This window comes from Cygnus atratus, chromosome 7 (assembly GCF_013377495.2).
Source record: "Cygnus atratus isolate AKBS03 ecotype Queensland, Australia chromosome 7, CAtr_DNAZoo_HiC_assembly, whole genome shotgun sequence".
Lineage (NCBI taxonomy): Eukaryota > Metazoa > Chordata > Aves > Anseriformes > Anatidae > Cygnus > Cygnus atratus.
Window position 1 is genome coordinate 5711898 of NC_066368.1, and position 144179 is coordinate 5856076.

Consider the following 144179-nt stretch of genomic DNA (forward strand, 5'->3'; position numbering starts at 1 on the left):
TTAGAGATCATTAACAAATCCATTCTAGCTCAGTCAGCCCTCTTGCAAAACTGTTTTCTACTCCAGTATTGGGGACTTGAGCTAGAATCCTCACCAAAGCCATGTTTTTTACAGCCTACTGGAGCAGGAAATCCAAGACATGCTTTGCTCTACTATGAAGATGAGAAGTTACAGGTTCCTGCAGGCTTTTCTTGCTTGTCAAAATGTTGTAGGCTGGGTGAAGTATCTCTCTCAGCCTTACCAACCTGGAGAGGGCACCAGCATCACTGAGCATGCAGTGACACAACTGTACCATGCCAAGGGACTGAGCAAGGAGGAAAACGGTTAGAATGAAGGAATGCAGAAGCTCTGGTCACAGTCCTTACTGTGGTGGGTGCAGCACAGCAGATCTGAAAGTTAATTCTGTTTAATGAATTCAGCCTGTGTATCTGATTTATATATTAACTGTTCAGAAGATGCATTAACTGTTCAGAGTTATTTCTTAATTTCAAAGACTGAAAATCTTTCAAAGACTTAAAATCCAGGTACCAAGTCTAACATAATGCTCTTATGTAAGCAAAGCTCTAAAACACCCTAAGGAGTGACTCCCACACACGTTTCGTCCATTGTGGAAAATGTTTCTTTAAGCAGCTAGGCATTTATTTTAGCAGTGAGCCTGGTTAGTTCATCAAATCAAGGAATAACTTATTTACTACCCAGCTTAGTTAAATAGTAACGTTGCATGAGGAGCCAAGGGTAATGATAAAAGAATTTTTGCTGTTAGTTTGTTCATAAACCCCAAGCCTAGTAGTTCCACATCTTGCTAAAAAACAGCCTCTAGATATCACTAATAAAGAGTAAACCTGAGACTTTAAGACTTGCACAAACAGCTTATTAAATAAGAAGAAAACCAAGGCTCAGCTCTTATAAATGCATTATTTTCAGCACATTCCTGGAGACTAAGTTATATGGAATAACAGGAAACATAAGGAAATCAGCAGTTAACAAGTGGTTAAAAAAAAAAAGTTATTTCTTTTTAAATAAAAAAATATTTCCCATCAAGATTTTTGCCAGACCAGAGCTCTGAAGTGGCACCTGTCAGTCACTCCATCCTGCCTGACACATTCATGTCAAACTAAACACCAAGACGAGCACCTCTGTGGAAAAAAATGCAACCTTATAGAAGTTGCTGAAAATTTTAAAATGAACTTAATACTCACCATAAAAAGATATGTTAATTAGTATTTTTTTTTTTAAATAGAGGTAATATTTTTATGCATTTCTTTGTAAGCTGGACTTCTTCAGCTCCTGATGCAAAATATTTTTATTTTTTTAATTGCCTTTTTTTTTTTTTGCAGAGTATCATAGATGGTGCTAGCATTTTACCTATTATTGATCAAAGATTGTTTAATAAGAACATAGTTCACACATATACTGAAGTTGTATGATATAGGAAAAAACAACAACAACTGCTCCAACTGCTGCAACAACTTCATTGCTCTGTCAGTTTCCTCATAGTGCCTCAGACAGTCCTTTTGCCTCAGGTGTGTCTTGAGTGACTGATCTGAACAGGAAAAGCCAACCCTAGGCAGCTCGGGTGGGTTTCTGCAAGGAACCCCCCGGCTCAGGCCTCGGGCAGGCTGGCACTAAGGTGTCATGGCTAATGAGGGTGAAGTCAAAAGTCAAAGGAGAGGGAGAAGGAGGAGGAGTTGGAGAGCTCTCTGAACCAGGAGGAGAGAGGATTGTTAGTACTGGCTATGCTGGATCATGCACGAGGTCCTTGGGATTATAAAGTTGTTGTCCAGGATCCTACTCTCAAAGTTGCTGAAAGACTCTGGATAAATTACGTCTCCATGGAACACCCTACAGGAGAAAAGAAATGCTGGGCCCTGAAGTGGCTGGCTTTTGATCTGGCCAGTGTCTTACAATAGCAGAACAGAAAGAGAAATGCATCAAGAACTCGCAAAACAACTCACAGGTGGCTCACAGTGAAATACCCGCGCTGTGGCATGATAATGCACTGCTAAACAAACAGGCTGAGCAATTAAGAAAAATGAAGGAATTACTCAGGGCAGAGAACACTGATAATGACCAATTTAAAAAGAAAGTACAGTGCCTGGGTACACTTATTTCTAGGGAGAGATTTAGATCAAAGGAAAGTAGCATCTCAGAGACAAATCGGGACCTGGAGATGTGGTGATGGGGATACCTGGAAGTGGGAGAACTAGGAAAACCCTGCAGTGCAAGGGGTGGGGGCTGGGGGTGTGTTGTGAAATACTGAACAGATTTGGGCTTCTGCTGGTAATGAATTCAGATAAAGGAAGCAACTTGACAGATAACCCTTGTGAGCTGTTAGATGGCTGTGGCCCTGAAACAGACCTCCTCTGTGGTGATGTCAGTAAGCGGGCTAAAACAGTTGTGTGCCTCAAATACCAGCTTGGTCCTGGAGCAGTCAGCTCAGCACAGAGCACAAGCTCAAGAAGCTCTCCAGATTTACACAAAGTAACATGAAAATCAACCCCACTGGGAAATGGAGTCCTATGCACATCCTAGTTACCAAGGGAAAACTCAGGGCTACCTAGAGAAAATTCAGGGATAGTTGTGGCTCATTTGCGGGGAAACACAGTACAAAGTGGGAACAAAGAAGGAAAAGTTTCATAGGTAGATGGGACTTGCTAACAGGAAATCAAAGAGAATGTTTTTAACTCTAACAAGTGAGATTGATTTTTCAGGATCAAATGTGGCTGTGGGATTGATCAGAAGTGTGGACCACAGAAAGCCTCAGCAAGAACATTCTTCTTTGAAGTGCTCAACATTGTTTTAAAAAGCATCACAAATATTGTTAAAACATTGCAGGCCAATTTGTCCTGTGCTTCTAGGTGTAAGAGTGATAGTTTGGAAATGGAACATCATCACTGCTGTTAATAATTTCCTTCATGAAAGATGTCAAAGGAGTTTTAATATGTGACCCTGAGACAATGGGAACACTTGATTTTCCAGTAAAAAGCATTTGTTAGCAGTCCTTCCAGAAATAATTGATTTTCTCTGTAAGAGAACATAGACTGAACAGCAAAATGGAACTAACAAATTAGATATTCAGATTGGATCCCAGTATGGGTCAACTACCGAAGTTGCACGGGATCCAAAAAGTACCTTTGCAACCCGTGTAGTAATAGTGGGTGCAGTTACGCCACCTGATGTGCTCTTAACTGTTCAGATGGTGCAGATTTAGTTCTGGTCACTGAGCATATCCAAAACTAACATCACACCGTCCAAAAGTATCCACAGATTTTAATTTGAGAAGATAAAGCAGAATGGGCCAAAATTAATTTTAACCCTGTACCATGGGTAAAGAAATAGGAAATTGACCCATGAGGCATGGACTATTCCAGAATACATCCAGAGTGTAGCCCGTACACATGTAGAGCCTCCGTACTTAGAGATACTTGAAAACAGTCCAGACATGGTCCTGGACAAGCCCAAGCTCTCCAAGTTAAGTTAAATACTGCATATGATTCTCCTGAAAACAAAAAATAAAAATAAAAATTAAAGAAATAATAATAAAAAAAAATGACCTGAAATGACACACGTCTGCACTGATTTGGAGCTGTGGTACTTTTTTTTTTTCTAGGTGAAACCTTTGCTTGTTTTAATATTGCACTTGCTGAGAAAGTCTTGTCTCCATTCCCTGCCTTCCCTTCTGTCTTGTAAATTATCACTGCTGTTAAACACTTCTGCTTAATAGGTTCAAGAAAGAAATACACACTGCATCTCCTACCAAGTCCACTGATGAAGTAAACACTGAAACATCAAGAAAGAGTTCAGTGAGAGAGGCAAGGAATGGAGTGAGGAAACTGTGATTAATCAGCAACGATTTACCGGCGCAGCCTGTATACACCAGGGACATTTCCTGAAAACACACATAAAGACTTGCTTGCTATGTGAACTAAAGTCATTGCAAGAACACTTATAAGCTGCTCTCCTGGGCAACATGCCAGTTCACAGACCACACTTTAAAGGTAGATTGTTATATTTAAAGAATATAGATTCTGATATATATATTTTTACAGTAGCACATTAGCATATTTAAAAGGTTATGTTCTCTAAAGAAAGATGAAAGTTGGGTTGCATTTTAATATATTCTGTTAACATCCCACTGCCAATGAGAACATTATTGTTCCCCTCAGGTTTGTAATGGGATCAGATATGGTTTGGACTTTTCAGGCCCAGATTTGTTGCATAGCTGTCGAGTAAAGCAATGTTGTAATTTGCAATGTATGATATGCATGGAGATGGGCAGAGGTGACCTAAAGGACCTCTCTCAGCCTTCAATTCCCTGATATGCCAAAGGTGAGGTATAAAATGCAACACCTGGGATGCCAAGGGGCAGAAATATAAAGGGCAAGCTAAATGAAGACAGAATCTGTATTGTTGAGTGTTGCTCAGAGGAGATGAATCAAAAATTGGTTTGGTAATTTAGACAGAAGAAGATAGGAAGATAAATTAGATGACCCTGTAGGATCACCTTCTGTCTACTTTTAAATGATGTGTCAGAGAGAATGGCAGCCACATTTCAAGATCACAACAGGAGTCTGCTTCCATCTGTGCACTTCTTTCTGCACTACAATCACACACACAGATACCAAACTCCTGCATACATTGGGTAGAGAATTACCCTTTGATGATGATGGCTTTTTCTCTACACAAGTCATGGCACATGGATATGCTCATTAGGTGTGGCAGTTAATATATGCCAAGAAAGCAAGATAAATGTTGCCAAAAAACATTCCTGAGAAAGGAATAACTGAGGTTATAAGAATAATTGCTTGCTGATCCATTATGTGATAAAAAGAAAAATAAATGGGAAGGATCCAAATAATACAAAATCACTCATCAGAACACCATGTCTAGTTTCCTATAGTGTTCCATATAGCACCTATCACATTCCTACTCAATTACCTTATAAACCATCAGCCCCTGCCACTGATGCTGTTCAAGGATATTTCACAAAAAGTATTTGCAGACAATTTCGAATTAACTATAAACTGAAAAAAAAAAAAAAAAAAACACCCCACCTTATTATTTGAATAGCAGTGCACGACTTTTGTCCATGATATCAGAATAACCTAGTATTAAAAAAAGTACGTAGGTTCTTCTTGGAGTAGGATTAATAGCTGCTAGAATTATCAGCTTTCTTTCTAGCTCATATGTATTCTGTTGTCCCAAATTTTTATACTGTTCCTCATCCAAGAGGAACATCTGTACAGTATTATTAGTCTGATAAAGCAAACTTAGAAGAAGCTAGTTGGCCCCTCATTTCATCAAATCTTAGGGCAGCTTTTTACTCTTACTAATAGAAGAATAAATCTGTCATAAAATGTAGTGCTGAAAATGATTCAAGCAATGTTATCTAATGGCAAAAATATTTTCTTAAATTTCTAACGAAAGCAAACCGGAAGAACAAAAAGTCAAGTGCTCAAGGCCTATATCTGGTCATAATTTTTCAGTGTCAATGTAATGAAGATCTGATTAGTACATTGCCTTCATTTCTTCAAAAACTATTTTAGTCACTGACATATCGTTGATTCTTTATTACTATGATAATTGTTTAAAAGACACTGACAAGGAACAAGAAAAATCAAGGAGCATTAATCACATAGCCTAATTATTTTTTAACATGGTAAATACTTACAGAGGCACAGACTGGTTCTTATTTAGTGCTATGGAGCTATATGCGGAATTGCCAGATTTTAAGTAAAACTGGGCTGAGAAAAGAGAGGCTGCAGAAGAAGGATGGAAGCAGCAGAGCAAATCTGTGCATGGGGAAGGAAGGACATGGACTTCTCTTTCTGTCCCCACCAAGCAACCTACACCCACACCTGGACTGTGGAGGTGACAAAAAGCTTTGCCTCCTTGCCTTCCTGCATCGCCATCATGACTGGACTCACCACCAAGGCACCCCAGCATCTCTCCTCGATGGGTGACACCTTTCTGTTCATCCTCAGGACCACCATGCTCTCCCAAGCTACAGCAGCACTCTCTGTGGTGCTGTCAGCCCAGGGTTCTTGTGTTTTAGTATCCTTTCCGTTTTTTTTTTTTCCCCCATACTTCTCAGCCAGCCTCGTAGCGCTTTTTTGCTGATCTTTCTCTCTGAACCTGACAGCTGAAGTAATTGGTATTCATACACAGTGTCATAGATCACTGCTAGATACAGCTTTAGTGACCTAAACTCTTTGACATCTGTTTGAAGACCTATGCAAAATGAATCAGTGCTCTCAGTGTCTAGTAAAAAAGTCTGTATATTTTCTCATTGCCAGAATAGTCATTCCAGGTTAACAGTTAGGACACACTAATGAAGAAAGTATTTATGTTCCCCCAACTCACCTGGGGTTGTTCAGTGTCCTTCCTCCTTTCTTTGCCATTATTCTTCTTCATTAAATACCTATGGTATTATATATCTGGTAGGGTGAGATGGCACAAACAGAAACAAAGATGCCAGCGATGTGGACTGAGGTATCATGGCACTGTACTCGTGCCAAGGAAACACTCCAAAAATATCACAGGAAGCTTTTATGATTTCTAAAATATATTTTAGACCATTGAATATCAGATTTAGGATGTGCTTAAGATTTCTGAAGAAAGTAATGCAAGAGTTCCACATGACAATTCGGACCTGGCAAGATCATCTATAAAAGTCAGAGAAACTCATGTTCCCAGTTCTGGTTAATTGTCCTCCAAAGTCTCTGTGATTGTATCGTATGTCATTGCTTACTGACTGTCAGACTGGAATTACTTTTTTCTTTCTTTCTTGAAGTTCAGAGAAAAGAGGATAAACATGAGAGATTTTCGAATATATAAAACATTACTGAAAGAAGAGATGATTCTCCGCAAGCACCGTATAACACAAGTAGTAGTTCCATAATGTGTGATGATGAAATTCAAGGTAGGGTAAAAGGAAGGCTATAATAGCAGTGGAGCATGGGAACAGATTACCAGAGATGGCTGTGGCATCTTTGTCACTGATGGCTTCCAGGAACACGACAGTTAAATTTCTGCCAGGAAAGGCTTGCATAGTAGTCAATTCTGCCTCATGAAGAAAGATCTGGGCCAGCAGCCTTCAGATTAACATTGTTTTAAAATTTAAAAAAAAAAAGTGAAGTCAACATGGCTCCCATTTTAGGGGCCAAAGTCAAAATATTTCAGAGGAGATTCAGTGCTGCCAAATGGACTGGCACTGGAATCCCTGGTAACTCCAGTCACTGCTGCAGCAGCACCATGTTTGAAGACCTATGGAAAATGACCCAGACACCTCTTGGCTTCCCCCCAAGTTTGATGGGTTTCTAACACCTGCTAGGACATGATGTTTGCAAAATGATGCCACTTGTGTGAATAGGAAGAGCAATTGCTGAAGGAAAGTACAGTCTGTGCTACAACAGCAGCAGTAGCCTGGGGAATATCACCATTTGTTTCATATTGCAATCACCATCAGATGAATAATATTTCTAATCCTAAACACAAGTGCGATTATAAAGATCGCAGTCTTAAGAAATTATAAAAATTATTCTCCTGTGGGTGTTCCATACATATTGAGAAGCTAAATGGTAACTAATTTTACATCACTTTTGTGTATTTGTGTGCAATTGTGTCATTTCTTATATCTACAGCTAAAACTGTTAGTTATTGAATTTGTTTGTCATTAAAAACAAAAGATATATCTGAGGGATTTTAAATCAAGAGATTTACTGTCTCCTTTTTTTGGAAATAAAATTGGTAGTAGTACATCCTGACATCTTACAATAGTGGGTAAATTGATTAAACTAGAACCAGAATTTTCAAAGGTGATTACAGACTCTGAGCGTCTCTCATTAGGGAAATCACACCTATTTTTTTTAAGAATATCATGCTGCTTCATATCTAAGGCGGATATTTAAAAATGAGACACATACGAATACCAGTTACTTAGGAATTATATCATGACATACACACCTCAGGGGAGCAAGCACAGCTCACCTGCAAATCCACATCTCATTTTCAAGGAATGATCCCATATAAATCCAGTTAAATCTAGGAAGCTAAACTTTGCTCTAGCTGTTTTAAAATACGTCTGAAGATAGAGCAGATGAAAAGGGAAGCAGCACCAAGGGGATTAACTTTTTCACACACAGGAAAAAAAAAATCAAAACCAGATGAACTAAACAGAGACTAAAATAAACTTGAAAAGTAAAACATTCTGAAATTTCCATTCTTTTCCAAAACTAATTCATCAGGACTGTTGGAATGGTGATCCTGTCACCTGCTGGGTTAGGAGAAAGAGCTACCTTTGCAAGAAGCCTATGTATTTGATCTGGGTCATTAGTGACAGGGCATGGACATCTGAAATTACTTATGCCATTTGCTATCCTCACATTTCTTGCTATAAGAGATCAATACAGGAAAATCATAAGGAATACCAGATTATGCAGCAAATACCATGACAGACTTTTAAATTCAGTTGTTGCCAGTTCATCCCTTTGAGTCCTTGCTAAATAAAATATCATACAGTGACATTAGATTTGAGGATGTAAGTTGCTAGGGATGCTCTTGTTTTGAAAGAGATTAAAAACAATAGAAAATGGCAGACCTCTTGGAACCATGGAACTTCCTTTGCAAAAATATGCATTTTATGCTTTTGATTTCTGCTCAGTTACTGACATCTCTTCCTCCTACCTTCTCCTGAAGTTCCCCAGATGAACTGACAGTCTCCTTTACTTTTCTATCCTAAAACGATGCAAGGTGTACGCTTTGTTAAACAGATAACTCCTCAATGCCAGAGATGGTTATATTTTATAAAAACCTGTAGCAATTGTTACGCAGTATGCACAGACAAAATCCTTACACTTAGATATTTTCTTAAGTACTTTGGAAACATCTGGGAGTGGATTTGATGTATAAATGTAGACTTAAAACATTTTACTTACCAATTTATAGACTACATGTTCAGCTTGTTTTCAGACTAGCCTCTAAAAATGATTTTTAATTATCAGCAGACTACATTCATAAATGAAAAAGATAATCCAAAAATGTTTTTGTGCAGTCTTTGGCTTAAAGCATACCAAAGCAACAGCTTGCATAAATAAATAAGAAAATAATTAATAACAACAATAATAATAAAGGTAGTGTGACAATTGCACCTCGGGTAAAGCAACATTCAGAGCATTGAATCCAAACAATGAAAAATCCTTCTTTATCTTAGGAAGAGTAGTTTAGTTAAAATTTCAAATTTTCAAAATGTGGCTGTTTCTTTATGATATTTAATCTCAGCTACCCACATTCAAAGAGCAATTACTTTTCTAGATAACATTTGCTTTGATAAATATTCTCTGGCCTTTTTAGTTAAAATCTTTCAAGTATTTATAATTAAACAAACAACATCAACCACAACAACAAAAAACACCCTAGGTAATGCTTGGCAAACTAAGGTCCTAGTGGTTTAATTTAGTTTTTTTTCTGAGACCAGTTGTTCATGGTAAATACAAATAGTACAGATTATTAGAACACAGGAGAGGAGTCATGAGGGAAAACAACCAACTAAGAGAGATGTGCAGTCCCTGAACTTTAACAACAAATATTTTGTTGATAAACACTCATGATTAATTACATTTTAGTACTCTACCAGTCCACAAAGAATAACTATGCTCTAGAAAATAAATAAATAAATAAATAAACACTACTTAAAACTGCCTGTGCCTCTGCAAAGTCTAATAAGAACCTTTGACTGATATATGCCTCTATACAGGTGTCTGTAGTCACTAAGCCAAGGATGTAGAAAGAGGAGTCAATTTCTCTGTTCTGCCTGGGCTGAGTCCTAGGCTTGTTCCAGGTATCACCAGTGCAGCTGGAGAAGAAAAATGGCAAATGATGTCCACATATTTCCTAGGAAGAGGAGAGAGTCAATAAGGGCTATCTGATTGTCATTAATTAGACAGAGAATGGAAGACCTGTCTGACAAAGAGGGGCAAGATCATCTTTGCCAACATGGTTGCTAAACAAAACAGGAGTGCCCTAAAAACTAGGTTCATTAGGGATGGAGATCAAAGCTTCAAGGTAAATGGAGCAGCATGGGCTGAGAGGAAATTTGTGTAGGACAAATATTAGGGAGAAAGGCTGAAGATATGGACTGACAGAAACCTACTGAACCTCAGCAAAGGCAAATGCAAGTTCTGCACCTGGGACAGAATAACCCCATATGACAAGGTAGGCTAGAGGCTGGCTAACTGGAAAGCAGCTTTGCACAAGAGGACCTGGCATTCTTGAAGGACAAGCTGAAAGTCAGTCAGCAACATGCCTGCGCAGGGGTTAAGGCATACCAGGCTGTGGTTTTTTTGTTTGTTTTTACCCACTGTTCAACACTTGTGAGAATAGAACTGGAGAAGTGTGCTGTCTTGGGATCCTCAGTAGGAGGAGGACATTGACATATTAGAGTCCAGCAGAGGCCACCACAATGATCACGGGCTGGACAACATGGTGGGTGAGAAAGAGTATGTAATTGCTTCCTTCTAATCATCTGATTAGAAGCCATAGACAACAAAGATGGACCACACTCAGAGTTTACACTAAAATGACTGCAGTCAATGACACATGTTGAAGCAAGTGAAATTGCTTCAGGTATTGAGAAAAAAAATAAAAATACTTCAGCGTGAGTGGTTTAGCTTTGGAATGGAGCCCAGAGAGGCTAGGAAATCTCCAACCTTTGAAAAACAAAGCTTGGCTGGATAGGGGTCTAAGCTACCAGATAAAACATTGAAATTGGACTTTCACAGCTAGCTCTGTCCTGAGCAGACAAGACTGAGCCAGATGTGCTCTGGACATCCATTTCAACCTAAATTTTTCTATGATTGCATATTACAGATCTGTAATTTTTGCACTGAAACTAAAGGATGTGCCTATAGTGGGATAAATGAAGATAATGAGGCATCGGGAAAAAATTCCCATAAACATTCACACTGATATTTTTTAAAAAACTGAAGTGCTGCATGCATTAAACAACACATTTTATGCTTCTATAGATTTGCACATTATTTAATGTCACAAGTTATTTTAAGAGAAAACTTCGATCACAATCCTTTCTGCCCATGACAGAGATATCTGTTCTGTCCAAGAACTGATGAAAGCATCTGAGAAGGAAGGACTGCTGTGAGAAAGACTAAGCAGAGCTGCAAACAATACATGAATGATCTGGACCTTGCACTGGATTCAGAGAACATGATTTGGGTTGCATAACTGGAACTCATATCTACCAGATGAGACAAAGGATTTTTCTGTAAATAGAAGTGGAAGGAAATTTTGAAATCACGATTGCTGACTTACCTCTACTGCTGCCCATGACAGTGGAAGGGACATAAACAGGGTAGTGGAGCTCAAATCGATATCAGTTTTGAAAATCCCATCTTAAGGTGAGGAGTAGAAATGTGAAGAAGTAGGGGAGGTCATAAAACATGTCATAAAAAGGTAGTACATCAAATAAATATTGCTAAGGACACCTGATTTTTTTTCTTACTTTATATCATAGTAAGGCTTACATCATATTAAGGCTTCTGAATCTTACAGAGAAAGGGGTCATTTCACCTCGTTCTTTTGGAAAACTGTAACATTAACATTTCATCCAGTGTGTTTTTATAAGTAAAATTTACGCAGTAGAGTATTTGCAGAAATACAATAATAAAAAGATATGAAAAGTCATTAATACTAATGAATAAAAATATTCAGACATTTTAGACATCATTTTACATTACAGCAGTGTACTTTTTGTGGACTTTTACCTGCTTCAATTTTATGAATAATTACTTCACTAGGCGTGCCAGATTTGCAGAGTGCCTTTGAAATAAGCAATATTACCTTCTCTCTGAAAAGTTTCCTACCAGAAAATCTAGCCTTCTCCCTTAAAACCTGCTTTAAGCAGGCTGGCCAGTTGCAAGTAATAACATGACTCCATGAATCACACAATGATGGAGAAGGCAAGCAGATTTCCTCTGTGAAAAATAACAGACAAGTCGGACAAAAAATGAAAAAAAAAAATAAGGGTTCATGTTCCTTCTTCCTCTCTGTCACTAGCTCTGGGTTATTCACTAAAGGTTAATTTTGGCAAATAAATAAATCCCCTGTACTATTCTTGCGCATGACTAATACACCACGCTATTCTAATGCAGAATAATTTGTTTGATCATTCATGTAGTTTCATAGAACGGTTTGGGTTGGAAGGGACCTTAAAGCCCACCCAGTTCCAACCCCCTCCCATGGCAGGGACACCTCCCACTAGACCAGGCTGCCCAAAGCCCCATCCAGCCTGGCCTTGGGCACTGCCAGGGATGGGGGCATCTACAGGTTCTCTGGGCAGCCTGTGCCAGGGCCTCACCACCCTCAGTGTAAAGAATTTCTTAATGCTTAATCTAAATCTACCCTCTCTTAGTTTAAAGCCATTACCTAGCGCTACACTCTCTAACAAAGGGAGTCCCTTGTCAACTTTCCTGTAGCCCTCTTTTAATTACTGGAAGTCTGCAATGAGATCTCCCTGGAGCTTTCCCTTCTCCAGGCTGAACCACCCCAACTCTCAGCCTGGCTTCAGAGGAGAGGTGCTCCAGCCCTCTGATCATCTTCGTGAACATGGACAAGTCCACATGAACACTACCAAGAAAGAACTATGAGTTTTTGGTGTAAATGAGACTCCGCTCTCATACTCATTTCCTGATTTATATAACCATAAGGCAGGGAATATGCAGAAACACCACCTTCCTGATCAAAGGCTTTAAAAGAAGTGCTGTTTCCAGAAGCCAATACTCAGATATACCCCAGTGACTCTGATTTTTCACTGATGATTTGAGATGCTGGCAGAGTCAGTAAAATTCTTAAACATATTGACCTCTCCGTACTTTGAAGTTCTTTCTGGTAGTCCAGCTGCTAGTTTAAGCTTTAGTATTGCTACATTTCAACAACTTCAGATTTTTAGGCTTCTAATATTTTAAGAAGGAGTGATTTGAAATTATTTAGCACCAGGCTTTGAGCTTCTTTGAGAGTTTCATATATGCAAAATATTTTTTCCCTACCACCAAGTGAATTCCAGATTAGTATAAAATTACTACCAAAAAGTAGGTAGGGAATTCAGAAGAGAGATCTGGAACAGTCAGGCACAGATGTTACACCTCCAAATGGAAACACAGGCTACAGACATTTCTGCTTGTACTCCCATAATCCTGCCTGTGCCTGAACAGCTGCCTCTCTTTGCTTTCTGATTAGATAGGGCCTAAATGAACTTCTCCCAAAAGTTTGTTGCTTATAAGTCATTCATTATTATTAAAATGATGGTCTTATAAATCCATGCTTGAGGCTCTGGTGCAGTAAAACCTTCTACTGCTGAAGCTGAAACATTTATCACCCACCCAATTTTCTGCCTAATGCTTTATTTACTTTCAAATACATCCACCAAAACAAGGACAAAAAAACATTAACTCTAGAAAAGTTGAGAAGAACGACATTAATTTTTTATCTATTTGCAAAACAATTGTTAGCACTTCTTAACATGGTTCTAGCTAACATTGTCATTCTTCATCATGATACTGATGATTTGCTTATACCTACATTTCCACTCAATGTCATTTTTATGTTCTGTATTACTATTGCAGCTCAATAATATACCTAGCTTCTAAAAGCATCCTAAGAAGAAATATATAAATTAGATTAGTTCTGTGTATCTGTATTCCCAAAATTTACTTTGTGCATATCCAGCAAAGTGCTTAGACCTAGATTTTCCATGTATGCCCTTTCTAAAGAGCTCAAAAATTACAAAATAGTCAAGAAAAACAATTCTAGAATTTTGGCTTTTCAGTTAATTTATTTAAACAGTGGGATGTGTGGAAAATTTTTACATTTTTATATTGTACCCTGATGGATTTATCACCATGGTGAGGAGGATGAAGAAGCCAGAAAGATAACAAATCATGATTTGTTCTATAAGGCTTCAAGTTCTTATAAGACTGTAAATTCTATAAGGCTTCAAAGGGATGGTTTCTCAAAACAGGCTTTTAGTAAAAGTCTAACCTTTCAAAATTTTACATTAAAGAAAAAAGGGAAAAATTACCAAAATCTAATTAGGAAATATATAACCTGATTTCTGTGAAGAACAAAATGGAACAATGTCACAAGGGAAAGAACCTCCAGAGATGTATTTTAAACAGCTTCTCTCAGAAATATTAAAAAGGAAAGAAGTTAAAATTACAGCTGAATAAAATGTTCCTAGTGAGACTAAAAGACAAAGCAAGGTTGAAAAAAGTTAGAAAGGTCTATACATCTGACAGGTACTAATTTTCAGGACCAGATTTTATTTACCGGTACATCCTCTCCCCCCCACTGCAAAAAAACGATTTTCTGTTCAAAAGTATAACTATGGGCAGCTCTACTGTTGCCAATATCTTCCTCAGATTTTCTCACCATTATCAGTAAGAGTAGAAAAAGTAAAATGGAAGAATTTTCCCTGCAAATCAATTTCTTATCAATGATTTATCCATTTTAGACATCTGTATTTGTCAATATTAAGTTTAATAAAATTTACAGAGTGACAGAGATGCAGTCCCCTTATTTTTTTCCCAATATTTACATTAAAAAAATATAAAGGCTTGGAATGGTTTTCAACTTTTTTTTTCCCCAAAAATGTTTTTCTTTCTCAAAAATCCCACTTAGACACACTTACAAAATAAGCATTTAGGGAGGAAGGTAAAAAAAAAAAAAAAAAAAAAAGGATTTCCATAAGATGGATATTCTGGTGTTCTCAACTGACACGAAACTTTTATTGTGTCTCTTATGTGACTGTTTTCAGATTTGCCTCTGCTGTTCATGGTGTTCCTGCTGAGGCTTGAACTGGGGCAAAACTGCTCTTCCAGCTTTTCACCAGGGATGGGGACCTCGCTACAATCTAAAAGCAAGTTGACTGTCAGCCATGACACACACTTCCAAAGGGGTTGTATCTTCTGTAGACTTTGCTCCCCACATCTGTTTCCAGCTCTCAGTGAAGGTACCAGGAAATTAAAAGACAGAATGAATTTACAGAATGGCATGTAATTTACCCCCTCTTCATCACACACTCCAATGCAGAGAATATTGATAAACCAAATCTGCTTCCCTCCATCATCAGTAGTGGGGGCATAACCCAGAGCATTTAATCCATGCCAAACCTGTAGAATGGGAAAGCTTGAGTGGAGATGTACAAATCACCATAAAAGATATGTTCTGAAATGAAAATCCTTGTGAGTACATTAAATTTAAATTAACTTGGAGGGTTAGGATCTGATTATTTTTCCTCTGTAAATGCTTGAAGCAAAGCTAATTGGCCTGTCTAAATAATTTGACAATACCACTTTGTAATGTTCAGAAATATAAAGGCAAACATTTACTAGAGAGATTGTATTTACCCAATAGATGCTTAATATTTACTGGTGCACTCAGAAATCCTCAGGAAGGCCAGACAGCTGCTAATCTTTGACATTCTAACAAGAATCATTCCTGGGAAAACTAAAACAAACATTTTATTTCTAAAGGACAGACCAAATATGGCATAAACTGAGGGGAGAATGTTAGAACAAGAAAATAACAGTAGAATCATTAAGTCCTGCTTAAGCAGATATGGGAAATGTCAGGCACCCTGCAGAGTCACACCCTCATTGGGCATCAGACTTCACCCAAGTATTTTGGGTCAAGTTTTTATTTTATTACAATCAATCCTGCATTTTCAGGTCAACCAAAATAGTTTGCAAAAGTCATGCACTAGGTCCCAAGCCCCCTGACAGCCTAGAGGAACATTATTGTTTACAAAATACTGAAAATGACCATTTTGATTTCTCTTTATATTGCTTTTCTTTAGAAAGAAAATTTAGCAAATGCACACAAGATAATTTTTTGGCCTACTGACCAGATACAATCAGCCCATTTATAATTAAAAGATCTACTAAACTCATTTTATTTATTTTTTTTTTACTTGTCTTGAAATACTTATTCAATAAACTAATGCAAAAAAAAAAAAAAAAGATTTAATATTTTGCTCAGAGCCTTTGTGTTTTAAAATAGATCATACTCAAATATATCAAAACAAGGTGATAAGCCACAGCATTTTTCCATCCCTGTTTTCATTGGTTTCTAATATCTTGGATGCTAGTTCCGTATTCTTTTCATGAATATGTCTGTGTTTGTGGATCTGAAACAGAGATATTTCACTGTGAGAATTGCAGCGATTTATCTTTCCTTCTTCTGTGACAAGAGGAGGAAAGGAAAAGAGCCTTACAATTCTTCTTGAGAAAACAATTTTGCTTATGCCTCCAACAATCAGTTAAAGTTGTCTTTTATGCTTCTAATTTACATTTCACCTTAACAATGGAGGGTTTGTTTTGCATAAGCATACAGAGAGCTTAAAGAGACTTCTCTAACGCTGAGTAAAGAAAGCCTGGATAGGGAATGGCCTTTATCTTATTAATGCTGCATGTTGCATTTTGCATGCATGCCAGTACAATGTGGTTGCCGCCTTCTCACTAATAGCCACTTAAGCACAAAAGAAACCAACCAAAAATGTACAAAGTGATACTTTTCCTTACAGCCTTCAGAAGTTTTTTCATGAGCTGCACAGTAACTCATTGATCTATGTTTTATAGCACTGGGTAGCCCAACATATGTATTTTTAATGATTTAGAAAGTGCTCATAAACTAATATCCCCATCCTGTAATAGGTGGTGAATGCATGCGAAAGGAAACAGAATCCGTTATTTCAAAGGATCATAAGAAAGAAGTTCAATGAGAAGTATCCATCTTGACACTGTCAGCAGTGCCAAGAAGTCAGAATCATTCTGTTCTAATTCAAGCTGGTTTTGTTATTGTGTAAGATTTAGTTAAACAGAAGCCTAACAATTAAACGCCCACAGGAATTTAATTCAAATTTGTTTGGAGGTCTTGGGCATACATAACCAAGTTGCTGAGATTTAACAAGTCCCATATGCTGGGTGAGCTGTGACAATTGTCCAAAAGCAGAAGCAGGATGAGCCCAGACACTTGTCACAGGCTACAAAACCTCCCACCTACACAGTTAATGCATTTCAAATGATGAAAGCTGCAGTAACTTGACAAATTAACTGAGTCAGTCTAAGCATATACTTTTTGCATCAGAGCTTGTCCTGCAGTTCTGGCTACAGTATAATCACCGCTGATGAGGGTTATTACTAACACAATGCAGTAGCAGCAGTAAGAGTCATTTTCCCAAGTACGCTCAAGGCTTCGCATGTGGCTTTCACACTTGTCTCTGGCTGAGCTCAGTGGTTGAGCCTGGAAGTTCCATCAATGATTAAAGCTGTGTAAAGCTCCTTTGTACGATTTTTTTCTAGCTGGTAAATCCACAGCACCTCTTCTTTAAGTTGCTACCAACTATCAGGCATTTTGAGGCCTTGCAGAGGAAATAGGTATTGTTTCTTAAATACATATTTTTTCTTATTTTTATTGAAGAATAAATAATGAGTTACCTGTGCATTTTAGGGATTAAACTTAGCTTCTTTTACAACAGTATTGTTCTGAAGCACTTAGTAAATTAAAAAAGCTAACCAAAAAAAAATCATAAGAAAAAAAAAACAACAACACTTTTTTCTGTGAAGAAAACAGTGTATATCTGTCCTCATTAACATGGTATGCAAGCCTCTCCCAATATTTCATTACTTATTTCTTCACAGTGCTCCTACAGCCAGGCTCATGATACTAAACAACTTGTAAGTGGAGAACTGAGATACAGGATACATCTATGTGGTTTATTTTCAGGCAGATATGAACTTTCTCATCTGTGCTCACAACCTACGGAAACCAGTGTGAGTTAACAAGGCAGTAAGCTCAGGCTAGCAGGTGATGTTAGCTCAGGCTTAGTATTGCTAAGACAGAAATGCAGCTTCATACCACAGCTTACTCGTGTCTGCTGGTAGCTCAGGTAGAGCAAAGCTCATGTTTGCCTGCACTGTAAGATGCAGAAACTTCAAAGCTTAACCTCACAGGAGGATTGCAGGCTTTACATCACCAAGTACCGCAAACCCTAATTTTTAGTACCTGCTGCAGAGAGAAATCTGTAGTCCTAAATTAGATGCTTTGACTTCAATTCACAGTGCCCCATCAAAACATAGGTACCAGGGATCGCAGAGCTAACGCTGCGAGCAGGGATTCACCTAAGTCGCAGCCTCTTGTGCACCTGAGATAGGAAACTCAGGATGTGAGGGGTGCTCCTCTCTCCAGAGATAGTGGCAACCAACATTATGACACTGTACTTTTTCCCCCAACACCCTATGAATAAAAGGTTAAAGTTTTCAGATAGGAAGCTGTAGGAGTTTCCTTTAGTCTGGTCTGGCAAACATTCTCTTGTAACTGTATACCTTGGATCAGTTGGATTATAAATCTATGATACATTTCCACTCTTAAAAGAATGGCTTTTCAAAGCCTTAGGTTAAACCCCTCCAAGAACCTTTCTCAGCTATGTCACTATTAGATTTTCCTCCTCCAGGCTGTCCCAAGAATGACACTTCAAGCAGAGCATTACAGATGCACGGTCTGCCCTTTCTCTCCTGTGCCCGTCAGATTTTATCGTCATTTTTTTCCAACCTGTTACTTATTTCTGCCTCCTGAATTGTACATGGGAAGATTCAGGAACCTATCGAATGACTCAGGTTAGTGGAATACAAGTCACAGGGGAGAGTAAAGGGTGGAAAAATGACCACTCTGTCCTCATTTGTCCACCTCCAGCTTACTTTGGGTCCTGAGGCAAAGGAGCAGATGCTCTTTGCTGACTCATTTCTTCCCTTTGCCAAACAGCTGGGATAAAGGAGAGGCAAATTACCTCTCTCCTCAGGTAACAGGTAGAGGAAGAGGAAAATTCTTCCATGACTTCCCTTGACTCCTGGACTCAGACCTGGATCTTATCTCCCAAACTACCATTAGAAAATGATTTAGTGGTAACAATTTTGTCTACTCTGTTGATTATATTAGCTTCTTAGTTTTCCACAAGAAAACAGGGCATCCAGACATTTGGCTGAACTCATATTATGGTTTCACAGAAAAGAAGCTTGCAGACATTTACAGATAAATAGAAAGAATAAAATCTATTTTCTAGACATTTTTGAAGGTGCTTGAAGGAGCCATTAATGCATTCCTGGCTGATATAATGGGTCACAGTATGAAAGAGCAAATTAGTACTACATCTAGAGGAAAAAAGAAAAAGAAAAAAACCACCTTCTACTTAGATTAATCCCTTTTTACATAAAGTTTGCCTAAAAAAAATCAAGTCCCTTGGAAAAAAATGTACTTTGTTTAGACATACCAAGTTATTAGCTACTTTATTAGTCAATACAGAAGAGGGGGGCTGTAGGAAGTATCTTTTGTTACTGAGGAGATAATACAACGGAAAAACAAATCAAATTTGTTAAGATTGTTTTCGAATAACTCATGCGTTTTCCCCACTTAGTTTGCATTAATTTACATTTTTCCTTCCATTCCTCAGGCATTATGATATAAATAACAATCTAGTGTCCTTTGTAAGCCCAGCAAAATTTTACACATCTTTTTTCTCAAAATCAATTAAGAGAATACAGATGTGTGTGTGTGTGTGTCATTCAAGGTAGCCAATAAGAGATTATTTATTACTGGATTAAAATGCAGGAAAGCTCAGCCTGGTTCTTAGCTAAAAGCAAGCAATGCTTTGAAGATCTTACAGTCCCAGCAAACAAATGGTTGAACACATTTACAGACAAAGAAGAGGAATGCAGAAGCACTTCAAGGTTAAAGAGAGGTCTAAAATAATCTCCATGCAGCTCACTGCAGGGCTCCTGTGCTTTCTGCCTTGCCCAGGACCTTCCTCAGAGTCCATTTCCCAGAATGGGCCGCAGTGCACTAGAGCCAGGCATGCAATTGCGGAGAGTGTTCACTGGGTACATCTGACATACAGATAGCAAGAGTAAACTACAAGAATATCCAGAATATAACCTTAAAAAAAAAAAAAGAGAGATTAAATCAACGATCAATTCTTCTAAGGCCCTGTAGCAACAACTTAAAGCACTTCTCTCTCCAGTTTTGGACAGGTTTACACTATTTGTGCCACAAAAAGTCTAGATTTCCATGATAGATTTTTTTCCTCAAAATATTGATCCAAATACCATTGTAATAAAAGAGGAAATTCACTGCAAAAAAAAAAAATAATAATCCAGAGTGTTTTTTGACCAGCTACCTAGTTTTCCTGTTTTTAAATCAGCTATCTAAATGAAATATGCATTGAGCATAACTCCCCTCCAGCCTACCTAGAGTTTTATTCCCTACTAACAAACAGCTTAATATTTTGCAACTCCAGTTTCCTCCTTTATGTCAGTTGTCCCTCAAGAATCTACCCAGCTCTTTAGGATTATATTTTCACAGGTCATTTTTCACAGCATTTTTTATGGCCTGCCTCTCCCTGCTACACAAATGAAAGAACATCTCCAATGCATCTGTTGACACAGACAGAGCTTAGTGTTCTTTATTCTGATGCCTTATCTGTCTCAAAATGAAGACCTGTTTGTTTTCAAATGTTTCTGCGCATTTCTTCCATACTGTTTAGTTTTCAGTGAAGCGTTATCCATGCTTCCTAAGCTGAAGACCCAACTTTAATTCCGCATACATAGCCCTAAATTTCAGCACCATCTTCCCAAAGAATACAGTTCTTATTTAAAAAAAAAAAAAAAAAGATATCCATAAAATGTGGGCCTAATTCAGGTCTACAAAGAAACTTCACGAAGGATAAGTATTTCAGAAAGAGAATATTCTGTTCCTTTTATAAATCCACCTCCATGGAGTTTTCACTTGGTAAGAATGGTTTGGCTCACTTGATTTTAATCGTTCAATACCACATTTTTCCATCTTTAAGCAGGATATGGGAAGTGCAATAACTGGTGGTTCACAAATAAAGCAATAGGGTTACCTCTAAGCTGTATCGTTACTGTGTAATATATTGTGTCTGAGCCCAGAATATTGCTTTCACGAATAATGATTATACCTAGCTCTAATGCAATGTTTTGCATCAGTGGAGTTCAAAGTGATTTATAAAACAAGTAAGTAACAATTGAGGGTAACTTGGTTAGTTTACTTAAAGGAAAAAAAGTTTACCTTAAAATGTGATAGTAAGCTAGAAACTAAAATTAGAATTACACTGCTAAATTTTAAGATTTTCACAGGCTTCTCAGAGTTATATATCATTGTGACTAGGATCTCACTAAAGCTCCAGAAACCAACATTCTGCTTCTAGAAAGGGCAAAGGTAGTAGAGAAAACCATTTACAAATGCACTTCTGACAAGCAGCTTCTGGAATTTGCCCCTCCATTCCAGCAGCAGCACTCGTTTACCACCGCATCCCACAACCAGCAGCCCCTGATTCTTTTTTCCTTAGTTAGGCTAGACTCAAGGGAATTCCTGTAGAATCTCTTCCACTCATTTTCCCTTTCTTTTCAGACCATGTATGTAAATTGTTATCTCTTCCTTCTATATGCTTCACAAAAATTACAGAAAGAAAAACATTTATTACTCTTTAACTGCATTGTTCAGTCCTATAAGGTACTCTGAGATGAGGTACACAAGAGGTTTAATATAAAACATATCTGCACACCATGGCACAAACCTTCCTCAAGGAAATAATTGTCCTGTGTAAATCAATGGACACAGTCATTCAAGATGCAGAGAAACTCAACTAGATTTCTAATTATCTTCTTTTAAAATAGAAGTAGGATCAAATAGGCTTTCCCGTGGTCTTTGGCTCATTATCCTGTTATCCAAGCAAAAGTATAACAGCTCACTTGCCAAACGCAGAGTCCGAAATCACTCAAGGCTACCATGCCCTTGCATGAACTAAAATTCATGCTGTCATGGAATTGGATGCTATAAAGCAAGAATGATTAAAATTAACAAGTACAAAAGCCTAACACATTTTCCAGAAGCAGTGATACAAATCAAACCAATCAAAGTGAGCAATGCAGCACATCCCATTCCCTGTTTCAGAGGCTGGCTGAGCAGCCAGGCGGCCACCCTGAAACAATGTTTTCAGCATCCTCCATGCTGAGAACATGGCAGTTCTGCTCTAACCTAACAAATCTAGCTTTCAGTATGTTAACGGAGCGTAGAAGTGATACCACAACTCTGCCATCATTATAGCTTGCTGCTGCAGGTTATGGCCTTCCAGTTGAGAACATAGGCATTGATCTCTGCACAAGGTGCGTAACAAAAGAGTATATCCTATTTTATTTGGTGCTCCCACTGTCACAAGCAAGTGTCCTGTCCTCCTGTGTTGGTTTTACCCAACTGGGCAGCTGAGTTCCACCCCAACCACTCTCACTCCCCCTCCTCAAAGGAAAGGGGGAAAAGGGCTCAAGAGCTGGCATAAGGACAAGGAGATTATTATTGTCACAGGCAAAACAGATTCAGCATAAGGGAGATTAATGTATTTTATAACTTATTACTAACAAGCTAGAGCAGTGAGAAACTAAAAATGAAATAAAAACACTTTCTGCTCATCCACCCTTTATGTCCTCCCCAAGCAGTGCAGGGAACAGTCAATTGGGGCTGCAGTCAGTCCTTGATACTTCATCGCCGCCGCTCCTTCAGGGCCACTCTCTGCCTCTGTTCCAGAGTGGTGTCCCTCCCACAGAATGCCATCCTTCCCAAATGGATCCTGCGTGGGCTTCCCACAGACAGCAGCTCTTCAAGAACTGCTCCAGCACGGGTCTCCTACGGGCGGCAGCTCCCGCCAGGCCCCCTGCTCCTGTGTGGGCTCCTCTCCACAGGCTGCAGCTCCAGCATGGGGCCTGCTCCTGCGGGGGCTCTCCATGGGCCGCAGCCTCCTCCAGGGCACATCCACCTGCTCCACCAGGGGCTCCTCCACAGGCTGCAGCGTGGAGATCTGCTCCATGTGGGACCCATGGGCTGCAGGGGGACAGCCTGCTCCACCAGGGGCCTCTCCATAGGCCGCAGGGGAACTTGTGCTGCGTGCCCTGCGTGCGTGGAGCACCTCCTGCCGCACTGCCCTTGGGGTCTGCAGGGCTGGTTCTCACTCCTCTCTCCCAGCTGCTGTTGTACAGCTGCTTTCCCCCCCCACCCCCCTTTCTTAAATCTGCTCTCATAGAGGCGCAAACAATGTTGCTTATTGGCTGGGCTCTGAGCAGTGGGAGGTCTCTTTTGGAGCCAGCTGAAAGTGGCCCTTATTTAACATGGGGCAGCTGCTGTATTCTTCTCACAGAGGCCACCCCTGCAGCCCCTCACTACCAAAACCTTGTCACTTAAACCCAATACACTTTCTTCCTGTGTTCTGGGCATGATTTAACCCGTAATACCAAGGTAAAATTCAGTGCTTATACACCAAAATCAATTAATTTTGTTTTGATGATAATCCATTTCAATGACATTTTTTAATAAAAAAAAAAAAATTTCACCATCTCCTCCAATAGCAACAGACAAATTCACCCTCAATGGGATGCTTTAAAATTTCAGGGTGCAAACATACCTTCTGTGATGCACTGCAATGAAAATCAGGTTTACCTTTGAAGCACTGTACTTTCTTAGTGCTTTCAATCAAAACAGTAATTAATTACATGAACTTATCTGATAGAAGCTGACTCCTGAAAAAGGCTTCATGAACATATTTGAGATGGCTAAATGCACCTGGTGACTGCGCTTTTTATTCAGTCACCAAAGAGTAATAAGTGAGCTTCAGGGAGTAAAATGCTGCTTTTGCATGATCTTTTCTTGAACTCATGTAGTGCCAGTGATCTTTCTTGTGCATCCAGTTTACTTTTTGACTTCAGAAACCACAAAACCACTTAATCAAAGCAAGGTTAACCCAGACACCAGGTTATAATTCATGGATAAGGGATACTGAATTTCACTGTATTTAAAAGAAAAGGCAGATTTAATACAGTTATCTGTGGCTCTGGGGAGATTAATGGAGTATTGCTTCAAATTAATTAACTATCATGCAGAAACATTTCTTACACCATAAATGTGCCAACTATGTGTGTCAATTATGCATCTTCTTCAAAGGGGCAGGATATATTAGACTAATGGGAAACTTGTCACTCAATGTTCAATCTTAAACCCTGTAACCTTGACTTTTACAGAGATAGGTTTCTTGTGCACCCTGAGGACTGTCACTCAACAATGACCTGTTTGGATAGCCCTCTTCATGGTACCTTTTTGTCATGACAGATAAGTTTATATGCCCTTCAGTTCAGACAGGATGAAAGTTTTATATGGAAATCCAGCCAAGACATGGTTCAACTTCTGAAAGTGTCCATGGATACCCAAAAGTACTTTCACATATGTAGGTTCTAAAGTCATCCATGGATTCTCTATACCCCACTAACTTCCACAACATATTGTATGAGCAATAGAGTAGATCTGCCTAGAGGAAATTTAATGGGCAAGAGCGTAGATACTTTTCTTCTGTGGTAACCAGAAAACCTGACTGTGAAAAACATGAAACTGCCGTGTATACTTGGCAAGAAATAGACTGTAATTAGCACAGATAGGCCCAGAATCAACTTCTTAAAAAAAATAAATAAAAAGACAGTATAAAGAGACTAACTACTGCTTTTGTAGTAAATATGTATGTAGTAATATGAAGTAAATATGTAGTAAATATGTATGTAGTAATATGAAGTACATGTCTCCAGCTGCTCTGAGGTTTACTCTTTGGGATAGAAAATATCTAAATAAAACGTTTAAAGAAAAACAGGGAACATCATAAGCTAAATCAGGCCCTTCATAAATAATGATTCAATAAAAACTATGTATTTTAGCCATAACTTCTGAGAATGGTTCTACTCCTTTTTCTGTACTGTGCAGGATGAACATTACTACTGCTGATTACTAACAATAAAAGTTTACCGAGTAACCTCAGTGTCTTCCAGAGTTTGCCAAACTTTTTATTCAATCCATACACATGCTGCAATATTATGAGATCATGATTACCCAATTTTTCTTCCATTTACTTTTAATTTTATCCTAAGTGAATATTTTTAGTCTAAGCAGCATGAGTTAAAGCAGTAATTTTCCCTCTCATCAGTCCATGTAAGCCTTCACTTTCAACATTTACTGTGCATATCAGAAAAATCACTTATATTAAATATAAGTTCTGGTATGTTTTACCCATAAGGAAAAAAATGTGCCTAGAAACATTTTTCTTTTAAATGCATACAGCGTCAATAGCACAGAACAGAATATTATATAGAAAAACTGTTAAAGCTTTAGGGAAAGGATTTCATTTTTTTCTTAAAGGGAAAACAGTAATTTTTAGGTTTAGCAAGAAACCAAAATATCTTTTCTGCTTATTTCTGTCCCTGAGAAATCACTGTAAACTAATATAGAGCAAAAAGGGCTTAAAGTTTTGACCATTAAGATTTTTGCTTAACATATTGCTGCCCTCTGTACTACCCAAACAACTCATTCAGTAGACAGAAAAGTCCTCTATGGCCATTTATCAAAATGTTCATTTATTAGTCATCACAGACAGTAGTACCAGTTGATGGGAGGAAGAGAGAGACACAGTGCAAGTCTCCATCATCATATAATGTTCAGAACAGGTGGTAAGTCAGGACATATTAAAACTGCTATATTATGTAATGTGATTAGTCATGTAAGTTATAAGTAGTCCCAAGATTTCACTGAAGGGAGTCTTGATAAGGCAAATTAGACTGGGCTTTTAGGCCATGTAATATTTCAGTGCTGTGACACTTAAGTGGAAGAGATTATTTTTGATTACTAAGAATTATATTACTCTCATGAGCAGAATAACCAAATCCAAAAATATGTTGTTTAGAATTCTAGCTTTTGCCCTGAATATTTTAATAAACTGTTTTTTGTTGTTTTTTAAAGAAACAAATCTTTTTGTTCAAAAGACATTTTGATCGAAACTTCTTTGGCAAATTTTGTTGGCTGGCACACATTGCAGAGCAACTTGAGATAACCCGTGTAGAGTTGGAAGCTCTCAAAAACCCAGTAGTATTTTGCTAATATCAAAATGAAATTGACCAATTTAATTAATTGCCAAAGTCAACAGAACTTGTGAAAAGACATTTGTGTTTGTTCTTCACGGAGGTGGATTGTCAGGTAAGAGGGAATCAGATGAGCATGCTGGCAGGCAAACAGCTGATGTAGCCTCTGTGCAGCATGGCTGGTGACCAGACAGAGCTGGTAATTCATTAACAAAATTCCAACTTTGTGCTCTCAAAGACTACATTGTACGCCACCTAGAAAGAACATATAAAGGAAGGCAGCCAACCTCTCCCTACTTGTAACGAGAATGAAATTGAATTCCTACTTACATAAAGATGCCTACTTACTTTTGTCAGGTCACTAAACTAGATTGTAGTTACAAAACTGCTAGCAGTAGTTTTTAGATAATACCCAAAATTTGGAGATTAAGGAACACAGATTAAGGGAACAGTGATAAGTTTATTATATACACAAGAGAATCTTTAGGTGCTTTAGAGCTGATTTAGAGCTGAGTAATCTAACATTACGGAGCATTAAACACAGCCAAACAGCTATCAAAAAAAAAAGAAAAATTAAATCTGTTCTGAATCTGATTTGTAAGGCTGAACATATCTATATTTCAGAAAGCACTGGGAAAATATCACAGAAGAACTGGATTTATGAAAAGCCACTGAAGCCATCTAAGTTAGGAATCAAATGCAGCTACATGTATGACAGGCTGATTTAGGTCTTCATCTCCACGCTTTGGCCTCTAAAGGTTTATGCCAAAAAACAGAGATTGAATATCATTTGTTTCTATTCTCTTCCAGCTGTTCAGACTCAAAATGTTCCATATAAACAATTAAATCCTATGATATTGATCCAAACTGAAATGATGCTCTCAAAGTTTCGGTATTCACTTGTCCCTTCTCTGCAGGTTGTAATTTTTCATCATTGGCTTCTTACAGAACAATTAGCTTGGTGGCAGCGCTGACTGGAGAGATCATGAGATGAATGATAGCATTAGTTCTGTGCTATCATTATATATATTAGTTCTGGTTTTGTGCTGAGCTAGTGGAATTAGTATGACAAATTGCAAGTGATGGCTGCAAATGATCTGAGGAATCCCAGCCTGGAGCATGTAACTGCCTGTGAATTTGCTGAGTGTTTCTGCCTGTGGAAACTCTTTCTAGCAATTTCAGAAAGATAAGAAGGACCAGAATGGAATGCTGCCTGAAAGAGGAATTTTTTTTTCCTAGTTACATTTCCCATTCCTTCAGGTGTTCTTCACTTTCTGAACTTTGTGAGCAAATGGAGCTTTAGAGAGACTGTAGCTTAGACCCAGCTTCCCCAAAACTTCCAGCACCTTCACTAGCTGACAACATGTAGGGCAATGAAGTCCTACTCTCATATGTAGGATTCATAAAGCATCAAAAGAGTGTTCGTATAATATCTTATTCATTCACTGGCTAACTTCCTACTCTGTAAACTTACTTTAATAGTTTTTTCCTTAGTCTAAAGGCCAAGATAACGATAACATGTTAAGGAAGCATTTTCAGAATAAAAATGATACTATTATCTGAATGCTTTCCATTTTCCCTTTCATTAAGTTTCTGTGATACAAAACTGCCAATAAGTCATTCTGTGTGATTTACTGGTGAGACAGAAACATACCCTTTTCCAATCATATGGAAAGATTATATCCATATTTTTGGAAAGAAGTACTAGCATTCAGATATGCCTGAGACTTTCAGTTTTATGAGATATAATTAATGTTTGGGAAGCACGGGAATGACTTTTGTTGCTGACGTTGTAACCCTGGCAGAAGGACCCAGCCCAGGATGTTCCATCAGCACTGCTAGGATGCCAGAAATAAACCTGTTAGCAGTATAGTAGCCAGCCACAACAGCCCTCAGCCTTCTCCGCGACCCAGAGCTCCATTTTTTTCTGGTTTCAAAAAAGTAGTGTTACCAAGCAAGCTCATGCTGGATCTGGTGAAGTTCTCCCTTTGCCTACTACCTACATTCACAGATCTCCCCTGACCAGATACCAAGACTATTGGTATCCCCTGACAGGGGATCTACAACAGCTCCTATGGGCTGGATGGAAACACAATGAGCATAAACATCTTTGAAAAGAGTTCCCTTCCTAACAATATTTTTGTTCAAAATCCAGCCTTTAGGTGTAACTATACAAGAACTACCTCTTCCTTAGATAATGATGAGAAGCAACAAAACGCTTTTATATCTATTTCCAAGAAAGCAAAAGAGTGACAACTGAGGTATAAACTGAACACGTTACCACTAGACACTAATATCTGGAGACATGAAAAAGCTAATTTCTTGAACTCTGTAAAATCTATTACTTTAAGAACATCGAAGTCTCATCTGCTTGCTTTGTCCATGTTTGCAAGTCCAAAAGAACTAACAGAATGATTTAACAGAGTACAAACAATTCACTAGGGGCAAAGTCACCCAGTGAGTACATGCAAGCAAGGTACAAGGACCTGCTTTTGCCCTCACAAGATCCTCAGGAGCATTTTTAAGCCTCCATTATGAAGCTAGCTTTTGGTATTTTATCATTTCCCTTTCTCAATGTTAAATACGTTCTTGTAGAATACTAAAGATATCTATTTGGAGCTAAGTGTACTAGCTTGAGATACTCTTTAACTTGCTGGGCAAGTCATGATATCCTACTTGGTACCACTTGTATGAACTGTGCTACATTGGTCCAGGACTCTTCCCAAGACCAGTTTCCCCATGTAATTATTTCCTCATTTTATTCTAGTTGGACTTGAGGAATATTGAACTACTTCTCCTTCAAGTGTATTTATTAAAGAATAAACATCTTTATAATTACCATTATTGGCAAGGGTAAAGGATTTGCTCTAATTAAGCCAGTATGAAGCTAATTATCCAGTGCATTTATATAAAACTTTAATTCCATGTTCAGCTGTGTTTAGCTCCTTTTATAAAGTTCCCAGTAAGCTAATAACCTTTTGTGTGTTCTTGCTTCTCTGGAAGAATTAAGCATCCCTCCTTCTTGGGGCTACATTTAAATCTTAGTACTGAGAGCCCCTGTTTTCACGTGGGTCATTGCTTTATTGGTCTGTTCTGTGGCTAATGTTTATTGAGCTGTAGTGACACTGAAAACATAAGTGAATTTGGCTTTTAAGGATCCTCCTGAGCACTGAACAGTCAGATGACCAACCAATAAATCCCACACCTCCCACAGAGCTTCGTGCCCCCTCATTCTTCATCAGCCATGTATGACCCTAGAGCCAAAGCAGTCTCAGGACTTCGGCTGAATGAAATGAAATGTTGGCTGGTGTCTGCTTTTTGCAGAGAAACTCCCCCAGGCTCTATCCCTAGTGCCAAGGTCATTTTTGTACCCTTGGAGATGGCATTATGCCTCCAAAGGGAGAGCACAAACTGGAGGGAATCTGGTACACAGACAACTTCATAGTCTAAAAGCCAGCGGGCTAGGGCGAGTAAGCTTTAGGCCCACCCCATTCAGGTTTTATCACTCTGAAGCATGATGAATTCCCCATTTTCTTAGATTACTTTTGATTCCAATGAGATAAGGCACATGTGCTATGCTTGACAGGCAGTGAGGGCTTCACAATGCTAATATTAGCTTAATGTAATCCAAACATTGTTCATACAGACTGCTGAAACAAAGATTACTTTTCTTTGGGGGTGGATGCTCTCTTTCCTCAGTTTATCTTCCACCATCTGCTTCAGAAAGATACAGCTACTGAATTTATTGTGAACTGTGCACACAGAGCAGCGACGGGCTGCAGGCCCCCTTGGCTCGACTTTGGTTAGTCATAAGCACAGCAATTTGTTGCAGGGCTGCATTGCGCGAGTGGAGATTTGTCAGCTCAGTGCTGTGCAATTCCTTATATTTGAGCTGATGCTTTGACAATCACACTCAATAAGACATTTTTGGAGAGCTTGTAGATAACTATTCTGTTGACTCTCCTCAAACACATGATCTCCAGTAAACTTTTCTGCCCATTTGTTTATTGACCAGGATGGTAATGTTATCTATTAAACTCCATTCAACCATCAGGTAATACAAACACATCCTTGCAGCTGGATGCAGTCAGAAAGGCCAGGCACACTATTACTGCAGTTTATGTATTTTCTGAGACCATTAGCAACCTCAAATTGGTATTAGACAGGAAGAAAGAGGATTCTAACGAGAGGACCAAATTATCTCTTGCTGGAATAGAGTTCCGAGGAATGATAGACACATCAGGACTGTTTAACAGGGATTCATCTAAGCCTTTATCTTTCTATTAGCAATAAAGAGAAAAGTCAGTCAGTCCTCAGGGGAAAAAAAAAAAAAAGTTGCTGTAAGGAATTTCTTGACAAACAAGAGTTAGAAACTTGAAATATCTTATGCAAAGCTCCTCATTCACATCATCACAGCACTGGAATCACTTTTAGCATGGAAACCTGTCTGTCCTTTGGTGATTCCCTAATAACGCAGTCAGCAGAAGCAAAACAAATTAACAAAAACATCTTGAGCATGAGATAGCAGAAGTAGCAGCATAACAGCTAAAGCCTCAGAAGAATGAAGGGAAAGAGGACATAAGTAGCTGAAGATGCAAATAGGCCTCTGCCCTGCACCTGTGAGCTACAGCTAGTAGCAAATCTAGGCAGGAGACAACTTGTTCCTGACGATATCTGCTATTAGAGCATTTGCTGTTTTAATGGTCTTGAGTTAGTTCAGGAAGATGGGTTTAAATAATGAAATTCTGTTCCAGGGGTTTGAGGAATCACACACCTGTACGAAGCACATAAAGTATTTTAAAGGAAACCCAAAAAGCACAAATATTTTATTCAGTTTCACAATCACACTGGCTCTGGGGAGACCTCATTACGGCCTTCCGGTACTTGAAGGGAGCGTATAAACAAGAGGGGGAATGCCTGTTAACATGTGTTGGTAGTGGTAGGAAAAGGGGGAATGGTCTTAAACTAAGACAGGGGAAATTTAGGTTAGAAATTAGGAGAAAGTTTTTCACTCAGAGGGTGGTAAGACACTGGAACAGGTTGCCCAGAGAGGTTGTGGATGCTCCCTCCCTGGAGGTGTACAAGGCCAGGCTGGATGGGGCTCTGGGCAGCCTGCTCTAGTGGTTGGCAACCCTGCCCAAAGCAGTGGGGTTGAAACTAGACGATCTTTAAGGTCCTTTTCAACCCAGGCCATTCTATGATTCTATGAAAAAAAAAAAAAAAAAGCTTAAAATTGCCAAAATAAATTTATGTTATGTATTTAGCATCCCTGTTTGTCTAGTAAAGACCTGACGTCCTAAAGTCCTAAAAGTAAAGTAAGTCCTAAAGACCAACCATTGAAGAGCAAATTCCAACCTGGGGAATTTCTCAGAAACTTCTTTGGATCTTTCTAGCTGTGACAGCCACAGCCCACATTTCAAAGCCAGAGATTGCTTCACGGTTGCAAATTTAATCAACTTATATAGATTAATGGATTTTAAAGTAGGGGAAAAAAAGTGATTTTTCTTTAGTTTGACTTCCCAATAGCCTCAGATTTAATTAGAGCACATCTACTAGAAAGACATGGAGCCATGATATATGGTTGTAAAGTATTACTTCTACCTATAATTAACAACTGGAAAGGATTAGGAATATCTTTCTTTGCTAAGATATAACTTTTCTAATTTCCAGTTTGATTGTATGTCTGAGACTTTCTACCACCTGCTCTTGTTCTGAGATTTGATTTTTACTTTAGATTCCCTGCCTTCAGTATGAGCAGAAGGTTTTAGGACATTCAGCCAGGGGCTACGTATTGTCCATGACCTCATTTTGTTCAGCCTGCAGCCTCATGAGACTATCCCTCCATACAAAGGTAGGCGTCAATGCGTGGTGTGCTGGATGTGTGCCGTCCCTGGCGGGAGGGATTTTCCTGCCAGCTCCCTGCTTCAGTACTGAATTGCAGCTAAGTTGCTGCTTAACTTGATCTGGAACATAAGAGCTGAACTATTACAGTGATTAGTATGCCATGTGTGATTAAAATTCATTAGTAAAGATAAATGTAGGTTATTTAGCCAACTTTCCATGTAATTGATCCACATTCTTTCTTGGGTACTTCCAGACTTATCCCTTGGTGGATTTAAAATGAAGTATATCATTTAAAATGGATAATTCATGACAAATTATGTGGAGGAAATAAAAGCCATTCATACATAAACTGTTGGTGAAAACTCAAGAGGAATGGAAGTACCATTTAAGAAGCCAAATCTTAGAGCTCCTGCCAGAACTCATCTGATGCTATTTGCTTATTGAGAGGCAGAAACCTTGCAAGCCAAGGAAGTCAGCATCTGCTCCGCTATGCTGCATGTTCTTTGGAGCTCTTCAATTTTGCAAAGCTTTCCTTCTCCACTGACATCTGAATGACATTATAACAACATCAATAAGGCTTTCATTGATTATTAGAACTTCCATAAGCAAGCTACAAGATTTGCTGCCACATTTATTGTCAAAGAATGATGTTAATTCTGGTTGTGAAATGAAAGTCTTGTTAAAATATGCACATGTCCATCAGAACAGCAAAGTATTATTATTACAGCTAACTTGAGAGGTTTGAAATCCTACTCTTAAACCATTTGGGGTGTGGCTATACCAGAGCTGAATTTTGATTGTTGTAATGAAAGGTTAAGCTGAACATCATTATTCTCCTTGCTGAACTTCAAGAAATACTAGAAAAAGCATGCAATTTCCTTGACACCCAAGAATGTGACAGAGTCCCCAAACTGAAAAGCAATACTATAGCCCCCCTTTTCCCTGGTTTTGCACTCTCTCCATGCCAGACTTTGCCAAACTTTCAATTGGCCCAGGCTCTGACCTCTTGCTGCAGTCACATTTTATAACACAAGTGTACTTTACGCACTGCTCTGATTTTAGCGTCGCCCAGCAGCTAGAGACACAAAGAGAAGCCAGCTTAACCGTGTCCTAAATGGTATGCAGCTAGGTGCCAGAGAGTCATTAGCTCTGTAGTCATCTATCTAACCAAGGATAGACATTCATTTGCAAATGAGTGACCCAAATTCAGACTCTGTGGTTTGAGGGTTTGAAAAAGTCTGCAGGATAATTTATTAGTGTCAATGTCTGCAGCTTTCCAGATGTTCTTGCTCTGGATCACATACAAAAGAGAAGATTTCAAATGTAATCAATAATGGTTTGGGGACACTTTTGTACTAGGAGGCATGAAGCCTGAAAAACTAAAGATGTTCTCCAGAAGAGGATAAAATTAATGAATGACTTTGGATTGAGGCCAGAGGCAGAGAAAAATATCACTGCAATCTTTCCTGCTTGTGTCAGGGTAAAGCAAGTCTCTGATCACTACTGCACAAAGCAAGCCACTGAAGCTTGGCCATGGGAAGAAGGATGCCTTCCTGAATGCCCAGACACTATCCCAGGGACAAAACTCTTTCTCAGCTCACATCATGCTGATGATAGTGTCTCAGGCTTCCATTCAAAGGAAAGGAATGTTTAAGAAGAGTGGTAGCTTATTGTGCCCTGCTGTCCTTCACCTGTTTAATGAAGGTATACTCCATGGACACCAGCCCAGGGGGTGCCACCCCAGCCAAGACAGCAGTGGTAGTCTCTTATCGTTCACTTTTTCTGGCTGTATTTTATCTTTTTGCACAAAGTCACATTCCTCTAGGTTTTGCAGGTAATTTGCAATGCTAGATGGGACAATTTAATGTACTCTTACATTTAAAAAACAGCCTATGGAAATGATAAATGCAAATTTATTGACTTGCTAAGTTGTAGAGAACAATTGCTGAATTTAATTTGGACCTTATAGAAATACTGTACATCATCAGTGACTGCTTAGTGTCAGAGAACTGAAAGTGTCTCCAGATACTTCTTGTGTAGCATGTAGGCAACCTGTGCATCTCCGCTCCTTTTTCTCCTGAAAAAAGGTCATCTATTCTGTAGAGCCAGCTCTAGATTTATAGTGCCCAGTATCTATCACTTTCATTCTTCTGTCCTCCCTATTTTATGGGGGGAAGCCATGGTTATAGCAGAAATAAGCAGATGGCTGTAAAGTGTCCACGTGACAAGTGAGGTGTGTCACCGGGATTTAGAAGATAAACAGTCTGCCTTCCACATGACAGTCACAGGAGTTAAAAAAAAAAAAAAAAAAAAAGGAACAAACTGCAGAGGTGAGGCAAAACACTTCTACTATATTTCTATCTGTATTCAAAATGATTTCTTTATGCCCTGTGATGTCAATGCCATTAACCTACATCTGCTCCAGGAGGAGGCTGTTGAGTGGGCCCTTGCACCAGGGACAAGAGACCTTTGTCATGGAAGCCTCTGGGGTTCAGTCTAGCTGCTCTGCAGCAGGATAACAACCCACAGACTGCCTGTGAACATGTGTTTCTCAAGGGGAATTCTACCCCTAAGCATATAGAGAAATATCTGGAGCACCATGCAGACATCTGTTTACCAGGAAACAGAGCCTCATCCACATTTTACAGACAGATGCAGGAAGATCCTGAGTAGGTGAATCAGCAGTGGATGACCGCTCACCTGTGGTCCAGGGGAAAGGCTGCTTTGGTGCCATGCACCCTGAGTAGTTGTTATGCCCTGCATAGCAGAGGCAGGCGAGATTTAAGCATTTTCATCCCACAGTCAAGTTTTCAAGGAGATCAAACTTCTGTCTTGGAAGACTGCCTGAGTCTCCCTTTTCTGCTTGGCAATGAAAATAGGGTAGTCAAAGAAAGGAAGCCTCTGCTTTCTGTCTGCAGATAGGCAAAACCCAGCTCAGAGCATCTGTCAGCTGCAGACTGCTGCTCTAGCTCAGCCCTCTGCCATGGTCCTATTTCAATTAATTAGGAAGTGATCCTGAAGTCAAGCAAATTTAGGTAATGAGAGCATCATGGCATGCAGCCATCTGTCAGTGAGAAGCTCCCAGATGTCCAATGAAGTGGTGGGGGCACAACACCCAGCCCAGCAATAAAACAATCCACAAAACATTGCAACACAAAACCCCACACTTCTTGTCCAAGTTCCAAACAGGCTTTTTGGTTAGCACACCACCATAATAACTGAGGAAGAAAAAAAGTCATATGCATAATTAGCAATTAGCCTACTTGATATTAAGTACCTAGAAGAAAAACTCCTATTTAATACCCAACACTTAATAAGGATTATATGGATGATTCTAAATAGAATTAGACATTAATACTTGATGACTTGAGATATTCCAGACTATTATAGCCTACATGAATACACTTCCAAACACCTTCTCCCACACCAGAGGGAAGTTTGACAAGGGACAGCAGCCACAGACGTGGAGTAATTTTTATTATTATTTTGATTTAATAGCTGTCCATACCAGCAGGATCTAATACATGATGAAGCTCCAGGAAAAAGGTATCAGAACTGTGTGTTCACAGAATAGGTGATCATATAGCAAGAATTACATTCAACAGTTGGAAAGGGATATGCGTATGGGACAACACACAATGGGGTCAGTGGGGTTCTAGCAAGAAACACTGGACATCAGAGCAGTACCTCTGGAAGAGAGGAGAGTCAAACTGGTGGTCTTTCAGGATTTTACTGTAGAATAACCGTGTGCTATTCTAATCAGTGTAAAAAGAAATCAGCAGCAATTCACGTTGATGGTGTTGATGCAACTAAGTATTCTTGTCCAAAATATTGCCATGCATCCAATATGACATGTACATTTTCCCTAGGAATACACCATGCAAAGGAGGAAGGCACTTTCCACAGGTTCATTTATCCACAAAGAAGTAATACAAAAAAAAAAAATCTTACATTCAATTCCTCTTAGGACACTTAAAACACTGCTTCTATGTGGATGATAAACAGCCCTAAACATTAGAAACTATTTCTGTCAGACGAGCAGTGAAGAAACTTCTGCTGATAAATGTGGCCTCTAAAAACAACTGCTGTCTAAAAAAAAAATAAAAAATAAAAAATCCTTTCATGATAAAATTGGTTTTACATTTCACTGAACAAAACCTACAAGTCAATAGCTTGTAACATTGAATTTCTAATGAATTTTCTAGTATCTGTTACTGTGACTCCAGAAAGCTTCCTGGTGTGACCTGTTTGCTCTGGCAATTGCACTACTGCAGACAAAGAGTTGAGGCTCTGATACAGCAGAGCCATGGGGAACTTCGGAGCACCAGGATGGCAACTTGCTTCTGTAGCACAGGCCTTCACTGTAACAAGCACCGAACAAAGAGGAAAACAGCTCCTGCCTAGTGGAGTTTACAGGCAGAAGAGGAAAAGGGAAGATGAGAGATACTTTTATCCCCAAGCCCTTTTATGTTTTTCACTGGTGTTATCAGGAATAACAAAGTAGCCTTTACAGGTGATTAGAAGTGATTCAGCCCATACTCTCCACCCCACTATCTGCATTTGCTATGTAGCAGGAAAGAGCAAGAGATCGTATCAGAGCTCGAGTACCAGCGTGAATAATTGATATTAAGATCTGCAGAAATGAAACAGTTTGACTGACCTACTTTAAGGCTTCAGGGAGGTCTATATCATAGAAAGAGCTAATTTGAGTTTATGACCTGTTTAAGAGTGTAAGCATGCCTGCAAGCTCACTTTATCACGGACAATTTCATAGAAAATAATGCACAGTATAATACTATTATTCCTCAACTATATTTGGCTCTCATTGATTTCAGCAGTGATCAAAGGCAATGCTATTTCTTCATGACCAGAAGTGACATTTGTTTAAAAACAAACAAACAAAAAAAACAACCACACACACACTATTTTCCTTAAAGTGCACAGGCAGATGTCTGTTCATCTCAGAGACTGGTTTCATGTGTAGTTGGAGGTTTGAGATCCCCTCTAGAGCAGCCTGAGCATGAAATGGACTGCTGACAGCAGAGAAAGCCCATAGCCACCAAGCGTTCAATGAAGCCTGGCTCCGAGCACATTTCTGAGCCACTTCCAGCTCCTCTGAACAACATCTGAGCTGCTCAGCTGTGTGCCTGGTGCTGCCGAAAGCAGACACAAAACTGCCATTTAACTGAAGTAGCAGGAGCAAGTGCTTTGCAGAAATATCTTTCTTAAATAATTGTCTTCAGGAACTGCTGTTTGATAACAGCAAGCAGCCACTGCAAACAAGAACTACTGAGCACCCATGTAAAAACCCACAACTGAAAACCCAGCTTGGAGCTGGTCTTATTCTGTGCTAGCACGAGCCCACGACAGTTACTGGGAACACTAACCTAAGTGTTTGAAAATGGTCTGAAGCAAACACACAATTTAGCCTGATGATGTGATGTGTTTGATGAAAGCACATCACTGGCCCACCAACTATCAGCTGTGACTCTACACCAAGAGAAGGCCCAGGAGACTCTGTGGATCTTTACTTGCCTGAACATTGTATGATTAGCTTCCCCCTTTGAACCTAACCCTTATTCCTTTAACACATTTGGGGAGAGTAGGTTATACCTCTTGCCCTCATCTGAAACTAAGTGAAAATTCAGTGTGACGGGGAGGTGACAGGAAAGCTTTTAGTGGAGTTCAGCTGAAAACAAGATATATTTTTGTCCCTCTCTCTCCTAGCAAACCCATTGAAATTCAGGTCACAGGATTGGTTTAGATCATTTGCACCTGTTAGTTCTGGTGTTTAAACAAATTCTTCACAACCTTGATGCACATACATGAATGTCAGCAGCTCTACCAGTGAAGATTTCACAGAGGAAAAGCAAGCTTCTAGGCCTTAATGTATGATTTACTTCACAAGGCTCTGAGGGTATTATACTTTACATACAATTCTGAACATTAATGTTAATTACAGTAGTGAGTCTTGCTATTTACTGGATTACCACAACATAATGAAGCAGACTTTCTATGATTTAATTTGTAAATACCTTTGTCATGGACACATTTACTGCATTATAAGTGCTTCTTATTCTCTAGCTATTACCAGTACCATTAAACAGTAACTCCCTAAACCATCATGTCATGACAACAGTTTTTAAGAAAGATGTTGGGTAGCACAAGTTTATTATTAGTGAGGACAATATATTGGGGAAATATATACTTACTTGCTCAAAAGTTCTATATGACTCCTTAAAAGCTGTCATAAACATTAAGAACATACAGATTCAGAAAATTGACTTTTTCAGAACAATCTTTCTGGAAAAAGAAAGCTGGAACACATTAGTAGTCTTAATTTGTTATAAACCATTGCATTTCAAGTTAGAAGCCAACCTTTATTTAACAGCAGATAGGAAAAAGCTTAAGAATACAAATCCTAGTGCTTCACAGTCTATTAAGCATTAGGGAGAAGAAAAAAAAAAAAAGGAGAGAAAAATAAAGCTGAAGCTCACCAAGAGATCAACTCTTTCTACTACCAAAACGCTCCATAAACCAAGAGCTAGCAAGAAACAAGATTAACAGTGCTGCCCCCAGAATTCATAGGAAGAAGTAACTCTACAATCTCACTGCCTTCCTACTTCAGCTTAGCAAATTTCCATCTCAGAGCTAATTTCCATTTACTTTAGGAATTTCCAAACAGAACAAAGGCTAGGTTTCACTCTTCCTGAAAAACATAAATCCACTTACTAGTCATAAGCTCCTATAGCACCTCTTCTTACTTCCTCTCCCCAAACTTGCCAGCTCTCATATCACTGATGCAGTGGGCTGCTTTTGTCTGTGACTGTGCTTGTTCTCAGTTGCCCTGAGCTGAATACTCAGAGCAGCTGTGTTAATCTGGAGCTTAGCACAGGAGTTTCCCTTTAGATTAAAAGAGGGAACTCTCCCTGATGCTAAAATTAAACTGGACAAAAATTAAAATGGAACCATTTCCCATGTGAACAAGTCACAAAAACAAAACAGTTGCACTGAAATTTGGGGGGAGGTTTCTCAGCCCAGTAGAGAATTTATGGTCATATTAGGAAGGTACAAATCACCTGTTTGAGGCTAAATCCCTTACAGTGGGTATTTGCCTGGCACCAGTGAGCTGGAAGTCTAAAAAGAGCAAGGGTGGAAATCATCTCCATGTGCTGGCAGAGGGCTTTGTACACTGAAGTGTATGTAGGTAGCGCAGATTGTTTCCCTTAAAATATTGTTAAAACTCTCAGTTTTATTAATTTATGGAGTTAAAACTATTTTCTAAACCATTACATCCTTGTGAAATGGAATTGCTCTTTTCCAAACAAACCATCATGGAAATATGATGTCTAGCCCTTTGTTTCATGCAATTATCTGTTTAAAGAGGCCAGCTCCAGTCTTTTTCACGTTCACTGATTCAGAGGATGTTTTAGGCTGCTTTTTCTTTGTTGAACAATGCCGCAGATATGAATTCCAGCATATTCGCTCAACTGACAGACTTACACCTCTTAGATTGAAGAATGACACTGTGACATTGCCCGGGTGTTTTTTTTTTTTCCCTTCCTTCTTTTTTGCAGTGTTATTTTGACTTCAAGAGGAAGTAGAATCTGAATCTTTTATCCTGGCTTCAATTGGTTGGACTGGAAACAAAGATGAAATGCAGTTGTGTATACACAAATGCTCTGTAATGCTGATAAGAAATGATGTGCACAGAATTCAGGCTAATATAATAGCATTGTATATTCAGTCTGTCCGGTAACAGAGATAGTTATAACAATAAATAATTTGTACACATCACCCTAATAAAGTAGGGGTCCTTTTTTCCAAGTGACCCTTATGCAAAGGAAAAGTGACCCTTATGAATACAGAGTTCAAGGAGAATTGTGACAATAACATGACTCCAGCAAGGGAGAGCGGGCAAAGCTGTTTGGACTAATAAACCAAACGTTCCCTTGTTGAGATCTCTTCCAGGAATTAAGTAATGGGCTCATATCTTAATTAGCATCTCTTCACTCTTAACCCTCCAAATGGTGTCAGAAAGTCACTCTGAGATAGAAATGCTAACAGGAATAGTGGCAAAGCTGGCCTCAGCTATGGTTCTCAAATGGTTCCCATGGCAGCAGATAACTTCTTTATTTCACAGTTTGTTTCCATTCTGCTGCAGTGACCACAAGCTAAAAAGCTGAAGGATAGAAATAGACTTTTGACTGCAATAACATCACAGTGGTGGGAACATGGAACAAGTGGAATTGGAACAAATTATTTTACAGAGCTTTTGTACTTCACTGAACAATGCTAACAACGTAATTTCATTAGGCAGTGGTCTGAAGAAGAGCAGTCTTACTAGGCAAGCTGTGTCTCTTCTTCAAGTAGTCACATCAGGATTTTTGCTGCCTTAAGTGGATGATAAACTGGTACCTGTGCTAGACGGAGGATATTTGATGACAGACTAGAAGCTTTTAGTATCTAGATAGGTTCTTGAAGTGGAACATTAACCTGCTGTGAGTATAGCTGGGTTGGTAGACTACCTTCTGAGGGCATCGTGGGAGAAGTGAGAATTCTTCTGAATTGATGTCCCTGAATTGCACTCCTAAAAGTGCACTCATCAGTCACTCATAGCATCTAGCATATCGAATGTGCATTTGCTCAGCCGATAACATTGTAAAGGTGAAGAACAATAATCTGCTTCTGCTCCAGCTGTGGGTTTGTGCATTTGGAAAAGTGAAAGTGCACTGGGAACACTTCTCATTACTTATTGCACTTGCTGATTGCAAGACTAAGAACTGTAAAAGCCACTTCTTAAAAGTGTCTTGCACCTTAAGAGTGAGAGGTTTTGAGTATCAGGCAGTGGTAACCCAAAGTCTCCCGCTGCAGCTTGTTTTGAGTCTATCAGGCACTTCTATAATGATATCTAGGCCCTTACAAGTTGCTTCTGTGTAAATGTTATTTAGAATACATAAACACATTAATTATATTTGAAAGCTTATAAAAAGTATTGCTTCTGTTAACCCCAAATACAAAAGCTGCCTCCCTTGAACAAGTGTCTATGTAAGGGATTAAGGATGGTAGGGGGGGATGCTATTATAAATATATATTTAATTCTTACTATCCCAAACTATTTTGTTTCAGTGTGTTCCCATTATTAATTCATGTCTAGCCATTTCCTCACATGGGCTTGCTTAGGGCGGCCACAGCAGGGGCTGGGGAGGAAGAGGGACTTTGTTCTGCTCACAGAGCATCTCTGGAATGGGTTTCATGCAACCTGGGCAAATGTTTCCACTCTGCATGCCTGGTGCACTGCACTGGTTAACCCAGAGGGGCAGGGCAGGGTGCACTCTCTCACGTTGCAATGCTTGTGGTCCTGTGAGCTATTTCACTGCCTTCAATCTCCGTGTGCAGATCCCTTAGTGTCAGCCTATTTATTTAATTTAAATCAAAGAGTCAAAGTCAACCCAAACAGCTGATCCCAAGCAACAGCCCACTGCTTTCTCTGAGTGTGGAAGTAACAGAGTTGCAAATTTTAGGCCAAACCATTCCAGTCTATAAATTAAATCAGGGCCCCGAAGGGGGGTCCTGTTCTGTTTAGTAAGCTGACTAAAGCTTTAACAACAGAAAAAGGCAGTTTCCAAACAGGAACAGAACAGACAGAAACAACATCAGAAAAGACCACATTCAGATCCTCTAACATATAAAGAATAGAAGAGAGTAGCAGTGGGAGACAGACAGGATCCAAGAGAAGTTATTTGTAGATGTCAGCAAACATTTCTCTTTCCATTCCCTTCACTAACAAAGCGACTGCTCTGGAGACAAAGAGAACAAGAAGGGATCTAAAGGAGCTCACGGGGCTTAGGGTTGTTAAAAAGCAGAGTTATGCCTATGAACAGGAGGCCAAAATAAAAGCCAAACATATATAAGTGTTAGAATAAAAACAGAGATTCCTTGTGCTCAGCCCCATCTATTCCTGGAAATAAACTTGTTTCAGACGATGTGAATTGAATCTTCATTATCAAGAGTTAAATTCTAGTAGGTCTCTAGCATAATGGATGACAGCTGTAAAGCTGCCAGTGAAATTGAGGGCTTTTTTTGCTCTGCTGACAGAAACTCAGTCCACAGATTTAAGGTTTACATAGCTGGCTGAATCGCATTTGATGCTTGACGTTCTGCAATACATGTGAATGGGTCCTATGCATTGCTGTGTTGTTTTTATTGAGTCAAAGCACTGAGCGAGGATTTTCTATTTCATGCCCCAATCATACCTTGCTACACAGATCGCATGATGCATGCTACCCACCGATGCCCTTTGGTTTTCCTTTTGGAAAGTTTTTGAAGCTAGCAGCAAAATAATAATTAACAGATCTTTACTTCTGTAATTTCTGTGTACATCTATTGCAGCTCTGGTGCCTTTCATATGGTTATCTGGGTTTAATCAAGATCCAAATCTGTCCTGAATGGTCTGAAAGGCAATTTCTTGGCTATCTCTGCAAGTTTCATCAAAAGTCCTGTAGCAGTCAGCCAATAGCAGGATGTGCCAGGCATATGGAAAAGGTGTGCTAAGCAACTGTAGATTTTTGACTTCATCTGAAACTACATTACAGTGGTAGGACACCACAATTTTATTTCATGTGAGGGTCTCATCATTGGCAACAATACAGACACAATAATGTAGGCACACAAATTTTGCCTTGTTTAGACCCCCAACAGGATGCCTACTGCAATGTAGCATGTATGCCTGGAAGGGAACTACAGGCCCTCCCTTTCACATTTCAGTTGATGAGTTTCCTTGAAGCAAGATCCAGCCTACACTGAGTGAAGTCCACAATCTCAAATTCTGCATTGATAAGAGTGGTATTATCAAGTAATCCCATGCAATATAGCAGTGTTTGCCCTGGTGTCAAGAAGAACAGAATTTCCTTTAATTTCTGCTTGTGTTAATACAAGCACAGAGTAACTCTTTGATAGAGGTCCCGTACTGTACTTGTCCCCTCAGGCACAGCACTACTGTGAAGCAGTAACACTGGTGGGGTAGGCAATACAAAAATGATAATCACTGTTGCCTAATGCTTGCAGCTATTTCCACATTCTGAACATCAAAAGCGACAGAAACAAGTGTCTGACCTTTTCACTCCCATTACCCTGATGTTGCTGCATTCAAGACTTTTCCCCTTGGGTCAGGTCAGAGCAATCCAACAGTTTTCTAACTCAGAAGAGATGTATGTTATCACAAGAAAATAAAATTGCGGTCAAATTGTGTCAATATTTCACTAATTACAGTCCTAAAAATGTAGGAGTTTGAGCAGGAACTGTGTAAAGGCTTTTCTCCACTTACTGGATGTGATGTGATTGGTGATACACAACAGTTCCACTGAAATCAACGGAATTTTACTACCATATACCAGAAATAAAAATATTTTAATTTTTTTTTTTATATCCATCACAAATTATTTTTTAACCATGGAAGAAAAATGAGGTTTTCTTTCCATATTAAATACAAAGAACATACTGTATTCATGAGGATGGAAGCAAGGGTGAAATCAGGCTAAATTGCATAAAGAAAATCTGATAACAAAACAGCAGAAATGCTCCAACACTAGTCCTAACACTTTGCCTGAGATATGCATTCACTACAGGGACATTTTGCTGACTGGTTTGCAATCTCGTGTTTCTCTTGGTTTCAGGATATTTCTGTTGCGTTCTATTAGGTCTTGTTAGCCTTTTTTTAGTCTAATCACATTTCATTAAATATGGCATTCTGAGTATCTTTTGAGATACAGAACTTGACAGATAAAAGGAATCTGTTGCAGTTTAGCTGATTGAATATTTCAAAATTTCAGGCTCACAGATTTACACTGCATTTTCCTGGATGAAAGTTGGCTAGCATATTTTGGTTAAATGAGGAAGGCTGTTACCTTTTACTAGTAACAGTAATCACTTTTGGAACTGCTGTTTTTCATAAATAATTCAGTTACATTAGGGTGTGGTTTTTGCAATACCTTCTGTGGTTTATTAATTAAACTAACGATAAAAAATGATAACGCACAGATGTACAAACCCACATTCATGTGTTGTTTTATTGGTGCATTACAACATTACATTTCCTTCACATTGAGAAAGCATGAGATTAAAATACATTGATCCACAAAAATGCCTTCCCTACACTGACTTTGCACTGGTAATTACAGCATCTACAGATCCCTCCATAAGTTTTACTTAATTATGTCTTTGATATTTTTAATTACATTTTAATCAAAGCTTTTACATTGCCTGTTTTATGACTTTTAATTTAATTATTCCCATTAAAAATGTTATTCTTTACCGCTTTGCAAAGTTCTCCAATTACTCTTGTAACGTAAGTATTTATGTGGCATTACATTTCATATTCCAATCTTTTAACAGCCCCTGTTCATTTAAGGGCTGTATAACCATTCCCCATCCCAAAGTAAATCACTTATTTGTATCAAAAGCCATTAAAATACTGGGAATGTGAACAGCACAGTTAGGAGGCCCCACTCACTTTTGAGAATAAGCCAGATCTATATAAAAACATGCAAAGTACACTATGCATTGGTATTAAACTTCTAATTTTGATTTTTTTTTTTTTAAAACATTTGCATATAACCTGGAAGACTAGGGTTCCTGCTGAAAGAAAAAGCTAATGGCAAAGCCCTATACAATGTAAAGACAACACCCTTACTCTAGGGCTTTCTTTAAACCCTCCCATATGAAGTAATAGAAAATGGTATCTCTGTTGCAGAATTCCATAGGATGGTTTAAAAACTTCATAGAAAGATAAACCTCCACTAAACTGTATTCTATAATAAGACCTCAATTACACTAGAGAAGTGTTCTTTCAAATCCAATGCAAATGCTATGCCAGCACAATTTTCTTTCACATATGCTAGGATCCTGACCTAGCACATGTACACCAGCAAGAGAGTTATGTTTGGCTGTCTCTATTCTAGAGCTCAGAGTACTGTAGCTGTCAGTAAAAAATCCTGCCTGTAACTGACACAGTCAAACTGGCATCAGTTTTACAAGTAGATCAAGCCTAATTTCTACTGAACCCTACTGGGTTCATGCCTATTACAATCTGTTCCTTAACGTCATTTCCTATTTACAGCTATTTTCAAATATCATATGTCTATACATAGTATGGTTGCATTCTCTTGTACACAATTATTACAGTTTTTTAAAAGGGACTCTAATTTATGTGTTTTCTATAAAAATTCAAGTGTTGCCAATCAGGAAAAAGCTCTTCTCAAAAAAATCTACAAAGCTTACCTTCGACAAAAGTAAATGACAAGCGTCACATAAAGACATTGAGCTGTTTGAATCACAAAATGCCTACAAGGCCAATACATATTCCAACAGGAACACATAAATTATAATTATGGCAGCAGTCTTATCCAGTCTACAGCACCATAAAAATAGTTGTTGGTCAACACTATCTTGCTTTAACCAGCAGCCCCTGCTAAGAAATGTTCAACTGCCAAGACGCAGTCTAGAACATCTACCTGTATTTTCACAGGATACCTAAGAAAAGAGATTCTGGAATCTGACATTCTGCCATCCAAAGTTACATCATTTCACAGGAATGTGATGTATACTGCATAGTGCATATGTAACAGAACTGGATCCTAACAATAATAAATTAACTAAAGTTGTTTGGTCATACACTTAGTAATCTCTGTACCAACACCGTTTTGATTGAGGTGAGTTTCAATTCAGGTACCAAGCCAACCTTTTCAAACACCATGCACAAGAAAGAACATGAGGAGCTGAGAATGTGGAATGGTTTGAGTGGAACATCATTTCCAGCATTCCTCTGGATATACTACAGAGCTGGAAACCCCCACAAGCATTCATGGTTGTGCACCAAAGCCACAAATGAAAATCTTTGCATTTCTTCAGATCACCAATGCTACAGTGAATCACCACACAAGAATGAGCATGGTACACTGAGATTCACAAAAAAAAAAAGTTTCTTTATCCTCAAACTTTTAGGATTTTTAATGATTTGTTTTAAATACTTCAGCTTGTTGATTGTGTTCTTTACTTTCATTTTGTTTTGATGGTATTTACTGCAAAAGCTCTCAAAAAATGTCTAATGTTTCTGATCCATCCTACAAACATCCATGTTATCACAAGCTGATAATTTTAAGAGTGTGGAATTTCTTGAATGTCAGCATTATTCTGAAGAACTACTAATGTGACAATGCTTGGCTCTTGTAATCACTTGCACCTTTTGGCTTCTTGATCATTAGTAGCTCAGAATGACCTTGCCAAAACTTAATACAAAGTTCTTCCAGCATGTGGAGTTTATTATGTTAGAAGGCAACAAGATAAACAGAAGGACGATGCCCTAACTTATTAAATTACACAAATAAATGTCTGGCTACAACAGACGCTGAACATCTGATGAAAAGTGCTGTGTGTACTCACCACCCAAAGTCAATGAGTGCTGAAGACGACCACAACTTTCTAAGAGATACTCAGTACTTTAAAAAATCTGTTTCCAGATCTACTATATCCTCAACCACATCTTAAAATTATTCTCCTGACCAGTCTCCACATGGATTTGTTTTTAACGTTCTTTTCCCTTCCCCCAAATAATCTACCTGTTTGCAGTAGACTGAAAACAGACAATTCAGCAGTCAATACGAACTGAAAATTTAAATTTAAGTGTATAATGATACTATGGCATTAAAAAAAAAAGTTACATTTTTCTTTATAAAAAGGAAAGAAATAAAAGAAAAAGCACAGATCATGTGTATAGTAAGAAACACCGTGTTAAGAGACCAGCTTGGAGAAAATGTGAGAAGGCTAAAAGTTCATTCTGCATTTCTCAAAGTCATACTGGACCTTCGGTTATTCCCTCTAGAGGCAGGCCAGTAGCATTGTCTGCTGTAGGTCTCTCTTCTTTCTTCATAGAGTTCTGGTCTAGCAGGCTGACATAAGATTTATGACAAGCTGTATTACCCAAAGGAGGGTAGTGTTGTCTGTAGCAAATATAAGCAAAAATGAGGCCAATGATCCCTCCAACGAAAGCATCTAGACAAGGAAAGCAACAAAACCAGAAGCATGTTACCACAGAAAGGACAGCCAGTACTGAAAACTGTAAATACAAATCTAAAACATTAGATTGACCTGGAAGTGTTTAACCCAGAATCTGTGAACAATGTATTTTCATTAACAATTTGGAGCCAAACACCACAAACACTTAGAACACAGAAAAAATCTACAATTTTTTTCTTGCTATATTATACTGCTTGTATTATCCACACCTAAAGCATACAAACACTTCTTATACTAGTTGCTAAGCGGTTGCAGCAACATTTTTTTTGTTTTGTTAGCATTTCTAAATGGAAATGGGATAAAATATTTGTTGTACAGCCAGTCTTTAAGGTGTGCCGTAAGGGTTTGTTTGGTATTAATGATGCTGTGGTCTTTTTCAAATCCTAAATATAAGCAGGTACAATTCAAGGTAACAGATAAGACTTTTTAAAATCTAGACTATTCAGTTCAGGAAGTATTTGTATTTATGGACATGTAATTGTATATATAGCAATAAATCTATAAATAAATAGCTGAATAAATATCTGAAATAAATCTAAATAAATATCTGAATTAAACTTAAAGAGACTTATTTTTAAAGGTGATTTGCTGTTTTTTATTTACTTATTTGTTTATTGCCTTTTTCCAATCTGGCAATGCAAAACAAAGCACTAGATATGGGATACCTAATTTTTCTGAACTCACAAGTAAAGTACAAAATATTCACGTGGCTTAGAGCCTTATCTCTTCATAAACACTAGAAAGCTGGCAGAAAAGAAAAAAATAATTGTAAAGAACAATGTTCAATGTTCACAGACAAACTACTGTTTGCTTTAGCAGCTCTTCCTGGCTTCTTCCTTTATTCCTTCATTGCTGAGGACAGAACAGTTTTGGATACCAGATCTTAAATGAAATTCAGATGAAATGGAAAGAATGCAGAGAAGACAAGCAACTATATATAAAATTGAGAACATAACTAATAAGAAAACGTCTAAGGAATACAAAGAACTTGAGGTGAGCGCATGAGTATATGGCATTCCAGTGTGGAATACAGCAGGAGGAAGAGAATGGTGCTCGATTATTCAGTGTTCCCTTTGGGAAGTACATGCAAAAACCAGCTTTGTTGGCAGTGAAAACAATTTAGGTTTAGATATTAATAAAAAAATTTCTACTGGTGAAGGTAGTGAAATATTTATTCGGGTTTCATGGGGAGACTGTGGAATCTCTTTCACTGTTTGTTCTTTTTTTTTTTTTTTTTTTTTTTATGACCAGAGAAGAAAAAGATCTGTCAGTAATAAACCACATGTACTGGACTTTGATAAGTATTGTAGGCAAACAGACAGGTCACCTCAACCTTACCTATATTTTTATAAATATTTGTTTTCTTTCATGAATACTTTGTAAGTTGTATTGATAGAACTTGATTGATATGCAAAACCATAAAAGTCCTCCAGGATGAAAAAAGAAATGTTATATATGTGTAAATTCTCAATGCTAATCCCTCATGTTCCAGTGCCTCTAGTCTGTTCACTCTTTTCTCTAACTAGAACTGCACTGTCTTTGTGTTTGTTAGCATAAACCAAGTACTTTATCTGCTACACAACTGTGAGATTCATTGCTGATGCAAAGATTACATATCGAAAGAATTATTGTGATCATCTAACACGATTTCTTGGGAAATATAAACTGTAGAACATCCCTGAAGTGACTCCTTATTGCATTAAAGATATTAAAAAAAAAAAAACAAAACACTATTGTTCTTATCAACTTGTACAAAATTTAGTTAAGACATATTCTATAAACCTGTGTTGGTTGAAATTCTCTGATTACCCTCCTTTAACTGTGGTTAATTGAATCCTGTTTCATCTGCTTTTTTATTTTGCCTTAGAATGGAGTTAAGCCTATGACTACTGTTCTTAATTATGATGAAACATCAGCTTTCTACCAGTCCTCTGTAATTTCCCCAGTATTTCCAGACTTGCTGAAAACTTGCCTGGATAATTTCTTTCAAAACACTTTAAAGCAAATTGTGCAATTCTGGGCCTCATTCTGGCCACCACAGTAATACAAATTCACCACATGACTTATGCCAAAGAGTTCTACATTACTAACCCTTACTGGGGGTAACACTGAGTACACAGGGTGCTATTTTGACCCCTGTTTTTGAAGACAATGATTCTGTGTTTTATTTGAGTTCATGATAGCCACAGCTTTCTTTACATTTTTTTTCCTTTGCCCTTAAAGGAAAAAAGAATATTCTTTCAGCCTTGGTATTTATCTTTACTTTTTTTTTTTTCATACAAGAATTTCACTTATTTCATGAGCGCACTAATATTCTCAGAGCTATATACTTATATAGCGATCTAGGGACTTAAAAGCAGTCAATACATTCAGGATTCATAATGAAATATCCTAATGTTCACCAGTATCAACACTAAGCTCCTGATTACTACATTTTCTAGGCAAACTGAAGGGACCTCATAAAATACCCATAACGTTAATGTTCTCAGCCCACTATATGGCTTTTTAATGTAAAAATTACTCTACTCCACCTTTCACCTACAGTATGCTGTCCTGGACATTATATTGATGGTCCTTGTTCATTCCCCACAGCATAGTTAAGACTCTATTATAAAGCCACCATAAATAATTTAACACAATTGGCTGACTCTGCTGAACATAAAAGACAAGGCCTGAACTTCAGCACTGCACATTACAGAGGGAACGAGTCTCTCCCTTGAGATTGCAGTTCTCTCAGCTAACGGCATGGATCACCTGCAATATAACGTCTGCCAGCACAGTTCTAGCTTGGGAAGAGTTATCTGAGTCTTCAGCCCCAACCCTTTAAACTTCAGAAATAAAAATATGAGCAGCTGTAAATGGACACAGTCGAAACCCCTTGGGATTATGTAGTTTCCTTCCATCATATTTAAAATACACCACAATAATCTTCCTCGGAGCACATGTTTCAGTAAATAAATGATTCTTACTCTTGGCAAGATATAGAACACACTGTAAACACATCCAAAACTCAAGTAAAGCTGTGCCCTGCCACTCATGTTAATTCGCACTTCTCTTGCTCTCTCTAACAGACTCAAGCCAGCCAGGTCTCCCCCAGAGCAGCAGATCCATAACTCTGCCGCCAGGCGAGGCGAGTGCCTCCTGTTCAGCAGCTTTGTGCTGAAGGCTCTCAGTGACCCTGTGTGTGCTGAGCCCTGCAGCAAGGCAAGGCCTCTGCAGGAAGGCAGGAGACTCCTTGAAAAAGATGTCAAGGCTAGTGGATGGTGATTAAGCTGCTATGGGAGAACAACATGCTGCATGAATACACACACACACAAAAAAAAAAAAAGAGTGAGAAAAAACATGTAACAGGATGAGTCTTGCTCTGGTATGGAGCCAGCTGTATGAGATAAGAGTGGGACAGAGGTACACTGTACTAAACTGAAACTATGTAGAGGAACCAAAAGATGGAAAGCCAGGAGCATCGGTGCCAGGGAAGTCTGCTATAGCATTCCATCACATTGTAACTTGTGATTTCAGTGAAAAAAAAGAAAAAGAAAAAAAATACAAAGCTAATTAAAAAATATATATAGAAAAAGGTATCTCCATGGCTCACCTTGCCAATGGTGTTTGTAATCACACATACGTGACAGAGCAATCATCATGGCACAGTAGAGAGGCAGAATAGCTGCACAAAGCCGCCAGCTCTTCCCCCGGCCATTTTCCGTGAAGCAATGCAACTTTCCAGCTAGGTAGAAGGTGGTAAAGCCAAGGCCTGAAAATGCAACTGAAAGAAAAACACATAATTATAGTATTTTGTCATTAATGTTTTGTACCGTACTATCCCTTAAGATCTGACAGCAGAGTCCTTCTACTGCGGAGAAGTCTTGGTCTTTACAGGGTGATGTTAGGAGCCAAGCTGAGAAGTTGAGAAGGCCTATCTGCAAAAACTTTTTAAGTTTCATAACTTGCATGGTGATCCCATGTGACTGTATAAATGATGCTGGTGTAACTTACTATTTTAAAATAATATATCACATGTCCTAGGCAGAGGTATTTTTGCTTCTTTTTTTTTTTTAAAATAAAAAATCATTGTACAAACCTTTATTTAAAATAAATAAATAAATAACACCACTACTTTGAGAGCTGAATGGGAAAAGATCTCCTGCTGTGATGTGCAGATCCATGATGTGCATACGTTCTCCACAGCAGCGGCATTATCTCTGTAGCAATGCAAGCAATCAGGCAAGTAAACATTGCAAAGTAAATCCATTTCCTTCTCATATGTACTCAACTTTCACACAACCTGATTTGTCTACAATAGTACCTATAGATGTTCACCTTTCCAATAGCAATTGATTTTTTTTTTTCCTTTAGCAATTCACATTTTTCTCCCGGGAGAGAAATTGGCTGTGGAAAGAATCACTGATTTTCTTTGCGCATTAAATTAAACATTTAGACGCATTTTTAGCTTGAGTCACAAAAGCCTTTTCAAGCTTAACCTTCAGCACGTCTTTCCTGATTTGAGACCTATTCTAAAAAGCTCAGGTTCAAAGCAGAAAAGGATTCAGTCAGTTTGTATTGCAATTGTGTTACATTTAAATGATATTTTAGGTTCCATTAACCTGTTTCTACAGAACATGTTGAACTGGCAGCAATTACAGAACTCAGATACCAAGTTTCTGTACTGAACTTTTTTCCCCTTGCAGCTGTTCACCTTCCAGACAAGATGCTGGGTGGCCTTTTTTTTTTTTTCTTTCTTTAAATATGTGGCATTTTTGTTTGTTTGTTTTTAGACCCTTTAATATGTTATATTACTGAAGGCAAATTAGTACAGCTGCTGAACAGGTAGCTCTGGGACACACAGCAAACATCCACAAAGATCACACTCTCTTCTGCTGCTGACTGCAGAATCAAAATAGAACGTAGCCATTTAAAGTACAAATAGCAGAATTATAAATATATATCCAGGCACTTGAAATCCTTTTTCTGACTAACCTTTATACTTTTTACCTTTGCAATATCTAGGAACCTCTGTGAGAGGTAATAGGTCACTTTCATAGTACAAAATTCTGTGTTTCTGCTACCAGTGAACGTAACAGTAAAATTGCTCTCAGGGCTGGGTCAGACGTGCATCTTTTTTCTAATCTGCTTCTAAGGCTTTTCAAATGGCCTTGTCCTCGTGTTCACAAATGCTAAATGTAATAAAGTAATTACCCTGCATTTTGCTGATGAATCTATGAGATGTACTATCTTAGCTGGCAGCACAGAGTGGTTTCATAAGTTTATACTATACAGCTGTTTGAATGCAATTACTGAAGATTTGCATTTCATTTTCAAACACACAAATAAATCACTTCTCTGGACTGGATATGGTGGAGCAAGACAGAATGCTACTTAGTCATCAAACCAATACACCAAATATTTTGTTTCCTAGCTGCTTTTTCAACCAGGCTAGATTTAGATTAGTTATAAAGAAGTTCTTCACACTGAGGGTGGTGAAGCACTGGAACCGGTTGCCCAGAGAAGCTGTGGCTGCCCTATCCCTGGAAGTGCTCAAGGTCAGGCTGGATGGGGCTTTGGGCAACCTGGTCGGGAGGGAGGTGTCCCTGCCACGGCAGAAGAGGTGGAAGGAGATGGTCTTTAAAGTTTCTTCCAACCCAAACAGAATTGTGATTCCATTCTTTGATTCTATTTCCAGGCAAGAACATAAAAGGTTTTGTGGTTTAAAAATCAGGCAACCTACAACACTTCATAAAGTAGAGGGCTTAAAGAAGCAGCTAAATGTAGTATTGACTTTTCTAAATCTAATATTTAAGTTGTTGAGTGTTATCTTTTAATACTAAGAAACCTTCATGGTGTGGGTATATATTGCCCCATCCATAGTGTAGGTGTCCACTACACACATAAATGTATTCAGAATTACTGGAATTTAACAGGCAATTCCAATGCAGAAAAGAAAGGAAAAAGAAAAGAAAAGAAAACAAAACAAAAACAAACAGAACAAAAACAAACAAGCAAACAACAAACAGAATCTGTGTTTCAGTGTGGACAATGTCTCTTATCAGAACAAAACCTTATAAGAAAGATTTATGAGCTTCGCAGAGGATCAGAGCACAAGGAGAAAAACAGCACCTGAAATACACTTGTACATTAATGTCTCTGATATACAGAAAACCAGGCTTCATCATGACTGAATCAATATTTGCATATTATGGGGAATGGAGAGAAATCTTTTCTTTATGCACCTAGACTCACAAGTCCTTGTCCATTACATTCTTTAATCTAAACCTTACTTTCTAAACTGAGCTTTCATATTCATGATTCAAGCAAGGCAAAGCTGACCTGCAAAAGTAGTAAAATGAGTACTATAATACAGCAGCATCCAGTGAAGTAAAAATGCAGTGCCTTATCTTTCAATGACCTAATTTAGTCCCTAGTTAACAAAAGACGTAAAAGAGAACTTTTTTGTCTTTGAAGATAACTTCATTTGTTTTTGAAGTAGCATTTTAAGCTGAGATCTTTCTTGATATTTAATCGCTTATGAAAGATTCATCACTGTAGGACTGCCAGAAAATTGACTGGAGAGATCAGCACTTTAAGAATTTGTACCAATGTAGCTCTACTAAGGCAAGATTCCTCTTTGGTATGAGACAAACTATTTTTTTAAAACACAAACATAACTACAATCGCACTGACATGAATTATTCTGAAATTGAACAGGAAAAGTGCACATATCATATAAAATATCTGCCGCAGATGGAATTGCTGACAGGAAACCATTTTCTCCACAATAATCTACATTACAAGCATGCAGTTTGCTGCAATGAATATTTTCAGGAGGTGAAACAGCATACAGGAATACTCTTCGCCAAGTAGCTTTGCACATCTTAATATTTTCATGATTTCAGGACTTGCTTAAGACTGTGGATGTTATTTATTCATTTACTCACATTTAATTATAAATATCCTATGGATGTTCAACATAATGGCTCTAACACACTAAGAGCAAGACAGTAGAGAAAAGTATAGAGTAAAAGCAATTTACAAATTTACATCTCTGGACAAAGTTCAGGAAGTATTCAACTTCAAAGAATATAAACAAAAGTCAATCTTTCAATTCAGGAACTTTGCCTTCTTTCTGTTCTATCCCATCCAGTCTAAAATACAACCTCCAGAACTGCAGTTGTATTGTCCTGATGGCAGAGGCCTACAATTAAAGGATCCTTTATGTATGGTGGACAGCAGCAGGTTTAGTTAAATGAGCTTTAGAGCAAATCTCATAATATTTAAAATAAATAAATTACCCCTTTTTTTTTTTTTTTTTCCTTTCTTCTTTTTTCAGGATCCACAACATTTCCAGAAAGAGGTGCTCATGAATGAATAGAGAAGGTCAGCAGAATGTATTTGCACTAGGCCCAAAGGCAGATTTTGCCTCAGATGGTTGATATGTTCCTCTAAACTGAAGGTCAGGAAGAAAAGAGACTCACATACGGTCCTACAGGCGAACTTATGTCTGACAAAAGATAGAAATGTAACATGATGGTCTAGCTTGTAGCTATGAAACTAACAATCTGCAGAGTAGCTTTACATTGCAGTATTGTAAGATTGATTTTCCTCACCCTGCAGTGTGCACATCCAGAAGAGCTGCTTGACCCTATAGTTGCAGTGTGTGTGCAGAGCTAGCAGCAGAGAACATGGAACAAACAGCTAAATGCTCTGGGATGTGGCAGCATCCATTACAAAGGTAACTAATTATTCAGAAACAACTCAAATGCTATGCACTTTATGTATGCTGCTTATTTGGTTGATAACTATATTTCAAAGATGTGGTCAGTCAATAACATTAAGAAAAAAAATTCAGTCTTCAAGAATCCCTGGATTGTAGGTGATATTTACACTGAAGAACTGGTCAATCAGTAGAATGTATTTGATTTTTTTTTCCTTCACAGGCTAGACTCCATAGCTCACTGTATCACAGAGAAAATGCAAACACAAGTATACACACATCACATGTCCTACTATATTAGATGTGTCTTTTCAAATTGCCTAATGTTGTAATAGAAGTTATCCTTCTGCATAGAACAGATTCCAAAGAATCAGCAATGTTCCTCATCTACGCAAATACTCTTACTAAGTTGGTTTCTTCCTAAATCACAAGAAATCAATACTTCGTTTATACAAATAAAGCACGGACCTACATAAAATAACAGCCGAACACTCTTTGGGGACATCGAGACAAATGAAAATGAGAAAATCAGTCTGATTAAGTTTAAAACACTGTTAAGGCAGATGTAATAAAAATTCCAGATAGAAATATCTAATTAATTTTCAGTGTTCAAAGAGGAGGAAGGAATGATTCAAAAATGAGCCATTTTACTCAATCAGTGTAGCTAACAGAAATCAAAGTCCTGATGTTACAAGTTGTTGTACACAGGAAAACCTCTCCTCTGAGACAAGCCACATGATCTCCCAGGGCTTGATAAAACACTGTACATTTTGTGAACATACTGAGAGGCAGAATATGGAATATCTGCACTGTATCTGCTCTGAAAGGCCTCAGCTGAGATAAGATTACCATCATGCTAAGTTCTCTGCAAGCACACAGAGAGGACACGGTCCCACAAAACTTTGCAACTAAGGATACAAATGCAAAGAGGCAAGGTGGGAGTGCAGGAGGTGGAAGGGATTTGATCAGTCAAGGACAAAACTTGGCAATAACGCATGCAGACACTTCACAAAGCAAAACAAAAACCAAAACCTGGCATGCCTTCTGCCAAGGAGCTCATGTTCTAAGCCTTCATTGTGCAACTGAATCAAAGCATGCAGAACTTTGCCACTATGCAAAGCTTTGTAGTGGGTGATGGCAGTCTCCAAAGCAATTGAACAGGTTTTTAGATACAACTGGTTGGCTGTAGCCTTCTGTATGGAGACAACACAGTGTTGCTTTGACCTTTATGTCCTAATGGTTTAGGAAGTACCAACTTAAAGAGTGCCTTTCACTCATTTTGTGTAGGTGAACTGTCTGGAACTGCAACTGGAAGGCACCTTTTTAAACTGCACCGTAATGGCACTTGAAACAACTTCTCAGCATTATCTTTACCAGAATATATAAAACCTTGTTAGAATCAGCCTTTCAGACTGTTTCTTTTCTTTTAGAAAAAAATAGTTCAGAGAAGAAATAAAGAGAATTATAGCATCTAGGGACACAGCAGACCCCATTCCAACATCTTATTCTCTCCAGAGGGTGGATCTAGCTGGGTTTTAAAAGCCATCTGTATGGGCCAAACCAATTACGGAGTTAAAATGCATAAAGTGAGAAACGGTGAACAAGAATCTGATCTAAAGCCCACTAAATAAATTATTCATTAAAAATGTAATTGCCTTTGTGGGTGTTTTCTGGAAGTTAAAGTACCTCAGGAGGATCTTCACCTTCTCAGGTTTTAATGGATGCTCTGCTAAACATACAATTCATGTCTTCCTTACACTAAGCAGTTTCTGAACTGCAAAAAAATATATAAAAATCTTCAACTCATTTAAGTGGCAACAAATTATGAAACTGTAAAGGAACCATTACAAATGGCCTATGTAACAATCAGAGAAAATGATCCATCTCTGTGTGTGTAATGCCTTATACTTGCGATGATTACTGTATATTTTTCAAATGCAAACACATGCTATTCATCACTGGAATTGCACAGCAGCCTACTGCAATTTTAGCTGGGGCAACTGGTGAATGTTTTCAGTTTCACACTGTTCAAAGACTGAAATATTTATCTTTCCTGAAGGAAAATGTATGATACCAAATGGCTGCATAAATTTTAATGCTGAAATTCAATTCAAAGAGGATTTTATAGGAGTACAATTCCCAGAGAACATTTTGAGTTTATCATCACTAGCAATATATATTTATTTTTTTTCTAAGTGGGATAGTCAATCACCTTTCCTGTAGCTCAGCTTTATTAATTTGTTTTCACAAATAAAGAAACACAGTTCAGCAGAAGCAACATGAAAAGCACATCACACAATACAAATGTATGCAAGGACCTGGAAAACAAAAAGGAGATACTGGCAACAGAGACACATTAGAAGAAAGATAGATCTAGACTATCTGAGAGGCAAGTAACTAGAGTACTAGTCATTAGGTTGCTTTTGCAGGACAGTCACAGTAAGTTCTCACAAACCTTTTTTTTCCCCTGACATTTTATTTACATGTGCCTTTCAAGATACCTCAATTACACCTGAAATACCTAAAGTGGTCGTGGTGTACATCACTGCTGTGAAAAATAGGCAAAGTTCTTCTGAATCATTCAGTTAATAATGCCAAAAAGTCCTAAAGGTGGACCTGTTGCATAGTCTGTCTTGCCTAGTCTGTCGACAGAAACATTGAACAAATCTGCTTTCTCTGACAACACAGTAAAACAAAGCCTAAAATGTCTCAGATTCTGGATTTACTTTGAAAAGAAAGGGGTCAACAGTCAAGTACTAATCAAAGCAGCCTTAGCATTAATGTGAGCTGCAACAAACCACCACGTAAACTCAGCCCTGATCATACAACTGTGTCAGACTAGAAGACAGCTCTGAAAGGTGGGGGTTTTATTCTTTATTCACTGCCAAGATCTCTGCATCTCAATCACATTTGGTGAAATTATGACCAACTAATGAATTTATATCAGATTTAAACCTAGGACAGAATGACATTTGGTGTGTGACAATGCTCTAGTGTGACCCCTGGAAAATGCATTTTTCTCCTTAAAGGCATAAGGAGGACCATGTGTTGACTGAATAGTTTTGTTAGATCAGAACTGCATTCCCTTGTGAAATAAAGTCCTGAAAACTTTACCTCTAATTTTTTATTTTTATTTTTTTGCTTGAAGAAATGTTAAAACTGAGGTAAGAGTTGCCAGATTAGTTCAAACAGGTCAGTAGTATTTAAACAGCTACTACCTTGACAGTTATCAAATCTAGAAGATAATTTTCTCTGTCTGCTACGCTTGAGCAGTACCTAGACACAAGCTTTAGATCACCAACTATCCAACTCTAGCACAAATTATTGTCACTGAGGAATTGTCAAGGACACTTTATTATATACAGCTCAACACCAGAACATACCAAATCTCACATGCTGGATTGGGGTAACTTCTTGCCTCCTACTTTGCCATGCATAAACCATCAATAGTGTCCTTATAAATGGATCACATCCTGCTCAAGCACTTGCCATCCCATCTATTATGCCAGGCATTTTTATCAATCTCTCAGGGACATACAGATTAGCATATGAAATAGAGTCAAACACATTTTGAAGAGTACTTTGATGGACAGAAACTTTTTATAGAAGAGGATTGTAGTGTTTCTGCCAAACACACAAAGCAGCATGGTAGGGAGCATCAGGGAGTTTACTGGATTATAAAAGCGTTTGTTTGTTTGTTTTTATTCAAGAAAAATAGAAAGTCTTCTGGAAGTACGTTTGAGATATAACAATCTGAATCTCAGACAGACTAGCAGGACGTTGATTTATTAGTAGTGCTGGAGAACCAAGCTTTACAGAGTTCATCTCACAAGCCCCTCATGAATTCAAACAGCCTTTGTTATTGAGTCCTGAGAGGTAAATATGTCAGAAAAGAGGTAAAAAAAACTTAAAACACAAACATTCCTGAGTATACTTACAGTTTGAACCAAGGAGCCAATAAACCCTACAGGAGACTTTTTTTCTTGCATATCTAAGACATTCATTTCTTATTTCCCTGGATTCTTCTTTAAGACGATGAAATATTTCAAAGCGACACTGCTATACAGTTGTTAATTAAGAGATTTATCTTGAAAATAGGGGAATTACAGCAATTACTGCCAAAAACCTGTGGCTTGCAGCTCATCTGTTACTTTAAATGTTCGCTCTCAACTAAAGGAGATATGATTATCCTCCATGAAATTTCTAGCTAAAGATAATTAACAGTTCATATTTAGATACCCAACTATAATTACATGTACTGCAATAATATTTGATATAAATTATCACAGAATAGCAAACAATTCTATTGAAATTCAATAATTTCTTCATTCTGAAGTACATAAATCATATTAATCTCTCAGACAAACGAACAGTTTTTAAAATGTAAAAATATTTTATTTTCTACAACTGACTAATATTGGTTAAAGAAAAAGGGGAGGAGGACCTGGCTGCCTGCTCTTCACTCCAAAGACATATTTTCCAGTCTCCCTTTTTTTTCTTTTCTTTTTAGTGACACAGCAAGACACGTCACGACTATTACATATACTTAGTGCTTCATCAGGGAAGTCTGATGCAGGCATGAACCATATAATCTTCTTGACATTAAAGAAGGAAACTCCTCCTGGGTCATATAACAGTAAGCACTATACAATGACAAATATTAATACATGTGGAATAAATAATTGTAGAGATAAAGGAAACATGAAATAATAAGCAAGTCATCGAGCTTTTTTTTTTTTAAAAAAAAAAAAATTACAACAGTCTTTGCCCATCTAAGATTACAAACTCACACTAAAATGGCTCCTAGCCTGACTGTGAGAGACTTTGCAACAGTTTTAGAGAAGGGAAAAAAGCAAGAGATTTCTCTCTCCTTCTCCTAAAACCAAGGGGTTCACTGGACACAAAACTCATTTAGAGCTAATCTTGAGAACTCTTTCTGCACAAATAAGCAGAGTTTAGCCATGAGGAATGGGACATGCAAACAAATGAAGGCACTGTTAAATGCACGAGTTATCGAAACTAAACTTGATAGAGATAAATAAACATTTCCAAGGTATGGCATATAAATTCTTTGGTAATTGAATCAAGACCAAGCTCTTGAATGAATACATCCCAGTTATGCTCCTGCGCCTCATATTTAACCTTATTTAACCATATTTAACCCATTACTCACCCTATTCCAATAGGCATTTTGTGATACTTTTTTTTTTTTCCCCATTCAGGCTCTAATCTCCTTGACACACTAACCACGTTCGAAAGTTAAACACTATGCTCTTGCTTTATAACATAAATATGTTTGAGCCCTTACTTTTTGGCTTTTTTCTTATTTACAGAAACTGATAGACCCATTTTTCAAGACAGGATCTTGCTGTGTTCATTCTCAGAAACTTACTGATTTCAAGCAGGCCAGCCAAAGCAAGGAAGACAGAGAAGACAGGCTAATACAATGAAGAATAAAATTAATAACATGACAGATAACTTCTTGCATTACTGAGCACCTCTCACTAATTCAAATTATTTGTAGTCCCAGGTGTCTGTAGAAATGCTTTGCTATCAAAAACATCTGATCAGCCATTCTGATTTCTCTCTTTAATTCTCTCAGCACAACTACAAAAGGATTTTTCCGTCTCCCCATGTCCCCACACAAGAGATATTTTAAAAAGACATCCTATGCTATTATTTACTGGCAACTTCATCCATGAGGTCTTCCAACATGATCAGGAACTTCCAACATGATCGTTTTCCAAAAGTTTCTGCATGTTTAAAAAGAATGCAGAAACACCAGTAAGAGAAAATACTGAAAACTGTCTTAGTTCTGATTGAAACAAGTGAAAACTAAATCTCTCTAGAGAAAATCACAGGAGAAATACAGGAAATCAGTTGACTGCAACAAAGCAGTATAAGTTTTAAAACGTTTTGCATAAACATTTTATATGTGCGTTTTGTTAGATAAAACAGTGACTTCATTATTTGCTCAGTCCTCTGCACAAGGGAGGAAAAAAAGTATTATCTATCTACTTACTTAGCTTTAATAGCTGGTATTTTCTATGTAGAACTGACAGTAATAGCAAAATCGAAATGAGGCTTTCTGTAGATGCACTCTACTTTTCTTTATGGCATAAATAACATTCATGATTTCCTGCATTTATTTAATAGCATTTATCTCAAGAGACTTTTAATATTCCCTTGCTTTCATCAGACTTAAATTAACATTTTCAGAAATCTTTATTACCAAGATTTCTACATTCTGATAAGTCAGTCAGACACCTCTAAAGAAGGGTGCCTAGCATTTTAATTCTCATTTCAATTTTGAGGGTTTTATTGATTTATTTTTCTTTTGCTTACAATGGAATCATAGTTGATACTCTTATTTTACTGAAATAATTCTGGATTGACTCAGGTCAATTTGTGTAACTTGTATTTCTGTTTTTCAGCTCTATCACTCTTGCTGCTCATAAGGGTTTTAAAAGTCAACCAGTGTAATTTGGAGACAGATCACTGCTAGCTTTTGTAGAGTAGAAAATATGAAGTAGAAATGTCAGTACCATGCTGCAATGGCAACTTCAAGAAATCTCAGTATTTGCCAGCACTGTGGAGAGACTTCTGTTTTCCTTTTCTTTTAGAGGAAGGTTTTGCACTGTATTTTTCTTAAAGATGGTCTGAAATCTGTGTGCCAGTATCCTCTGTCTTCAGGTCTGAGTTGATAGCCATCCTTTTTCAAATTAATCTTGAGCTTTCTTACCTGTTTTGCTCCAGAGAAGAGCTGTCACTGCAATTCACAGACAAAAATTGATCTTCAGATCTTCAGTGCAACTCAAGGTCCTTTTAACTGAAAAGGCTGGTCAGAAGAACAATGGCCTTAGCTTTGCATACAGCAAAAGTCCACGATACCATAACCAAGTTTTCTTCAGGCTATGAAATTAAGCATATACCTTAACCTTATTCATTTTACTGAAGAGTTACCGTTAGGCAAAAGAAATGGGAGAATGACCAAAATAGTTAAGCTTTTCCCCTACACAGGTGAAAAAGAATTGCACAGCTAAAATAAGCAAGAAGCAGCAACAGCCACTGGGAAAACTGGTTTATCCAAGTCAAATTAAGAGATTTATACTATCAGCTTATTTCTTTATCTTTGTCTCTCCAGCACTTGAAGAAGAATCATGTCGACTAATTAATGACACATGATGCAAGATGGTTCCTAATTAATTAATTTATTTATTGCTTACTCTTCTCTGAGGTCTCAGTCTACTCCTAAATTCCCTGTATTGTATACACTCCAGATTAGGGGAAAAAAAAAAGCCTCCCAACCCTGTTTGGTATCCTATGTGAATCACAAATTACAGTGGACTAAGAATCAGAAAATCATTGTCCTGAAATCAAGAAAGCAACAGGCTTATGGTATAATTTAGCTTCAAGTTTTTGATTTTTCATGTAGGCCTTGGTATTGCTAAATAACGTTACTGTGAAGAATTACACGACATCCAGCATTTCTTGAAGAAGGTCTGGTGAATTTTGCTAGCTAGCAGAGAGATCTAACACCTCGTGCTTCAGTTCTTTCAGTCATTTTAACAAAAAAGGCTGTGTGCTGGTGAGAAGCAAATTTATACAGTTTGGAAGCAAGCCTACTGTTTTCAGAGAAATTGATGGAAAGATAAGGACATGCCCTTTCACCTTAAGATTTGGTATATCTTCAGACTGATAACTGGTTGGTCATGACAAAGAACAACACACTTGCATGGCTCTGTCCCGTCATAAAGAAAACAGGCAGGTAAATAGCTACCTTGTTTACTGCAATAATATGCATTACAGCTGCTTGATATACTACCATGAGTAATTCAACAAATACTCTTGATAGCTTGCAGAAATTAAATGTTGTTTCTTCCTAGAGAAAAGGAAGGAACTGAAACTTGCACGTCCCACATTCTGGATTAGAAAACCATCCTGCACACTGCCTCTAAAGTTGTTGTATTGTCATTCCTGAGCAAGATTGGATGCCCTGTTAGGGATGAGGGCGCGATGTCCATGGCCATTCCCTTTACTGCCACACGTCTTCAACGACAGTTGTCAAATGCAAACACCAGCAGTAACAGCAGCTTTCTGTCCCTTTCATTCTGTGAGGAATCTTACTTAAGGGCAGTGCCTGGAACACAAGAACTCTGTTTCTTGGAAACGTGTCAGAGTTGGAGGGAAAGACTTACATATTCCCACTACCTACAGAATGTAGAGGCTGACCTTGCTCACAAAGGAAGAAATGGAAATGCTGTTAAAAAAGGCAGCCAGGATTTCTCTCCCTTTAGTCGCAGATAGGGCTGGAAGATCTCCGCAGAATTTTCTTTATGTATTCCTAGGCTTGTTACAACAGACTGAGCAATTACTGCTGTCATTCATAATGGAATTTGGCTACTTAAAGTAGGAAATTACTATGCAGGACTGGTCCGAAGATGTAATCTCATTTATTACACCAGAAGAAAAGGATAACCAATTTTTTTTTCCTATTATTGTTTGTACTTCCTTTCTTAGAGACACTGTTCTTTCTTCCAACAAATAAGCACAGATGACCTCACATTCAGTACTCTTATAATGTACATGTCCTACTTCTAATATAAACAGAACGTACAACGTGCTACATGCTCCACATGAAACATTTTCTTAAAGGCAGTAGCTATATTGAATTGCACAATAGGTATCCTAATTCTTTGGTCACTGCTCCCATTAACTTTGTTTGCTGATCGTTTATTTTCTGTAGTAGTGATAACTATTAATAGAATAGAAATCTCCAGCTAATTCAGTTCTGGCATTGATTTTGATCAGCAAGACTACCCCCTACGTTGGAAACGGATGTTCACCTTAATTTGTGATGAGTTTATACCTGCAAAGGCTTACCCTGAATAAGGAAACTGAAAAATCAGTTCCCTGTAGTGTTACAACTTGGACTGTGAAACCCAGGCAAATCTGGCCATTGCGAATGATTATTTCCTCACTAGTGACATATTTACTACCTAGGTCATTTTTGTATGAAAAGTGCAAGTTGTTAAAAATGTACAGTGACAGGAACTGTTTCTTTTAAAAACATGAATTTCTTATAGAGAATAGGGTCAACTAATACACAGAAGTTGAGTGCTTGTATGTTATTTTGCCATCCTGTCTATGAAGACTGTGAGGTAAGTGCATAATTTAGTCTGAAAGAGACAGAAAATTTTCTTTTTCACTTTAAAATTCTCTCAAGCATATCAAGAGCCCTTCATTCATCAAGGAAGCCATTCAAAAATATGTGACATAACAGTTGTTGTTATTGTCCCTACAACCTTATACACTGATAATATGTTTCATCTCAGGTATCTGATGAAATTCTCTAATTTCTTCAGCTGTATTCACCAGTAGTCACTACAACTCTTTTTCAGCCAATATAATACAAGGAAAAAAAAAGTTAAAAAAAAAGAAAAAAGAGCTCATGTACAGCTGTGTTAACATTCAAGCTTGAAGCAGTCCAAATCAAATTGAGATGTTACCACAAAATAATTTCTTCAAGTTTTAATTTTTTTTTTCCTTGCAAAAAGAAACTTCTGGAATCAATAAAGATTTCTATGTAAAAAAGTAAAATAAAATAAGATCAATAGCACAATTTAGCCAAAAGTCAACTTTTCAAATTAAGTATCTAAATCCAACTAAAAAAATAAAATCATTAAATTATTTTACTCCTTTTGCTGTTGATACAGCACTTTTATACATAAAATGTTTTTAATTGAATTTATTATCATGAAATTTTAAGTTTAATTATCTCTGTGGCTCCTGTAATATTTAATTGATTTTAGCTGTCATAAAATTTATTTTTCAGTTAGTTGATTTGAAGTCCAATGGCTCAGTCACGATCTTTTTGAGAACAATGGCTGACATGAATCTCATGAAGTTCAACACAAGGAAGTATTGACACTAGACAATTTTCAGAGGTGCCTTCAATCTAATGATTCTGTGAATCAAGCTATCAGTCAGTACAAACCAGGCTGGGAAGTCATTATTCATTCACATCAATTATTCAGACACATCAATTTCAAGCTGCATATGTGGCATTCATGATAATCGCGGGTTTGATCTTCGACTAACTACTGATACGAAGGAGAAAAAAAAAAAAGTACTGGCTCCAAGGAGTTTAAAATACCTTCTTACCAAGCCATTCTCTTTTCTGTTCAGCACAAAGGAATCAAAACCAGTTTCACACAGCTTCCCCAAATCTATGAGAGCAATCTCTTAGCTGAAGAATACAGCTTAACTGCTTCTGACCAACTCAGAAACAACACATTCAAAAATAGTCTCTTACTAAAGCTGAGTCAAACTCTGAGAACTGCAATCTGCTTGCAAATGTTTTTGAGCAGAGTAAGAGCCTAAAGAGAGTTGTTTCATGATTAATTAATCTCTTCCTCTAAGAAAGGAAACAGGGTCAAGCGTTTAGCATTTCATTCACGCAAAATTTTTGGTGTTTCCAAATAAAATGTGTTGTTTTACTAATATTTACCCATACTTGCTTGTAGAAAGACTTCATTACTACAATTATGTTAGCATACTCTTAAGACATGTCTAGACACGACTGTCTAGGAATTTTTATTTTAAAATAAAGAAGCTATGTTACTGGGCAACATATGAAGCAAGTTTGTATTGCTGAGTTGTCACTTTTTTCTAAGAAAGCTTTGGGCGCTAACCCATTCTGAAATCACATACAGAGCAAGCAGATCAGAATATAACGCTATGGGTTTTGCTACTATTGAAAATCTGGATTAACACCAGACTGATCTATTATTTGTTGAGCTGAGCCATGAAATAGGTCTCTGGACACAACCAGGACATGGCTCTGGATGTTCGTGTAGCAGTTTAGCACTCCCAGAAAAATATTTTCTTATGACTACCCAATAAACAGTCAACACGTGAAAGAGAAGTCAGGTTATGACAGTAACTCCACACTGAGATCACTGTGCCATGCTCCCCTCAACCTTCTCCACCATCACAGATCACAACAGGCATAACTAGATGCACTAACATAGGACTGATGTGTGGCTGGATGCAGAACAGTGATATTTCTGATTGCCAGCTCAGTGGTGTCTACTTTAACTCTGCTTGCTCACTTACTGCTCTGGAAGGTAACATAGGAACATGAGCAACCATTTAAGGTCAGATCTAATTAGGAAGTTGACCCAGTTTTTGAAAAAAGGTCAAGACTCATCCATCTGACTATATTAACATAAACAAAAACACATGATACTTCTGCAGCCCATTTCTGCTTGTTGGTGGTGTCCTATCTTCATTTATACAGATGAATTCTGTGAATTCTGGGTCAAAGACTCAGTTAAAATGCCACGTGTCAGGTCTTTCTCTGATTCAGAGCTCTGTATCAAAAACTTAGTATCACCAATTTAGGAACATGATCTGGATTCACAATTTCAAACCAAAATCTTTGCAGCTGAAAGCCTAGGGAAATTAATTGCAGTCAGCAAATGGAACAAACAGTAGAACAAGACATGGATTTCTACGCATTTGCGCTTTTAAAACATGCTTTCTTTGATAGCTATTTTTCCTATCTTTTTCAGTAACTCTCAACTTACACTTCTCAATTTCCTAAGGTGCCTACTGTTTTCCTTCATCATATACACAAAGTATGTTTAACTCCTCCTCCACCTGTGGAAATCTACTTTCAGTCTTGGAAAATATTTTTTTTTAATCAATTATGAATCATTATACAAATAGCCTAAAAATATCCAGTAAACTAGATAAGCATGCATTCTTACACTGTATTCTGATTTGGTCCAAGAGCTCTACCAGTTCATTGAAAAACTTTAGCTTTTTCTTAAGGCTCTTCATGGGATCTTGTATGAAATTATTTTTTGACAGCACTAGTTAAACTATTTGTAAGTGACCACATGCTTTTGCTAAAATAAATGGGCAAATGTAGAACTCCATGGGATACTCCCGCCAGCCTTTCAAAGATTTCAGACCCAAGAAATGGAAATGTGCTTTAGTTCATTTGCTCTGCTTCTGAAGTTGCTAGATTTTAAACACATCCTAAAATTCAATTCATTGCTTTGCATTTATAGCGAGCCTCATGGGATTTTCAGCAGACTAGAGCATATATTGTGATAGCATCTGTTTTACACGGTATCTATTTGTCTTCAAAAAATTGTTCTTCATAGCATATTCCACAAGTTCCGTACTATCTGACGAGACCCCCACATTTAAGCTTACCTTCACATTGGCAACTCGCTGCACATACAACACGTGCTGATGATCACTCTACTTCACTGCCAAGAAACTATCAAGCAACCATGAAGAAATCTATAAACAGGCTTTAAAAATAATATCAAAGATACTCTGGCAGCCCCTAAAGCATCATGTTGATGCTTGTATTAACTGGCAACCAGCTCTCTTTGCAGCAGTTCCCACACATAATATAAGAACTAAGGGAACCCGTAGCTTAGTTCCCATTCCAGCACACTTTACATCCCTCCCTCATCATCACCCTCCTATTTAGCACTACTACATAATTCTTTCAGAAGTGATCAGATGTCTTCCAATGTTTGTGATACCTGCAGATTTTCCCAGTGCAGTAGCCCAAAGAGTATTTCCTGGACTTCTTATTAGCATACTTGGTGAGAAATACAAGTACAGAAAAGAAAGTAACCACAACAGCAAAAACAAAACTAACAAAAAAACCCACACACTATGCAGCAAATTACTGAAGTGCATGATAAACTGCAATATTCAGCTGCAGCTTAATAGCAGAAAATCATACTGACGTGATGGATTCAGAGCAATTTGAAATGAGGCACCAAGCTCAGAAAAGAAATATCCAATTAGGTGGCTCAAGATTAGATCAGAGAGGGGTATTTATCCTACAGTGAACTCGCAAATCATATAGCAATCAACCTAATTTTAAGTTATAGGAAAATCCTACCATGTAAGATGTTTAAATAACAACAGTTTTTTGTTGTTGTTTTCTGTGTCTTTTTTTTTTTTTTGTCATCAATCATCTACATATAGCAACAAACTCATGTACTATAAATAATACAAGCAGGCTTCTCCTTCTCACTGTCTCTGAATCTCTCTGAAAGACAAAGTGCGCTTCCAGACTGAATTCCATACAATTTCAGGGTACCTGGCTTCCTGGTCAAATTCTTTATATCCATGACTCCCAGAAAGAGGCTTAATTAATTAATTAAAAGGCTTAATATCCTATGCGTTGATATGGGCATGAATAATCACTTCATATATTTTAAAACGTTTCCCTATGCTTAGGAAAATAACTGGCTTTTGAATGGTGTGCGACAGAAATCTGGACTTGTCAGCATCTCTTAAAGTTGAAGCGTATGACACTAATATAGAGAGAACAGCTACATCTGGCGTTGTCAATGTGTGCGCCTCTCCCAAACTCTTTAGGAGTTCCCAGGGCATTCTTCTCCCTCCTTCGTCTGTAACAAATGTAAGTTGCCATTGCAAACCCTATGCGCTTTTGAGAAATGTGAACTCTCGTATAGAAAATGTGCTCAGGATTTCTGTCATCTTAAATAAACTCTTACTTGACATATTGTCTTCTGCTCACAAGCAGCAGGATTGGACAGTCTTTCTGACGTAGGGAAGACTCTGATGCTTTGTAGGCTGAACACGCTGAAGAAAAAGATATTTTTTCTGATAATAGCAATGGCATAAGATTAAAACCAGGATCAGAAAATTGACTCTCTCCTGCAGGATCTCATGGTAACCATAAAGATAATAAAATGGACTGATTTAGGATTTGCTTATCCCATCTAGAGTTAGTTATGAAGAAATCATACATATAAAAAAATAGTGAAAGTATTCCCCAAAGTTATTATCTTTCTGTTCCAAATTTATTTTCACCAAAATAAACTCAGGCCTCTCTGTCCACATAAATACCAATCAAATATTCAGTTTGTAGCATATCTGAAGAATGAGGCATTGTGAAATCTTTCTTGAACTGGTAAATGCAACTTAAAGTAATGAAGTACTGATATTGAAAAGAAACTTTCTGATTTTATCCCCCTTTTTTAATCAATGAATGTCTGGTCTATCTGGAATTGCTCTGCCGCATCTAAGCCTGGTATTATAAGGCTTTATTTCCCATGCATTTTTTCTGCATTCTCACACATAGAACAATAATTAAACTTCACAAGAGGCTTCTACACGGTGGTAACTTTTCACCAACAAATACTAAGAGTTAGGTATTGATTTTCAAATAAATAATACTTCAGGACTCTAGGTTCATATTTTGGGGGTGAAAGATATCATCAGCCTGAGACAAACATCAAAATGATGTCATGATATCAGTCAAGAAATAAAAAAAAAAGAAAAAATCAAAGAAAACAAAAAGATTTCTATCCATCCCATGAGAACGCTGTATGCCTACAAACTCTGTTCTTTCCAGCTACCAGTTACACATGTGGCTTTTCCAATTAACAGTCCTGTATTCCTTTACATTATTTTTCCTCTTATAAATTGATTTTCATGTATTATGTTCAATTACATTTTCTCTACCCATACATTGCATTTTTCACCAGTTGGTATGCTGGGTGATCATTATACTTATTACTAATTCAAGGCAATAAAAGGTTTATATTGATTTCAGCATAATTTGTTCTCTTTGTTTCACAAACCATACTTTCTTCACAGTCATCCATTTTGCTGTTTGTTTTTGTTTGTTTATCTGTTTCCTTATGCTACTATTTGAATTTTCAAGGAGAGAAAAATGGTGAAGGGTCTTGCATCAGTCCACCAGCAGCTGCATTATGTCCTTTCCAGCACTGTGAGAGTGACCCGAGGCAGTGATACTTTCTCACTCCTGCTGCACATCAGAAGGTTGAAGTGAGGAAACCCTATGCTAAAGCTTATACAGTGCAGGGCAGTTCCCATCACGCAACACCAAACACAATATTGTCTTCAGAAGCTCGTCACAGGGATGGCAGACTTCCTCCACTTCTTACTACAGCGAGCACATTTAGATGGTGTAACCGGCCTTCAGATGCTGAGGAACTCCCACTATTCTCTGGGCCCTGTTTCAGATAGACTTGCTTATTATTTGGACAACAGGCTGGCAAAGTACATCCAGAACAAACTCTGAAGAGTTACTTACAAGTTTATTCCACTTACATTGAGAGGTTAGGATAACACGAAGTATCTCTAAGGCAGGATACTTGAAGGCCCTGTGCAAGATAACTGCAGGGATGACACATGGGAAGGATACAGGCAGGAGGAAAAAATGCTGTGCTTATGATCTTCATCAATATTATTATTTCAATGAAGTCTGGTTTTACAGAAGCTGAACAGTATCTTCAGAGGTAACAGCTTTAAATAGCCAATGAATTATAGAGCCGTGGAAGTACTAAGTATGGAAAAATACACATATATTTTGGATGCATTTTGGTTGGAATAGCCATGTATAAACCTGAGACCTGAAGGCCTCTGAGCTACTAGCCCCAGGCAGGAACTTTTGCTGCTTAGGATTCTAAGCTAAAGTTGCAGTTGTAAGAAGTTATCAAGAGAAGGATTTGCCTAACTTCAGTAGTCTTTCCAGAAAAGGACAGAGCTAGCAGACAGCAGCTTTGAATGAGGTAAGCCAACTCAAAATACATTTTCAGCAGCTACCACAGGTAGAGTTCTTCTTGGTCAGAGAAGGCAGTAACAAGAACACTGTCTTCGTGTTGGTCAACTTTTTTTCTACTTGATACAAATGCCTTGATTTTTTCAGGCACCTATATAGTTCACATATGTCTGGAAGTCTCCCTTTCACTTTACCAGTTTGTGTTCCACACATTTTCTTATTTGTGTTACACACTGCTTGGCACAGGGAGATGGAGATGTGAATTTAAGCTCCCCCAAAAAAATTATCTATGCTCTAATAAGGAGAATGAACTCTCCTTCAGGGCAGAAATTCACTCTCAGTGGAAGACAGGTAGTTCACCACATTTTTTTTTTGAGTACACAAGATCAGGTCAGGCCATCTGGTGGTGCCAGCACCATCACTGTCGTTAAACGAGCCTGTACCAACTTCCTGTAGTACAACAGTCACAGCACAACAGATTTTCTTGTTAAACGCCTTATTTTGCATGGATGAGGTTTTAGATCCTGCTATAACAAAGCTTTTGGTTGACAGCCTGTCCAAGGAATGCTGTAAGAAAAATGAGTTTGCAGATGAAAATGGCTCTCGACTGACACCTCTAATCTCTCTTTACAAGCTGCTTGGAAGCTTTCACTCATGATTTATTTTCTTCACATGTTCAAGTGAAGTAGAAAATACAGTTACAAGTAGCCCACTGTAATTTAGTAAACTCCAGCACCTCTCTTGGAATTATGTCAACTCTCATCCACCCCACTTAAATTTCTGCAGATTTCTTAAAAAATCTTGGACTGAGTTTATGGAAGGAAAGCTTACAATTAAAAGTATGTTAAGAAGGCAGAAAGGAATGATTTTTAAAATGGAGATAACAGAATAATTTTTCACAGGGAGTTGGTAGCAAAGTAGGTATAGTTTACACATTACACAAAGCAAAAGACTGAAAATGTAGAACTATAGCAAAATTTCTAAGCATAAGTTGTTATATCCTGAACATCCTCATTGCTTCATACATCCAGAAAGGCAGTATAATGCTGTGTTTCCCATAATAATGTTTTCTACTCTTCAATCTAGTGGGGGATGAAGTAACAGGAAGAAAATAAATTATCACAAGTATAAATTATTCTTAATATTATTGAAAAACCTGGTTATCTAAATAATTCTACTACACAGAAGAAGCAGTGGGTGGCATTGTAAGAATATAAACTTACAATTGTTTAATCCTCTATAGTAAGACTAAAATATGTGTGGATTTTAAGGCTTCAAGACACATGGTCTTGTCAGGGACTTGGATATTATAACATAAGGCTTCAAACAGTTAAGTACTTCAAGCAACTGCAGAATTTCCTCACTCAAGCATACACTTACCAACAGATAAAAAACACCATATACATAATCTCTTCATTCTCATCACACTGTAATAAAAGGCTTTGTACTAGGAAATATAGTCAACTCAGCCACATGCTAATATTGTATTAGTCAGTGAAGGAGAAAGCTATTCTCATAATTTTGATCTAAACCCACTGCTCCTATTGAATTTTGTGTGAGCTGCAGTAACATAACTCAGTGCTTATAAAACCAATGGCAGTTAAAAATAACACCTCAGTACGCATTCTATGAGCTGCTTTACTGGCACAGGGACAATGCACTTTGCTGTGTGACAAGCAGTCTTGGTAAGAGAACTGGGATGTGGGCCAGAGTTAACCAGAGCATGCTACATACACAGTATTTGCAGTCTTAGCAAAAACAAAAGCACATCAGGTGTATTCCCCAACTTACACTTTGCAGCTCCAGAGAGTAAACTGTTGCATTTCTGTAAAGCAAGCAACTCTAACACTTGATGTCTGTTGTGGGCTAACCTGTAAATTCTCAGTACATCAGTGCATACTTGTACTTACTTTAAGCCTTTATTGTTATACAGAGAAGAAATACTTAGCCAAGGGGATTGCAATTAAGTGTGACAACCAGCATCTGAAGACAGTCTAAAAATAGCAATAAATGCCATTTGTTCTAAATGGCATAGGATATAACCTGTTAGTGTCCCTCTAATGTGGATCAAAGCTCATAAAAAAGAAGTTGACACAGCTCAGTTGGTTTACTGTTTAGGGCTATACAAAGGTTATAAGATAGCGACAAACATTTACTACACCTTTATCTGTTCTGGGACTTGAACAAGGAACAGAGAACAAGAGCAGCCCAGAATTTCATTCATCTCATTACCCAACTCATTTCCAATGCATAACTCTGTGCAATTAGACAACGGGAAGTTATTACTTTGAAAGATCAGGAAAACAAATTCCAGAGGTAGGACTTACTGGTACTCAATTGGCACTTCTCTGAAACAGAACAGCACAAGAGAACAAACTATATCAGCCAAAAAACAGAAACACAGTAATCAAATTATTTTACACATCACAAGAAGTTTTATTGGACCTCCTGACATAAAATGCTCTAGAAGTAAGCTCCTCAAGACAGAGAAAGGAACCTTTGTAAACATCTGAGTTAATATAACTAATTAAATCAGGCATACAAGTTTTCAGAAATCACCTAAACATCTGCCAGGATACAGCACTAGCTAGGAGCAGCTGATCAAACAAACCATCAGACCTAGGTTATGGACCATCCCACAGCCAAATGGAGTAACAAAGGACTGCAACAACAATGCCCCAAACTCTTCTTCTCTCATTTCTTGCTACTTCAGTATTGTCACGTTGACATAAAATTCAGGACTTTCTACTCACTCTCTTCTGCTTACTTGTGCTGGGAACAGAGCTGCCACCATTTACTCCTGTCTGTACCATGGCAAAGTAGCCCAGTGGCAGTAGACAGCTGAACATGGACGTATAAGTACCCCTCAGGATAAAATAAACGCCCACACAGACAAGCATCTCATCCACTGTTGTCTGTAGCGAAAGATATCTTCAAGGGAGTAAGAAAACATGGAATGAAAGAATCATTATTCTACTGGCATATTATTATAGCTTCTAGAGCTATAGGGACTTCTTGAATCCGTCTTTGTATGTAATTCATTATGACAAATAGCACCAAAATGATGCACCATGATCTCTGTCCGTTCCTTCCTTTCACATCCAATCATACAACCTCCTATGAAGAAAAGCACTTTAGTAATGGATTTTATTTTTTTTTTGAATGAATGAAATTTTGAAGATAAAAGTAGCTGAACTGTCTTTGTGACTTGAACTTTGGTTTAACAGATCTAGTACTTGAAAGGTATTAACTACACCTCTTCAAAACTGTCGGTCCAACATGCCCTGCCACATTTCATATTTCAGTGGAATATAACAAAATAAATATTTACTATATAAACAATAATTGCACAAAGAGGTTTGCAGGTAGCCCTTCAGAATCACACTGTTTTCTTTAACCTTGAATAGTACTTCACTGTACTGATGCTCTCAGTATGCTATGGCTCTCAGCAGAGTCACGTGGTTCTTGAGATAAAGAAGGGTCAACAGGCTCACAACTTTATTTCCAGAAGTAAATTTCTGGCAGAGTTGACCAAAGACAGAAGTGACCCTGCAGCAAAAATCAGGTTCACCATCTAACAAAAGAAGAGTAATTCCAAAACATAGTACATTTTTTTTTTTTTAAAGTAGTACTCCATGTGAATGAACTTACAGGAAGAGTGGATACTTGGAAAGCTTTTCCTGCCTTCAGACACCAGATCTGGATCACCTGTGCAGTGCATTTCAGAGTTCATTACTCCATCTGGAAAGCAGCGGTAAAAGAAATCGGGACGCGGTCTACAAAAAACACCATGGACATTAAAAATATAAAATGCTGTAGTAACAAATAAACCTCAAAGTGATTATTACATTTACTGCCTACTACATACAGAGTACATTTATTTCTTCCTGCTTTAACACAAAACCAGAAATGCTTCATTTTCCTGGAATAATCTAATCAAGACAATTTTTTTTTTTTTTCAGGCAGGATCTATAAGGGAGGCTTCCAGTGCATTCAAGTGGGAGTTGTAGCCTGCCTCTTCTCACAGTGTGTTTCATCCCAAAGAGGACACAGAAGCTCCGTTCTGAAAATGAATATGCAAGGCTACTTCTACCTAGAGCAATCTTGCACAGTACTTCCAGCAACAGAGCAAAATAGTGTAGCAACCCCACAAAGTTGCACAAGTCTTGCTGACACATCTGCTTGAGAACAGGATGACAGCCACCAAATTATATTGCCAACCTTGATGCTGCCTCTAAATGCACTGAACAAACCTCTGAACTTCTTTTGACCCTGCTCTGAGCTGAAGAGTAGCGTGTAGGTTTGGCTGGTTTCATACTGATCCTGTCCTAATACACCCTGAAAAGAAACAAGGCAAACAACCACATTCCGAGACAAGCTGACAGAGCAACTAGCTGGCTTGCAGTGCAGGCAAAATGAGCTCATGTCTGCCTGAAGATGATGCAGATGTTCTTAATTACATTTCAGAAGCACTCTTAAAACAAAAGTGCCAAGTATCAATATTATCAGGGCAACAGTACTGTAGCAGAGAGTCCATCACAAACAAGCACAAATACTGCTTCCTCAGTGCTACAAAACAGGTGAAGCTAAACAACAAATGTAGAATTGGACTCAATTAAATGGTGTACAAATTCAAGTTAATTACATACTTTTCAGGTGAATTTTTTATGAAGAAAATGAGCCAAAAATACCTAAAAATTGTTTTCCAGAGAGTTTTCTTTGCTAATATTTTTCCGGCCCCTTCAATCAAATTTATGCTTCTCTAAAAATTGTCCTACCTAGGAGTCCACTTATTGCTTAGCTCCAAGGTTTGCTCTGCCAGGGATCTTGATGTTACCTGGAAATACCACATTCAGTAATATGCTTCACACAAAATGTAAGCAGTAGGTTATATTAAAACTCAATTGATTTCTATTTCATCAGACTAGTGGCACTGGCATCTAAACTCCCACATACTATGACTCTTCTGTGTTGCCAATGTAATGAACTGATTTCAGCTCACACCTTTCCTTTCAACCTCTTCATTTCTCTGGATCCACCAACCAGTCCAATAAAAAATAAAACACAAGGGTACACATTCCTAACACAGCTGGATGTCACATAATGAAATTATGCAACACCTGCACCAGGGAAAGGCCAGTTTTACAGGGACCCCTGCTAATTCAATATTCTTTGAAGCAGTGGTTATCATTTTATTAAGATGTATTGTATTTGCCAACTCTGTCTTCGTTTCTTTAAAAGTCATAGCCATCATTTATAACATGAAAAGACTTACCTTCCCACTATTAATTTAATAGTATTTGTGCAGACTCCATTCAGAGCTAGAGCCAAAGAAACAGCTACAACAAAACAAAACAGAATGAACAACAACATAAATACCAAGATATATATTGTAGCATGACAGCATTTGATTTACAGACTGAAACCTTTACTGGACTGAAAACTGAACAAGCTTTGTAACTCACTGTTATCAACTAATTTTCTTAACCAGAATGAGGATAGACCCCAAAGAATCACACAATGTTCTTTGCTCTGCTTTTACTCTTCAGAAACCTTATTTCCTTAATGCAAAGCTGACTTTCCTACCGTGTCATTTGCAGAGGCATAAATCATCAAATAGCAATAATTATTAGAGAATCAAGTTCTATATTTAGCAGTTTTGTAATTTACTTAACGAAAGTCTTACACTTTTTGGGTCAAGAATTCCTGAATAGACCTATGTTTATATATATTTTACATGTGTGTGTGTGACCCTGTGTGACCCAATTAAGTAACCTACAGTAAGGCTGAAAACTGACTTTTTACTAAAATTAGAACTGGATGGTTTTTTTGTTTGTTTGTTTTAATTTTCCTTTCAACAGGATGTGGATGTTTTGACTAAAAATCTTGACATTTTCCTCCTATGTTATCTTCCAGAATTAACCAACTTTCCTAATAAAACGTGAGTAACAAAGAAGAATTGTCATGCTAGGTATGATTGTATTGATCTTCTTTATTTGTACTTACATATCAAGACTTTCCAAATAACCTCATCTAGAGTTTGTGGAAATCTCTACCTAGCTTTCAGTGTGACTTGGATCCAGTGTGCACTCTTTTTATTATAAAGCTGACCTGATGCTGCAGTCCATACTGTAGCTCCCCGTTACAACACACGAATAACTGATTTCAGGCAAATCTCTGATTTCCAGCAGAACAGTTACAGTAATAGAACTTTTGATTGTGACAGCTGCATGAGCTATTTTCTCTTTTGACTGCTGCCCCAGATGCAGCAGCACACATCCTGTCTCCATAAAATCTTTCCCTGAGGATATTATAGATCATAAAGATGTGTGTTATAGGATCTATTTCTCTAAGTTAAAAAAAAAAAAAAAAAAGGATGTCTTCAATCAAAAATAACATTTTTCTCAGACTTTAACAATAGCTGCCAGTAAAAATAAAGGAACAAGTAAATTTTAGAGACAGCAATACTGTTCAAAACAGTCTTTCACTTTCTATACCTGTGCTCACAATGACCACTCATGCCCACGCTTTTTCCTCTCAACTGTATTTTCTCAGTTACTTATGTTGATCACGTCTTAACTGAAATGAAAGTTTCCTAAAAATCAAATGCAGATCACCAGCATTGTCATGGCACTACATTCTCCTTTTCGGAAAAAAAAAATGGAAATGTAGAGATATCTGCTTTCCAAGACATGAAGTAAAGTTTACCCTTTTCATTGAGCTTTATCTTGATTGTTTATGGCATGTCTGACTGAACCATGCTTCTTCCACTGTTGTGTATTATTAACGGTGGCAATCCAAGTATCAAATGTCAGTGTGTTAGCTGAATTGCATTTGCTCTCACTTTTTTCACTTTAGAAAAAAAAAAAATCACACTGCCCACCACAAGACACATAACCCACTCAGTACAAAGAAAGAGGCAAGAGAAAGCAGTAAGGGATGTAAGTTTCCTACATCAGGAAACTAACTACTCCTTATCCTAGGTGCATGGAATCACCTTCCTTACATTAATGGCTGTATGAAGGGCAAAGCATTTTCACATCCTTTTAACCTTTGATCTCTTCTACCTATGATGTGTAAAGAAATTTAGTTTTTGAGGGATTTCTCAATTATTCATTAGGAACATTATGTGACAGATCTTAGTGCAAAACAGCAAGGCTGTATCAAACAGTGAATCTTCACACCACCAGACACATTAACATACTGAATTACATTAATGTACTTTATACTTGAACACAATTAAGCCACAAGCACTTCTACATTTATGGCACGTGTTGAACAGAGATACTGTGCAGAACAGAACATCAAGGTTGGGGTTTCCCTAAAATTTGGGCATCAGGGAGAACAGGAGGGAAGCTGACATGGACCTGAGAACAGAGTTTACTCATGGGCATTATAGAGTGAATCATAAAGAAGGCAAGAACTGCAATAAAAATAGATGTCTCTTTAGAACAAAAAGGTAAGAACAAGTGATGAAACTAATCCAAAACTTCCTTCTCAAACAATACAAAATAAAACTCAGCACTGTGACTGCATACATTTTTATTAATCAGGGTTACCTCTACTGAATGGACTTGTCAATAAAATATCACTATGAGACATGTCGGAACTTACTACAAATGACTCAGCAGACAAATCGAAACTAGGATCTCCCCATGCTTGTGCAAGAGCAACTGGAGAAAGAACATGCTACAAGAACCCAGCCTGGTCTAAAAAAATTCAAAGGCAGATACATAGTGCCATTTATATCCAGCCTAGCTAAGGCACAGCTGAGTATTAGTTTGACCTTATGATCTAGGCTCCAAAAAATTCAAGGGCAAATTAGCCAATAAAACACAGAATTCCAGAGTTAGGCATGTTTCAAATACACTGTTACAAAAGCATCTTCGGTTCCCAGGGCTGGTAGCTGCTGCCTCCAACTGCAATTAGACCTCATCCATAACACAACCATTGCAGTTCATGGTCCAGGATTAAGTGCACATCCAGCTACACTGGCATTTTAAGATAAAACATCAGCTTGTGATTGCAAAAGCTGAGCCATGAGCACAGATTTTGCAATGGGGAACAGTAAGCTCCAGGAGAAGGTCAGAGAAAACAAACGAGAGAAATAATTTTCTAAACTAAGCAGCTGAGTCTCACAGGACTCTCCTGTCAAACCCTGAATTTAGAAGAGCTGCACTGTAAATAAGAGGTAAGCAGCAGATTAACTGTGACAGAAAAAGGGTGCATCTGGACAGTCTCTCTCAGCTGGTCTTGATTTTACTGCTCAAATTCTGACCCTTTCTAGCAAGACTGAAGAACTAAGGCACAGAATTTATACATTTAGAAGCATGCATAAAATCAGAGACTTTGGTAGGATTGCTTGCAATCATCGCTGCACTGAAACATACTGTAATGGAGACAGGTTTTCTTCAAGGCTTACACTACAACTGCAATCAATCTCTGAGTAATACCACATATTTTCCATCTTGAAATACAACACACATTACCTAAGAAAGCCTCTTTAATTTCAGTCTTGTCTGTCCGCCGAATTATTTTCACCACAAAAATGACTGCTAGTGGTGTAAGGAATGAAATTGCCTGTAAGAGATAACAAATACCATGTGTTAGAGCATCAATTTCTTTTCAGTCCAACTGATTAATAATTAGTTCCAGTTAGCTCCATTTGAACTGGAAGGCTGAATGATCTTTATCAAACTCCTGACCTCAAGTAAAGTGGGATGATTTGTCTTTGTAACTACAGGGCAGTGAATACATTAAAACTGTAATATAACTGCGAGATATAATTGATTTGTAATTGCCTGGAGCTGCATTTAAAACGTCAGCTTCATAAATGAAAAAAAGCAACAGCCTATACATTCTCTAAATTTATAGACAAAATTCAATAAATTCATAGTCTGATCCATAGATATCTTGTAAAATTTTTCACACTAAACATTATTCCAGAAGGCAGCCCAACCAGCCTGTGCTCTCAGAAAGACCTTATCCAACGTACCAGACTCCAGCACAAACTTCCTGACAATACAGAGTGCTATATTACTTTTTTTTTTCTTTTGAACTGTCATTCTTGAATGCATTGAGGTGGCTTTAGAGGGATCTTTAAAAGACCATAACTTTATGATTCTTCCATTAACAGATGAGTTTAGAAGTGGAGCCACCTGCTTGATTTTATTCAAAACCAGAAAAACAACGCCTGAACAGGTCAAGTAAACTCATCAGTTAAGCACAACTATATTCTCTTACTGTTAGCACTGTACAACAGTATTCCTCCTGTAAGCAACCTGCACACCAATGCACATGTTTGATGAACAACATCTCCATTAGCATAGAGCAACTGGACTATGGTTGATGATTCACTGTAAACGTTTCAGTTATCCCAAAAGCATCCTGCTTAGAGCAGTGTTGATACACTGCAGACTGTCCTCCCATCCCAGGTATTCATCTTTCTACAGAGAAACACACCATTCTCCCAGGCATAACAACAGGCAGTTTATCAATAGTAGCCTACCACTGAAAGTATGATTTTGTTCCTAACTGGCCCTTCCATCATCCCTTTTACCTCTGCAGTTGAAGGTCTGACTCAAAAGGTAACTGGCAGGCAAGATAACCCATTTATGCTTGTTGCTAGTTCTGGGGTAAGGTAACTAATTCTTTTCTGGAATTAGTTCCGGAATTCCTTTCTACAAACCTCTTCACAATCACATCTGTTCAAAAGCAAATAGAGGTATTTCAAAAGCATTCTAGCTCCTGAAGAAAAAATGAAAATGACTGTATTTTTAATGAAGGCAAAAATGAAGTTGTATGTGGCACTGGGGGGCACCAGACTCTGAGTAAGATTACACTGTCTTTATTGAGGCTGAACACTGCCTTACTCCTTAAACAGCCCCACTGAAATGAAAACCAGAGACACTGATTCAGAACAGACATGTTATGATCAAAGATATGTGACTCCTTTCTTCCTTTTAGAAAACAGATTAATCCCAATCCTTATTTTCTGCTTTTCATGTTGATTCCAGCCGCGTATGAAACAACATGAAAACCCACTGTATTTATGATTTTGGTAGTGCATCTTGGACCAGATTCCCCTCACCTGCATCTGCAGAAGATTATCTACCTCCATGAGCCATGCAGATTAGAGCAGTCTGGAGTCTCCTTCCCTTTTTTACATTTAAAAGAAAGCCACCAAGTTTTGTGCAAAAAAGGTACCATTTCCACTTGAATTTCATACAGCCTGGAGACAGAAGGGAGTTTTAAGTTATGTTATGTTACTACTTCAGAAATGTTCATTTCTCTCCCTACTCAGCGATAGTTTAATTTCTGCTTTCAGAGACAAGGGGAAAACTAAAAATGGTTAAATCAAACCTAGAATTATTAGTTTCATTCAGAAAAGTAAGGATTGCCACCAGGAAAGAAAAGAAGAAAAACATCTGCATTCCGTTGTTGAAGAACATGTAGAAATATAGCCAGGCTGACAGGCTGCTAGATGTGGTTTAATGGAGTTAGAAACCTTTTGAACAAGCATGAACAGCAGAAAATGTCAAAGAACAGAATTCAAGTGGCAACTTGTCCCAAAACTCTTCACAATTACTCTTCAGAAATCTGGTAAAACTACAGATTTCCTCATATTTTACAAGCATGTGGATTTTTGAGAGAGATGAAGAAATATTCATGTTTGTGGTACATTGGTTGCTGTTCCTTACACACGAGCATTAGTTGGAAGGTATCTTTTTTTCTTTATTATCATTCTGCAGCAAAACACCCTTATAAAGAAAGTCTGGCTTAAAAGGACTCATTTTCCTTTATTTTGCAAAATGATTCTGTATGGCTCGTATCCATAACAGATTTGGCAGCAGTCTAATGAGCAATACTCTCCTCAGATATATCTCAGTAATGTTTTCTTTTCCAGCAGTGAAATATTCCAACATATTTCCTCACTTTGGTGAAATAAGGACAAAAGTCTATCTATCTCATTCATTATTCATCCTAGCAAGACAAAGACACGCTAAAGTTACAAAAATCCCACAGAGAAGCACTCGATCTATTTTGAGAAAACCCACTTGCACAAGTGACATGATTCTCACGTGGGACAACAGTGATTTACAGTACTGTATGGCTTCAGAACCTCACAGTATTTTTCAGTGGCGTGAAGCTAGACTGTGCTTTTGCTCAGAGCCCTCCTGCAAATGGTGCAGCAGAAGAAATCCAGCTTTCCCCTTACTACAGGGAATCTCCTACATGCCCTGCAATAAATACTGCTCCTTCGCACACCACTCTTGCCAAACTGGACTGACAGTTACATTTAGTCTTACTCCAGTCCTATGCCACATGTCATGCAGAGCTCTGTGTGAGGATTCCAGTGTCTTCCTCTCCCTGTTAGGATTACTGCAATACAATAAGGAGAAAAGAGCAGTGCACAGCAGTCTAGAGACATACAATACCAAAGCACTTGGCACTGGCATTTGTCACACTGGCCACCGCATTAGCCTCAGACCTACTTTTCCATTCAGCCTTACTGTGCATTTTCTCCTGCTGTTCTTTCCTTCTGCTTGCCAGCACTTTGCATGCTAGCTGCAAAGCTTGTCTCACCAAAGGATGGGAAGGAAGAGAAACACAAGAGGCAGGCCATCCTATTTTTTCTCATTTTGCTGGTGGCACTCCTACCTTTTCCCAGCAGAGTCCTGGAACAAATCAGAACTGATGCAAGAAGAGGGTCAGGGAGAATCTGGATGGAGGTGAATGAGGCAGAGGCTCCTAGCCTTCTATCCCAGGAGAGTGGGGAAGACAGAAAGCAGTCTCACCACCCCAACACAACCCTGCACTGCAGCTTTCACTGGGGGGTAAAATCCTTCACAGGAGTTCTCACCGTCCACCGATATCAGAATGTGAGATACCTAATTTTCTGTAGAAGTACTTCATTTTGTTCTGAAGATACTCTGGGGCAGGGATCCCCATTTACATCCGTGCATTCAAGAGTAATTAACAGTGCCTTGGACCTTCCTAGACAAGGAATATCCACTGACAGAGAGAAAAAAAAGTCTCAGGTCTTTCAGTCCTAATGGATTGCTTGCCACCAATGCAGAGGTCAACTTGTCTAACTTGTATCTGGAGTATTCACAATATTTCTCTTAAATTCAAAGCTCTCAGCATATAAAAAAAAAATCCAGCAGTTCATAAATAAAATCTGAGAGATTGCCTTCTGGTTAGCCATAGCCATACATTTGAATATTGGAATATAACACTAGTAGCAAGATGAGATCTTTACATAATGAGAACTTGTGATCAGTGTGAGGGTTGGATTTTTTTATTTATTTTTTAGTTAAGGAAATAAGAACAAACCACTTAGAAGTGATCTATGTTTCTTAATTTAAGAAGCTGTTCCTTGAGTTATTGGGATGTCATGGTATGAGCCAGAAAGCACACGAATTATACAAAAGTTACTGACTCAGAGCTGCCTGGAAGTTCCAGCTGCCATAAAATAGACAAAGAGCTGGCTCTGTGAGAAATGGATAACAGGGGAATGTTAAATGTTAACGCTTGCATCCCAGAGATGTGCTTCCCAGTGGACACCACCTAGAGTCCAGAGAAAGGACTAATGATCACTCCAACCAGTTTCAATAATAATCACTGTAGCAAACCCCTGTCCAAAGATTCACTATTGGTCCTTGAACTGTTCAGTTATAAACACAGATCAGACAAACCACGTGGCAAGGTAACGCTCAGCCTTTCTTAGCACAACGATTTAATGTTCCATTTTGGTTGTCATCGTTGTTTTAAACAGGAGTCTTCCATTTCAGGAAAAGTTAAAAAAAAAATTACCCAGGCTAGAAAAACTACACAGCAGAGCTTCCTCTTAGTGCAAAATAAACAAATAGGTTGGTGATTTTAAAACCAGGCCTTCAGCCTCTCTTTTAGAAGGCTGGAATATGTTGTTGCCTCACAAACAGGAAGCATGCTCAAGTTGTTCCATATGTAATTATCACACTTCCCTAACTGAACGTCTTAAAACAAAAGAAGATTTACAACGGTGACAAATTACATAGCTGATTTGCATTTATTCTGAGTTCAGGCTCTTTATCTGAAAAGTAAACCCCTGGCTTCACTGAAAACATAGGTAAAGATGCTTCAACACAAGGGTATGAGGATTTGACCTAGTCTGTTGTGCCCACTCCTGAAAAAAAAATGTTCACTTCATCTGATGAAGCTTTTGCAGACTGACCCATTTGTTTTAATAGCCCAAACTATACCCCCTAATTTCTTAGCATGTATTTACTGGTCTATCTTACTGCACTTTTATATGTGTAGATTATTTGATTTTAAATCATTACTACTAGTGAATTCTATAAAAACCACAAATTTTGATAACCAGACAGTCCAAATCAGACAGCCAGCCTGCATGGCAACATGTGCCATGCCGGGGAGAACCAGAAGAACAGGGACAGCAGAGCAGCTCTGGCATATATTTAATACACGCCCAATGACCTCAGGATTGTTGGCAGAACCTAAAGCAAAGGTTTTGTCTACAAGAAAGATCCAAACAGTAGCTGGAGGCAAAAATCTCCGTGCCTAATATGCCTAAAACAAATTGGATTTCAAAATTTAAGCACTTAACCCAATAAGAGCATGGCAAGGTTTAGTAAGGTCACCCAATTAGCTAATTCGAAAAGCTTCCCTAATCAAGCATCCCTCTACTTAACACTAGCTTAAATCTTAAACTGTAAAAATCAATGTTCCTAAATTCAGTTAATCTGGTATTATTGCTTTCTAGAAACTCTTCACAATTCACTACATTTTGTCAGCTTGTACATCCCTGGATTAGAAAGCAATTGTCATTAGAATTAAAAGAACATCCTGTACTTCTGAAAGGTTTCTTACTGCTTAACAAATGGAAGTGACCTTGGTTTACAGCTATCAAATAACCATCAAACCTTCAGTACTTACAAACATAAGACGAGTAGGTATGTTGTCTGATTGCACCAAAGGATTTTTATACAGCCAGATCTCTTCTGGCTGGATAACCCGCTGGAATGGATCCAAAAATTCTGTAAAACTGAAAAATAACAGTTGAAGACATTAAAAAAAAAAAAAATAAATGATGACAAACACAGACACAAAAGAAATCCTGCTGTTTTTAAAATTTCCCTCCAAACTAATTGTAGTGTAGCATGCATTGATTACCTTTTTAATACACTGCTTTCCTACATTAGTGCTTTTTAGTACTATGACCTTCATTAACATACACTTCGTAAAATGATTTTTTAAAGTTTATATTCGACAACTTTATAGATATTCCACAAACTTGTAAAAAACTGTTACTACATTTTTGTGAGGAAAGTGTGCAAAGAATATCATGGGATTAGAAAAATAACATGTAGCAGATGTTTTACACTGAAGAAATTATATAGCAGTTATCAAATACAAAATGTCTTTAAACTCCAAGATACAGATTTTGAAGTATGACAGTTGTATTTGAGGGTTACAAAGCTAGGAGAAAGAAGCAGCCCAGGCAATTCCTTCTACAGATAGAAAGAACAGGTAATTTTAGAGAACATCTCCAAAAGACGCTGCCTCCTAAAACAGCATGGACTCTTAGAAATACATAAGAAGTTCTTATTTCAGATTCACAGTATTTGATTTGGCTGTCGAATTTAAGAATATAGCTCTACCATAAATGAGAAATTTGGTCTCATTCAACCAAAACTGACCATTTTACTTTCATTCTTATGTCATCTGGTTATTTAAAAAATAATAATAATTAAAAAATAAATGTTATGGTTTCATTGTTTTGAATTGAATCATCAAAATAATAATTGAATAATAATTTATCAAAATAATAATTTTAAAAAGAAATATTCAATAATAATTGAATAATAATTGAATCATCAAAATAAAACATTGATGTTTAATCACTATTTAGAAAGTAAATAATTTGTGCAAGAATCTTTGGTCCAGCACTGAGCTTAGGAGCAGGAATTGTCATCTTTGACTCTAGTTGGAGGCTCCAGAAGCTTTTGAAGACGACAAACTGTCTCTCTTTCATAAAATCCTTCTCTGTCGTTTAAGCCTTCTTAGCTTTGCAGTCATATCAAACTTCCTGGAAAGCCTTGACTTTACTTTATAAAACTCACTTCAGGGCTATATACTAGGACTGAAAGAATAGCTGCTGAAAGAAGATATAGGGACCAGTTTTCTGCAGATTGGTCCTACCTAAACCCATGGAGTCAGAGCACACAGGAGTAGTAGGCCAAAGCTTTTCTTACTGTAAATTTCCTGAAGCCAAGGGCTTCCAACCCTCCAAAACTAGGTTTTATAGAAGTAACAATGACAACAATTAACTTTGTAAACAGAAAAAGCCCAAAGCAACTTGTAAAGCAGAGTAAAACTGAAACCATAACTCCTCCCTATGAAGACAAGTCCTCAAATCTAGCAACAAGCCTTACCCAGTCTCCTGCACCTCCAGGAAATTCTTCTTTCTATCCCCTCTGATGAGTGACCAGATGTTCTTTGTTTTCTCTCTGTAGTCTATGATCTCTCTGCAGTATTTAGTTTCCCACATCCCCAGCCCACATTGCTACTGAACCACACCACCTGAGCACTCTCAGACTCCCCTTAGAAAGGCATTCAAAACTCTCTATCTCAAAGAACCCAAATGACCTCTTCTTCCTAAAGGAAAGTAACAAAAACAGGAGCAAACAAGTCAAACACGGTGTTGTTACTTGTAGTGATAGTTAAGTTTCCATTACTGACCTACATGGACAACCAGATTCTTCTGAAAACTTAAGGAGTCTAGTATTTCCAGAAGGTTATTTACTGTTATATTCAGCTTCCTTAAACCCAGAATCTGACTCTGATCTCCTAGAAAAGTGCAAGGTGAATTTCAGAAATGTCGAAGCACATTGTTTCAGAGTCTTCAAAATGAAAACTTTTATCCTTTTTCCTTAAAATCAATGGCTTGTGAGAGACATAAAAGAGTGAAATGTATCAAAAGAGACCATTTCCAGGAAATAAAATATTATATATATGAAAAAATTATATTTTTCTCTTCAACTAGAAAAATAAAAGTTGATTTCTAGACAACGCAAGCAACTTTGTTTCTAAGTTGTAGAGACATGGATTTGACAGACGGCTATTTGGTAGATACGAAGTTGTCTGGATGCCACATCCAAAGAGTTGCGGTCAATCACTTTATGTCCAGATGTGTAGATCAGTAGCAAATGGTGTCCCTCAGGGGTCTGTACTGGGACCAGCGCTTTTTAATATCTTCCTTGGTGACACAGACAGTGGGATTGAGTGCACCCTCAGCATGCTTGCAGATGACATCAAGCTTGCAGTACAGTTGACACTTTAGAAGGACCTTGACAGGCTTGAGAGGTGTGCCCATGCAAAGCTCATGAAGTTCAACAAGGCCAAGCGCAAGTTCTGCACCTGGGCCAGGGAAATCCCAAACATCATTACATACTGGGTGACAAATGGATTGAGATCAGCCCTTCTATTGAGAAGGCCGTGTTGTGGCCTTCCAATATTCAAAGTGGGCCTACAAAATAGATAGGGAGATTCTTTACCAGGGTGTGTAGCACTAGGACAAGGGGTAATGGTTTTAGACTAAAAGGAGGTAGATTTTGAAAAGATATAAAAAAGAAATTCTTCACTATGAGGTAGCTGAGACAATGGAACAGGTTGCCCAGAGAAGTTGTGGATGCTCCATCCCAAGAAGAGGTCAAGGCCAGGTTGGATTGGGCTTTGAGCAACCTGGTCTAGCAGAAGGCATCCCTGCCCATGGCAGGAAGGTTGGAACTAGATGGTCTGTAATGTCCCTTCCAACCCAAACCATTCTATGATCCTATGACTACATCTTTCAGGCTGTCACATCTTTTCTGACATACTCCTTCAGATATCTGCTGGTCTAATGACTGTTCTGGAGCTGGTCTCAAAGCATGGGAGCTGATGGATATGCCAAGGAATGCCTTGAAGCAGAGACACATTCTTTGACATTTCTAGGCCTCAAAGGATTTTTTTCAAACTGCAAAGAACAAATGACACACAAACACTTATGCTTCAAGTTGATCACAGTATATACAAGCACCAGTGCACTTTTGGAAAATGTGACACATTAGACCAGAGACGTAATTATTTTGACATTATGACATTTGACATTATGAGCAGATGCTAAGAGAGTTAAAGGCTTGTGTTTTTTTCTTCATTGCCTTTACTTACAAAACTAGGAGAAAGGAAAAAATCTCATATTACAGTATATTTGTTGAAATCTGAGAAATGAAACAAAAAAAAATCAATTTAATCATTCTCACAGGAATCATGATATGGCACTGAAAGTATGTACTAAAGTCATAAGATGGAACTCCTTTAAAAGAAAAATAATACATGTTCTAAAGAGATGAAACTGTAAGAAACAACATAAATTGTATCTGATTCCCATGGAAGACTGATTTTCTGGTTGTTATATACTATCTTTGCAATCTTCTAAAGAAAGATTAATTTAAACAAAGATACCGATGACAGTAACAATTATTACCTTATTTAATAACAGCAATTTGTTATCCACCACCTATTAAATTTCGTTATGTATCTATTTTTTCCTCTTACTTGTGTTCTAAATGTCTTCCAAGAAAAGTTCTCAATTGTTATGCTGAAACATAATGCAAACAACAACATAAAATTGTTGACGCTAGGTAAAAAATATTTGAAAATCACTACTGAAGGAGAGAAAAGTAGGCATAGAAGGTGGCAGATCATGTCTTTGTGAGCAATACAGAAATAAAAAGTAAACAGTTAAAGGAAGGTGACTATATCAAAAGAAATCACTTTTTTTTTCATCCTCATAAAGAGCTCAGCTGCTAATTAAATTTTTACGCCAAGATTCATATGAGAACAACTCTTTATTTAAAGCATCATTGGTGGGCAACTGGATACAAGATTTCTCTAGCTTAAAGGCAATTCCCTTTGTACTCTATTAAACAATCCTGAGGATATACTGGTTTCTAAGCTTCCTGACACTTAGTGATTTATGCTCCTTCATTCTATCCAAAAGTACTTTGTATTACTATTCATAAGCTAGCACAAGCTTGTTTAAATGACTAGTCGTTATTAGAAATGGATGTTGTCTTTGGATAAAGCAAGCTGGTTTCTAGACATTTTCTGTTATGGCTAAAAACAGAAACTCGTTCATATCATACCGCTTGGTAGCAGGTGGGCAACTTAGTAAACCTAATTTGGATTTGTAGATGAAAATATGCTATTAGCTTTTGTCTTTACATTTTCTGCGTGGTTACATATTTACCCAACATTTTTAACAGTTATAGCATACATTTAGGGTATAAAAGGACTTTAACTTAAAGAGCCTTTAGCTGTCACTTTCAAAGCCCCCCAAGGGAAACCAGAGCCCTAATAATATTAAAAACCTCAGAGAGGAACGGGTGCCCAAGTGCCTGAGGTTGTTTTGGACATCCCGGTTTACTGCATAAAACAGTACACTAAATAAAAATGACCTTCTTTTCTAAGGGCACAATCACTTCCAGGTTACGTAAATTTCACTTCTATCTAACAGCATGTAGCCCTGTAAGATAATTTCTATGCAAGCACCATATCACATATAAAATTACATCAAGATAAAGTTGCACAGTGGTTTTACGAAAATATGTAGTAATGCTTTATTATAAAGCCATTCACTGGTAGTGAATTAAACATCGCATAAATACCCTCACAGAGCCTAAGACCTTTGCTTCCACCATGGTCTTATCTCCTATAACTACTGGCGGAGCATTGTTTAGCACCTCACCTTAATGCCTCAGACACTGCCTGCAGTAGCCACCATTCCCTGGCATTCAGCAGCAAGTAATCAAAACCTAATAACATTTGGAAGTTGTTGAGATCCGAGGTAGAACAATAAGCAGTACTGCACTGGCAAAGTTGGTAAGACAGAAACCTTTGAAAGTTAGAGCAGGAAATTATGTTCCAAATCTAGCAACAAGAACAGGACAGGAATAGCATAGATGGGCTCAACTTTTGGATTGTATTGTTGTGCCTTATTAGCACAAGGTACTAAGTGTACCTTTCACAAGCTAACAGCAGTGAAATCATGGGTGGCATTCACCTTAGAAGCTCCTACCAGAGTTACAAGGACTCACCAGCCCACAACTCCATTTTCAGAGATTAACAACATGAAATGGGATGGAAAATGAAAGGGTTGTGTTCCAAACAATCCTGGGGGTCTTGGTATCTGCTCTGTTGGAAGCATCCATAGCACACTGGAAGATTAGAGGATCATTTCCCAGTTCTGAGAATCATCTAAAGGATGTATGAGGTGTTTTTTTGTTGTTGTTGTTGTTTTGTTTTGTTTTTGTTTGGGGGGGTTTGGTTTTTTGGTCTCTTGCCTTGCCCTCTGAAGAATTTCTTTTCTTCACAGATGCAGGCAGTGGATGTCCCAAAGGAAAGGAAAGGGAAGTCCTTATGGCATAACAAAGCATCACAAGAGAATGAACAGGAACTTGTGATTGTGGTACTCAGCCTTTTGTATCAGATAACTAGTGATCAATTCTCCTCTTTTCTAAGTATAATCTGTTGACAAGCAGATCTGACCCTAAAATGGTTTTGTATGCAGTTTCTTATTTGAGCAAGTAACGAAGAGATAGAAGCAAAGCCATAGGTGTTCAAGAACCTCTCTTATAAATCACCACCGAGCACTTCTGGAAATAAAGTTTGGCTCTGACCATCATTCCCTGACTGCAGGACTCTGAGCAAACTCATCAGTGCCTCTCCCACCAAAACAGATTAGCTGTGGCTGTGCTATTCAAGCTACACCATGCACTTTCTTTCTAGGATATTTCTCTCCTTGAACATTCCCCAAAACAGGTCTCAAACCCAGTAGTAAAAGCTTTTATCATGTACCTGCCACGTTAAATCGTGCAGTCAGGTGTCCTGACACTAAAGCTGCACAGTTGTGAGTGGCATCAGTGAGACTGAAGTCAGGAGGGCTCTGTACAAGTCGTCCTAATTACAGGGGCATACACACAACACAAATCACTGAGACATTCTCACACACCTGATTTGCAGCCCCAAAGTTGTAAAAGAAAGGCCATGAAGTAGAACACAGCATAGGGCACAACAGCTGTGAAAGGAAGAGTTTGGTTTAGGGATTTCCAGCAAGTGATCCAGGCTAAATAGAAAGAAGCCAGCAAGTACACTGACTGGGTACAGTGCACGGAATACTGCTTGTAAATATTGTCTTCACTCACATTTGAACCTGAGACTTCAGCTGATCCACTCTTACCTGACATACACTAATACCTGGAAAAGCATTCACATTGTGTTATTTGCAAATACCGGAGAATAACTTATTCTCATGCCATACGAAAACGTTCCCTATAATATTAAGAAAAAAATAAAACTTTTCAGTGGGTCTTTTATGGACTCCTCCAAAGACAGACAAAGTATGAAAAGCTTGAAATGGTCCATGGCTGGAGTGCAAAATTAACAGAATTGAAGGTGACAATATAATGGTAAGAATAGTGAGATAAGAAACAGTACCCATAGTTTATCACCATCATATGGCTCACCACATGAATATTTCAGAAACTTAATTCCAACAATGCTACATACTTGCGTGTGATGAGATAGCTTTGTGTTAGCCCAGAGGTTAGCAGAAGGAAAGAGATTTGAGTCATTTCATTTTAAGAGTTATTTGGGAAAATCCACAGTTCCTCAACCATCAAGAAGGAAGTTACATATTAGGGTACAAATACGTGACCAAGGCCTGATTGTAAATGCTGAACTGCAATTCTGCCAAGGAAGAAGCTGACATGATTTAAAAACATGACTTCAAGAGTATAAACTCTAGTTTTGACAGAAAGAGCATCTTTCCCTATAGATAAGGCACAACACTGGATATCAACAGATCTGATGTTGTCTGCCACTGTTTTCCAATGCAAAGTGGGGAAAACCATCCCAGCCAGAACTGTCAATATCTGGCATTTAAAGTAAGACTCCTAGCGCTATATTTTGCTCATTACCTGGACTGGTATTCACATATGCCCAGCACCCATGGCTGACAAGCATGTAAACAGGAAAACAGCAGCTTCAAATTTCCATGGAAATCAGAAGTTGAGTTAAATTATATAGCATAATAGAAGTTACATTCCAGTAGCTATCGATTGCACAGGAGTATGAACACGAGAACAGAAATTAATGTTTTTATTGGTTCTTCATAATCTTTGCTGGAAACTTGTTATTTAACCCATCAAATTGTAACTGCACTAAAGCCAACTGAAAAAGTAAGATATATACGTCTCAATACACGGCCATGCAGTGTAGACACCTGTCACTTTTGATTAACAATCTGTAATCCTAATATGGAGCTTTATTGGGTTTGAATGCCCTGCAGGGTACAGGGAAGTTAATACGCACCAGCAATGTCATACAAAAACAATTCTGAGTTTTATTTCTACAGAAATGAGAGGATCTCTTGCCTCTCTGTATTTGCAGTAACCCTTTGTTTGTAGGCTAGCACTCATCGAGATTGAGAAGAGTATTGACAGAAAGTAAATGGTAAGAAAAACGTTGCAAGAAACTTCTGATTCAGTTCTGATTCAGTGCCCAATGCAGCTCTGGCAGTGCTACAAGGTGATGGCATTTTAAACTTCTGCATTTTTGACAAGATAGAAACAAAGGCTTCATACCACTCCTTCTTGATAAGATTAGATATTCAAATCTGAATATATACGGCCTTCCCCCCTCTTAATTCTGCTGGTGCATTTTTTATGTAGGGAGAAGCTGTCACTGGAATTAAATCCTGGAACAGATAAAGGCAAAGCAGTGCGGGTAGATGCAAAGAAAAGATGATTGAGAATATGAACTCAGTGATGGTGGAGAAACGTGCAGAGACTAAGCTGTTCCTGACTCACACTGAGTCCTTTCCTTGTTGCATGTCCTTATGTCTATACATGAACATTATCATTTCCAGAGCTCATTCTCCCTGAAACGTGAACCAGGACTTCCTCTGTCCTCTGAAAATACTAAAGACAGTGAGAGCTGGTATACCTAGTGTAACCTAACATAAGGAACTGCTGAAATAAGGTACAAAAGACAATACACAGATGAGCTTAAGTCATTGATTAGAATAGATGTGATTAAGGTTAGTAAACTTCTTGTGGCCCTGGTCTTGTCAACAGGTGATCATTTCCTACCCCTGAGAAATTGTCTTTATTACTTATACTTCCAGTGAAACAATAATTAGCAGTCCTAATATTCTTATGGATATCCTGAATGACGAACAATGTTAACCTAACAACATTTCTAAAAAATTAACATTTTTTCTCCAGTCAGGCATCTGAAAGATTTTTTTTCCATTTGAAACACACACAAAAATAAAAATCAGCAAGCCTTGCCCACAATTAAAGGAAATCAGCAAAAACACTAAATTATGAAACATATGAGATCAGAATTGTTGGAATAACAAGGAAAACGTATGGCCAACCTCTTTGTCTCTACATTAACTTAGTAAAATAAAGGGTAAGGAAATGTAAGAAAAAAATTTAAAAAAAAAATTTACATCTTGTTTTTATTAAATGTGACTGGCAATTAGAGTCCTGGTTCTCAAGAGTAGGTTTGGCTTCGGATGAGTCAGTATCACCTGATGGAAAAGATTTCTGCATATTTTAAATTTGCAATTGCAATGTTACATTTACTTAGCACATATGGCCACATTAGCCCTTCAGATATGAGAAATCATTTTGATTAAAAAGGGATTTAAAATAAATCCTGATGCAGTTTAAAATCTATATATTATTGTGGCTGTCATATTTCCCAGATGTGCTGTAGGAGGAGAGTTTCCAGTATTTTCCTTCAACCTTACTGGCGTAGCATGTTTCACAGATTTGCCTCATATAAGCACTGATTTAACAGATTTGTACCTGGGTGCTACTGACGCCAAAGCTGAATGGTCATCCTCTTCACTCTCCCCTTTGCAGCTATCATGGCACCCCAGTCAAGGTGAACTGTACTCTTATTGAGCCAACAAAGCCAACCATGATGTGAGATGTGCTCTTCAAAACCAACGTGCATGACAAGATAATAGAGTCTGTGCCAGACAGTGTTTCTGAATGATTACCAAGCCATCGGACCCTTTTCTGATGTGGTGTCTGAGGCTGTATTTACACAGACTTCATCATCTGTGCCTGGGATTAGGCTCAAGTCTGCTGGTCCAAAATCAAGAAATAATATGAAACAAATGATGGGAGTCCTGCTGTTTATGAGATAATATATGTGATATGTAAATGCTCTTAGAATACTTAATATGAAATAGTGAACCAGCAATTCTTTCACAATGCTGAAAAGAGAATAGCCTGGAGTTTAAGTATCTAATGTGAATTTGCTTAGTCCCTAAATTATATATATCTACTGTTTTCTCAAGACCTGGCATTTAAAACATCTCTGTAAATGGATGTAAATGGACATCTGTACACTGTATGGACGTCTGTACACTGTAAATGGACATTTCCTTCGTGTGACATTATTTCAGCCATACTAAACTGAGGAGGAAATGGAAAGGATTACCTGAACATGTATGACCAACCCAAGTAATAAACAAAGCCAGCCAATTGTTCTTGTGCCAAAAAAGAATCCAGGAACTTCCAGTCTATACATTCTCCTTTTTCCTGTGCTAATTGCGTTCCAAGTGTTTAGCCTTTGATATTGCTGAGCTTCATTATTGCCACTATGAAGTGACTGAATCTGGAAAACTTCCATTCAATGGGAAAAAAAATTGGGTACCCAGGAGTTAATATACTTAACTGGCTTAGATACAACCTTTTCACCATCATTTCTTCCTTACAGAAGTGAAATACGTGGAAATGCGCAAAGTGAAGGAAAGAAATTGGGAATAGTTGGTCACGCTGCATTGCAGCTTTAAGAGTGGTTATACTGAAACAGGAAAATAAGCACTGCAAAAATTAGTCACATTGTCATATTTAGGCTGTTTTTATATTTTTTAAACTTTCTTTCACCTACTATGGAAAGTGAGCTTTTCCTCTTTTTGCTTCCTGATCAGCATATATAAAATATAAATATAAAATATAATAAACAGATTTAAAACAAAACCACATTTGATTTGGCATTTAGCTGCTTCTGAAGTAGAAAAACAGTTCAGTTCTTGTGATCCCTGCTCACATGGAGCAACTTGAAGCATGAAGCAGATCAAGCACAAGGCATGCATGTATGAGCTGCTCCTTATTATCGATATACTATACTTAAGGCAATGCAGTACAGCTGAAGTACTGCAACAGAAATAAGTCACAGTGACACAATTACCAACAAAGTGAAAACAACTGGATACTCCTTACATCATTTATCTATCATTTTAGTTGAAAAAAAAAACAAACATGATTTATAGTAAGAAAAACAGATCACACAGACAACAATTAATAAGTATACCTTATGATGTAAAATCTTTCACAAAAGTCTTGTTTATGTATGTGTTTGGGGAGACAGGAGAAGAGAGAAGGGAAATCTTTAGTAGTACAAACACTGACAGCCATTGGAAGTTTCAGAGCTTGCAGAGGTACACTGTTCTAAATAATGAAAGAGCGGAATTCATATTACAGACTAAAACCACACAAGCAAGTATCTGAATAATGTATCTAGATACACTGCAGATGGTCAAAATTTTTCTTTTGATGCATTTTAATGATTAATTTTTATTATCTCAGGCTGTTTTCAGGCAAACAACTCCCAACAGTTCCTTGGACAATTATCCTAACGTCATAGCAATCTGATAAAGCTGAGTAATCTGACAAAGTTTCTTCTGTTTTCATACCTGTACACCACACTCCTATGGACCATAGGTTTATTTTTAGTCTAGAATATGTTTACCATATGCATCTTTATGATTTATGTCTCAGTCCCTAAGCACCACTTTTCCCCTTAAACGTATGATATGTGGACATGACCTTGACAGAAGACCTGTATGGAAGTGAAACCTGTCTTCATGTCATGCCTCAAAAGCATAAACCACATCAAGTGGTACAGACCAAAGTGAAGATGAAGTAGTATCAAACAAATGATCCACTGCTGGAGCTAAGAGCCAAAACACATCCCCAGAGAGCTTTTTGGATTGAAAGCTCAGGAGCTGGTAAGAAAGTGAGAGAGGGGAGAAATACTATGGACCAATCCAGAAGGCTCAGTCAAGAGTTTCTTAATGTCAAATGTGAACATTCATTTTTGGTCAAGCAGGAACATACCTTTCTAACCCAAATTGAGATTAAACATTTTATTTGGGGGGGGGTCTATTAAAGTTGTTTTAATCTTAATAAAAATGTTTTTAAAAATGCAAATTCTAAAATAAAACACTTCAGTATTAATAAAGAGAGAATTTCTGGGCCAAGTTATTCACTAAATTTAATATGAATTTACAAATGATTTTGTTCCAGTTTTTCCTTCCAAGTTGCTTTATGCAATGACTTCATTTTTCTCTGGGGGAAAAAAAAAAAGACCTGTCTAACTACATTCACAATCAAATCCAACTATATTAAAATCACTCACTCCAAAAACATTTGTGTGAATAATTACATGTTCCATAGACTAGCTTTAATAACAATTAAAAAAAACTGTACACTCATGGGGAATATGAGCATCACTTTCAGCATTTTGTGGTAATCACTGAAGCCCAATTGCAAGAGTTACACTCCTGTAAAGCACCTTGGACACGAGATGAATGAAATTATTAATAGTCTCTCTCTTGGCCATGAGAGTACCATCAGGCTATTAGACCTGTTCTCCCATTAGGGAAAATTAGCAGCTAATGAAAATATAACACTTCATATCAATTGATGTTCTCCTCTGTTGTTTTCAATTTGCAAGGTTTCACAATGCTTGGCAGGGTGCCACAAATCTTTCAAAGTTGAAACACTTCCAATCTGACAGTTACACCTCCGTTACAAACTCTAAGGACAGCAGTAAAGCATCACACTTGAAATACAGTAAAATGTTGAAATGCACAATTGCAGAGTGAAATTTCTCACCTAACCTAAGATTCCATTTTCCTCACAGTCTCATCAATGCAGAATATTAAGAATAAGGTATCTGACATTGCAGTGCCCTAGAGCCATAAGGGATCATCAGCTTCTGCTCAGTCTTTGCTAAAGTATTCTCCAAGTAACATTACATTAGTAGCACCATTTCCTTCTCTGCCTCTCAGCATGTGCCAAATTTCTCTTAAAGAAATGTTTCTGTAATGTCTTTCGACTTTTCCTACACACTGGGACAGACTCAGACAGTACAAGCCTCAGTCCACTAAGTCACTTCATGTCAGCTTACAAGGCCACCAAGTCTATCTCCTCCCAGCAATGTGGATTCAACTTGAGATAAAATGCTCCCGATATGTTTTAGCATAACTCGCTCTTAAAAATTTCCGGTGGTGGAGATTCTACATAAGCCTCAGGCGATCCTTCCCAGTGCTTAGATGTCCTTACAATTAGGTTGTACTTCCCCACACTCTGCCCAAGTTTCCCTCGGTACAGGTTAAAATCATTCCTCTTTCTATAGTCCCAAAGGGGGCAAAGAGCTGTTTGCTCTCTTTATACATCTCTCCGGCAGCCACTTACATGTGAGGATTACTGCCATTTCTAGATTGAACAGCTCAATTATTTCCATCTTATCTCAGTAAAGGTGTTTTCTGTACCCTCCTACCATCTTTCTCAATCCTCCCTGATTCTCTCAAATTCACTTGCATGACTTATCTTAATCAGCCACTTACTATCAAAACACCATTTGCAAACCCTGTTATTCTGGCCTCTGGAGAAAGAAAATAAAAATAAAAATATTGCCATTTCAGCTATGTACATTTAGATGTATTATTTTAACAAAAATTCAGCAACATTTTAATGGGGAAAATATTTATCCACTTGGATAGTAAAAGCCAAAAATGTTTTGTAATGCAGAGAAATAAACTAATACAATACACAGGGATTGTACCAATCTGATTTACAACTAAGAAATATTCTTAATCTGGTTTTCTGCAAAATCACAGAGATCACTCACAGAGTTTCCTGCATAGTAATGACTTGTGGTCCAATGATCACAAGTTTACTATTCACAAGGAAAAGGTAAAACATGAATGGAAAATCCCTTTAAAAATGAACAATTATGAAAAGCTTATTTCAAGTGCCACACCTGATAAGAACTTTGTCTCTTCTGTGAGACAAATCCAATTGGATCATATGTCCATTTTATCAGGTGATAAATCCCCGATGTTCATTAGCTGATCAGAACTTATACTATAAAAAAGGATGCACGTATTGTCTTCAGCTTTCTCTGTGTCTGTCATTCCTCACCAGCATAGATGCTGCACTCAAACATCCCCTGTTCAGTATCAGCAGGGTACTCAATACAGGAGAAGAAAAAAAAGATAAGGTACACACTAAATCTAATCCTTAATCTGCTTTCAGTGTCAATAATTCTGCTAACTACTTCTGAGCACTCACTTTTCAAAGTCATCAACAGATCGGGAGACTAAAGATTTGGATTTACTGTGTCAGGTGCTGGGCACGAGCACATTCTCAGCAAGAAGTTTGCGGCACAACTCTATTTCTTATGGCAAAGGCTTTCATAAAAAGTACAGCCTGACTGTGCTTAGATCAAAGTATAAAATTCAATTTTTTAAAGAAAACTTTCCCTTACAGAAGCTCTGTCAGTCTTAGTAACATTCTTGCTATAAAAAGTCCTCAATCAAGGCTGAGAGCAAAGTGCCAAAGCCAGTGAGCAAATAGGATTCAACATGAAGAGAGACAGGCACCATTTTCTCCTCAAAAATCTGGAGCAAATGCTTTAGCATTTACAAAAGCATCCTTTTTTAGCATGAATTCAGCTGGGAGTTTAGCAATGGACATAACTGTGAATCCTACCCTATTAATAGGAAAATTAAAATTCTTGCCATTAAATCCCATTTAAATCCTGGAACTCAGGGGAGACAAACAAAATAGACTTAGCTGCACAATCTAAAAGTATTGAGACTGCTTTATAGATTGTTGTATATCTTTGGCACAGACAAAAATCTGCACACACACACACAAAAGAAAAAAAAGTGCACCTTTTTCCTGAATAATTTTTATCAATGTCAGTAAAATGCTACCCTAGTCTCAATGTAGGAAGAAAACAACATAAACAGAAGCTTCAGCTCAGTGAACACCAAACACCAAGTGTCTCTGTTAGCCTGGTGATATTTCATAGATATTAGGACGGACACGCAGTCATTTTGTTGTGTGCTTCATATTACACTAGGCATAATAGGTATTTATGACCTTTTGTTTTTACAGTAACCTCTCAAGGAGTCAGAGCTCAGAGCATTTAAAAATTCAGGTTACTTCGTGGTGTATCAGCTGCTTTCAGTGAGTTACAGAAGCTCCATAGCATTCTAATTCTTCCATCACTTCAAAGGTAGAGCAGAGTGCTGAGCACTGGAACAAGCCTGTTGCTTGCCACTGGAACTCAATGTGCAACCTCTGAAGCTCAATGTGCAACCTTTGATATGTGCTGTCAGATCCTAAGCACCAGAGGCAAGGGCTTTTTTAGGGCAGGCCTCTCCCTTAACTGTGCTTTAACCCTATTCAGTGAGCTAGAGTTCAACCTGGGCTACTAAGCTACATCTTTCCCTCGTTTTAGCATGATCTAAAGTATGGTTTGCAATAGAGTAACTGCTTCTAAACAGGCTAGTAATCAAACCTGTTGATGTTCTCACTTCCTATTAACATTACTATTTGTGAAACTAACCCTGAAAAAGCTCCAAGCAAATTCAATATTCAATGGGTCTGGCTACTGTCCGTGTACATTATAACAAAGAATTTATCATCTAAATGAACCAAGCATGGGAAAAAGAGGTATTACTCCCCCTTTATAGATGAGAAACTAGGGTACAGAGAAATTAAGTCCAAGACTTTTAAGATCAAAAGCCAAAAGTCAGGTTCCAAACAAAATCAAAGTTATGGGCTACTAAGGTCAAGAAAATAGGGCAAAGAGCCTAACAAGCTCATGTGACCAAATATTAACTTCTCTTTGACATGTTCAGCTATAGATCCTAGACTTGAAACGTCCAACTGATCTGTGTAATTTTTGTCATCATAAGGAAATATCTTGACATCTCAGCCTGGTGTTTTCTTCTCAGTACCATTTTCCTTTTATTACCTACAGTTCTCCAACTGCTCATCAGTCCCTGCTCAGTCTGTCTTCCAAAACCCAATGGATATGACAGAGAGAAGGCAAACCGTGGTAAAATAGGAAAGCAGAACTGTAGCATTGTGGAATTGCCTCAGCCAATTGATTTTCTGTCTGTGTTAATAAGTCAATACATAGTATAATTTCTGAAGGCAACCTGTATGCAGACTATCCAGAAGATCACCACCCATGACAAAGAAAGCTACTTGAAAGTGCCTTCCAGCCTATATCATTTCATGCATATCAACTTGATTAAAATCTTAAGATTCTAAATTTATAAGAGAACCAATACATACAGGATCAGCTTGCATTTACTTAAATCAGAGTCGGATCAGGGCATGCACACACGAGAGATGTCAGTGTTAGTTAACACTGTACACCCATGTATGTAACGTATATGTGTATCAGCCTGCACATAAACATTTATCCCTGAGGGAGACTGTTAATGAGACTGTGCTGTAGGGAAGATATCCAATTACTCTGAATGACATTTATATTTTAATCACATCACGCTCGCTGAAGAGCTTGAGGTTTGATGAAGCAATCCTTGAAAGACTGTCTTTTTAATCAATTAGACAGCTCAAGAAACATCAGCAATACGCTGTTGACACTAAAAGTCATTGCATTAAACATACCACAAGGCACATAAATTCTTCTGTCTTTCTATTAAGACAATTCTATGGTCTTGAAACTCCTGAAAAAGTTTTCCTTGTAGAAGACAACTGAAACTGAACAATATGTACTTTCCTAAGAAACAAAGGCAGCCCTACTGGCAATTACCGTCTCACTCAGAGCTACCACTCAATGTATTTCTTCTTTTTAGGACAGATGAACATCCCTTTAAGGACATTGTTCCTGTGTCAAACACCAGGCTGGCACACAAATCTTTTTACAGTTGCCTTAACTGAATAAAAACAAGTCAGTCAAAACAATTTCCTTTCATTAAGCATTCAATAAGTGAGAAATGCCACCATTCACATGGAGCAGAAAGACTGATTACGTTTAATATGTTTTAGCATTAATTCAGCATTATAAAATGCTCCAAGACATAGGAATAAATACAAAATGAAGAAAACAGAAGCAAGATCCTATTTTGATCATTCTTCAACTAGTGTTTGATTTTTTCTATAAACACAGTACATGCTTACAGTTGTTGTATTAAATAGACCATTTCTACTTCTGAGACCTTACATGACAAAAAATCTCACTTTCCAAAATCCACTTGTATACTCACACTGTTTAATACGTAACATTTCATGCTTTTTAGTTTAACTGATGAAATTTAAATGAAAAATATTTGATATTGCATAATGTAATAACTAGTCAAATCATATAGTGAGAATTTCTTTGCTTAGCAAGAAGGAAAGCATCTATGCACATTAGCATCAGTTCAGCCCAGTGAAAAGCTGCAAGGCTAAATATCTTGAGAACAAAACTGAATTTGTTAATCCTGGGGAACTGGGAAAAGCTGTAGGGCAGAATAGAAATATTGTTGTTACTTGCAGCTTGAGAGCTACTTTGCCGAAGGTACTCAAAGAATGCCCATTTAGCTTCCCACCCAGTAAAGTGAGCATCAAGTATGTTTTTGACTGCAACCAGCTTTTTTTAAATCCTGCTTCTGAATTTTAGACAGCTGTAGGTCTTCAAATAGATCTCCCCTAACTAATCTCTCCTTCAATAGTAGTAAATCCTGAGGGATAAAGTGCCCTTCAGTACAGAACTCTGTAAATGCACAGAAGCTTGAGCTGCTTAATTTCAATACTTAAACCAGTCTTTAATTGGCAAGGGAACACTTAGCAATTGCTAGGTACACAACATCTAGAACTGAGTCAGTTGTTGCTGTTATTTTTTTTGAAAGTCTCTTGAATTCATCTAAACCAGTACACAACCATCAAAAACGTGCATAACTCGTAGTGCTGTACATTCTCGTGATGGAAGAGAACTTAAATAAAAAGTAAAGGGCTTTTTTGCCTTCAAGTGGAATGACTAAAGTTGATAATTATAGCTACTGGGGAAATAAAAAAGTTGCCAGTCTTAAGTATCGAAAATATGGCTGTTGTTGCTGTAAAATGCATTCAAATTGGCACTATACTCAATTTCGGTAATCAACATAAGTTTTCACACCTCCATTTTTATGAAATTACATTTATCACCAAGCAAAACTACAACATGGAATATGCGCCTTCCCCTTTTGTATTTTATGGTAGAAAATATGCCAGCATTTTACTCGGAGTTATATTAATCAGTAGGTTGAAGCTAAAAAGACATCTGGGAGGCACAGATGGTTCAAATGATTGGCATATAACTCTGGAACCACTCTCTTCAAGGTCAGACTTCTAACACTGCAAAGGCTGGTAGTGACCCAAGTCATCAACACCTTCTCAGAATGAACTAATTCCCTTCAGTCCAATTCCTGTTGGACAAACATCTATGTCGCAGTTAGCACAAAGAGGGTCTCAGACCTGGCCCCAACTCCTTGATGTCAGTGGCGTTCCTTTCCAAGGGAGGAAGGAATCGTACAGCCTTTTCATTCCTAGAAATAGTTTCTGCAGTACAGCTTACATTGCTGTTGCCTGGGTTCCAGTCCCAGAGCTTCCAACTTCATCTGTAATTGTTCATTCTTGAAAAGAAATTGCAGTGAACTCAAAACTCCATAAAAATGCATGCTCTGGCTGTCTACAAAACCACAGAAAACAACAAATAAAAAGAAGTTTCAAAAGATAAATGCCTCATTGGAAAAAATAAGAAAAATACTGACTACTACTTCAACAGCAAAAAAAAAAAAAAAAAAAAAAATCAATCATTTGGTGTTAAGATTATTTGACTATAAAAGCCATTCATCTACCTACAGTTTATAGACTTGCAATCATTACCAACAAATAAAATGCAGTTATTCATGAAACTACATACCGACAACCCTGACGTGAACAATGTGTTTAGCACTTTCAGATATAAATGAAAAGACTTATTACAATATCTAAGTTATTCCCCAGAATTCCAAGAAGACAGGAGCTATGCCATGTGAAAACATGAAAATTACTTGTGTAGTCGTTAGCCATTTGGCATTTGCCATTTAGCATTATCTACCCGAAGCATTTTCTTCAGCCACGCACTCAGTTAACTTTAGAACAACTGCATAAAGAATAGTAAAAATTACAAAAACGTTCAGAGAGGAGAAATGAGGACAGAAGACAAGCACAAGCAAGAAATGATTGCTTACAGTAGAGCATGATTTACATATGTGGTAATAAACTATATTAGGAGATCTCTCACTGGATGGTGCAAGAGATGAATTACACATGTAAAAGGTAAGGTCCTGATGTAGCATCAGATCCTGAGGTCTTCACTCGCCCTGCAATCCCATGTGCTCCAGATCAGAGTTTGGTTGAAAGGAACAGGGCTACTTTTAAAGTAAGATGCAACTGAATAGAAAGGTATCAAATGTACCTTAGAGTTTTTTGAAAGTGTCAAAGCCTATCCTAGAATGAAAAGGATGGCACTTATTAAACACCTTGCAAATCTTTTCATTTGCATCAATATTTGAGAGAAACGAGCACTGAGGAAAGACTCCACTACCAGTAAATTGGGCAAGTTATTCATTAACCACGAGAGGTTAGAAAGGAATCAGATCAAAGCGTGCCAGTATCGCCAGCTGTAAGTCAGTACCGCGGTTTAATAGCTGCCCTGCTATTGCTGCATCTGCGCCCAACAGAATCCACTGCTAAGGAGGCAAACAAACAGCAGCAGAATCTGATCCGGTTTCTGTGATGCTTTAGAGAGATCGCAAAGATTTAGGATACTCATCTTTAAACGTTAAGGAAACTTAAGAATCAAACTTATCATTGTTGTTCAAATGCCCGGAGAACACAAACTGCCGGAAAGAAGAAATGGGTACAGCCCTGAAAGGGAAGAGAGAAGCCTGCCTGAAGCATAGAGTGAAATACCGCGTAACTGCTTTCTCCGAAGGAAGGCAAAAGCAGCGTTCACGCAGCGGTAGTCGCACGTCTTTTAGCAACCAGCTTTTCATGACTTTCCTTCCTACATACCAGAGCGCAAACATGCCTTCAAACCCAGCTCCAACCCACATTTCACGGCCACCATCCCGAGGTCCTGGTCCTATCCCAGCTCCCAGCCGGTGGCTCCCCGGCGAGGGGTGCCTGCCCCGGGGCACCCACAGCTCTTCCCACCGCCACAAGCCAGCTGCTGAGGTGCACCTACAGCCTTATCGCAAGAACCACAGCTGGCCAAACGACAACGGCAGCAGATTTTTATTATTATTTTGCACGCTTCTGCCACAAAGTAGCAGCATCTTTCTCAAAAGCCTTCCCGCAGGTCGTCGGCAAACTCCCAGGGCAGGGGTGCTCCCCGCAGCCACCCGCACCCCGGGGAGAGAGCCCAAGCCGGGGGGCAGCGGCTCTGCTCCCCGGGTCCCGGGAGGGCAGGGGTCGCCCTGGGGGGCTCAGCGTCGGCGGCTGAGGGGTTGCTGAGGGCTTCTCCCTCCCCTCAGCCCCCCGGCACCTCGCCCGGCCGCCGGGACGGAAAGTTGAGGTAGTACTGGAGGCACCCGCTGCCCGAGGAGGGGGGGTTACTCACACGAAGACCCCGAAGAGCAGGATCCGTATGCCGATCTCGATCGCCAGCTCCCTCATGGTGGGTCCCGGCGGGCTCCGGCAGCCCCGCACCGCCGCCTCTCATTCCCCGCTCGGGGCGGGTGGGCACCGGGGGGCTTCAGCTCGCCCCCGCGGCCCGAGGGAGCCCCGCCAGGCGCTGCCCGACTCTCGCCATCCTCCCCGGCCGCCTCACGGAGGGCAGCGAGGAGCGGCGCCGCCGCCCGCTGACGGGGCCGAGCCGGGGGAGGGTCCCGGTGACTAACGCCGTGTGTCCCCGGGCGGGGGCAGGGGGGGGATCCTGGGGATTTCCCCGCCCCGCCTCAGGCTGAGGAGGGGGCCCCGGCTCGCTGCGGTGCCCCCCGCACATGTATCGCAGCTCTGCCGCTGCTGCCCGGGGGCTCCCCTCAGGCACAGCCCCCTGGGGGCAGCACAGCTGAGGCGTCTCGGTGCGTGTTGCAGGCGAAAGGCTGCGCTCCCGAAAAGACGGACCCCAAAAATTAAGGGGGGAAGCAGGTCTAGGTATAGGTCATAGCGACTGTTCCTAAAGGCTCTTAGCTGCTGGCACCGAGCTTGGCACGTTTATGTAATCTTTGTGTGAAGGATTAGCAGTGTGGGGATGTTTTCTGCAGTATGTATATAGCAGGCTTTCTGAGCGTGTAGACATCAGTGTTGTTTTAAAGCCTACTTATTGTTAATGCACATAACCCAGGGAGGCGCTCGGCTCCTCTTGCTCAGGTTCTGCCCAGCAGGTGAGCTGACCTCCTCATCTCCTTACGCAGCCAGGTCTGCCCGGTAATCAGGCAGAAGAGGTGGTTGTGTGGGACTGCAGATTTCTGATGTGGGAGAGAGGTGGCAAAATAACCACAGCCTTGATTTATTCCTCTAACTCCTCTAATCCATCCTCCGTTCCTCCCAATGGCGAACTCTGAGCCACATAATCCTTCTATTGCCTTAGCCTACTTTTGCAGAGGGTTCGTTTAACTTCCTCTCTGCAGGAACAGATTGAGTCCCGAACACCTTTATTGTAAGGGAAGTTCAGGCTTAATCCACTAAATGCAGCAAACTAATTCACATTTGAATGTATTTAATTATCTGCTTTCCTGTGGCCTTTGAAGGCATGTCCTTCAGGAAAGTCTTCCTAGCTATTAATATTGCACATAGTTACAAAGCACCCATCAGTACTGCATTAGGGAACCAATTCACTTTACTGCGTGATTATTGTTTGAGAGTTAATGCTAGAGAGGCTTTATTAAACCTGTCTGCTTATTATAGCCACTATATATCAGACGGAGTCTTTGAACTCTGAATTAACTACCATGTAGGAAAACTCTTACGGACCATGTTTGTGGAAGAACTTGTCAAAGAAGCTTCCATGCATGGTCATCTAAACAATACAGCTAACTGCCCCAGTTCTAGATTTGATGCAAGGAGAGTGACAGAAGCTCAGAAAACAGGTGTGTGACTGGCATTGGAGAGAGCACTTAAAATATTAGTGCTATTTAAGTGAGATCTGCCTCCCACCTGCGTCTCATTTCACTGATTCTCAAGACAGAGATTGGTTGACTATTTACATTCTGGAGATATATATATATAAACAAATCTGTCTCAGGAAACAAAGCTAACAGTGAAATCTCCATGTTGTTGCCAATGGACACGTTCCCTTCCTTTGAGAACACTCAATCGGTTTGTCTCCTGTTGTCAAATTCTTGCACTTTCTCCAGTTTCTGCCCCAAGTGACTGGTGAATGTGTATGTACATTGTTGCTAGGTATGCACAAGAAAAATCATCGTTTTTGTGAATAGTCCTTACTTACGGGAACAGCCTCATGATTTGCATCAATCAAGCCAGTCATGTAAACTAGGGGCTGCAGGGACTACCAGATACATTGGCAGCCTGTACGGCCATTACCAGCTCTGTACCAGCTGTGGAGGAGGCAGGTGACAGAAATGGGTGAGCTGTGTTTATCCTGAATGTGTATCTATATACCAAATATATAGTGGTCAAAGGAGGAACAGTCATACATCTTTTCCCCTCTACTTTTTTGTCCTGCAACTGTATATATATTTTTTCTACTTGCCTTAGCCTGTGGATCCTCCTGCCCCTTTAGTTTTGCTACAGGACCTTCATTACTCTCCTGCTACAGAAGAGGGGATTTTCCTCATAGCTTTCTATAAGTGTGGAATCATTCAACTCATATCAGCAGAGCTAATATATGATACTGATTATAAATTAGAAATGAAACAAAATTTGTCTTACTGCAGCTATCTACTTGCAGTGTTCTGATTCTCCAGTATGTATTAACTGATGGTGATTTATGAAGCATAAATACTTCAGATTGATTTTTTGAAACCAGACTAAGCCTACAGCTGGCTGCCGAACAAAACCTGTTTTGACTTATAAACGAAATATGAGATACAGGAATAATTGGCAGGGAATAGATCTAAGGCTACATCGTGGCATTAAGCTACAACCCTGCAGCAGAAGCAGTGCAGAGTCACTGTGCTGCAGCAAATTCACAGAGCAAACCACAATGACCCTGGGAACAACCCAGCCTGCTAATCACCCCATCCCTACCATGGGCACAGCAGGTGGACTTGGTGCAATTCATTTTCTTAGTTGTTACTGCAAATGAGAGAGAACTGATCCCTCTCCTACGGAGGTGGCTATCAGCCTTTCAGGTGGCTAGCCAGGGTTCTCAGCAGTCTTCTCTCCCAGGGATTAGAGTCCCTATTCCTACTGACTCTAGTTTGAAGCAGAAAGGAGAAGGCTGCTCGCATCCTTTCCTCAACTGTATACTTATGGGAAAGGCAGAGCCACCTGCAGCCTACTTTTAATTCACAAAGAGATGTTCACAGGCAGAAACAGCTGCAGAGCTCATACAGCTTTCCTGGAGCTTACAGCTCTTTGTCAGTGCAGCAGGATGTGTGAGTGCTTCTTACCTGCCTTACTGCAAAACCTTGCAGCTCCTGTTAAACTGAGTTTAAAAGAGACCGATTTTGCACCAAAGAAGGTAAACTTTACCCTACCAAAAATCTGTGGAAAATAAACTTGCAGCAAAAAGGACACGACAAAACCATAGTGGTAGTAACAACTGAAAGTGCAGATGTCATTATTTCTGTCTCCTAAGAGCTTGTAACTTTTCTGGGATCTTAGAACAAAATAAAAGAAGCTTGAAATAATATTGTCGGGATTTTTTTTTTAAAAGTTATGGACATTAAAGCTATGGACCTTAAGTCCATAGATTCTCATGGGCTGATGGTCACAGGGCTTTGCTTTTGTTTAAAGGATTCTTAAAAAGGTTCATGATCGGAGGATCATATCAATGAAAACCCACTGAAGTTCACAGGAATCTTACCATTGGATCAGGATGCTAAAATCCGTCATTATTAAATGACAAGGGGCAAATCTGACCTTATTGCCCATGTGAAACTTTTCCATTAATTTGTACTGGTGAAACCAGTTCACATCAATTAGTGAACAAGAGTCACTTTTTTTCCCCCTCTTTTTCCCCTGAACATGTTTCCCAGATTTTGTCATTCCATAGCCCTCCTCTGTCTGTCAGTCACTATTTTCTGTTACTTAACCTAAATAAGGAATGAAGAGAACAAGAAATTTTGAACACGTATAAGCACAGAATTTATTTCTGAGAAAATCTCTATGTATATGTATGAGTACCTCCTGGGAAACTCTTAAATCTGCATAAGTCATTTCTTAATTACTAGAGCTCACTCCAGAAGCAACTGGCCTTTATTATTATCTTATTATTTGTTAATTTCTGTGGCAAAGAGCGTATCTAAAGAATGCCTTAGTTGGTTGACCAGGGAAAGATTATGTGGCAGGTTTGTACTACATTGGTGATCTACACAAATACTTCAAGACCACGTTATTTAACAGGGGAAAACATTATGACATACTTTGTGTATGTTTACAGCTACTGCCAGTGAGATTGTGGTTCCTTTAGATCTAAAAGATTCCCCAGAAAGGAAAGCCTAACCTAGAATTTTAAGATACGGTACAAAAAAATTTGTCTAGAATTCCTGAAACAATCATGCTGTCTATAGACCAAACACTCTCTCTCTTACTGTCTATAAGTTTACTGAGGCTTTTTACTGAATAAATGTCTTGCTGCTGAAGCCATTACATCACTGGTCTTACCTTGTATATAAAGAGGAGTATCTGACAGCAGAAAGCTTTCTTTTATTTTTCCTCACAATAGCCCCAAAATTGTTGAAGTTGGCAAGAAGTGTACCTTCAGGAAGTCTTTCCTTTCAGAGTTACACCTCCAGCATATAGAAATATCTTAAACAGAAATTAGATAGGACTTACTATAAAGCCTGAATTTAGTGCTATGTCTAAGTGGTATAGATTATTCCTGGTGCAGAAAAGACAGAGCATTGATTCTTTATAAACCCATGTAAGGTGTTTGGAATGAGCCATGAAACTAGGCAAGGCTCTCACCCCAGCCCTTATATGTCAAATAATTTTGTATGTTTTAAGAATTTTTTAAGTGATATTGAGTGAAGATTGACAATTTTGTCAAATGTCCATAGTTCTGATGCAAAACCAGGTGCAGATTGGCAGCCAACTTTCATTTGGGGGTTATTTACATTCAGACTTGTCACTTGACATAAAAATGGCATGGGTTTAAATCCATTCAAAATGGATTTTAAAATTTCCCGTTCCTAATCTCTTAAGTGTGTAAACAACTAGACAATTGAGAAAAAAAAATGTCCAAACAATCATTAAAATCTAGCCTGGCCTGACAGCTGAGTAGCTTTTCAATCAACTGCAATATATAATAAATAAATAATCTAGATTTTAAAAAAATCTACTTATTATTTCAAACATGTAAACCGAAGGGTATTGTAGGTCTTTCCTTATACTGACTTTATTTCTGTTAGTATTATTATTATTTTTTTATCTAGGTCACCACAGGAAAATCTCCCATCTAGCTTTCCTGTTCTGCACCCAACACATCCGTATTCCCTAAGCATGCTCACAAAGCCACCCTGATGTAACTGCTTTGTGATGATTGACACTCGGGACAGCCAAGACTGAAGCACAGGCAGAGCTCTCATCTAGGCAGGTGGCAGCCAGGAACTGAACCTTTACAGTGTCTTTTCCCAGTTCCCAGTTTATGGAGTCAGTGAAGAGTTTTAGCTTACTGAATTGGCCAGACTTCTTGGAGTACACTGCTGGCACAAAATAGTTTAAATAGTTTAATTCAGGAAATACTGTCTATTACACCTCATTTGTCTATTACAAGTTAGCCTGTTAATTTTGGTAAATTAATTTTGTTTGAGATGTAAAAATTCAATTTGCACCAATGAAACCTATTCCTAGGGCTTAGCAGCAATCTTTGCATAGTATAGAAGAAATGTCTTAGGGTGCCAAGCGTTCAGAAATCAGTATATGCCAATGAAGACATTGTTCAATGAAGGATTTGTTCTAGTTCTAAGCCTACAACAGCCTCACAAGGAGAGACCAGGAACCTCAGTACCACTGCTGATTTTTGGAGAGTTACATCTCTACTGCACAGCCACAACCCTTGGTAGTAAATCTAACGTTAGAGAAAGTCACAAGTCCTGGAGAGAGGAAACGAGAGTCAAGACTTTTTAAAAAATTTTTAGTTATTCCGTACATGTCTGCATAGATGGATATGGCAGCTGGGAAGCTCTCAGTACCAGTGGCTTTGTCTCTTTGCCAAGCACACTGATGCTGATTTCTGTCCTAAGCTGGTATTCTCACGGACAAAGAAACTTCAGAGAACAAAGCTCAGAGGAATTATCAACTTCAGGCAGCATGATGTAGTCATGCACGTTTTAATTGCCCTGGATATCATATTTAAACATTTATAAAAGCAAATTGTTAGCATTTCTGTTTAGTTACTGTACAAGTGCCTACAATTGGCTCATGATTGTGCCTAACTAAACAGTTCTTCTAAACATTAAAGTATCAGCGTATTTCAGTAGATGCCATTTACCAAAACTGTATTAAGTATATCATCTGAAAATTTATTAGGCTTGAACGTATGTGCTTGGAGCCATCTTGTGGTCCAGAACTACACTGCAATAAATGCATTACTGCTGCCCAGAGCAGGGCACAGGCAAAACCTGCCAGCAGCCACCGCATCCCACACATCCCACCCAACGTGGAGCATTAGCTGGTTCAAAATCTGTCCTTTATAACTGTGCTTTCCTGTGACAGGGACATATTTTCAGTCATCACACTATTGTACCTAATAATCAACCTCTCGGTGAAATTCGATAAGACTGGATAGTTAAACTCATGTATATATGAAATGGAGATATATTATTTATAAGCCAACCAACCTTTGCAGCACTGAAGCTTTAGTACTCTACTGCATATATTGTTGTGGGATTATGGTTGTAAAAGTATTAATGCTCCCATAACAAATCTGTGATAAATTGAAGTCTATAACATTTACAATATATAGTATTGTTGTGCTGTATTTAATAGGAGGCTGTGACTTAAAGCTGCTGATTTAAATCTGCTGTCTTTAATTGTAAGTAATACTTCATGCCAAGAATTGCTGTATTGACATCAATGAAATGGTTGTAGTTCTTTTTTCTTTTTCTTTTTTTTTTTTTTGCTTGTAAACTTAGTAGAAACTCGCCAACAACCACGTTAAATGACTCTTGACTCAAAACAACAATGAAACAGGACAATTAAATGGAAGAGGGAAACGGAAGAACAAGGATAGCATGAATAGTGCAAAACAGGATAAAATGGCCACTTCTAGAATTGGACAGAAGTTGCAAAACAAACACACCAAACTTTTAATATGGCCTGGTGGCTTAGTACTCAGTAACAATAAAGTTCCATTTGTTCATGTTTCCCTTGGATTTTTTTGAAATTACTGTCCATTTCATCTGGATTTTCTGTTTCAAGGAAGCCAAATATTGAAGCTTCTCAGAGCAGGCTTTTGTTCTATCCCAATTCTACTTGAAATAGCCCCAGGAATAGCAAAATGGGATGAGAGAGTGCATTAGTACAGCTTCAGACTCTGCATTGCCCTTTAAGCAAGCCATTTGTTGTCCAGCCTTAGGAATCAGAGGCGGTACGGGCACACTCAGATGCACAGGGACCCGCATTCCCAGCACTGGGAGAGCACGGCATGCTCGCTGCAGTGGTACTGGAGGGCTCCAAAACCAACACGTCAGGGGGGTTCCTGGCAGGAATATTGCCTTATTGCCATTCTGTGGGCTTCCTCAGCCACTGATCACGTCAGTGGTATGTGGGAGGACGAACGGGATTTTCTGCTAGATGATAATGACACCAGTTTCTAAGTTGTAGCTGCAAGCTAATGCAAAAGCAATTTCTAAACCAGAGACTAGGAAACATCAGCAGGGACTTCCATCCTCTGTAGATTTTGTGATTTTGTGAGATCTGGTACATTCACTTACATTGCAGCAACAGGAGGAATTTCTTCTTTCCTCACATTCATGTCTTACCTTGTCGAATGCTGAACTGTGCCATCAATAAATGCAGAAGCAGAGAGATGCTCCTATTTCCCTGCCTGACTGGGACACGCTGACATTGTTCTGTCAGGCACGTAGCACAGGTCAGAGGAGGGCAGGAATATCCCAATTTAGTACCAATTTCAATGAATGCCACTGAAGGTAAATTGCAATTAGATCTGAGCACTCAGCGCTACACATAGCTTGGGACTGAGGGGAAAAATCTTGTCCCACAGCTCCTCAGCTTGAACCCTGGATTTCACGCTTCACAACATTTACTTAATCAAATCATAGTTTATCTGCTTGTTTATATGCCGTAGTCACTGCTATTTGGCCCATCTTGCATGATGTAAATTTCTGTCAAACGACGTGTGGTTTAACTCGTATCAAATCCAACACATAGTAAAGGATATATTTTACCAGTACATGGGAAGAGGAAGTACAAGGTGTCAAGGAGTATTACCTTTTAGATGCCTAGAAAATGTAATAATAATTAATAATTTCATGATTTCCTGCAAGAGAGGCTGAGAGACCTTGGAGCTTATTTTTACCTGAGGAGCACTATGATGGCCTCAGTTCTTTATTTCTTTTGCCTTGCTCTCTATGCTATCTACATTTAAAAAAATCAGCCACCCTGCAGCTTGAGCAGGCTAAGGAGTTGTTTGTGTGTGTGCCTGTGTTACCACTAATTTTGCTGCAGTTCTTCAAAGTGAAGACTATTTATTAATTAAACAGTGGCTGAATCCCAGCTCACAATATAAAGCAGTCTGTGTTCCAGGCTGGTTTGATCAGCAGCCACTAATGTTGCCTAGCTGGGAAAGTACCCACCATTTATGGAATAATCCTATAGTTTTGGACATCAGCAACTGCATGATTTGGCAAATCTAAATGCAGTTCTCTAGGTGAACCAGATACTGATGGTCATGCATAAGTTGAAAATGGGAGCAGTTGATGAGGCAAAATGATTTAAACTAGCTCCACTGGGCTTGGTGCCATCCCAGGCTGTGGCAGTGTGGATGCCGGCCACTCTAGGTACAAAATCAATATTTAGGTTTCATTTAATCAAGCAACTCTGTCTCCTTTTAGAAGTAGAAATTAGCAATTCTGTTGCTGGTCAAGTTTTCCTGGGAAAGCCTCAGGCAAATATTAAATATTTATTTGCCTTTTAAAACATATTATGAATTTTTATGTATTTGTTTATAAATTATGATAATAGAGCAAACCATAGCTAAATCATTTCATACATATTTTACTTTCTACAACTGCCAACAGATTTTAATCAATTAGTTTTAAAGAATAAGTTTTCATACTCCTTGACGGTAAAGAGAAAGCTGTTTAACATTATGCTGTACCAATACTGCTGTGTGTAAATATTGTACTGTAGAACTAGTTTTGGCAAAAAGATCTCTTTCTGCTGTGCAAGTACCCACAAAAGGATCCTACTGTGGATTCAACCATAAATTACAAGGTTTTGAAAAGGATATCAACTCAAATGAAATGAAATTGTGGGATTCCTACAGAATTCCAGACTTATTAAAATTAGTTCTGTGTATTTATCACAATTAGTGTTGTACGACAGCAGTGATGATGATTAACTACTTATTACTGTGTTTTAAGAAGGAACCTAATATTACTCTGAATGTTTAGTCTCTGTGAACAAAAAAGCACAGAGCATCTTTGTTAGCAATTCAGCCCACAAATATAACAGGCTTTCTGTTAAAGTTCCCAAGGCTTTTAGAGGAAGGCTTGACATGTTTTGTGCTCTAATTTGTTCTAGAGGGAATATTTAACTCAAATGCACTGGAAGAGGGGTACCAGAATGCAGTAGGCACTTACCAGAGTTAGCTTAGAGGCTCTTACACTGGGCTGGCAAATGATAATGTTGCAAAGATATATATTATCTAAAATGCTTTATAATATTCTTTTTAGAAATGCATTTAACTAAGCACACTGGGAAATTCCTATGTAAGTGATAAAGCTCTTTTTCTCTTCCATTAGGTTGACTTCACTGATTATTTTAAAATACGTATTTTTTTTCCTTTTCCTACTGTTTTTTTGTTTGTTTGTTTGTTTTGTTGCTTTTTGTGTTTTTTTTTTTAAAGGGGTAGTATGGAAAAAAAAAAGAGAGAAAGAAAGAGAGAGCGAATTGCTACTTTTACAGGAAGATAGGAAAAAGAAAATGTTTTCAAGTGTCTATGTTTTTTACTTGAATTCACCCCTCTTTGGTCACCAGAGTTGTTAATGATAATGTGTGAATGTGATAACTAATCAGTTATGCTAAATTTGTGTTGAATACAGCAAAAAAGAATACACAAACACATCAAACTCCCTTCTAATTACCAAAAATCTTAAAAGAATGTCCCTTTCTCAGTATCCTTAATCTTCTCATTTTGTCGTCCAATCCTGTAATTTTCTTACTAGTTAGAACTCACGTTGTCTTATTTTCTGTTGGTAAAAAAAAAATGTTGAGTATTTTCTAAAAATTGGACATGCAATATTCAGTATTTGTATATAGCAAAATAGGAGGCTAGCTGTAGTAAAAATAATAATGAAAAATGCACAGTAAATACATACATTTTTTGGCACCTCCAAAATTATGGATCTCCATTTTGCCCAACAGTCATGAAATTCAGACCTGGTAATTTGGCTACTGGCATTCCATGGATGCTTCCTACACATAGGTAGGATAAATTAAATGAGTGAATTCTTGGAGTCAAATGGCAAGTTCATTTACCCTTATTTTTCTGTCCTCTGTGATTTTCTGATTATGTTTTTCCATGTCTCCTCTGATTCTTCCCATTTCTTCTTCTTCTTACCCAATATTTTTAGTTTCTTTTCCTTCTCAAAGAGTCATGCCTTTTTCCAGCCCCATTTTATTGCTCCAACTAATCAAAAATACATTTACTGGACTGCAGTATAGGCCTTGATGGAGAAAGGGGATAAATATCCAGCTGATGTTTCAGTGCTGGAGTTATCATAGTTAATAGAATGATCCTTTCCATGTTCAAGAACTAGAATTGAGAGTTGTTTAGATTTATAGTGGTAGAAAAATATCAAAGCATTCTCACATCACTATAATACAGAAATAACCTTGATTTGTCATTATTTCTGAAGTGAATGTGACTCGTCCTCCTTTGTAATTCCCTGCAACAGTAAAGAGCCACTGAAAGGCTATGTCTCTAATTCCTGCTAGAGGCAATGAAACGGAGGTTGTTTAGATTTACAATAGCAAACTAAGAGTTTAGCAGTGTAGTGCAGGAGGCCTCTTTTGACCAAAGAATTCAGGTTGTGATTTGTTTCGGTGCTATTTTCAGTCCACATGTGTGGGCTGAAAATTCACATCATTCCTTTCAGGACTAGGTGATTTAGATCCTAGACCAGAAAACATTATTTGGGTTTATTATTTAATTGATTTTAAAGGAAGCACCTGGATATACCATGAAGTTAATATTTCATACTATATTCGCTGTGGTGCAAAGGCATATTTATTTTTAATAAGATAAGGTTAGCTGCAGTTTGACTAGCTATTTGTGGGCATGACAATGAATCTTCAGTGGTCTCTGAAATGTTCTCACAAATGTGTTTTTACGAAACAACAAATCTGTAATTTAATCCTTATGGTAATCTGATTAGTTACTCTTTGAGAAGGGCATTAAAATTCTATGTTTATCAGATTTAAATTTAAGTTTCCATGGCTAGACTGATTTAAAATATATATATATATAAAAAATAATCTCAGGTTACAGTAAACTCGGAAGAGATAGTAATAGAAAAGTTTTGTAAACACAGTAAAACAAACAGTCATTTTATAGGTATGAGGTGCATTTTTTCATCTGCAAGTACTCGTAGGTCATGAACACTGGATATTAGCTCATAATTTTCCTTTCAGTGACTGAGAGCACAACAGTTTTCTGCAACTGTATGAGCTTCACAGACCCGGCAGAAAGATAAATTTGTAACTTTGGTCTACCAGGGATAATTTGAGGGGAAAGTGCTGTGCTGGAGCACTTTGTCTTTGAAAAACAGAGACTGTGCTGCCTCCTGTCTAGGTAGACACTGCTGTAACGGTAGACACTGCTGTAATGGTAATCCAAATTAGCTCAGTTTCAATTTGTGTCCAAAGCACTTTCAAAAGTCACACTGAGCAGGGTTTGTGAAAGAAAGTAAGAGTTCACTGGTTTCCTGTGCTAAATGTCTCCGTGGGGGGATCTCAGTCCTCTCTTTATCCTTCAGCAGTAGGTCACAAGACAGGCATACAGTTTTGCATCAGACACACTATGAACAGAGTCCACAGCACAAGTTTCTGTGAGGGATAAATCCATGTTTCGTAGCTGTGGCACAGGGCCACAGCTTCTTTTAAATTTTCCATCTCTTTCAAGCTCTCCACAGAGTCAGATAGTTGCTAAACTATAGTCAAGAGAGTAGAAGAATTAGGTTAAAGCTCTGTGAGTCTTCCTCCCTCCCAGTAAATCTATTACAGGAATTCACTTTGTATCTAGAGAGAGCAAACACGGCTCAGAAAACATATGAGCAGCCAATCTGGGTGCCTGATTCACTCTCTGAAATGTAAAATGCCTAGAATAAAGAAATCAAAATAAATGAGATTAAAAAACAAGTATTTCTTCAAAAAATGTAGCTCTATGCAGATAATAATGATAAATGTAGATAAAAATGAGAGGGTATAAGAGAAAAATGGCTTAAGTTCAGCTCCTGAGATGTAGTTGTCTATTGTCATTATGCTTTGCAATTTTGAGTCGTCCAACTCTCTTTTATAAAGCCCATTTCAGAACAGTCTGAAACTTTTGATATTCAAGAGATCTGACATAAAGAAAAATACGGTCCTGTGTACAGCAGGCACCTGTTTTACACAGATGTCTTGCAGTATTTATATTAACATTTTAAAATTTAGAACACTCTCTTTACTCAAAATTGAGTTCATTTTGAAACATAGCTCCAAGCTGAAAGAGAAGGAAAAATATTTAAAGCCCTTCTTTTTTCTTTGGAGAGCGTAGCAATTTCAAAGGCACACAAAGCCACCACAGTCTAAAATGAGATGAAGCTACCAGTTCCTAACCATGGCCTTTGGAGTTCTTAGCCTTGTAAGATGTACTTTTAATCCTTAGAAGAATTGCATAAATATTTAATAACATACTTGATATTGTAGAGTGTATCTATATATAGTACTTTACATATACACTTATTATAAAAACAATAGCTCAAATTATGGAATGAATTAAATCTTGCCATGCCATATGGGAAGGTTATCTATTATTTTATGTACTGCACAATTCTAGGTATATTTACTGTGACATATCTCTAGTAAAATAACTTTTGACATACTGGCTGCCATAGGAAAAACTGCAATACCTACTACTCTCAAAAGCTTGTATTTTTATTGCAACTGTTAGGACTACAGTAGCAATGACCTCCAGTGTTATCAATTGTTATGACTAAAAGCCATGATTATGGTTTCTTTGTTCTTTCCCATTAATCCCAACGATCTGGGTTCTCTCCCCAGTAACCCACAAGTCTTCAGGCAAGTCAATTACATTTAATGGGAGCCAAGAAACTCCAAGGTGATGCTGAGTTCTGGGTGACCTTCTCCACCTAGGGGTATGAATTGTGCAGCATAAACAAACATACCCCTGTATGTCCAGGATATTTACATATGTTAAGCAATCTTGGAGTTTGTGTCACAAGTTGACATTATTTTTAATAAAAGGTAGCAATACAGGGTACATTTATCAGATATGTAAAAATATAAAGCACTTCCTGTGTAAAAGGGAGATAAGCTGCCATTTATAGATCTTTAAAATATCATTGCAGTAAACATTAGTGCTTTGTTTTTAAATTCCTCTTCATTTCAAAAAGCAGTTGAAACAACAGCAGGTTGAAAAGCCTCTATCAAAACTGGAAAATACAGGTTTTAGATTAAATTAATTTCTTCACTGAAAGGATCTCATTTCTGGCAAATCTATTTTTATTTTTCCTGCAAGGCCCAACTATGGAAACATTTTGTTTTTCAGAAAATAAAAATAAATTATTTTCCACAGGAACATGGTGTCTGATCAGCTTTACCGGAACAGTGGCTTCTTTATGAACTACCTGCTTCTTCCCAAGATGACACATCTTGGCATCCATGCAGAGAACAAAGACAGTTTTGCTGCTTGTGCAGCAAACGACTTCACATCTTGTGAAAGGAACATTACAGTTAAACATTATGCTTTCCTTTCCTTTTTCATCATCCCCACACCTTTGCTTCTGTAGTAAGTCGACTTTACCTGTCAAGAGCAGACCAGATGCTGGAGGCTGCCCCTGCAACAAATATATTTTGAGACACGGAGTAGTGATAGAAACTCTGAAGGCTATCATCAAAGCAATAGAATAATGTCCCACAGAGAGAAGGAGTTGCACAACACACATTTTATCTCAGCAAGACTGCGCAGCTAAATGTAGGGATCACTTTGAAAATGAAAAGAGGATGGGAATTTGATAAGATACAAAATCATATCAGTATTTCATTTCCTATAACATTTACTGAGAAAAAAAAAAAAAGCTCAGAAACTCTCAAACTATTCATTTCAGGATTGGGCAGAATTGGAGAATCTTAGGGATAAGGTACTGTGCTATCAGCTGTGATAATATCAGTGGAGCCTCTGCAAAGAAAAACAAGTTATGTGGTAAACAAAGGGGATCCCAGCAGAGCAAAATCTTACTGCAACATCTGTGTTTATCCTTTAGCTGTTCTACTGGAGGCTTTTTAACAAGGAATGCACAAGGGAAAGTCTGGAAAACAGGGCAATATTCTAGTCCTTATTAGTATGTGGTGCATATGCATATATGTTGACAGCACAGCACAGCAGTGAAGTTGTACAGTGAAATGGTGCTGAGTACTTCATGCCTGTTATGTGTATTTGGGGGATTGCTTCAGACTGTATCTAGGCTGATCACCTGAACTGAATACCCATGAGGGATAGGTGAACATTAGCTGAGTTTTCAGTTCAGTTCCTGTTAAGGTGGATATTCCAGTTTATTTTCATCCAAATAAAATTCAGTTGCTGTGCTCTGAGACACAATACAACATCTCATCTTTTGTCAACTTCTGTGATCTCTTAATGACGTCATCCTAGTCCAAAGTGGTCAGGAACCTTCCGGAGGATGTGAGTTCTCAAGAAACAGCTCACATCATTAAGAAGCAGGCGCCTACAAAACAGGGCTGAGATTTTTGGACACCTAGTAATCCAAAAAAAATCCCACAAAACTTTATTCTATGGTATATAGAGACCTTTGTCAGAATGAAATATGCAGCAATTATAAATTATAAATCTAATGAGTTCTAATTTGAATTGATAGAGTCATAGTATCGTTTAGGTTGGAAAAGACCTTCAAGATCATCAAGACCAACCATCAACCTGACCTACCAAGTCTCATCTCTAAGCCATGTCCCTTCGCACCACATCCACACATTTCTTAAATACTTCCCTCAGCAGCCCAACAGAATGTTTGAAACTAGGTTATACAGAATTTAGAAACTGGAAATAGCATCTTTTACTTACTCTGTAATGAAAGTACGTTTGGAAGATACAGGCAACACCCAGGCCTTTTCAATTACAAGGATTTGATCTACAGATGACAAATACATCATTATTACTTCTTTTTATGAAATCTACCTCTGGTACCTTATGTTTAATGAACAATGAAATATAAAATCTAAGTCACTGATACAAAAAGTAGCACAAACAAGCCATGTTACTCTGCTGCTTTATACCTAGTCTGGCTGCAAGTCTATGAAATGCGTTTTCCTTGCCATATTAGAAGCTACAGATTTTAGTAAGCACAGTTTCAATATTTATCGTGTGCATTTTGGCTCAAGGCTGTTAGTGTTTTTAGAGTAAAGCTTCTTGCATATATTTATAACTGAATTCCTTGCCAAGACCCCTCAGATCTTTGGCCATGAGCGTTCAGTTCTTAAGATGCTTTTACTTTTAAAAAGACCTTTAATTTTTCAAATAATAAGAATATATTTTTTAATAAAATGCATTAAAAATGCTTTCATTTCATGCTCCTGGGACTCAGGGAGAAGAAAGGGTAAAAGCTATGTTAGGCATTTTCTCCCTTCTGTTTCTAGCCTTTAACATGCTTGAAAATGCACCAGTAAATAAAGCAACCTACCTAAAATGTTTTAGCAATTGCTAAAATATTTCTTTTTGTCCCCTCTGCACTAACCAACACTCATTTTAATGATCTTCTTGGAAAAGTCAGCTAAGATGTAACAGAAAATTAGTTCTTTTTATGCTATTTTACAAGATGAATTGCCCAGGAAATTCTGTGGAGTAGAACTCTTACCCTAGCATATTTTGAAAATTTATAGAACAAGCTTTGTACATACCTGTTCATTTCAATGCTACACAAGCCCACAGTAAAATCAGTGTTAAGTCTTTATTCAGGCTTTTGTACTTCTGTACTGTGGCTGCAGGAAATAAGCCATTAAATACAACACAAAAATACATAATATATTCTATTATTAGCACTATTCATCAATACTATTACAAACAGCTCCTAGAGAATAAAATTAAATCAGTGTTGTTGTCTTATGTGTTATTCATAGGGATAACAAGGAACAGTCCTGATCCAGGAAGTTCACATCTATACTGATAAGTCAGAGAAGAAATGGGGAAGGGTTGATTATATTGATTTCAGGTATAAAAAGGGCAGATCTGAAAACCATTTTTCATTTAAATCCTGTTGACTTTCATAGAAATTGGGATCATAAAAAAAACAGCCTCTGAATGTTTACCCAAGAATCTGAATTCATCATGGTATTCATATCACCTCAGTTTGTCATCTCATATGTTGTGTAATTTAAGAGAGACATTTAAACTTCCTTTATAGTCAATGCAGAGGGAGCAGCACCTCAAGAGAGGAAGTCATACTGTTCATTTTTGGTACAGATTTGTGATGGGATAAATTGCTTTATAGGTGATATGCCTGAGTTTGATGCTGTTTAAGAATGTAAAAATATAGGCAGGTTAAAAGAAGCTAATTAAAATATTTTAAGAATAGTTCTCATGAGGGCTAAAAGCCTTTATAATTTTTTCATTTTCTGTGGTTTTACTTTTGTTTTCATTAAAGCTAGTTTGACAATATTTGTTAATGTTTAAAAATCCATCCACTGTGAAATATATTTTAAAATATGCATAGCATTTATTCAATGAAGTCATCTAAGCCATAAAATCTTTAAACTCCAATCATCTATTTACATATACAAGATATTATAAACTACCTAGTCTCATGAACTTGACGCTAAGAGTGACCTTGCATTTCAAAGAGGTATTTCAAGCTGATTTCCAGCCTCTTGAGAACTCAGTCAAGCCTAGAGACTTTGGCTGTAGCACAGATTTCAGCAGATGCCAGGCACTATTATCCAGTATACAAAGGTTAGGTCCCAAGTTATAGGTCAATGTAGTGTTTAAAAGTCACTGTAAAAGGAAATAGGATTTTAAATGATGGCTAAATCTTTTCAAAGATTGCGCTTTCTGACATCAGTCAATCTCTCCTCTGGCAGGGGCACCACTGCAGTTTTAGACCTTGGGCAACCACTGCTTCTCAGAAACGGTTGCCAAGTTCACAGCACGTGTTTCTCACCAGGACCTCCAGCTTGCTTCAAATGAACATAGGCTTCTATTTAGTAACTCCTTTCAAAATTGATACAACACAGATTTACTGTGGCACTAGACAGACTTTTGAAAACAACCTGGCATTTATTACACATTTGGAAAATGTTATTTTAGGATTGTTAAATCAGAAGAAAAACAAAAGGTAAAAACATTTTTGATACTGCCTATCTCCTTGTCCCCTTCTCCAAAAATTTCAGCTTCCCCTATGTAATGTTCACAATGTTTGCCCAGTTTCCTGACATGTTATTTCTTTCGTTCTGGGTTGCAGTCATGCTGTTTTCAGAGGTTCCATTCTCCTTGGCTGCCAAAGGCTAAAAATATGTCTGGTCACTCATCTTCTACCAGTGCATCCAAGGTAATCCTATTCATATGCTGATGGTCCTTGAAAAGCTCTTCATTCCAACCTGGCAAAGCCTACAAGTTACCTAATTCCCTTCAATTCTGCTTTTCTGGAATAGAAGTTTTCCCTTAGTCCTGACAGCACCAAAGTAAATGGGTAAAATGAGCCAACACAGCAACTGAAAATACAAAAGATGAATGGGTAAAATTAACCGTATCCATCTTTCACAATAATAATTTTAAAATTTAGCACCTCTCTCACAGCTACGCAAAAAAGATGTCGTTGGTTTAAAAATAATGAATTTTTAAATATAGCAGCTTGGATCTTTTATATATATATATATATTTTTTTTTGTATTCACATGGCAGGCATTCATACTTACAAACAGGAGATGTAGACTGTCCTAGAGTGGTGTGGTCCAGTAAGGTGCAGTGGGTGCATAGGGACAGAAATATTTCATGAGAGCAAGAGAAAAAAAATTATCTTGATACTGAAATATTAATCCCACTTCAGCATTTAGCTTTCAATAAAGGAGAAAATTTTCTGGTGAAATGTGAGAGGGCCCTGAACACATCCTCCCCTTTCCCAGGGTTTTGGGGCACATGGCAGGGCTGCCCCTTCCCTCTGGATGAGCGCCCACAGCACTACAGCCAGCCCTGCCCATGGGAGCTGCTGGAGGCTGAGGAGTGCTGCAGGCCCCCCACCCAATTTCAGCACCCACTGCATTACAGCCACCCGCACCATGCCCCGACAGGCTGTGTGCACGTAGCAAAAACAGCTTAGCTTGCAAAAGACAAGAAAATATTGTGTAAAAATGCCATTAAGGATACAGCTCTGAAGAAAAATAGCTATAGCACACCCATAACTAACCACAATCTCTTAGCTCTGATGAATTATTACAGAAAGTGGCATTAAAAGACTCTGTAGTATTAACAGAATTACATACTGAGCTGTCTAAGAGATCCAGATGGTTTCTTCCTAAAACACACACTCCTCAGTTTCTCATACATTGGCTTCCCTGCTAGCAGCTCAGGTCTGCAATGCTGTGAAAATCAGTAATGTGAGCTTCTGTTCCATTCATCCTTCCCATGCCAGGGAGTGAGATGGTGTCAGAAAACATTGGAATCCTACAAAAATGAACACAGGCCATGAATTATTGAAGACAAGTATTAATATCTACAGAATGAATAATATATGTTGAGGCAAGTCTCATTATTTTTCAAACTTCTTTTGTAACTTGACTCATTGCCCTTTGCATGCAAAATTATACTTATATAATCTACATTACAATCAACTAAATACTATTTTTGCAAATCCATCTTAGCTCCACAGAATGCAATACAGCAGGAGGCATTATTCTTACTCGTGGACCAGAGATAGGGTTTCAACATCCCTAAATTTTGAGACAGAGAAGATTTGAAAAACATTACATTTGGATCATTTAAATTTGAAAGGTAAAAAGAAATGGAAGATTAGCCACAGAACCCTGACAGTCTGACTGAATTTTTTATGGTGTGCAGTAAATACTATTGTAGTGATGGGTACCAGGGGACAGTAAGAAGATAAAAGGAAGTTAGAAAGATGGAGCCATAGGATGTCAGGAAGTGATAAGGTTGAGCGACAGTACGTTTGTTGACAGTGACAGCTTTTGGATTTGTCATATACAGAACTAGAAGCATGACTATGTGACAGCTTCTCAATGCAGTCTTTGTGGCTCTTCATGGAGAAATAATCCTCTCAGAAAAACTACCATGGCTCTAGACTTAAACTTTTGGCAAAGATATCAGAAAAGAAATTTTGGTAAGAACTAAATTATGTAAGTATTTCACCAGCAGATAAAAAATACCTTTTTAGAACTGTATGTACCTGAACAGCAGAGCAGGGAAGAAGTTCCACATATATATATAATATATATATATTTCTATCAGACTGATCTTCAAATGACATTATAACCTCTATTTTCAAAAATGCGTCCTACATTTTGTCGTGTAACTACAGTTGCCTAGAAGGTGCAAAATAGACCACAAGCAAATTATTCCATACACACCATCTCCTAGTACATATGACTGACCTTAGAACAGCAGTCTGGTTGAGGGCTGTGATGGCAGAGGGTGTTTTTCCTTTTGGGTGTGAAACTTCTCAGATACTTCAGGTTAGCACAAAAGAGTGGCTGTTTCCAGTTACAACAGGTGTCTCTGGAGTGTGGTAATCTAAAAACAGGAAAAGAATAGTTATGTTTCCATAAAAAATAGAAATATAAACATTTTTTGTTTGAAGGAATTATTAAAAAATCAGAGTTAACAGAGGCTTTTCATATTATCTGTTTTAAAGTGAAGACTCCAGCTTTTAAAGTGAGAACTCCAGCTGAGATTTTCCTGCTCCATGTTTGGTAGATGAGACTTCTCAAAAAAGCAGATTTAAATGGTCCTTGGATTAGGCTAGATGCCTGAAGATATAGGCTTTTCAAGCTCATGCCTTTTGAAAAGTCTAGAAATTCTAAATTGTTTTCACATACTCAGGTCCAAAGAAGACTAAATAATGTGTCCGTCACAGATATGTGAACCCCAAGTCAATATTTCTAAAGCAATCAGCATGCAAAGACTGTGCCAAAATTGTCTCAGAAGACAATGACAAGCCAATATAAGACTTCTCTGTTATCAAAAGGCACCGCCCCATCCTTCCTCTTGATCCTGGTTCCATGTAATTAGCCTTAATTTATTGCTAATATTACGTGGCCCACAGGGTAAATTCAGTCCTTTTCACTACTCAAACAAAACCATTTAATTTTTGGAGGTTACATTTTCAGTCTAATGATTCACTGCAAAACTGCTTGAATACTAATGCTTGCTTAAAGAAGGAGGAGGGAACTTGCAGCTGGAGGAGGTGAAGAAGTCAGATAACCCCTTGAGATGGTGAGGCCAGTTATGAAAATGCATCCTAATATTCTCAGAGTCCTTTATTCCTAATAGTAAAGATTCGAAGTACTGTGCATAATAAAAAACAATTTCATATCCACAGAAGATTTCAATTAAATAATTTCTAAAGAACGAAAGATTTTAACACACGGATTCAATCATTACATCTTTCATTTAAAAAGCGGTAAAATAGTCTGCCCTGTAATCACCTCACATTTGAGCAAGCCATAAATCATACAGCTGCATATTCCAATTCAGAAAGCATTTCAATTTTTATTTATCTATATTACTGTTAGCAAACGTTATGAAAATGAGTAGTGTTTGATTGATTTTGGTGATTTTATTTGCACAATGAGTGTGTAAATTCCCTTTACGGTGATCAAAATAAACAGAAGTAAGGACCGAAATAATTTCCTGAAACATAGCGAAAAAAGTAAAAATAATGTTTAAAGTAATATATTTGCCTTCCAGCTTTAACTTTGGCATAGATAAAGAAAAACATGTTAGTTGCTCCAGAATGCTTAAGATTTCTGTATTATGGAAGCAGCTTTGCAATATCATTTTTCTACTACCAAAGAAAAATTTTAAATTAACTTTTCTTTGTAGTCTAGTTAGTGTAAGCACAAAATGATTCCCTTCCTCCCCATTTTTAATGACAGCTAACCTTGTTTCTGTTTTGTCTTCTCTTAAGTATATCTATATTATAAAATGATGAAGCTTTTAACTTACATTCTGTGGTGTAACGGTGAATTCAAAAAAAAAAAAAAGTATTCAACTCCATGGTGTTCTAGGCTGGTCCACTTTTCTGTTGCTTGAATGAAATTATATACATTTATTTACCAAACTTAGCCCTCAGTAATGTCACTACACTGTTTTGGCCCCATAAATCTGAAATTATTTTGAGTTACTAGAATTCAGTGCTCTTCAAATTTAGGCCGTTATCTCTACAATAACAGCTAATGTGGAATAGGAATTATTAATAAAAGCTAAAATGTGTATACCTTACTTTGACACTGAGACATAAAAGCTGCTTTACAGTAATACAGAAATGAAAAGTGAATCCAACAGCCAAAGTTGATTGGTTAAATTGCAGAAGAATATTCTGTATTCTGTATACTGAGCTGCCATAACTCATAAGAATAGAATCCCATAAAATTTAACCCAATTAAAGTAATTTGAATTTTATTCAGATTAATATAATTTCAAAGCCAATGTTATTATGTAAGCAAATTAATACATGTTTAGAATGTAGATTTATTCTGTTGTAATCCTTGCCAATTTATCAGACTATAAATATATATATATTAAATAGCACCCAAAATAGGACAGGACAAGCATTTTATTATTGAAACCAAATGAAAAACAGCATGAAATAAATTTGGCTATTGCTTTCTGTATTGCCACATAATAAAATGTATAGCACCAAAAAAAAAAAATCAAAAGGTAAATTAAAACCCTTTTGATGTCTTCATATGGGAACTCATTATTATGTTTTAACAAAGGCAGCAACATATCCCAGCATTGTTTAAAGTTTAGCCAGGTCCTTGAAATATGTGACCTCTGAAAATTGTCCTGACATTTGCCTGTTCCCATTCTGAAAAATGCCTCTGCGCTTTCTGATATGTTTTCTCTTGTGTTAAAATTAATGATCTAGCTCTGTAAAGGTTTTCTTGTAACACAGACTAGTACATTGATACAGATCTCCCTGAATCAAGATGAATGTTTTATAGCCTTTTCTTCTAAGTCACAGATTCTTCTGAGAAGTTTCATGAATCTGGGACTTTTTAGTGGCTAAGCAGAGTGGGCAGGTCCCCAGTCACTGAAATCAAATCTGCATGTTTGTTGTTTGTAGTATAAAAAGGCAAAGCACCCAAGAACTGGCAGCCAATTCAGAGATACTGCTATCTCTGTGATACACAGTAATTTACCTTCTTTAGAGTTATACCAGAATTTTCTAAATACAAATTGTTAATTTGAATTACTCCAGTTAGTTTGCAGCTTGGACTATCTGAATGGCTGGAATTTGAGTTTATGTTGGAATCCAATGGACAGATAGTGGTATATTATATTTGTGTGTAGAGGAAACCAAACCTCTGCCCCTTCCCAACACAGACATTTTCAGGTCTACATATACAAAGGGTAAGGTATATAGCCTGCGTGTGTGTTTTTGTTTGTTTGTGTGTGGTCTGGTTTTGATTTTAGTTTCATTTGGTTTGTACACAGCTTTATTTTGCATCTTCAGTCTTCTCTGAAAAACTCCAACCTACAAGGTGTTTTTAAAGATCTGAATATACTGCTGACCATTTCATCCTCATCTCTTCCAGCATCTTCAACTTGATCCTTATCCTCTGCAACTCAGTAGGATATATAAATAAATATATATATATACACACATATATAAATATGTATTTTAATGCACTTTGATACCTTGGAGTAAACTTTTCAGCCTTTTTTTTTTTTTTAACTCTTACTGAATAACTTGTCAGTTCTGCCACGGAGGCTGTCGGGAGCTACATGAAGTAAATGCATTTGGTGAATTAATATTTATAAAGATAGGCAGTAGGATGTGATTTTCATGAAAGAGGTTTCATGCCAAATACAAAGTATTTGTGTATTAAATTGACCATCATCAAAAGAACTAATGCATTGAAGGATGACCTTTACTTATTCATCTATGCCATCAGTCTTAATTCAGAAACCCAGCAATATCCTTTAGCAGGATAATTATATAGTTAAACTCACACATAAATCTTCAGTATAAAAATTAGGCATATGGACTGAATGATATTTCAACTTTCAGGTTGCATTCTACAGCATTTTGTTAGGCTAACAAGAAGAACCAAAGGAATAGCTTGTAAATTGAAGGACATTATCCTGAGTCCTTGCTTGAATTCAAATCAAGACCAAAAAATCTGTGACAGAAATACCTCACGTTACTTGTTTCATTCTGCAAATCTGAATATCTTACTTCACAAGGCTCATAAGTGCTGTTTGTTCTTGTGCTGTAGAGAGCTTGAGATTGAGGTGTCATGGCAGTGCATGAGGAATCTCAGCCCCATCTCCCAGTACACATTCTGGGGTTTGAGGATTCATCTTTGATGAAAGAAGGATGATTATGCTTCCCTACAGAAACGCGCTTACCTGAGAAAAGTGATCTAGAAGCAAACGGACCTCCTTAAAAGCATGCATAAATGTTGTAATATTTGATGTTTCTGTCCTGCAGTAAGGAATTTGTTGCTTATAGAGTGCCTCTGGAAGCACATTACTGCTTCTCCACATGCAGACCACCAAGGGCGTTGTGAACGAGCTGCAGCACAGGCTGTGCACTCAAGCAATCAGTACACAGATAAATGCTGTCAGTTTAAGGACTATTACTCCCCCAACAGCTTATTCAGGGTTATGTCAGTAAAACAGAAGTTCTTCAGTAGAAATCAAGGCACTGTCATGATTTATGACGTATTCAGACAAGCTAGCAAGATCCAAAAATAGCTTTAAATCATACCTATTTTCCATCCTTAGACCTGGTCAGGAATGAATGTGGATTTTTATTTATTTGGTTGTTGGTTGGTGGTTTTTTTGTTTGTTTTTGAATTACAAATACATACATTAAAATAAGTTTAAACACGTGCCCTAAAACTGGCAGACAACTGTCCTTCCTGAAAGGTTGCACTGACAGCCAGGGACTGGTAGAATGTGATTTGGATATATCCATGAAGAACAACATCATAGCAGCTGCTGCCTTGAGAAAATTTCCTTCCTTTCAAACTATGCCTAGATAATCTTTCTCTACTGCCCAGACTTGTTCAGTGATTTCCATTTCTGTTTCTGTGCCTTTCCTTCTTGTGCAAAAGAACATCCTTTGTGATGAGATTTGGAAATCATTCCAGAGGTGATGTTTCTAATTGCAGACTGACTATTTTCATGTGCGTATATTGCTGCAATTTCTTTCATCTGCCTGTGCTCCTTAGTAGACTATAAGATGTTTAGTTTTAACTTACAAATTCTTAATGACATAGGTAAGGAGCACTGGCTAAACTTTAGCTACAGACTCTAAGCTGATGCCTAGTGTAATGGCTTTTCACAATAGAAATGCTATAATTTCTCTTTTCTTATCACAAACAGAGTAGCATCCTTCTGTAGCTGAACAAGTAAAATCAATACAATGGTAATTTCACTGGTTATCACGTTCTTCTGATTATGAAAGACTCCATTCTGTGGAGCATTGGAAGAATGTGATAATCAATGCAAAGAACTCCCTAAGTATTAAAGTGATTCCCTGTTTTTCTGTAAGTAAACACACACACACACACATTCATCTCACTCAAAGTGAACTCCATTGGATTCTACGGAGAGTTTGGGCTCCATCTGCAAATGCAGCTGACTCTGCTTTCCTCATGTAGGTCCGCTCTTACTTTCAGACAGCAGACTTAATGAGGGAAAAGAAATTACCTCAGAATTAGCTTCACAGGAAAAGCTAGCTCAAGAATTGATCGATTTGATTGTTTCAGAAAGTTCTTAAGTGTATCATTTTTCCTAGCTGACACATCCCTCAGAGAGATATTGTCTGTAATGGAGCAAGTTAAATTATTAATAGCTTTTTAAAATGGGCGGGCTTATCATAATGTAAAATTGGTAAAATAGGTGAGCTATGGAATCTATGGAGGATCATCTATCACTGTGTACCAAGTAACCTTCACGTACATTCCCAAGTGTCTTTGATTAAGGGCTTTTCATCTGCAACTTGGGATGAATGTGGGAGAGTTAATATCCATAAACTCGTTACTGAGGACAGAAAACATATTCCAAAACAGGAACTGGACAGTAGATAGAGAAACCTGTAAGGTTTCAGAAAAAGAAATATTTTTCCATGAGGGAGAAGAAAAGAGACTTAGTTGTAGCAATGTCATCGTAAGAGCATCGCAAAAGCTGTGTAGGAAACAGGTACATTTATTCTAAGACTATTAAAATAAGTAAAGCATGTAAGAGGAAAATGGCTTTAATAGTTGAAGTCTGGGGACTTCCATCAGACCATAAAATAAATAGGGACCCAATCTGTTAAAAATATAACTGCTATAACTAGGACATTTATTCTCTGTGATTTTGTGAAGTGTCTGTAGCATTAATTAATGCAACAACACGTTGTTTGCCAAAGATTCATACTCTTTTAAAGAGGGCCCTCTAGGCGTATTTGGAAAAGTTCCACAAACTGCTGATTTCTTTTTCTTTTTTTTCTTATGGAAATAAAGGTAACCTGAGTGCTGACAATCATTGTATTTGGAAACGAAGTTGATTTAGCAAAACAAAACAGTGAAAGAGATTGAGGGCAATGAAGGCTGTAGGACCTAAAAACTGTCCACAATACTTACATTTATTCTTCTGCTTAAAAATCTGTATGCTTCTTTGCATTTTTTAATAGAAGACAGCTACAGAATTAACATTGTTACAAACACACATATTCTGCAAATTTAAGTTTTAGAAGCAGAAAGACGAATTAGCTACTTACCACTTTCCATTTTCTTGTTTATAATTTAAAAAGACTCAGTTAGCTAGGTAGACATCAGAAAGAATAATATGATATAGGTGATCAGTTACTTATTAGAACAGAAGAATTAATATTACTCAGGATGTAAACTGTTTGTCTAAGCTGTTCAACTTTTGCCTGTAGGAAAATGATTGCACTTTCAAACTTTTGAACTTTTTTCAGTGATTAAATATTTTTAAAAAACCTGATTAAACTCAGAATCTTGCAACATCAAGCCAACATGAACATTTTATTGTGAGAAAAAAAAATGCTATTTAGGAGAACTTACAGATAATAATGTTAAGTCCACCAAAACACATAAAGGAAAGATTTGCTAGCTAACAACTGTAAAACCTCTACTCCTTCAGTTTGGCTCGTGTCCCGCTTTTTTTAGTCAACAGCATAGCAGAGAAAACCTGATTAAGACAGAAGCTGTTTGCACCCTGATGTTAAGTGCTTTGATGTCATCCCAAACAGCTGTGGCAAGCTGAAATAATTAATTGAGGTCATCTGGTAGTTGTTCACTCTCCAAAAAAAATCAAAATCTGTTCTTTTCTTCATTAAACATACTTTTTTTATTCTTTATGGGCAGAACTTTCATGTTATCATTTCTGCTCTTAGCCTGTTCTTCAGTCCCTATACAAGCAGAACAGTTTTGGTGGTGTTTTGTATTTTGAATTGCTGTTGCTCTCCCAGCTGTGCAAAGTAAATTACTGCCATTCCACCTGCTACATTTAGCTTGACAGTTCTCTTCTCCTGTGACTTCCAGAAATCTGAGGCAAGTTTTTACATAAAATTCATCCCAAAATCTATGAGGACCTGTTCTGCTGAAATCTCATGCAAAGCCTAATGACAAAATTGATTTTTTTATTTTTTGAGAGGTGCTATATTGCAACACCTACCCATCCATAAAGACATCTCACCTTTCTCTTCTGACAGATGGTGGCTCAAGAAACAATTTCAGCATTACTACTCTTGAAATATCAGGGAAACCTACTTCCACACATGTTCCACAATTTTGAAGTTACTCCTCCAAAACAAATTCTTGAGTGACTCTTTCTAGTACCAATTCTAACTGTTGGGTCTTATGCAATCCATTAAATTTCTCTTTTCTTGCCATTATAGAGTTTTTTTAAAAAATCAGTTAATTATATATTTATTGTTCAGAGGATAACATTTTAATCTTTCCTTTCCCTACACTTCTAACAGTTCAGTCGTGCTTATTTGCTACAAACTTCATTTAATTTCCAAGCAAGGGCCACAGGGAAATTGAGGAGGTGCCCTTCATTAGTCTATCTTGTAATTATGTTTCTAACTCTGCTTTCTAAAACAGCTCTCAGATGCCTTCAGCTCTGGGGCTGTTTTGAATCTTATCACTGTCTCATTACCTGACATTTTTAGAAAACTGCTAAAACAGATACAGCAGCTTAACATGGCGACTACAGCAGTGTGTGTCCAGCAACTTCAGTTAGGAAGGGATGTGAGGGAGTGCATTCAGCGGTGTATCGGTCCCAGGCTGGATTAGGTTTCTTTGAATATTGTGATATTCCTGCTAATCCATACAGATTCAACCATTTCTAATAACAATGCTTAACTCCATTGCAACCATCCTAAGGACCGTATGGCCTTGATTACATAGGCAGAGTTGAGGTATATTTGCTAATATAACTGGTACAGCTAGTGTGTCCCTTTAGCTGACAAATGGACTATTTTTGTGGTATTTGATCTAATCTGAAGGAAACTACAGTATTTTTATTTTTAAAGTTGGCACAATTTTCCAGTCTATGGAACTATCTGTTCATTCTTTATCTTTCTTCTCTGTGCCTTCCTTTTGAAAGGGGGTCTGTTCCCCCTTCATGAGCAAAACCAATTTAGGAGGCATCAGGGCAGAAATCCCTGAAAACTATATGGTTTAATCAGGGTATGATTTGTCTCTCTCTCAGGTAACCTTAGCCTATTCAGCTTTTACTTAGCAGCGCACAGTTTATACTCTTTTACAGACATATCTGGCTTTGGATCAGCAAGGCTCTGTTAAGAGGTGATTGAATTTATATTCATCACAGAAAGCAATTAAGTAAAAGGAAAACATGATTAAGAACAAAGAGCAAAATACCAGGTGGGAAGCAGCAGAAACAGAAATAATGTGAATGCCCTGTTCAGTCCCTCAGGTCCTCTTGCCCACAGCTATACCTCATCTCTTTTTTCCCAGGAACTGTGCTTAGTCTTCTGTTCTTGGCAAAATCTATACTCGTGATTTTATCCTGATGTTACTGTATTAAAATTGAATGTCAAGAGCATTACAGTTTGATAACATGATGTGATATTGCTTTTAATCCCAAATGAAATAGCTGTAATAAACATTACATAAAGCAAAACAGCAAACCAATTAGAAATTCTAGAAAACAAAATAACATCATTTTGTTTCTGTGTTTTTTTCCCCCTGACTTAGTCATCTGATTTCATTTTGTGCGTTATATTTTTTCTGTCTGTTTCTAGTGTTAGTGTATTGCTATTTTCACAGCCAGGAAAATCACAAGACTCATTGCTCTCTCTGGGTTTTTTTTGCTTATTAATTCGGTCTGAACTAATCAAAAGGAATTCTACTGTAGCATCAGTTTAAGATAAGGATCAATGCGGATCAGAAAGTATGGGTTTACATTTTGAGGGAAAATTCTGTTACCAGAATAAAACTTACATTTTTTTCAGAATCCAAGCCACCAGTTTGAGTTAGAAACATCCAAAAACCTACAGCTTCTCAGTGAACCTGACATTTGAGAGCATTAATACATGCAGTGGATTTCCTGGCTTTTCTACAAAACACTCCCACTGCAGACTGACTTAAAACTCTGTGCCCTGAGGTATTCTATGATGAATCTTTTGGATCTTGTTTTGAATTCAGGAAGAGTTCATTATGCCTCAAATCTTTTGAATAAATTTCCAAAAAGATTTTATTTGGGTGGAAAAGTTAATTAACAGCTCAAAAGAGAAGTGGTCTTACTGGAAATAAATTACATATATATGTAATTCAACATATCAGCTGCTTTATATAGAACTATATTGTCAGCTTCACAAGTTCTCTAATAAATCAGAAATGTTTTATCATAATCATTAAAACATGCAGTTGGAAAAGGTGAAATATACTTGCAAATGAGGCAGAAAGACATGTAATTTCTTAATTAAAAAAAAAAGTTTATTAAGCTAAAATTAAAATTTAGCTTAATACCAAAATATTAATTAAAACAGATTTTGGTATTGATGACTTTTTTAATGTAAAAAATAAGAATAAAAAATGGTGACAATTTTGAAAACTTGGTAATAAAGTTGATTAAATATTGATTAAATATTGCAAATTATTTAATGGAAAAGACAAGATGGGGTCATTTTAAACTCTCCCAGATGGAGACAACTTCAAGATTGTTTTCAGATTTATCTTTCCCTTCGGTTGTTTGTTCCTCTAGCCCCAGCAGCCTATAAACAACGTGAAATAAAATACAACTGGTTTTGCATGCTTTTTCCCATAAAAGCAGCTCAATATCTAAGTGAAATCCAAGTGTGAACGCAGCATGAACACCCTTGTTCAGGTAAGGATTTACCTAAAATCAGGGGATTAAAGACCACTACCTCCTACCAGTGCCTGGGGCAGCATACTCACTGGTCAGAACCAAATTATATACCAAATTCATACCTGCAGACCTAACATTTCTGCCTTGCAACCGGATCAGGCCTTGCTGTAGTTTTTGCTCAGATAGCTCATCCATAAAATGTTACACTTATGTGGATCAGCACTGAAGAAAAAACTTTTTATTCCAAGCACCTCCAGAAGAGTTTAAAACAAACATTGCTGTGTAATTTCAACCAAGAGGATAGCTTCAGTTCAGATAGGCACCATATTAAACACCTAATAATGAGACAAATTCCAAAAATACTGTCTTCAGCTGGCATCTTCAGCTGTCTAGCCAGTACCAGTGGAAAGAGAGAGATTGTCATCTTCCAGCTGCCAAAAGGCACAGTGCAGGTATATTTGCCGATAAATCATATGCTCAGCTTATCAGCACTAGTCTCAGCACTAGACTCTCTTGAATCTGCAAAAAGCCTCACTGAAGCCTACAAATAAATCCCAAGCATGAGGGTCTGAGCAGGGGATAACCCTGCAGCTGGAGGTCCTTAACAGGACTTTCACTTGACATCACATTTGGTACTCCTCTCTTTGGAAAATCATTACCATCATGAATATCCTCATTGTTATCACCTGTGGTGCACAAATCCAAACAAAGGCACCAGGTGCACTAGATTTTATTTTTGGTAGCTTTTGTCTCACACATGGATGTTAAATTTTTTTAAAGTATTGTTTTCAAAATACCATTAACTGATGCTCAGTTGCCATTAAAATAAATAGAAAAGAGATTCCAAATCAAATAGGCAACATTACTCAAGTAATTTTGGAAAGGCATAGGCTTGCATCTACCAGCATGTGTAGCTGCAATTGTTTTATATGCTGTTTTAAGAGAGCAATGAAAAATGTGTATGACAGCACAGCTTCAAGCAGTATGCTAGCTTTTCAACTACTACAGTCATTTTGGAGTTTAAAAGATTTTTGAAATTGGAAAAATGCAGAACTCTTCCATCTAGATACGAATGGCCAATAGGAAATAACAGTCTTCCAATTACCTTAAATAGTTTTCATTTACTATCAGAAGGTTATATTTGTCACTTCCTTCGTAACCACTACAAATGGAGGGCTTCTCTCCAAGTTTGACTGGGCGCTAGGAAGGGCAAGATGTGGAACAAAGGCATGCAAAATCAGGTTGTGGCTACCAGAACAAGGTGCTGGAGGCACTTCTGTCATACTGCTACACTGAATGTGAAATGCATTAATCAGCTCTCCTTGCTTTGGGGTACACTAGGGAAGAACATGCTAATATTTTGAGAACAGCTAACATTCTCTATAATATTGTATACGTTTATCATAAAAGGTAATTAAGCTACTTTTCAAATTATAATAACCATAAAAATACAATGGAAGATCTCGAGTAATGAGTGCCATATGTTGCCGGGAATGGATTGAGTTGATAAGATTTAGTAAACTGTGGATTAAGGCTCTGGAATTCTTTCAATGTAAAAGCACTTGCTACTCTGTTATTTGTGCCCTGACAGTGTCAAATTGGACTCCATGCAAAAACAGTTGATTAAAAGACATTAATAGCAGATTATATGGAACTTAATTTGTGAACTATTGCCTGAAATGTGTGCCACTGAGCTGTTAATATTACTTTAAACAGAAGCATCAAGAAGAAAGCATGCAGAAAATTATATGTATATGAATGTATAATATAAAATATTCATTAACATACATTAAAGTAAGATAGCATCCAATTAATGTTTAACCTTTAAATGACTAACTAATCTCATTAATATAGTCAACATTTGCTGATAGATAACAGAAATTAACTGCAGTTATTTCCTCTTCTATGTTTAGGAACAGCTGTGAAATCATTGTAAACACAGAAACTTTAATAGGTAGAATTTTCACTGTGTTTTTAAATGGATATTTCTAAGATGTCTTCATGAAGAAGCTAAGAGCAGCAGTTGCCTGGAAGTACAGGAAATGAGCCCAGCTGAGCAGTACAGATGTAGGAAGTTCCCTTTTAATAAGTATTTATTACCTTGTTATTTGGGAGGCCTGGAGCCAAAGATATGGCTTAGCTCTTATAAAAGCAAATTGGTTTTCATACTTTCCTGCTTCTATATATTTAATAATAATGTTTTACCTATTTTTCTGCCTATGCTTCAGTTGTGGTACATTTCCACGATTGAAGCCCCATGACCTTTCAGCAGAGTCCAGTCCAAAAAGAGACATGAGGCAGAATTTAATAGACCTAATCACAATGTAGATGAGACTCATTCCTGTTGCTGTTTGTTAGTGATTATCAAAAAATATGCCAGACGTCCATTTAAAATCTTGTTTTGTCACGAATTTGAAAATTAGCCATAGAATGCAGTTGGTATTGAAACAGCATATCGCAGCTCAGTTTAATGAGGTTTCATAAATATGTATGTTCCGCGTAAAGACCTAATGATTACTTTTTTCAGTAGCAGCTCTGGCCATCTTGTGAACTAATATCTTTGAAGAGGAATGGTTGAATCTAAGGGTGATTGAAAACTAGATGCAGTATCAAGCGCTAAAGGAATCTTTACATACTAACAGCTTCACAAAATACATTCAATTTTTCATTCACTGCGTCCTAGGAGATGGACCACCTTAGGCAAGAGCTATGAAACTAAAGCAATTTCACAATTTTTTTTCCTCCTCAAAAATGTTGATTTGGTAAAACAAAGAGGAGATGAAAAAAATCACAATTCAAAATGCTTTGTAATTATTCCTGTCTTCTAATTATCCCTAAAACTTCTTGATGTTCATTGTATGCCTTCCAAAAAAAAAACAAAAACCAAAAAAAAAAAACTTGTTAAAGCCTGCATACTGTTTTATTCTAGGGAGCAAACAATGAAGCAAAATATGCTTAGATGGATCCAAAATTAGATGAAATCCAAAATTAATGCTAAAAATTGACCTAATTTACTATGATTTAAATACATCCAGCCATTTCATTATCCCCAGTGGTATAAGTAATATCCTGCTTCACTCTAGATGGAGTTAATTCCCATATAGCCTGGGATCTTTGAATACACTATGCCAGATGCAAAAGGAAAAGGATGATTGTTGTTGTGTCCCATAAGAATAGGAGGATAGTGAAACATTCATTTTCCATCAAAATGTTTTTCTTCTGGTGAAAAAAAAAATAATCTGCAAGATTAAGCTCTTGATACATCAACCCTTTCAATAAAAACAGAACTTCAAATAAGTAATTCATGTCACTGACTTCAGTGGAATTGTTAGTTGCCTGAATTAATCTGTGTGCTTATATGTTTTTTGGAGCAAGTCTTAGAGATTTTGACTTCTTTGTATAAAGAAAAACTGGATTAGTTTATGTACCCATGTTCTATTCAAAATATGTCCATTAAGACATTTGAATTAAACATGATCAGTCAACTCTGATTTAAACCTCAGCATTTGTAGAGTTTTAATTATAGTGCAGTATGGGAAACCCGTACGAGTGTTGTTAAAGATGCAGTTTTCATTGGCTGTAAGTGTCAAAAACTTTGTGATGTGCTTCTCTCCTTGCATAAACCCCGCAGGAAGTTAAAACAGCAACACTGATTAAACAAATATCATTGTCCCATTATTGATCTCTCACATAAGACAGTGGAACCTTTCTTGTCTTTTAGCAAGTCTGTTTACTTCTTCCAGTAGGAGAATATTTTGTGCGTCTCTAAAATCTCATCAGTTCCAAAGATGAAACTCAGGAGGCTACAGCAAGGCCTAAAGAATCAAAGAGGAAATATTTTTCTCAGAAAACTCCATCTTAAACCTGTTACAAGCCTAGACAAGGACTTGTAATTTGTGAAAAACACTGGAGTGCTGTCTGAAAGTGTGCTTCTTATGATCATCTGCTGCATGTTTCCAAACACTTACTAGAAGTATTTCATTTTCATCTGGGAAGCAATTACTAATAAGTCATGGACTGGCAGGGAGAAAGGGGGACTCATCTTTTATGTCATTTGTTCTCCAGCAGTTACAGCAAGGAAACCCAGATATACAACACGAAGTAAATAAGATCTATTATTTCTAATGGAAATAAAAACCAGAAACAATAAGATAGGTATTGAGTGAATATCGATAATGTTTCAAAATACAATGAAAACTCATTAACATGGGAATGCTGCTATGTGATGCCAAGAAATTGTTCAAGGAGAACAAATGCTCTAAGGCAGTGGACAAAGATGGGCTATCAAGTTAGCAATGGCTGGAGATAAGTCTCTTACACAAGCACATAAATTGCTATTGTTTTGTGTCTTCTAGTCTTAGTTCCAGAGTTGGAATTAGCTTCGAAAGGAATTTATTAGAACTTGTATGGAAAGACCAAGATTTCAGCAAAAGGAAACAAGCAGAACAAGGACGACTTTTTCAAAACTTCTTTGTGTGCAACGAGCCTTTGGCTAAATTAAGTTGTTTACAAGTATAAGTCACTTTAATCAGCAACTTCTACAGCCTTCTAAAAGCAGGGCACTCATAAATACTTGTAAATGTCTGATACAATTGGGTTTATTGTTCTGACATAGAGAAGAGAGGAAACGGAGCCCAGCTATCCAATCTATGTATCTATTACACAAATGCAGCCAGAGAGGTTATTACAGTAAGTCTTTTTCACAAAAAGAAGCATTCAACACAGCTTAAAGCTATAACTGGAGCTAAAACCACTGTGTCATATCCCTTCCCTGAGGTGTATCAGTTTTCAATGGGTAAAGTTTCATTAGCTTCACTGCCTTTTTTAAGTGGAACAAGGGTTTCTCAGAATATAGCACCTCTCTGAATATGAGATGGATCTCACTGAAAATATGTCTCTATGCAGCTCTTAAATATTGTACCACATCTAAAAAAAATATGAAAATGCCAGTACCCTTCAGCCCAGGAGCAAGCAGTGCTTTAACCTCACCCATACAACCATATCCCTACTGCTACTGCGTCCTTGTATCTATAGATACCAGCCATTCTGGTGCCAAAGCACAGACTAAGCAGAGCCAATAAAAACCTGGTGCAACAATAAGAGATTTTTGTACTTACTGCTTTCACATTGGTATAATTTCACTGACATTAATGTAATTACCTCTGATTTACTATGGAAAAAGGATACAGAATTGCATGTCACAGATAGAGAGGTAGTCTCCAAATTACAGCACAATCCTTTCAAATGAAGCAAAAGGCTTTCTTTACTCATTTGCGACTGTACACTTTAATGTTATCTTAAAAATATTTATGAAATTCATTAAAAGCCATATAATATTTGAGTTTTAATTGTTTAAGGACATTAAAACTCCATTTTAACAGATGTTATATAATTTCTGGTTTCTTGGCATACCAGCTCCAGACCATGCATTTTTAAAGCTTACAGGCAATAAATGCGTTTTCCTTCATGGGGTCAAACAGGTTACCAAATGTAATTTTCCAAACCCATCTAAAATACCATTAATTCTGTTGTTTGCACACAAACTAAAGTGAGTTATCAGAGATACTTTTTTTTTTTTTTTTTTTTTTACATATGGCAAATCCTTTAGACTTTCTCATCTTCTGCCACTCAAATAAACTTCTCAAGTTGACAGAACCAATTAAACTAAAACAACAAGAAGTCATATTGGGAAAACATGTTAAAAAATCATAAATTAGGTTAATATTCCATAATGCTAATAGTTTCATTAAACAGTATTAAACACTAATTTGTCTTATCGTATGCAACAGGGAACTTATTTTGCCAGATTCAAAACCAGCAGCCATTTCGCCATCTTGTTTCATTTTATATTTACAGAACTTCACTGCCCAATTTACCCACAGGTTCTGCTGAAAAGCCAGTGGAATTCTTCATTAGAGACCAGATCTAATGTGGTTTATTTCTTCAGCTGAAGTAGGTGGAGAAATGTTGACAGGTTTGCCCTGTTTCTTTTCTGCCAGCAGCTTAAAAAAAAAAAAAAAAAATTACATTTTCTGATTACTCTGGCATCTTCTTTTGCACCATTTTAAAAGGGTTTTAAAGGGTCTGTTACTGCAAAGTGTTTTTTCTGCAATAGCAAAACAAAATATAGTTCTTCCTCCCTTTTTTATTGTTAACAGTGCAAATGGAACAAATTTAGCAATCTTATTTCAGTCAACCATTTCAGTGAAGAAACCCTTCCAAAGGGACTCCCTTACCCCGAAAAAAAATCAACAGAGACCTTTATCACATGATACTCCAGCCAGGTCCCACAACCCTACGATTTTCTATGCAGGAAGTAGGTTACCCCTGCTAGGATAGCAACATTTTACAAACTGAGTTGCAGTGTTATTAGAGAGCAGAATTTGTGGTTCTTCCCAAGGCAGATCCTTCCATGCCCTTAGTGGCACTTTTTCTGGATAAATTAGATGGATGTAATTGAACAGCATCTATGACAGAAATAGAGTTAGCAGTGGGATTATGAATTCTGAAAAATGGCTATATATTTGCATACTAATGTTAATCAGTACATTACCAATTAGCATACAGCCACTAAGACAATTTTACTAAACTGACAAGGTGGAGGAGGCAGAGAAAACTCTGAGCAGCCAGGATAAGGAAACGACTGGCAGAGACCACCTCTGTGGAGGAGGTTTCAAGGGAATGAAAAGCACTGAGTTAAGCACTAATTATTATTACTTTTAAGATCACAGAAATATTGATTACAATGGATCCCTAGAGATAATCTGCTCTGACTTTTCACTAGAAATGGGAGCATTGCAAAGGGCAGATCATGTCAACCATGTCTTTTTCTACCCACGTCTTAAAAAACACCATGGGTGGGAGATTCCACAGCCTTTCTAGGAAATTTTCCTGTGGTACCACACCACCCCATTAGTAAAAAGACTTATGTTCATTCTTAACATCCCAATTTGCAATTTACTGCTGCTGCCCTGTGCTGTACCATCTACCACAGAAGAGTTTTTCTTCAGTGCCTTTGGCATTCCCCTTCAAAGAGTTGGAAGCTGCTAAGCCTCTTCTTCAGCATAAAAACTTGATCTAGGCCCCTGACCTCTGCAGCACCTTCTATGGTTTCCTGAAATCTGAATTTCTTTATCTGGCCACACTATTTCACATGTAGTCTCACTATTGTCAGATGGTGAGGGCTAACAACTTCCCTCAGTCCTCTCGTCACGTTCCTCCTAGCCCAGCCACACCTGCAGTTTTTGTTATTTACAGTGAGCACACTGTGGGGTCATGCTTAGCTCGACAGCCACCATAAACCCCATGTCTTTTTCATCAGGACTGTTCCCATCCTATACTGATGGGATGGGATGGCTTACTCCAACTTAGATGAAAAATAGTACACACTCAATGTCCTAAGGTTCTCATTAGACCAATTCTCAAGAGCCCTCTAAATCAAAGCTCAACCATTTCATGTGAATTATTCCTCATTTACTATCATCCACAAATTTATAGAGGATACACTATGTTTTTCTGACTGTGATCTAAATATGCTGCAATACATAGTTTGGAATAAACAGTGCCTTGCTTATCAGTTACCCTTGTCACCGTTACAGAGGGCATTGTCTTGCAGTCAGAATCCAAGTCACATCTGCTAGGATAATCACAGATGTGTCAAGATTTCCTCTCAGTATCAAGCCCATAGGCACAGTAAACATTAAGTCCAAGACATGACAGCATTGACTGACACTTTTAGAACATTTTAGTTATGATTTTTTAATTTAAAAGGTAGACTTAGCAAAATTAAAAGTGGAACTAAAAGTTTCAGGACATTCTTTCATTTTCAGTATATAATTCATTCAAGAGGTAACAAACCCTTAAAATCTAGCATCTACATTTCAGTATCTTCTAAATGAAATATTTTGATTTCAGTTTAAAGTCATGTTCTAATTTGGAAAATGATGAAATGAAGATACTTAAAATTTAATTGTCTGTTCATTTGAAAAAAATATTTCCTTTTTTAAAGAAAATACTATCTGCAAACTGATGAATCCACTGTTGATACAGATGCAGTCATGACCCAAAATTAAATGCCTATTGAGGTAAACTTTAATGTTCCAGAAGTGTCTTAAGACTAAGAAACATCTTTTATATCCTCTACCATCTCTTCTGTGAATGTGATTTTCATAAGCCTGAGTATGACTGAATATAAGATGACAATGTAACAGCATTTTTTTCTCTAAATTATAACAATCTTTCTCAAATTCATAGTAGTTTTCCATTATGATTTCACTGATTCTGTATTAGTGTCCATCAAACTTTGTTTTCATGAGGATTTCATGGCAACTAATGCTTGGTAAGGCATGTCAACGAGGATTCTCAAGAAGCAGAAATCCAGGTGCAAAAGACAAAAGCAGTGACTACCCTGGGGACACTGGAGCTCAGCTCTGCCAGTGTCCCATACTTCACAGATATCCCAGTTTTGTTTCTGCATACAGCCTCTACCTGGTGGATCACAACCTGCCTGTTTTGAAACTAGGTAAATCTTATTCTACTTCTGGATTGCATTAGAGCAGTCTTGCTTTCCATATTGAAGGGATGGTCTAATCCACAGTGAATTTTGACTCACAAATAAGAAATAAAACAAGACAGATGCAGTCCTGAAGAGTAACAACCATGATTACTTTAATGGAGTAACTCCAATAAATGTATTCAGTGGAGGTATTTAATTGAACTCTTAGGATTTTTCTGAATTTGGAAGCTTATCAAAATAGCTTGTTAAAAATAATTACCATGCTAGGCTCTCTAATTCAGCTTTAAAGTGTCTTTTTCCTATTTAGTATAACCTATGCTGGAATTATGCCTGAAGAGCTATTTTGGAAGATATCTGAATGAAGACAAGTCTGCATAATTATGAAAAAGCCACACAACGTAATACACAAAAACCAGGCAAAGAACATCCAGTCCAGAAAATATCCCAATTTTGAATTTATCTATATCAAAATAGAGAGTCAAATACAACTAACTTATGCCCAATAAATTGTGAGTTTAAAGAAAAACTGAGAAGTGGCATCTCACCTCAGGTCTCTCAAGAATTTCTTAAAGCCTCTGAACTTTGGTTTAACTACATTTACAAGACATCACTAATAATTGACAATTACCTTAAGATGACAGGGATTTCATTTTATCTACAACTCCTTTCATTCACTTTGGCTATTAAAGTTAATTTATTGGCATATGTTAATTCAAATACCTTAAAGGAGTTTATACTGAAAAAAAATATACATATATCAGTGTGGCATTTATAGATCATTCTTACCTAAGGCAGTTCTATAACAGTGAAAAAAAAAACGGCTTATGTAGAACCTATCCCTCAATGTCTCCTGGAGAGAGAATAGCAGGAGACATTGCTGGCTCACATTCAGGTGGAAGCCTTAGCATAGAGGGAATTATTTTTACCTACAGTGTCTAATAAGTTTAGTCTCATTTGGGATTCACATGCGTCTTGTAAATATTTTGAGTTTTCAGTCACTGCTACTGTTCTTATTAATGCTTTTTATGGTTTGGGAAGTTTTATAAAATTTTAAAGAGTGGAGTAAACGAAACGTATGTGGCTTACTATGTCAGTCCAAGGCAGTAACACATGCCAGGTTTAGTAAGATAATTGCATTTTACTTGACTGCAGTACATCGTGTCCTGTCACTACACATTACATGACATTATACACACAGTTGAATCCGATGTTCTAGAGGAGACTAACTGATCTAGTTTTACAAGAAGGTAAATTGATTTATCTAGCATGGTTCACAAAATTAAGTCTGGAAGCATATGTCCCTTTCTATGGGTAGTTACTATATTGCATATGGCTATGAGTCTCAATGTATGAAATCCATTTTGGAAAAAAAAAACAAAAAAAAAACAAAAAACAGTGATACTAATGAAGGTCAAACAAGTGCTGCCACTTTCTTCTAACACTCCACTGAAGCTCTGAAATAAGAAGTCAACAGTTTTCTTATTATTCTGTGTATTTTTTCCTTGTTCCCTCAGGAAAATCATGCCCTGTTGAATAGCCAGAATGAAAAGCAGAAGTATGCTAGGGACTATTGTACTATTGTATTAATTTGTGGTAGCAGGATCTCCATTTGCTAAACCTCCTAGCCCCAAAATGCTGTCCCATCTGTAAACCGAATGTAAGCTCCAGCAGTCCAGTTCATTCCAAAATGCATTGCACTACTGCACTGCTACATCTTTAACACAACTATAAATAAGCCTTTGCTGCTGCTGCTTGATTATTTTTTTTCACAGCTACTGCAATGAAACTATGCAGTAACAATTCTGACAATGGAAGGGAAGTATTCTCAGCTAGTATAAATCAGGGTTATTTCAAAAAAGGCAATGGACTGAGGCTAGTTTATGGCTCCTGGTGATGTGGATCAAAGTAGTATTAGCGTGAAACCTGCTACACGGAGCAATTTAGAATTATTTGTGAAGCACCTAATCCCCAGAAAATTCTTTTCTGGTTATTAATCACAATATGCTTGTTATCCTCACCTACTAATAGAGCAGTTGGGGAAAGATTGAATTCCCATACAAAATTCTGCTTCATCTATCCATACTGTATATTGTTCTGTTATTTTACCTA

At 37.7% G+C, this 144179-nt stretch overlaps 1 protein-coding gene across 1 annotated transcript; it reads right to left on the reverse strand.

The window, feature by feature from the left end:
* Positions 1-43837: 43837 nt before the first annotated feature.
* PLPP4 (phospholipid phosphatase 4) lies at positions 43838-104261 on the reverse strand. The gene is made up of 7 exons (XM_035547847.2): positions 104042-104261; positions 84176-84284; positions 78727-78817; positions 75513-75576; positions 73889-74013; positions 50530-50700; positions 43838-46910 (listed from the first exon to the last, which is right to left on the reverse strand). The coding sequence occupies exons 1-7, from the start codon at positions 104095-104097 to the stop codon at positions 46711-46713; spliced, it is 816 nt and encodes a 271-aa protein (XP_035403740.1). The 5' UTR covers positions 104098-104261; the 3' UTR covers positions 43838-46710.
* Between the last annotated feature and the right edge of the window lie 39918 nt (positions 104262-144179).

What these genes read in the sequence shown, in the direction of transcription:
- PLPP4 (XM_035547847.2), bottom strand. Translation starts at nt 104,097, where the DNA reads ATGAGGGAGCTGGCGATCGAGATCGGCATACGGATCCTGCTCTTCGGG. An exon ending in TCCAAGTATCCACTCTTCCT is followed by an intron (nt 50,701 to 73,888) that starts GTAAGTTCATTC and finishes TTTTTCTTTCAG; the next exon opens with TTGCATTTTCAGGCCTTGGC. An exon ending in TTACAAACACCATTGGCAAG is followed by an intron (nt 46,911 to 50,529) that starts GTGAGCCATGGA and finishes TTCCTTGTCTAG; the next exon opens with ATGCTTTCGTTGGAGGGATC.